Raw genomic sequence first — 143,216 nt, forward strand, 5'->3', positions numbered from 1 at the left:
TAGAAAGTGTGTTTCTGTGAGAGAGGAGACATGTTGGGGGCTTTGTAATATTAAAAAATATCCAGTAGATATTTAAAGTAGTACAAAAAGAGTGGGGGTACTGAAGTAGCTTTTGTTAAACCCCTATCATTGCCAGATAGCTTTTATTATTACATCTTTATAACAGCCTTGACAAATAAAATGATCACCCCATTTTACAGATGGGGAAACAGAAGCTTAGAGAAAGAAAATGATGAATTCAAAATAACATAATTGAAGACTGAAAAATTGGAATTAGAATCCAAATCTTTTAAATTAACCTTAGTGTTTGCCATGGCACTTGGTCAACTGGTCTACCAACATTCGTTTGTTCATTCAACAGATGCTTAATTGAGTACGTACTATGCACCTGAAATGTGAAGTCAAGTGGGCCTTAGGAAGTATCACTACAAACAAAGCTAGTGGAGGTGATGGAATTCCAGTGCAGCTATTTCAAATCCTGAAAGATGATGCTGTGAAAGTGCTGCACTCAAAATGCTAGCAAATTTGGAAAACTCAGCAGTGGCCACAGGACTGGAAAAGGTCAGTTTTCATTCCAACCCCAAAGAAAGGCAATGCTAAAGAATGCTCAAACTACCGCACAATTGCACTCATCTCACATGCTAGTAAAGTAATGCTCAAAATTCTCCAAGCCAGGCTTCAGCAATACATGAACCATGAACTTCCAGATGTTCAAGCTGGTTTTGGAAAAGGCAGAGGAACCAGAGATCAAATTGCCAATATCCGCTGGATCATCGAAAAAGCAAGAGAGTTCCAGAAAAACATCTATTTCTGCTTTATTGACTATGCCAAAGCCTTTGACTGTGTGGATCACAAGAAACTGTGGAAAATTCTGAAAGAGATGGGAATACCAGATCATCTGACCTGTCTCTTAAGAAACCTGTATGCAGGTCAGGAAGCAATAGTTAGAACTGGACATGGAACAACAGACTGGTTCCAAATAGGAAAAGGAGTACATCAAGGCTGTATAATGTCACCCTGCTTATTTAACTTATATGCAGAGTACATCATGAGAAACGCTGGGCTGGAAGAAACACAAGCTGGAATCAAGATTGTCAGGAGAAATATCAATAACCTCAGATATGCAGATGATACCACCTTTATGGCAGAAAGTGAAGAAGAACTAAAGAGCCTCTTGATGAAAGTGAAAGAGGAGAGTGAAAAAGTTGGCTTCAAGCTCAATGTTCAGAAAACTAAGATCATGGCATCTGGTCCCATCACTTCATGGGAAATAGATGGAGAAACAGTGGAAACAGTATCAGACTTTATTTTTCTGGGCTCCAAAATCACTGCAGATGCTGATTGCAGCCATGAAATTAAAAGACACTTACTCCTTGGAAGGAAGGTTATGGCCAACCTAGATAGCATATTTAAAAGCAGAGACATTACTTTGCCAACAAAAGTCCGTCTAGTCAAGGCTATGGTTTTTCCAGTGGTCATGTATGGATGTGTGAGTTGGACGGTGAAGAAAGCTGAGCACCGCAGAATTGATGCTTTTGAACTGTGGTGTTGGAGAAGACTCTTGAGAGTCCCTTGGACTGCAAGGAGATCCAATCAATCCATCCTAAAGGAGATCAATCCTGGGTGTTCATTGGAAGGACTGGTGTTGAAGCTGAAACTCCAATACTTTGGCCACCTCATGTGAAGGGTTGACTCATTGGAAAAGACCCTAATGCTGGGTGGGATTGGGGGCAGGAGGAGAAGCGGACGACAGAGGATGAGATGGTTGGATGGCATCACTGACTCGATGGACATGGGTTTGGGTAGACTCCGGGAGTTGGTGATAGACAGGGAGGCCTGGCGTGCTGCAATTCATGGGGTTGCAAAGAGTCAAACACGACTGAGCAACTGAACTGAACTGATGCACCTGACAGTCCTAAGGTACATTGCTTGGGTGGCCCGGATGCCCATGGCATTTCCTCATTCACCACTTTCATTCATCAACTCATTCACCCATTTACTTGCTTTTTATTTTATTCAGGCAAAGAGTTTATTCATTCATTCATTCTTTCACTTATTTCTCCCACTTACTTATTCATTCACCCACTCATCAATTTACTCACTCATTTATTTTTATGATTATTCACTTATTTGCCTACTCATTATTTGCTTTCTCTTACTCTATTGTCCATTCACTCATTTACTAATCTTTTAGCTAATTCATACATTCACTTAATTATATAGCTCTCCATCTATCCATTCGTTGCTTTGCCTTTCCCATATGTATCCATTCATCCCTTCCTCCATCTGTATCTGCATTTATCCATCCACTCAACCATCCAGCTCCTTTTTTTGTACTGATTTCTCCAACCATTCTTCTATCACTTCCTCCTTCTGTTCATCAATGCCTCCATCAACCTCCATCCTTCCAGGCCTCATGTTGACTCTGAAAATTGAGAAGTAGACAAAATCCAGTTTCATCCAGTGAATAAAAGGAAGGCCTCCATTTTACTGTGATTAGAACTATGACAAGGGGATGGTAGAGCTCAGAAGGAATCCTGTCATCTGGAGTGGGGTTTAAGAAACCCGAGAGGCAGTAGAAATTTCAGGCAGAGGGAATAGCATGTACACAGGCTTGGAGGCAGAGCAGGCATTGTGAAAGGGGACCTGTAAGTGTGGCTAGGAATTAGAAATAAACCTAGAGAAATATCTAGGCCTCCTAGAAATATCTAGGAGGAAGTGAAGAGTGGATCCTATTGCCTGGAATCACTCCCGCCTTGCTCAGGTGACTTTTGGCTTTTAAGATTATGAAGATGGCCATGTTTGGAGCTCTGTCTGTCCTCAGCAGCTTCTGGTCTCCATCAGCTCTTATCAGCCCTGCAGGACTATGAGAAACTCAGGCTCCTGCAGAGTGTCCTCAGTGACAGAGCCCACCTCTCCTGATCAGTGTCAGAGCCAGTGGTTAAGAGTCATGTTTAGCTGTTCCCTCTGCCTGTGGTCACACTCTGGGCAGTGTTGCCTCTGCAGAAATATCTTTTAGATCAACCCCAGAACAGACCTCCATCCCTGCCAACTTCTGCTTTTCTCCCTGCATCTGTTAAGCCTCTAGTCCCTGCCTGTTCCACCTCTTCACTCCATTCACACCCGCCTTAGTCAGACTGACATTTACCGGATTCAGACCCATGTTATCTGTTGCCAACATCTTCTTACCCACTGTCTCTCTCCTCTCTCTGGCTTTAGTGCCTTCCCTCAGCCCCTGCATGGCCATTCCTCTGCCTCCAGAGTGGCCTCTCTGAACCGCCAATAGCTTCATGTCCCTCGTTTGCTGAAACCTTTCAAGGCGTCTTGTTCCAGACCAGGAGGGCAAGTCCAAACTCCCTGACTAGGCTTTCAGAGTCCTTTTTCACCTGGTGCCTTGCATTTCTCCAGGCTTGCCTGGCTGCCCCTCCTCACTTGTACCTTCCATGCCTACAGAAGCCTCAGAAGCTCCCCGCCCTGTCCCACTCCTACGCCTCTGCTTCTGCACCTGCCAGCCCTCTGCCTGTGACAGCTTTCCCTGCCCTGTCTCCCGGAAAGACCCCTGCTCACCCTTCAAACTGTGACTGGGTGTGTTCATTGTTCCTTGTCACGATGGCTGTTCCATCAGTCATCACACTTTATTGCCAATATTTATTTTCCATCTGTCTTTCTCCCTCCACTAGACTGTGAGGCCCTGGCAGGCAAGGCCTTTCCACAGTTCTCACTGCGTTCTTGAGCCAAGAACATTGCCTGGCACATAGAAAGTCCTTGATTACTTTTTTTTACAAAACAAAGAATGAACAAAATAACTTTATATTCTTCCTGCATCCTCTGAGGACCGTCTCTCCCGCCACTGGAGCGGTTCTGCAGACCTTTGATAAAGACCCACTCTGAGTCACCTGGGGTTGCTAGGACAATCTGGTTGCTTGTGGCATTTGGAAATGGTTTCCAAGGACTTGCCTTCCCAGAGAGATCCTGTCTCTAGTACTGACTGGCAGAATAACAACCTGAGAGTGGGACAGGCCACTGAGAGATTACCCAGGTATTGGGTGGTCAGTCGGTTGAACACTGGAATCAGAACCAAGGCCTTGTGGGAAGAAGATGGAGGCAGATGAAGATTCATTCGGGTGTGCCCGCAGCTGCTTCTCAAGGCTAACTCATTGCTATCCTATACTGACATTCCTGTAGCACATGCTGGGAAGTCTTCTCCTGTCTCAGCCTTGCACAGATGGTCCTGCCTTCTGCTTTGGCCCCGCAGGGAAGGGCCCATACCTCCAACAGGTGGCAGAGAGTGGTGTTAGAGCAGCTGCTGGGGCTGCCTGGGTCCACCGCGGATTAGGAGGTGACCTTGACACACTCCTTCACTTCTCTAAGCCTCGGTTTATAGCCTCAGCCATAATGCAGGGATGACATTAGTACCTGCCTCATGGGGCTCTTGTGAGAATTAGATGAGATAACACATCTCAAGCCCTTAACACCTACAAGGCACACACTGGAGATGTTCAGGAAGGGTTAACTTTTATCATTTCCTGAGTCTTTGCTACAAGGAGAGAAAAACTCAGTGCCTTAAGGGGCCAAGCATATTATGGGGTCTTGATTTTGAATCTAACAATTTCTTTTCCTTAACTGGGGCATTTAGACCATTTACATTTAATGTGATAATATGATTGGATTTAAATACACCATCTTGCTATTCGTTTTCTATTTGCCACATTTGTTGTTTGTTGCCTTTCTCCTTTTTTTTTTGTCTATTTTGTTGTCTTTTTAGCTATAACTTTATTTTTTCATATTCAAAATCTTAATTTTTTAGAGCAGTTTTAGGTTCACGGCAAAATTGAGAGGAAAGTACAGAGACTTCCCATAGACCTCTGCCCTTACACATACGTAGCCTCCTCTGTTACTGATGTCTCCCACCAGAGAGACACATCTGTTTCAACTGATGAACCTACATTGACATATTATTATTGCCCCAAATCCATAGCACGTAGTAACTTGGAATCAGCTTAATCTTTGTTTTCAAGCTTCGGAAAATAGGACCAGAGCGATGTTTAGTTTAGAGCTAATTTTATCCCACTGCTGAGTGAGACATAGGTCTTATCTGGTGGTTCAGTCGGTAAAGAGTCAGCCTGCAATGCGGGAGACCCAGGTTCAATCCCTGGGTGGGGAAGATCCCCTGGAGAAGGAAATGGCAACCCACTCCTGTATTCTTGCCTGGAGAATTCCATGGACAGAGGAGCCTGTTGGGCTACAGTCCATGGGGTGACAAAGAGTTGGACACAACTGAGTGACAAACACTTTATTTCTTTCACTGAGACATAAACCTTGTAAGTACTCTGCTTATTGCCCCGTGAATTACGAGATTTTTCACCCAGTCTCCTGGGAACAGAAATTAGTCCCAGTCCTGTGTGGGCTCCTGAGATCGTTCTCTTTAATCTTTTAAAGTAGTTTTTTGGTGGCTTCAGGTAGTTTCCATCCATGTGTGTTGCAATGGTTAATTTTATGTGTCAACTTGACTGGCTAAGGGATGCCCAGAAAATTGGTAAAACATTATTTCTGCATGTGTCTGTGAGGGTGGTTTTGGAAGAAATTAGCATTTGATCAGTAGGTAGACTGAGTAAAGAAGAGCACTCTCACCAACGTGGGTGGACATCACCCAACTCCTCGAGGGGCAGAATAGAACAAAAAGCAGCAGAAGGGCGAATTTGCTCTTCGCTTAAGCTGAGAGCATCTTCTTCGGCTCTCGGAAATCAGTGCTCCTGGTTCTCAGACCTTTGGACTCAGACTGAATTAGATCACCAGCTTTCCTAGCTCTATGGCTTGCCAACAAGAGTGTAACTTCTTGGCCTCTATAATTGCATGAGCCAATTCTTACACTGTTGAGTTGGCCAAAAACAAACTTTTTGGCCAACCCAATAAATCTCTATTGAGATTTATATTCTATTGATTCTATTTCTCTGGAGAACCCCGACTAATACAGATTTTGATACCAAGAGTGGTTCTATAGGAACAGAGTTTTAAGTTTTGTGAATTGGTTCTGAGGTTTCTGGAACTGATTCTCTAATATGATTAGATTTATATATACTAATGAGTGTATCTCATAGTAAATGGCAACCCACTCCAGTATTCTTGCCTGAAAAATCTCAGGGACATAGGAACCTGGCGGGCTATGGTCCACGGGGTTGCAAAGAGTCAGACACGACTGAAGTGACTGCATGAGTATGGTAATACTCATGTGTTGCTCATGTACTGCTCTCTTTATAGCAGTAGTAGTTTTGATGTGAATAGCTTACAGAGATACACAAAATATCTGTGTTGGATACTTCTAAACAACCGTTTCTAAGGATCAAAAAGCTGGGTGACTCTGATTATGATATTTTCAAACATTTTTGTAAAACTAAGACTATAATAATGATGGTTGGTTGCTTCTAATGCTGTTGGTCAAGGTGGGGAAGGAAAAGGATGAGCTCAGGGATTCAAATTCCCAGCTCAAGCATTGCATAAATGGCCTAAGAGCATCTATGTGTGACTTGAAGAAGAGCCTTATCTCCTGTAGCCAGTGGTCTGAAATTGCTGAAAATCAAATGCAGAACATCATCCTATGGTTGGATGAATTACAATGCAAGTTGAACTCAGCGTCACCCAGTAAGTGCTATTAATGTGAGGGCATTGATTGGGAAAGAACAGGATCCTGTAAATTGGTTTGGGGATGTGTGGGAAAACCCTGATAAAGGGAGGGGGGAACATTAAACCCCTAAATTTTAATGAGTCTTCTTTGCCAGTAGATGAGATCTCCCCACTCCCAGTGGAGGAAGTGGCCTCTCCACCCCCTTGATACAGGCCTTTCCATCTCCAACTGAGGGGATTAACCCTGTGAAAGTGTTAGTCACTCAGTCATGTCTGATTCTTTGCAACCCCATGGGCTGTAGCCCACCAGCCTCCTCTGTCCATGGGATTCTCCAGGCAAGAGTACTGGAGTGGGTTGCCATTTCCTTCTCCAGGGGATCTCAGTCCAGGGATCCAACCCAGGTCTCCCACATTGCAGGCAGATTCTTTACCGTCTGAGCCACCAGCTGAGGGGATTAACTCCATGCTGCCTGAGGAAACTAATGGCCTTCCTAAAGGCAGTCTTCATGCAAGTTGATGCTGATTCTCCTCAGGACCCACCCCCATGACCCGTCTTTGCTTCCAGACCTATAACCAGACTAAAGTTCCACCAGGTCCCGAAAGGTGAGGTACAAAGTGTGGACCCACTGAGGTGAGCCACACTTTAAAAGAACTAGCTGAATTCTCTGATTTATACAGACAAAAATCCTGGGAACATGTGTAGAAATGGATACACAATGGAATATTACTCAGCCATTAAAAAGAATACATTCAAACCAGTTCTAATGAGGTGGATGAAACTGGAGCCTATTATACAGAGTGAAGTAAGCCAGAAAGAAAAACACCAATACAGTATACTAACACATATATATGGTATTTAGTCAATCGGTAAAGATAACCCTGTATGCGAGACATCAAAAGAGACACAGATAAATAGAACAGTATTATGGACTCTATGGGAGAGGGCGAGGGCGGGATGATATGGGAGAATGGCATTGAAGCATGTAAATTATCATATGTGAAATGAATCGCCAGTCCAGGTTCAATGCATTGTACAGGGTGCTCGGGGCTGGTGCACCGGGATGACCCGGAGGGATGGGATGGGGAGGGAGGTGGGCGGGAGGGTTCTGGAAGGGGAACACATGTACACCCATGGTGGATTCATGTCAATGTATGGCAAAACAAATACAATATTGTAAGGTTAAAAAGTAGAAAATAAAAAGAGAAGAAAAAAAAGAAATGGATACTTAAAGAATGGGATAATGGTGGGAAGAATGTAAAGTTGGATCAGGTGGAATTTACTGACATGGGCTCACTAAGTGGAGATTCTGCATTTAATGTCACAATTTCTCCAGGGTGCTGGAGAAGACTCTTCAGAGTCCCTTGGATGATAAGGAGATCAAATCAGTTAATCCTAAAGGAAATCAACCTTAAATATTCATTGGAAGGACTGATGCTGAAGCTGAAGCTGCAATACTTTGGCCACTTGATGCGAAGAACCAACTCATTAGAAAAGACCCTGATGCTGGGAAATACTGAAGGCAAGAAGAGAAGGGGACGACAGGATGAGATGGTTGAAGGGCATCACCAAATCAATAGACATGAGTTTGAGCAAGCTCTGGGAGATGGTGAAGGACAGGGAAACCTGCCATGCTGTAGTCCATGGGGTTGCAAAGAGTCAGACATGACCGAGCAACTGAACAACAACAAGCAGAGATTCTGCGTTTAATGTTGCAGTTTGGGGAGGTAGAAAGACCTCAAACAATTGGTTTGGTTGATCAGCTGAAACATGGACCAAAAAGTGGTGGGTGAATTGATTTAATGTAGAGGAAGGGGTTCAGAGGCATGGGCTTCCCTCATGGCTCAGATGGTAAAGAATCCTCCTGCAATGCATGAGACCTGAGTTTGATTCCTGGGTTAGGAAGATCCTCTGGAGCAGGGCATGGCAACCCACTCCAGTATTCTCGCCTGGAGAATCCCCATGGACAGAGGAGCCTGCGGGCTGCAGTCCACAGGGTTGCAAAGAGTTGGACACGGCTGAGCGACTAAGCACAACACACACAGAGGAAGGGGTTCAGAGGCCTAGGGATATTGGAATGTTGGGTGGATTTGTCAGTTAATAGCCTCTCACTCACACTGGGAGGGTCCAGAAGACATATCTTTCATCAATGCTTTGAGAAATAAATTTGTAAGAGAAGTCCCAGCATCCTTGAAGAGCTCCATGATCACTCTTCTCTGTAGGCTGGACCTTATGGTGGAAACTGAAGCCAACCAGTTGGAAAACCTGGATACAATAGGAACAACTGAATCCTAGAGTGGCTAGGGCCAAGTGGTGACACTCAACCACCAAAGTCAAGGTGGGCATGGTTACCCACCTTACCCTAAGCAGAATCAAAGCAATCAAAATAGTGTAACTTGAGTTGTTGTTGATTAGCCTCTAAGTTGTGTCCAACTCCTTTGAGATCCCATGGACTGTAACCTGCCAGGCTCCTCTGTTCATGGGATTTCCCAGGCAAGAATACTGGAGTGGGTTGCCATTTCCTTCTCCAGGGGGTCTTCCTGACCCAGGGATTGAACCCATATCTCTTGCATTGCAGGCAGATTCTTTACCACTGAGACACCTGGGAAGCCCAGTGACTCAAGTACAGCTAGCCAATACCAGGCCTGTTAATAATGGTGTTCCTAGAAGTGAAATAGATAGGGAACCTACTAAATTCTTGGTGTAGCCATATAAGCAGAGGAGTTCTAGGTCAAGTGAACCAAATTCAAACTTGAATCAAAGAAAGAGAGTCATGACCTCTCAGTTAATCTCCAGATGAGTCAATGAAAAGACTAAGAACTCCTTGAATGAAAAGAAGGCCAGGCCTCCTTGAGGAAGGATCCCAGTACACTACTGAAATTTTACACTGTTAATCTTTCTCGCTGCCCTCCCCAAAGAGACCTACAGCTTTTTACCAGGGTAGCTGTTCATTAGGGAAAAGGAAATAATCAGACTTTTCGGGGACAACTGGACACTGGTTCTAAACTGACAGTAATTCCAAGAGACCCAAAATATCACAGTGGTTCACCAGTCAGGGTAGGGATTTATGGAAGTCAGGAGATCAATGGAGTTTTAGATTAGATCCATCTCTCAGTGGGTCCCCAAAGCCATCCTGTGGTTATCTCCCTAGTGCTAGAATGCAAAATTGGGATAGATATACTTAGCAACTTGTAGAATCCCCACATTGGTTCCCTGGCCTGTGGAGTGAGGGCTATTATGGTGGAAAAGGCCAAGTGGAAGCCATTAGAACTGCCTCTACTTAAGTACTGCTACTTAGGAAAACAGTCAATCAAAAGCAGTACCACATTCCTGGAGGGATTGCAGAGATTAGTGCCACCATCAAGGAACTGAAAGATGCAGGGGTGGTGATTCCCACTGTGTCCTCCTTCAACTCTCCTAATTGGCTTGTGCAGAAGACAGATGGTTCTTGGAAAATGACAGTGGATTATCATCAGTTTAACCAAGGGGTGACTCCAGTTGCAGCTGCTGTACCAGATGTGGTTTCATTCCTTGAGCAAATTAACACATCCCCTGGTACCTGGCATGCAGCTATTGGTTTTGCAAAGGCCTGTTTATTCGAACATACCTAAAAGGGTCCCCAGAAGAGTTTGCTTTCAGCTGGCAAGGTTAGCAATACACCTTTATTGTCCTAACTCAGGGGTATATTACCTCTCCAGCCCTGTGTCATAGTTTAGCCTGCAGGGATCTTGATTGCCCTTCTCCTCCACAAGATATCACATTGGTCCATTACATCGAACACATTATGCTACCTATTATGCAATAGGACCTAATGAGTAGGAAGTAGCAACTACTCGAGATTTACTGGTAAGACATTTGTGTATCAGAGGGTGGGAAGTAACTCTGACAAAAATTTAGGGTCTTTGACCTCACTGAAATTTCTAGGGGTCTAGTAGTATGTCAAGATATCCTTTCTAAGGAAAAGGATAAGTTGTTGCATTTTGCCCTTCCTACAGCCAAGAAAGGGGCACATGCCTACCTCACCTCTTTAGATTTTGGAGGAAACATATTTCTCTTTTGGGGCTGTTAGTCCAGCTCATTTACTGGGTGACCTGAAAGGCTATTAGTTTTGAGTGAGGCCCTGAACAGGAGAACACTCTGCTGTGGGTCCAGGCTGCTGTGCAAGCTGCCGAGATACTCAGGCCAGGTGGTCCAGCAGATCCAGTTACAGAAATGAGGACTTCAATTGTCATATTTCCTCCTTCTTTTATTACGAATATGTTTGTGTGTATATGCACATGTATTAAGTAAATACCTTTTTTTTTCTTTTCTTATTACCTTATCATGTAAGGTAAGATGTATTGACTTTATAAAGTGTTTAAGTATTGCTATTTTATATCACAGTTTTTAAGTTATGGGATACCAGGAGAAGAGTAAAAATCACTCAAGAACTTTATTTCCTCTTCTGGAGAAAAGTTGAATGCATTTTTGGTTCTATACAGGGTAATTTTATGTTACAAATAATTTTGATCTTTTATTGTCTTTATCTGAGGATTAACTGTATTGTGCCAAATTGACAAGTGGTAGACTTAACAACCTCAGATAATTTCCACACATGCATGTTGTGATGGTTAGTTTTTAGTCAACCTGATTTGCTGAGGGATGCCCAGAGAGCTGGTAAAACATTTCTTAGTGTGTCTGTGTGGCTGTTTCTGGAAGAGGTTAGCATTTGAATGGTTGAACTAAGTGAAGAAGATGGCCTCACAATGCAGGTGCGCCTCATCCAGTCCACTGAGGACTTGACTAGGACAGAAGGGTGAATTGCTCTTTGATTGAGCTGAGACTTCCATCTTCTTCTGCCCTGGGACATTAGACTTCAGCGCTCCTGGATTTCTTCTTGGCATTTTTTTCCCCGAGCTTTTGGACTTGGGTTACATTTTGCATAGTCAGCTCCCCAGCTTCTCAGGGCTTCAGACTCTGACTGAATTACTCCTTGGCTCTCCTGTTTTCCCAGCTCACACATGGCAGATTCTGAGACTTCTTCGCCTCCATAACCATGTGAGACAATTACTATACTAATCTCCTCTCATCTTTATGTGATTTTGTTCTTCTTGTTGTTATTCTTCAGTTGCTCAGTGTGTCCAACTCTTTGCTACCCCATGGACTGCTGCACACCAGGCTTCCCTGTCCTTCACCATCTCCCAGAGCTTGCTCAAACTCATGTCCATCAAGTTGGTGATGCCATCCAACCAACTCATCCTCTGTTGTCCCCTTCTCCCCCTGCCTTCAAGCTTTCTCAGCATTAGGGTCTTTTCTAGTGAGTTGGCTCTTCGTATCAGGTGGCCAAAGTAATGGAGCTTCAGCTTCAGCTTCAGTCCTTCCAATGAATATTCAGGATTGATTTCCTTTCGCATTGACTGGTTTGATCTCCTTGCAGTCCAAGGGACTCTGAAAAGTCTTCTCCAACACCACAGTTCAAAAGCATCAATTCTTCAGTGCTCAGCCCTCTTTATGGTCCAACTCTCACACCCATACATGACTACTGGAAAAACTATAGCTTTGACTAGATGGACTTTTGTTGGCAGAGTAATGTCTCTGCTTTTTAATACGCTGTCTAGGTTTGTCATAACGTTTCTTTCAAGGAGAAAATGTCTTTTAATTTCATGGCTGCAGTCACCGTTCGCAGTGATTTTGGAGCCCAAGAAAATAAAGTCTGACACTGTTTCCATTGTTTCCCCATGTATTTGCCATGAAGTGATGGGACCGGATGCCATAATCTTTGTTTTTTGAATGTTGAGTTTTAAGCCAGCTTTTTCACTCTCCTCTTTTGCCTTCATCAAGAGGCTCTTTAGTTCCTCTTTGATTTTTGCCGTAAGGATGCTGTCATCTGCATATCTGAGGTTTTTGATGTTTTTCCAGGCAATCTTGATTTTGATGTGTGCTTCATCCAGCCTGGCATTTCGCATGATGTACTCTGCATAGAAGTTAAATCTTATATGCACATCTTTATGTGTATGGTTGACCTTTGGTGCAAACTCCCTGCATAGTCAAAAATCTGTGTGTAAGTAGACCCAGGAAGTTCAGCCCCTGGTGGAAGGCACGGCAATCCACTGAGGTATTCTTGCCTAGAGAATCCCATGGACAGAGGAGCCCGGCAGGCTATGGTCCCTATGGTCGTAAAGAGTCAAACATGACTGAAACAACTTAGCATGCAGGCAGTTCAAACCTGCGTTGTTCAAGGGTCAATTGTCTCTCTCTCTACATTGTATATCTCTCTATCTGTATCCTATTGTTTCTGATTCTCTGGAAAACATCTGGCTAATGCAGATGTGTTCCTTGGTACTCAGAAGACTCGAGGGCTCCTCTGCAGATATCCAAGGCCAGCTCTTGCTCTTTCTTTCCTCTCAGTCCTTCTCCCTTTCTGTACTGCTCTCTCGACACTCTGCCCTGTGAACTGCAGCCACCTTGGCCTCCCAGCTGCATCCTCAAGGAGACCACGGGACTCCACCTAGATTCCCACTCCTGCATGGTGGTCTGAAAGCCCCTTCCAGATACGAGGCAAGGGGCTCCTCTCTTTTGTTTTCTCTCTCTCTAGGATCACTGCTTTCTTTGTCTGATGTCCTAGGTATTGAAAACTGTTGTTTCATATATTTTGCCCAGTTTTTGGTTTTAAGTGAAAGGACAAACTCTACTTATAACTCCTTCTTAGCCAGAAAGAAAGTCAATGAATGAGCTCAGATCTCTTCTCAAGGAATCAGTATAGATTCAGATGTTTCTACTGGGCAACTAGGATGGAGAACCTCTGTAATTTTTTTTTTTTAAACACTGGATGAATGAAACAGGACATTTCACTGGCTATATTTTGCCCTTGGGTAGCCATTTTGAGACTCATAACCTACATGTTTCTTTTTTTTTTACTTGTTATTCTAACTAGTTTAAGCCTCAAAATAGTCTTCACATTTTACAGATGCAGAAAAAAAGACTCAGAGAGGTTAGACAACCCACCCAAAGTGAGGAATTGGACAAAACAGCATTTGAACCCAGCTCCTCTCTGACTTCAAAGCCCGTGCCATTTCTTGCCATTTTGTCCCTATTTGCACTGTTGTGTTTTGTGGCATTTTCTGTGTCTTTCCTGTGTGCTTCTTCCCTTCCCCCTCTGATTTTGAAACTCCTGTCTTTTCACCCACCTCTCTTTATATTTAGCAGAGAACCTGACCTATAGGCAAAGATGAGGAAATTTTTGTGGAACGAATGACTTTTCTCCTTTTGTTTGCATTCTTAATGTTTCATGCCTTCTCTAGTCCACACCTGTCTATTAAGTGGGAGGTGTGTTACCAGCAGCTCAGGTGGGATTTAAATCAGGCAGCTGTTAACAGTGAGATGAGGCCTCTGCTACCAGAGGGGTGAGGAGCATGGAGTGATATCAAGATGGAGTCGGTTCATTAGAGAGGGAAAAAGGTGGTTGACATCATGTGAACAAGATCTTTGAGGGATTAAAAAAATGTTTTAAGTCCTAGGATATTGCAGAGGGGCTATTCAACTTCAGTAGTCATCAAAAAATTCAAATTAACAAACAAAATATTAGCATAATTAAGAAAACAGCACAGGCATTGATGAAAGTACAAGGAGAAGGTGCTCTCATATGCTGCTGATGACATTATAAATCAGTACTATTTTTCTGGAAAGCCATTTAGCAAAGCTTATCAAAAGCCTTAAATATGCTCATCCCATTGACTCAGCAATTTCACAACTAGAACATTCTATCCTAAGGTGATAATCGGACAGGTGCACCATGATTTATCCAGGAGAATGCTCATTGCAGCTCTGTTTATATTATATTAGTTGAAAACTGGGGACTTGATAAATGTATCCATTCAAAAGACAATGCCACAGCCTTTAAAAACAAATATGCAGAAGAATAATGACTTGAAAAATGTTTTTGAACAATTGCCTAGTTAAGAAAACTCAATTATAAAAGTATATGCATATCCATCATAATTAATTCTTCCCACATGCTTTACTTAATTAATTAACCCATTTGGTTCTTACAGTAATCTTCTGAGGCAGGTGCTGTCCTTGTGGCTTGTAGAAGCTGGAGCATGGGGAAACCAGCTGACTTCCCTGCAGGCAGGAGGCTGGTGAAGGAATTCAATCCCTTACACCAGATCCCAGAGTCAATTCTCAAAATGTGGTCCTTGGACCAGGAGCTCAGTATCACTCAGGACTTGTTAGAAATACTAATTCCCAGGCCGTCCAATCAGAAGTTCTGGGGGTGAGGCCCAGCGATGTTTGAACAAGCCTACCAGGATCTACCCTATTCCACTTTTTCTTGCAGTTTAGATTTTAAAACATGTATGTAGGTGGATAAAAAGTGTTCAATGAATTAGTCACTAAGGTATAAACAACACCATCTCTGGATGATGGCATTCTGGGTGATTTTGATTTTCTGGGAGTTGTTTTTTTTGTTAGTTTGTTATTTTCAAAAGTTGCACAATGAACATTTATGAACAGGAAAAAAAAAAAAAAAGCATTCTTAAAAAAAGAGAAGAAATGTCCCCAGGGTGAAGGAACCCTCCTTTAAAGCTCAGCGAGTGGGTACATATTTTCAGGGTAGGGGGATGTACAGAAGGAAATGGTTTTCCTAAATCATGTAGAAACTTAAGCAGTGCTTCTTGATCATGTATGAATCAGCAAGGCTTCTTGTTTAAACACAGACCCTGATTCAGCAGGTCTACGTGGCTGAGGTTCTGGATTTCCATCCAGCTCCCAGATGATGCAGGTCCAAGGACCAACCACATTCTGAGAAACTTTGAAATGTAAGCCCTCAACTCCCAGAATGCAAGCTCCATGAGGGGAAGCCTTTTCTGTGTCAATGATGTATTCCCAGTGCTGAGAACAGACAAAGAATAAATATATGGAGGAATCGCAAGTCCAAGGGTCCTGCTGGGGATCCAGGAAACTGGGTTTTGACCATGGTCCTGTGCCTGCTTGGAGAAGGAAATGGCAACCCACTCCAGTATTCTTGCCTGGAGGATCCCGTGGACAGAGGAGCCTGGTGGGGTGCTGTCCATGGGGTCGCACAGAGTCGGACACAACTGAAGCTGTGCCTGCTGCTGGCACCCTCCTGGGCAAGCTGTGGCCTCCCCATATTCACTGGGCAGAGAGACAGCCCTGGGCCTCCTACTCTAGACCTGATGTGTCATTTCTACTCAGGCTGGCCCAGTGGGGTTTCAGCCTGACTCAGGACAGAGAGTCCCAGGAACTGGCAACTCATGGCCAGGAGTAGTTCTAAGAAGCCAAGGAAAGCAGTTAGAAATGAAGAAATCTCCAAGTTGAGGTTTCCGTAGAAACATTAACTTATCCACAGAGGCTGCGTGCTGCATTTGGATTACAGGTTAGGCTCGTAAGCCTGAAATAAATTATATACTCTTCGTATTATTCAGCACTGTACTGTATAATAATAAATTATACAGTTATAGGCCTCAGCCCAAGTTATAACAAATTATGCCACAGCGTATAATTACCCTGCACTGCACCATATAATAATAAATTAGACAGCTACGAACCTAAGTTGTGATTCCAGAAAGTGATATGAGAATGAACAGGGGCTGTTGATCCATTCCTCCGATCAGAGCCTTGTCAGACAAGCCTGGGGCTGAAGGAGAAAGGAGTCGATCCTTTTTCCTTCCTTCCCTCTTTCCTTCCACATATGTGGATGCTTCCTTGATTCTGAGTACAGACTTGACCTTGGAAACCTGGGCTGACTGGAACTAGAGCTCATCCCTAAGGGTTCCCGGTTTGTCGGGGGGGTGGGGAGGTAGGAAACCACATGTAACCTGAAAATGCAACCCTGTGTGATAATAGCCATTTACTACTCATAGTAAAATAGCAAAGCAGCCAAGTATTTAATGTATTTGCCCAGGTGTTGACTCTTCATAGCTCTGCAAAGTGGGCATCAGCGTTTATTTTTCTTTCTTTTTTTTTAAGTAGGGGATAATTGCTTTACAGTATTGCTTTGGCCTCTGCCATACATCAACATGAATCAGCCACAGGCATACATATGTCCCCTCTCTCCTGAATCCCTCTCCCATCTCACACCCCATCTCCCCCCTCTAGGCTGTCACAGAGCACTGGGTTGAGCTCCCCGGGTCGCAGACAAAATTCCCACTAGCTATCTATTTTACATATGGTAATGTATATGTTTCCATGCTTTTCTCTCAATTCATCCCACCCTTTCCTTCCCATCCCTGTGTCCACAAGTCTGTTCTCTATGTCTATAGGTCATGAGCATTTATTGACAGGTGAAATGAGCGAGACTGACATGACTTGTTCAAGGTCACACACTTAGAAACAGCAGAATGGGGATTCTAGCCCAGGACTATCTTCTGGTCATACTCCTCTGAGGGTGCTAGTTAGTAGAGTCAACTTGGAAAGCAAGATCAAGCATCATCAACATGACGCTTGACATATCCTTAGGAGACACCAGCTTGGAGCTGACATGTTATCCCCCTGTGGGTCATCATCTCCCAGTGGGTCCCAGAGCAGGCAGGTTTTCCCAGCTTTTCCTTCCCCAGAGCTCACGGGCCAGGATGAAGTGGTAATGCTGTGAGCATGTCACATATTGTAAGTTCATTTCATTCTCTCAACAACGTTATGAAATTAGTGCTCTTCTTACACCCATATTATAAATGAGGAGCCTGAGGCTCAGAGGGGTCAGAAACCTGCTCGAGGCTAGTAAATGGCGGAGTCGGAGTCTACATTTAGGCAAGTCTGGTCTGCCTGATTTCTCATTATACACTGCTGGTTTAAGAAGAAACAGAATACACTTATCTTTAAAGTCTAAGCTAATCCTCAGATGGTTGTAGGATGAGAGGCCTGGGGAACTGAGCCCCAGAGAGCAGCTACCCACCTGCATCTCCCATCCACTCAGGACATACATGTGTCCACTGGGCCACTGGTGCCTTATTTAAGGATTTGTCTTTCTCTTTTGTTTGTCTTAAGAACATATTGAATATATCTTGCATAAGTGGCGGCTGCAGTGTAATCAAGGTATGAAAGAAGCTGGAAGGAAAAGAGAAGTGAAACCACCTCTCTGCCTGAAGTGGTCAGGAAAGCTTCTGGGAGGAGATGGTAGAGGGTCAATAGGAGCTTAAATGGCATTCAAGGGAGGGAGAGGCATTTCAGGCAAGGAGAAGAGTAGAGGTAAAGCCAGGTGAGGAGAGATCATCTTTGGGGAATATCAGGTTCTAGGTGGTTGCATGAATTGGACAAGAGTGAGGTGGGGGGACAGGACAGGCCCTTGGATGTACCATTAAGGAGCCAGGACTTTATTCTGCAGGCAGTGATTATCAGTGTGTACACTTAAGGTTCCGTGGGGTCTTCCCACCTTCACACTGTAGCCTAAGAGGGGGAAACTGAGCCCTGCCAGGACCAACCTCAGCCTGCCCTCAATCTACTGCATCCTCCAGGGCTCTCACATGCTGATTGAGTGCTGGCTGAGTTCTTCACAGCTGAAGAATATGCTGAATGTTCTTCTTGTCATGTCTGCAAGTGAAAGAGGCTCAGTTATGTGGGTCTCCCTGGAAGGGCATCTATTATTGAATGAAGATACAGGATACCCACGCCTAGTTAAATTCAAATTTCAGATAAACAACAAATACGAGTTTCATAAAAACATATTCCCAGTATTGCATGAGCTATAAATACTTACACACTTAAAAAGGTATTCAATTTGTGTGTGAAATTCAAATTTAATTGGGTATCCTGTATCTTTATTTGCTAAATTTGTCAAGTTAAGGGGGGAGGGGGAGCAAGCCACTTTCCAAATAAAATTCAACCCCCTGTGCTTCAGTCAGGGTCTCATCAGAGAAGAAGCGCCTTTACAAGTGATCAGGGAGCCAGCCATCATAGGACTGCGCCCTCATATAGGAGGGGAGATGGCATGGCATCTCTGCAGGCTGCCACCTCTGCATCTAGTGTGAGCTGAGGTGTGTACGGACCAGCAGTCAGGAAGGAGCTCAGTGGAGATGAGAGGAGAGCGGGGACAGACAGGAACCTGTTTGCCCCCATCCCCAACCTTGATGCTGCAGTGATCTGCAGGGGAACCCAGTGCTCTTGCCCTCAGGGCTACACAAGCACCATGCCCGGTCTCTAGCCACTCAGGGAGGTCTGGTGGGAGCTGCAGGGTCTGCCCCCGACCCCTCTGCACCTAAAGATGAGCAGCAGGTCAGCAACAACATGCGGGACGGCCAGTCTGCCTGGTGCTGTGCACCCACTCCAGAGCATCATATGACTGTGGCTTCTTCACCTGTGCCTTAGAAACCTTGAACAGAATATGGAATGTGGCCAGTGTCAAACCAGAACCATACAGGAGATGAATTCTGGGACACGAAGGTTTAGCTTTGCTAGCATTCCACAGTTCAAGGCGCCAGGGCCAGCGAAAATCATGATTACAAAGGAAGGGAGTACTGGATTTGCATCCAGTTCTGCCCTTGAGTAGCTCTGTAATCTTGGGTAAGTTAACTTCTTGATGCCTCAGTTTCCTCACCTGTAAAATGTATACAAAACTCTTACCTCCCTTATAGAGTTGCTGAGATTAAGTGAGACAAGGCGACCAATCTCGCAGCTGACACCTTCTAATCAGTTAGTGAATAATAATGACCTTTTGTGTCAGAGTTTGCTATCCATCTATTTCACTATGAAAAAAAGCAATCATGTGTCTTAAAATATTATGAAACATTCTGCTGCCAAAATCCTCTCTTAATTAACTCACTAGATCATCCTTGGAAAGATAACATAAACCACCTTCAAAAGCATCTCCAAATGCCAAGGGTAAAATCAGACACCGCATGTACACTAGTTATGAATCTTTGAGATCCAAGCAGCCCTTCCCCGTCCCCCGAATAAACCACCCAGATAAGCCCTAAGTGATGAGAAGAGAGTAAAATTATGCTTCAACACTGCTGCAGATGCTGTGACTGCTTGTAAGAAGAAGGCATTTTCTTTATAAAGGCCACTTATGAGAAGGAAAAGTTTGGCAGCAGAGCCGTCATGGAACAGAAGTCAGGAGTGCGGCCAGCAGGTGGTGTGTCCAGGGGACATGAAGAGGTGTGAGCCAGGGAAGCAGGGTGGGGCCGGGGAGGGTGAGGGGCAGAGGGCTCTGAGAATAGCAGCTGTTTCCATTCTTGGTGCCCAGAGAGTGGTGGGGAGAACGGTTTTCCAACTGGCCCTTCATCATTTGCAACTCAGGGCCTGCTTCCACAGCCATCTTGGTGCTGTGCCTCATTTTCACAGCTGAGCAGAAAAAAAAAAGCTGGCAAATTCTCTGTGGTTGAAAAAATAGAGGTAAATTGGTCCTCTTTGGGGTGTAAAGACCTCTCTCTGCCCCCTGGGCAGTCTTTTTAGCCACTTAGCCTGATTCTGAGGTTTTCTTCTCAGCAATTTGTAATTCCAGATTGCAACAAGAAATATAACTGCACCTGAGACTGGTGAGTTTATGCCAGGGCTAGAGAGGTTGGGGGACGTGTTCCCAGGAGCAAAGCAGGTGGAGAAAGTTAGCTCCATTGGAACCTGGGGCTCCTGTGTCTGAAAGGAGTGAAATGGAGGGCGATGTGGCAATCTGCAAATGATAACAAGTGTCCATGTGTTAAATCCACCCATCCCACTTCTAGGAGTTTCCGTACAATGACGTTCTGTGCAAAATTGTTTGGAAGTAGGGAAAGAAAAGAAACTACCCAAGTCTCCATCAGCAGGGAATCTGTGACCTTCCTCGTTCCTTTATTAGTGCCTCTCCGACTCATTCCTTTCCAGCAGCCAGAGTGCTTTGTATAAATGCATATTAGAGCAGGCTGCTCCTCTGCTTCACTGGCTTCCTATTTCCCTCAGGATAAAACCCTGGCTCCCCACCAGGCCTACAGGGCCCACGTCCTGGGACCCAGCCTCCCTTTCCACCATCATTTCAAAATGCTCACTTTCTCCAGCCAAACCACACTGAGTTCAGTCCAGTCTCACTGTCTTTGCTCTTGCTGTTCCCTCTGCGTGGAATATTTGAGCCTAGGTTCTTACCTTATCTTTCTCTTTCTTCTTCTGCTGGTGGCATTATAAATGCCATATCCTTTAAGGAGATAGAGCACCATGTCTAGTTTTCCGCCCCCCAATCCAGGCTCTCTCCATCACTTTGTCCCATCTTGCTTTCTTCATACCACTCAGCATAAGATGAAATAATCTGTTATTTGTATGCTTATTAACTGTCTCTTCCACTAGAACTGAGAGCAAGGACTTAATGTGTTGTGTGGCCTCGCCTGGTGCCTAGAAACTGCCACTATATGCATGATTGGCAAGTGGATGAATAAATGAACAAATGTATAAATATAGAAGGGCATCCCCAGTGGCTCAGACAGTAAAGAATCTGCTTGCAATGCAGGAGATGTGGGTTCGACCCTGGGTCGGCAAGTCTATTGCATAGACTTTTTTTTTTTTTTGAACATATTTAATATAGTAAGAATAGCTCCCAGGTTTTGAGGGCTTAATGATCATTCAGGCCCAGTTGTAACCACTTTTATATTGATTGTCTTATCTCATTTGATCTTCACAGAAACTTTGGGATAGGCACAGTTTTAGGCACCTTTCTAAAACAGGAGGAAACTGGCACAGAGAGGTTAAGAAACCTGCCCAAAGTCACACAGCTGGAAAGTTGAGAGCTATAGAATGGATCCAGAGCCTGACTTCCAAAAATATATTCACTAAATGGGTGTAGAGTGATCTCAGCTCCCTTCTCTGTGCTCACCGGGGAACCTAGGCTGGCAGTCCAGAGCCACTGAGAAAAATGAGCTGGACAATGTAGGCAGAGTACACAGCACAGGCCCTCAACACGTGGTAGCCACTCGTAAAGGCTATGAACGTTTGGGGAAGCAGACTTGACCTTGGCAGCCTGAAAGCCTTGTTCCATTTTTTGGAGCCAATGCCACAGGGGGTCTCCCCAGGTCTTGGGTGTTTGGTTCAAGGTCACTGTCCCGTGGGGTCCCAGGGCTTCCATCTGTTGCCGCTGTACTGGAATGCGCCTCCCTGGACGGCCCAGCCAGGGCACCATGCACAGCGATCATTCTTGACATAGCTGAGCTCGGGGCACAAGGTGCTAAGAGCAGAGCGGGCGATTTCAAAGGGCCTTTGCTGCATCTTTCTTGAAAGATGAGACTCTAAAACTTGTCCTGCTTCAGCAGAACACACAGCTTGGAAAGTCAAATCAGGAGCAGGCGGCCCAGGCCTTTGGTGCCTGCCAGGCAGCACAGCGGCTTCCGCACAAGTGGGTGAGGGAGTGTTCTGGGCGGCTCCCGGGGTGGATTGCGCATTTGGGTTCCTGCACCTCCCCGCTAAGCCTCAAATTCACATCTATTTTGGGGACATTTGCTGATACCCCGTTGTCTCCTCCCCTTCCCCCAAAGGTCTGGGACCTTGTCGGTTGCTCTCTGTGTGTCCACAGTAAATGCTGAGTAAATGCTCCTCAAATGAATGGATTGCCCCTTCTGCCAGTTTCATCATGTTAGAGAGGCCTTGGAATTTAATCCTGCTTCTGGGACTAGTTGGGTAACTTTGAACTTTGCTTTCAAGGCTGAAAGTCTCTGGAGTCAGGCTGCCTGGGTTTGAACCCAGGCTCTGCTTCTCACTAGCCATGTCAACTTGGGAAAGTTTCTGAACTACCCTGTGCCTCAGTTTCCTCCTCTGGGAAGTGGGGCCCTTGCAGTGCCTTCATCACAGATTGGCATGAAGGATAAATGGCTCAGCACATGGCAAGTGCTTACAAGGCAGTCAGGCACAGAGTAAGGTCTAGATAAATATTAACTTGTATTCTTTTATTATTATTATTATTAAATCAACTTTATTAAAGGGTAACTTACAAACAATAAAATGCACTCATCTTAAGAATACGGTTAGATGAGTTCTGATAGATATATACACCCATGGAAATACCACCTCAATCAAAGGACAGTCCCACCTCTGCACATGTTCCCTCTGCCCTTCAGTCAACCCCCTCCTCTCCCCCGGCCACTGGTCTGCTCTCTGTCTCCATAGCTCAGTTTGATGGTTCTTGAACTTTATATAAATGGAATCTTATACTATGTGCTGTAGCCCCTGGTTCCTTTTTCTCAACATGTTTTTGTCCATGTTGTTGTGTGTATCGGTAGTTTGTTCCTCTTTACTGTTGTAACTCATGCTATTGCTGGTGACTTTCTCATTCTCGGTTTCCTCTTCTGGGAAATAATTTCCACCTCATAGAATGTGGTGAAGGAGAAACGAGACCCTGAGTTGTGCAGCCGCATCACCTATCCCCAGACGGAGGACCCTGCATCCTGGGCCCAACCAAGCTCTCCCATCGCCCCACCCTGGTCCCCAGAGTGGAGCCCTTCCAATGTCACAGGGAGCCTGGAGCTGGAAGGGTTGATGGGGGAGGACCTTCTGAACAGATTCACAGCTGCGAGACGATGGCCATGTTTATAAAGCAGATTGTTATTTTTTAATTCTTTGCCTTGTGTCCTTTCCCCTACTTCTCTCTTTTAAGGATAATTAAAATGCAAGCTGGCACTCCCTGCGAGGAGACAGCTGAAGATTTAATTGCCCCAAGAAAAATTTTCCAGTGAAAGGTCTTGCGGTAATGGCAGCTCCCGGCCTGGCCGCCCGAGCGCTTTCGCATTGCGCACATAATATTAGCGGTAATGCCCTCATCTGCATGTGCACAGGGTCCATTTACTGGCACGGAAGAGCTGGGGCAGAACGGAGCCGGCGGCCTCAGTCAGGCCACCGCCTTCTCACCATTAAACTCTCACCCGGCCTCACTCTGGAGACAGGTCTGTGTCCCAGATCCACGCAGCCGGCTGCCGCACCAGCTGACCCTGCCCTGAGCAGTCCTGCGGGGGCAGGAGGCCTGGGCGCCTGGGAACGGCCCCTCCACCACGAGGGTTTGCCCTGTTGTCCTTGAAGTGCGGCCAGGAGGACACGTCTGCTGAGTGGCCGAGCCCTGCCAGCGCTCCAAGCCGGGCCATTTGCCAGCTGTGCCTGGGTAGTGCGATTTCAGGGGAGAGAAAGATCTTGCAATCTCTCATTCTGTTTTCTATGTGCAGTCCCACTTTCCCCAGATGAGGCATCAAAGGCTCAGAGAAGGGTCACTGGCTCCTTGTCTGTTGGAAAGCATGCATCAATTTTTAAGAAAGTGATTACTCTGAACCCAGGATCATGATGAAAGGCAGAGAGACTCAGTAGGGAAAGTCAGACGGACTGGGGTTTGAGTCCTAGTTCCAAACCCGCCAGCTGGGGCAGGTTTCAGTCCTCTTATGATGCGTGATGTCTCCAACTTCTGGGTCTTTGTGCACTCTCTTCTTTTCCTACCTTTCTTCCGTCCCTCTGCCTCTTCCTTCCTTCCTCCTTTCCTTCCTGTCCAGGCCTCCATCCACCCATCCTGCCACCCACTCATCTAATAAATATTTATTGGATGCACCCTGTGGACTGAGTGCAGGAGTTACATTAGTAAGCAAAGCTGACAGCCCCTTGCCCTGAGGCAGCTCCCAGGGCAGTGGAGGAGAAGAGTGTTAAGCCATCACAAGGTCAGTGTATACTACAAATTGTGACCAGGGCTGCAAAGGAGAAGCTCTGGACAGGATTGTTACTGTGGTGTCAACAAAGGAACCCAAGGTGCCATCTTTGATTTAGAGGACTAGCAGGAAAGATCCCGCAAGTGTTCCTGGCAGGGGGAACAGCACGTGCAAAGGCCCCATGGCTCCTGCCAGGAACTGTCAGGTGACTGGTGTTGCCAGAGCAGGGCAAGATGGGGAGAGTAATACAGGGCCAGCCCACACGGGGAAGGCAGAGCCTTACGCAGTGCCTCCACACCCTCTTCCTCTGGCTGATTCTTTCTCATCCTTTAGGGCTCAGCTCAGGAATTTCCCCTCCAGGAAGCTTCTTTGCTCTATGCAGGCTGAGAGGCCTGTGACTTTCTCCTATAGGAAAAAGTATCCAAAACTTAGCAATAAGGCAAAGAAGGTGGCGTTTCCTTTCATTACCATTGTTTCAAAGGCCCCCTAAAGGATTAGTTAATTCTGTGGGGAATACACCTGAGTTTGACTTTGTCATTCTGTATTTGCGTCATGTGTTATCATTTCCTGAAATTACAAGTTGACATCCTCTTGTTCTAGTGGTGCTCTAGCAGTGTTGGGATTACTACCAGGTGCTCTGGCTCCCTCACACCCCCAGGAGCTCACAAGGGTGTGGCTATCTTTTGTCAACATTTTATCCTCAGAATTTTGCACAGGGCCAGCTTCACAGCAGGAGCCTGAGAAGTAATTATTGGCTGAATGAGCGATCTTGACCTTATCTCTTCACGTCTCTGAGCCTCAATTTTCTAATCTGTTAAATGGACATCCTAGCACCCATCTGCAGAAGAAGTAAAGTTTCAGTGAAATACAGACTTCAGTTCCCTGTGATCCTGTGAGCTTCAGTGCCCCTTCTCCCAGGGCTGGATTCAAAGATAGGAAATGAAGATCTGTTGTGGGGAGCTCATGGCTGGGGGGGACACTTAGTCACTGGAGTAAGGAAGGGTGACTCTCTGTGGGTCCAGGGCAGCCAAAGGCAGCTACACCTGGTATTTTGTGGGATAGGGACACCAGCCTGGCTGGAGAGTCAAGTCTGGGCTGGGGAAGAGCAGGAAGTGTCCTTAAATAGACCAGGTGGTGTATAAGGAAGGGATGCTGGAAACCAGGCTGGCGTGTTGGATTCCCCAAAGTTAGTAAGAGGGGGACATCCTAGGCTGAGGGAGGGAAGGACTTGATAAAATCATTTCAGCCAGGAGAGGAGAGCCACCATCACTGAGTTCCTCTGAGAATCTGATCTTGGTGTGTGCGTGTGTGTGTGTGTGTGTGTTAGTGTGTGTGAGACTGTGTGTATGAATCTGTATATGTGGTGTGTGAGAGTAGAGGTGTGAATATGTGTGTGGGTATGAATGTGTGTGAAGGTATATGTAAATATGTGAGCATGGGTGTGAGAGAGTGTAAATGGGTGTGTGTGTGTGTGTGTGTGTGTGCGCGCGGACTGCTGTCTGTGCCACAGGTTGCAAAGGGCTGATCTATTCTCTATTTAACCTTCACAAGAGCCCCCTGGGCTTTCCAGGTGGCTCAGTGGGTAAAGAACCTGCCTGCAATGCAGGAGACACCAGAGATACGGGTTCAATTCCTGGGTCAGGAAGATCCTCTGGAGGAGGGCATGGCAACCCACTCCAGTATTCTTGCCTGGAGAATCCCATGGACAGAGGAGTCTGGAGGGCTGCAATCCATAGGCTGCAAAGAGTCGGACACGACTGAAGCGACTGAGCACAGCATAGCACAGAGCCCCCTGAAGTGAAGGCTACCACTCCCGGCCTCATTTCACAGGTGACCAAATGGAGGCTCAGAGGTGAAGCCCGTTGTCCAGGGTCACAGGGTGAGGCCCCTGAGCAGCTATCTCAACACTCCTGGGTGGAGAGAGGAGGGTTGTGGGCACAGGGTGATGGGGTAATTAAGGGAGTCTCACTAGACCAAGAGATGATAAATGGTTTATCACTGTTTCGTGTGCTATTTTGGTTGTGTCTGCTCAGACGATCAGTGGTGTCCAACTCTGAGACTCCATGGCCTGGAGCCTGCCAGGCTCCTCTCATCATGGGATTTCACAGCCAAGAGTACTGGAGCGGGTTACTATTTCCTTCTCCAGAGGATCTTCCGACCCAGGGATTGAATCTGCGTTTCCTATGTCTCCTGCATTGGTAGGCGGATTCTTTACCGCTGAGCCACCTGGGAAGCCCTGCTGTTTTGATCACCTGGATGTTATTTTTCAAGGGAATCGAGCAATGCTCTCTAAGCCCTCACCTGGGCAAGGCCCAGGGCTGGGCTCCTGGACCAAAGATAAAGAACTGATACCATCTTAAGAAAGTGTCAGGTTGGGGTAGGCATCAACTTGGGGGTGGGGTTGAATCCCCAGGGCACTAGTCTCTTTAAGACTCTGAGGTGTAACTTGTATGTAGAGAAATGTAGAACTTGAGTGTGTACTTGATGGATTTTCACATTTGCAAGTCCCCATGTAACTACCACTTGGGTGGGGAAACAGCTTCCTCTCACCCCAGAGGGCCCTCAGCCTCCTCCCCTCCACTGCTTCTTCCAAGGGTAGCCCCCTAGTGACCTCTGTCACCAAGCTTTTGCCTGTTTCTGAACATCTGGGGCCCATATCTTTTTTGGAAAACACTTTAAATTTCATAATCCTGTATTCAGAAGACAAATCCAGCCCCTAATCAAACACAGTGTCATGGTTAAGGGGGCCACAGCGGGGACCCCAGTGGTGACAGGCTGAACCCTGGGAAGGCCCAAAGTTGCCTGGGCTGGCTGTTGACCAGGCAGGAGAGCGAGACCACCCTGGCACTTTGGGGGTGAGACCCCATGGTGTTTCCTGGATCCCTGTAGAGCCCAGTGCACCCTATCATTGTTTGTGGCCCCCACTATCTCACCAGCAACCCCCAGCCCCCAACATGCCTGTCTGGTGCCCACCCACACCCACAGCAGCACCACTGCCCAGGCAGATGTTGGCCCTTGAACAAGACTCCTAATCTCTCTGTTAAATGGGGGATAAATCATAGGACCTACCTTAAAGCTTTGTTAAGAGGAGAGATGAACTGATATAAAATAAGTTAATATTTGGACAGAGTTTAGGAGACTTTCTAATATGCAGTAAGGGCTTATGTTAAAACTAAATAAAATAAAGAAATCTGGATTGAATCTTGGCTGGTGGGAACATGCTTGAAGACATAGGGTTTTTTACTGCTGATCATTAGAATCTTGAGAGTGAAGTGAAAGTTGCTCAGTCATGTCCAACTCTTTGCAACCCCATGGACTATACAGTCCATGGAATTCTCCAGGCCAGAATACTGGAGTGGGTAGCCAGTCCTTCTCCAAGGGATCTTCCCAACCCAGAGATTGAACCCAGGTCGCCTGCACTGCAGGAGGATTCTTTACCGGCTGAGCCACCAGGGAAGCCCATAATCTTGAGAAGGAGCAGAAATTTCCCTGACTATAATGTAAGGTGGGCAGGGGCTGCAGAAGTCAAGGCCAATGGGTCCTCATGGATGGGGCAGGGTGGGGGGGTTATTGCTCTGCTTTGCTCAAGGAATGCAGAGGAGATGTCTGATAAATGCCGAATGCTGGCAGGAGAGAGAGCCATCAACTAGAGGCTGTCCACCAACCTAAGCCCCAGAGATCTGGGCTGTGGAGAAGCAAGGCCCAGGTGCTGCATGAATTCTATCCCCACCTCTCCTTGCCTGGACATGCAGTCCTCCACCCCCACCTTCCCAGAGAACAAAGGCATTTCCCCACCCACTGGGCCTGGATTCCTGCCTGGAGCACCTCATCCCATGAGCGGCACACATATTTCACAGGTTGGGTCTGAGGAAGGGGAGCTGAATTCTCTGTCACCTGCCAAGGTCCTGGCCTGTAAGGCAACCTCTCTGAGCTCCGCAGGAAGTTCGTTGTCTTCTGCGTGACCACACGGACCAGGCCAAGGTCTCAGGACTGATCCTCTGTGGGCTTGTGGATCCAAGTGCAAGTCCGAACTCCGCTGAAGATTCACTGTGTGAGATTGGCCAGGTCATGGGTACTTCTGAGCCTCAACTTTCTCTCTCTGCAAAATGGGCACACAGCTGCCACTGCTATTGGACAATTAGGAGAATTAAATGTGATGGGGAAGAGCCAGACTCCTAGCGCTCTGCTGTAGGGCATTAGGGAAAGGACTTCACTTCTCTGTGCCTTGGTTTACTCATCTGTAACATAGGGATAAAAAGAGTTCCTACCTCACATGGTGGTTGGGGGATTAAATGAGTTAATAATTACAAAGCACTGGCATATTACTTAACCATAGCAGGTATTGGCTTTTATAATTGCTAATAATTTTGCATAGTCAGTGCTAATACATAATGTGATGCTATTAACTCAGTGGCTAGAAGCTGGTCTCTGAAGCTGGCAGCTGGAGTTTGAGTCTCAGCAACATCTCTTATTAGCTGTGTGACCCTATATCAATTACATCACCTCTCTGCGCCTTGTCTATAAAATGAGGTCAGTACTATTGTTTACCTGGACTTGTGAGGCATGAAAGGGTTCATCAATGTACAGTGCCAACACACAGTAAGCACTGACTATAAATGTTATGTTGACATCATTACATAATTGTCATTCATATTGTTAATATTCTTATGGAGGGTACATCAACATTTATTGAGCACCTACTAGCACTAGACATGAAGTATCCAGCAGGGATAGTCTAGGACAAGCATTAGCTCCTCATTTGGTAGAGGAGGAAAGTGGGGCCCCAAGAGGGTGACCCATTTGTCCAAAATCCTACAGGTAGTGAGGGGCAACCAGTCCCCTCTGTGCAGTGTTTAGGGCAGAAAGGAAAGAGCCAATGCTCAGCGAAGGCCTGCCATGTGCCAACCCTTTAATGCCCACACTAACCCTGGAAGGGTATTACTGTCCCCATTGTGTTGACGACTGCCCTGAGTCTCAGTGAGGTGAATGGTTTGTTCTCAAAGCTACAAAGTGGCGGATCTGGAATGCAAACTTGGTTTTCTGTTGGAATTTTGCTCAAGCAAGTCTTGTGGACTGACTCCCTGTGAACCAGGGGAAACGAAGTCTTTGTGTCCATAAAACCCAAGTGTGCATGCGTGCTTGCTCAATCATATCTGACTCTTTGCGACCCCATGGACTGTAGCCCGCCAGGCTCCTCTGTCCATGGAATTCTCCAGGCAAGGATACTGGAGTGGGTTGCCATTTCCTTCTCCAGGGGATCTTCCGGACCCAGGGATCGAACCTGTGTCTCCTGCATTGGCAGGCAGATTCTTTACCACTGAGCTACCTGGAAAGTCCCAGAGAGAGGCCCAAATGCTGAGGCTGCTTCCAAGCCCTGGGGCCCAGGCAATCTTCTCCCAAGCTCATGTGGACAGGACGAACTCACAGAGACAAGGATACTCAACATCCAAAGTGGCCGTTGTTACCCAGAAATCTTTATTACAAAAATATTTTGCAAGCCAAAAAGTTTAAGTTGCAACTATATACAAAATGGGGCCTGTTTCCTTCCCCACAGTCTGAAAATAAACTCCCGAAACCATGCTCCTTCCGTACTGTTGTTTGGACCACTTCCTTTTCCTGGGGTTCGATACACAAGGTATAGGAATCTCCAGGCTTTCAGGCTAAGTCTAAACTACATGACTTCCTTGGCCTCATTCCTTACTCCTCTTCCTAAATTCAAAATAAAGTTAAAGTGGCACCAAGAAGACATTCTTTTAAAATTCTGTGTGTGTGCTTGTGTGTGCTTACACACGTGTGCTCTCTCTGGGTAAAAGAGAGGGGGACCAGGGTTTACAAGCCAACCTTGTGGAATTTGGAAGTAGCTCGAGCCAGGTGGCTGGGACACTGAGCTCCCAGATGCCACAGAGAAACTCCGGCTCGTGGGGCCAAAGCTGCTCACATGGCCTGTTGGCTCAGCCAGTTCCTGGATGCCATCATGTAATACAAATCACTGTTCCCCAGAGAGGCAGGTCTGTGCTGGGCTCTCAGGGTTCCACCTGGAGGAACTGCTGATGGGCAGGATGGCTCAGCTTCTGGCTCTGACAGCCTGTGCCAGGACTCCCTTGGGCATCCAACGGCTGGACCCAGGGGGCAGTGAAGATTAGCATCTCAGCTCTGAGAGTGGATCAGTTACACGGGAAAACTAAATAAACAGGGCTTGTGACACCTGCATGCCCTGGGCCCAGCTGGGCTGCCACATTGAATTGGAAAGGCCAGGGTTCTGAGGGTAATGGGGTCAGAGCCTCTGCCCAACCTCTTGAGACAGAGGGACAGATGGTGGGTCATTCCTGACTTCACAGATGTCTAGGCTTCCTGGCTGTCTTTGATTTATTCCAGTTTGATCCTAATAGGGTTTGGGAACAGAAATGGAAGATTCTGTCTTCAGAGAGCTGGAATGGTAGGGGTGTGGGGGACAGCCAGGCACAGCTTCCTACCCTGAATGGCCCTAAAGTGCTTGTGAGAGATGGAGGGGAGGGACGGCGTCTTTCCTCCCCCCTCTTTACAGGTAAGCAGACTGAGGCATGAGGTCTCGACCAGACCTCGTGGAGAAGGAGGCAGCCTGGAGAAGTAGGGGCAGGTTCAGACTTACCACACTGGGGGCTTGGGAAGCAGAAGAACCAGCCACGTGGAGGGAAGGCTAAGTGTCTCCATGGAGCAGCCAACCTGGAACCGTCTGCCCCACCCTCAGGGCTCTGGGACCGGGAGGAACTCAGTTTCTGCCAAGAGTGATTCTCTCCAGGACAACCGACCGTTCAGCCTCAGACTGTGCAAGACCAACCACTCACGTCAACACATGACAAAGAGCCAAGATAATGCTGCTGTTGTTTTAAGAAAAAAAAAAAAAAAACAGAACAAAACACCACAGATCAAATTTTCTAACACCTCAGTTTCAAGATTGCACATTTCACATTTCTCAATAATTTACAGGCGTCCACAGCGAGATGTTGTGAGTTAGTGCTTGCTGGAAGAAGCGAGCTCAGGTCTGGAAAGGAGAGGTGGGGCCACATGGAGCATCACAGTCAGGATGACGGGTCCTCTAGGTCTCGAGGGCTGCGAGGAGGAAGGGTGTTTCTGTCCCTCAGTCCTTGGTGGTAGAGGAGTTCCTCAGAGGGTCCTCTCCTCCCCAGGGCTTGTGGCCGGTCACTCCAGGTCGGGGGAGGCCAGAACTGCTGGCAGCCACTGCACCAGGTCTCAGGAGGCAGGTCCAGCTTCCCCATGGACAGGCAGTTCAATCTAAAGGGGATAGCTTTCCCCAAAGCCCCAGCTGGTGGTGCTGGGGGGAGGAGGAGGTATGTTTTTTCCCTCCTCACTCTGGAAGATCAAGCTGCGGAGCATCAAGGAGGCAATCAGGGGTCTCCAAGACCATGACCAAGACCCACAGTTGATGGACAGAGGTGTGAGAGTTCTCGCACCCACAGTGGCTCTGGCCAGTTCCCAGGCCGGCTCCCCGCCTGGTCTGGCAACACCAGCCTCCATGTGTGGCCACATTGGAGGGGTCATGGCTACCCTGGAAATGCTGGTGAGCCAACTGGGTTGAGCAGACAAGAGCTACCCTCACTCCTGGGTCCCAGGGCCTCTGCCACCCTAGCCCCCCAGGAACTGGGCTGGTTGTCCTCACCACGGCTGCTCCGTGTGGGACAGGAAGGCTCATGGGGACAGACCCTAGAGATGACCACGGCCCTGTTCACTTCCTCTGGACCTGGACACTGGCATACTCCGAGTAGGATGGCTCAGGCTTGGGGGCCGGTTGCTTGGGGGTCCGGTTGAGGTGGACCATGTCCAGGTCAGCGTAGGTGAGGGTGTCCTCAGATACGGGTGGTGGGCGGGCCTGAATGCTGGCATACTCCGTGTGGTTGTTCGGTTCATTGGCCTTGGGGGTCGACTTCTTCCCCTTGGGCAGGTTCAGGTCCGCATATGTGATGTCATTGTTGTCTTGGATCTAAATGAGATAGAGAGAAGGTCATTCTGGAGCCCCTGCCAGTCACCACTGGGACCAAGTCTGGATGCTCTGTCTCCTCTTGGCCTCCACTGGCTCAGCCCTAATTCATGTCCCCTCTTCCCCAGCCGAGGTCACCTGTCTCCAGCCTTGCCCTTCCAATCAGCCTCCTCATATAGCCTGAAGGCTCTTCCTAAATGTCAGTGTGGTCACTTCAGAGCCCTGCCTCAATGTCACCCCTCCTGCAGCTCTTGCCTGCCTTTCCTGATGCTCTTTCCTCTGCTGAGAGCGTCCAACCCCCCTTCTCCTTGTAATGAAATCCAACGCACCCTGTCAATTTCATCCTAAGACCTTCCTCTCAGCTGGGTCCAGGGCCATGACTCTACACTTCCCTCTGTGCTTTTCCATCACAGCACCCACCCCTTAGCTAGGACTGTCTGTGCCTGTCCAGGGGTGTGAGTAGATGCTGATCCCCAGTGGGTGGGAACATTCATTTATTTACTCATTTATTCAACAAGTATTCACTATGCATTTGTTATGATGCAAAAATCAAGACTGGCACAGAAAAAAACAATGTTAAATAAATGAATGAATGAGTGGTAGATGAATAAATGGATGACAACTCTTCCAGCCCCACTCTAGGTGAAGCTGGGGACTGAGGGAGAGAGGATGGGAGTTTGTGAGAATGAGGCCAGCAGTTAATAGGAGGCAAAGGTTTTGTAGGCAGAAGTCAGAGTATGAATCCTGGTTCTGTTCTCTCTGGCTGAGGGACTGGGCAGTTCACTTAGCCTCTCTGGGCCTTGGTTTCCCCATCTTTAAAGTAGGTCTAATAATAGTATCTGTTGCCATGGTCACTGGGAGGATCCGATGAGGTGGTCCAGGTAAAGCTCTCAGGACAGAGCCTGGCTCATGCCAGGTGCGTGGATGTTCAGCACATGTCAGCAATCATCCACCACCTGGCAAACCTGAGCTGCTCCTATGTGCCTGTCTTATTACTCACAACTGCCATCTTGAAATCACCCATCATGAAAGACACACTTTGCTTCTTTGTGCCTAGCAGCTTAACTGTGGAAGTGGAGAGGAGTGACCAACACCCATGATCCCACCTGACGCACAACAATAACCTCAGACCCTGATGGCTGATGGGTCCCCTGCTCTCACCTGATTTAGGTGCTATCACAAACCTGCTTGGTAAGATATATTTCTCCCACTTTACGGTGAAGAACCTTATAGCAAGGGAGGTGAAATAACTGGGTCAAAGTCACACAGCTAGAAAAGAGTCAAGGTCTGCTGGCCTCTAAAGCTGTGGTCCGACCACATGGCCCCTGTCCTCAACCCTGCATGCTTGTTCACTTCTCTCTGGGAAACCCATGCCAGCAGTAAGGGCTGGCCCTGGGCTAGGAGTCCTAGTCACAGGGCTGCGAGCTCACAAGAGCCCTGCTCACTGCCCAGGGCACATAGCAGGTGCTCAGTAAGTCCTGACTGACTAAATTCTGTGCAGGATTCAGTGACCAGCTCTTTTCACCATCATTCTTTCCCTGGAAAATTCCAGAAAGAACTTTGACTTTTAAAGTCCCAGAAAGTAAAAGGACCTGGGAAAAAGCCTTCCTGCCCCATGATTGAAAATTGTCTTGTATTTCTAATCATTGCCTGAGCTTATGCCCATGGTCGCTGGTGGGGGAGGGGAAGTTGGCACTGAGTCGGGAGAATTTTGGCCTACAAACGCTGTGCATTTTGCCAGCCTGGCTCTCTTCAACAAATTACAGCCACAGTGATGACAACTGCCAGGGAAATGGCAAGGACAGCTGGCTTTTCTCATTCCAGGTTCAGGGCTGGGCCTGTCTCCTTATAAGATGCTGAGGAGCCCTCTGCCTCACAAGGTCTGATAGTATCAGCCAGTACAGACAGGGCCAGAGTTCTCAGAAACAGGCCACCAACCATGGTGACTGCAAAGCCTCCTCAATAATGCTGGGGTGGAACTGCCAGCTCCAGGGGCATGTGCCATTGCATGAGGTGATCAATGACATGGGGTCTTCCCATCAGCAAAGGCAGTGCAGTGCTGTGTGTTGCCCCATGTGAGAAACACAGGGCTCCAAGGGTGTTCCTGGTAGAGGGACTGGCTGAGCACAGGCATGGAGGCCGGACGGTGTAATGAACACTAAGCCCAACTCCAGAGGCACCATTTACACAGAACATATGGTGGATGGTGCCCTTCCAAGCTGTGCGGTGATTGGCACTGAGAGACGCTGGGACAGACGCTCCGGGCTGGAGCCAGGGCGGGGGGTGGGGGGTGTGTGGTGGTGGTGGTGTGTGTGGGGTGGGTGGAGGCGGAGGGAGGAGGGGAGGGGAGGACTCAGGAATGAATGTAAGGATCCTCCACCCCCGGCACCCGCCCACCCTGGTGACGAAGTCTTAATTTAGAACAGGATCTGCAACTCCTGTTGATGCAAGGAAATCACACCACCAATCTCCCAGGAAGGGCATCTCACCAAAGACTGTACCTGAGTTGTTTCTCTGGTGTTCTTCTCAGGCTCGTGCAGCCTAAAAAGGAAAGAGACACACAGATAAAAATACCCTCACTATCTCTAGTGCTCATGCACATGGATAAGAATAACATTTAGGTTCCACTTCCTAGATGGGTGGAGGACATGGATGAGCCGTTCCCAACAGAAACACAACTGCTGATCACATGTTTGGACCAAAGGACTTTTCATCAATACACTACTTTTTTTGTTTGTTTGTTTGTTTAACCTACTTTATCATCAAGGATCTTTAAAAATTATAATACTAGGTTCTGGGGAAGGTGCGGTGAGACTGGCAGGTTCACGCACTGCTGGTGGAGGGGCTGACCAGCACAACGCTCTCTGGAAATAGCTTGTCAAAGTCAAGAGCTTGGAAGGTGTCCTCATCTTTTGACTCATAATTGCACATTTGGAGGGTATTGGTATTCAAAATACAGAAAAAGCTTCATGCACTAAGGCATCTACCACAGAACGAGATGGGAGAGGGAGGTTTACATCTCATAGGTCCAACAATTGGGACCGGTTAAGGAAATCAGGATAGATTTTGTAGATAAAGACTTAAGAGGTTTATGAGGAGGCTTCCTTTTTTTTTTATTACAAATGATTACATTAAAATGATAAGCATAAAATTCTCTGTGGAATGATCTCAATTATGAAAAATGTGTGGATAGCACTGGAAGGAAACATAGTAAAACGCTAACAGCAGTGGTCTTGGGGTGGTATTTTTTCTTCTTTTTAGTTTCCCATGTTTTCCTAATGTTCTATATTCTACACACCTAAGTCTTATCATTAAGAAAAGAAAAGAGAAGGACCATGTGTTCTGATTAATCAAAGAAGCCGTTCATGCACTTGATTCTGTAATTGGAGGCTGTGGCTTGGCTCACTGCAGGGTCACAGTCAAGGTGGTGAGTAAACCGGAGCCACTGGTTCGGCAGTTGTGTAAATTCTCAAGCGAGCTACTCTGGAGACGTTAGCCTGGCTCATGTCAGAAATGAGCAATGGGGCTTGGCAACAGGGTTATTAATGGATTTGGCACGAGTGCTTGGCTCAGAAAGCAGTTCTGGGGCATGACGGGCCCCACGTGGCCACAGCAACGGCCCTCTGGGAGCAGGGACGCTGTCTGGAGGAGATTGCTCACTCGGCTCCATCCATGCCCCTCCTGCTTCCAACCTGTCTGGTTCCCCACTGACTCTGGTTCAAGTCCAACACCTCAACCTGCTTGTAAGTCCCATGGAGTCTGGCCCTAGCTGACCACCCCGCCTGCCCCCACCCACCAACCCAGACTCGTTCACTCCCTCATCCTCATCCACCCACCCAATATTTCTCAAAGGCTACTCAGTGTGATGCACTTTACATGTCTACAGCCTTGAAGGACCTCCTGAACTACTTTTCTCTTGGTTAACCTTTGTTCATCCTTTAAGACAACTATGTCGTCACCTGTTTGGGATGGCTTCTGACAGTGCTAAGCTGGCTGGGGTGTCCCTCCATGACAGTTTCAAACTCCTTATATATTTTCCCACTAGCTTTGTATGCCTGTCTGTCTGCCATGCTTCCTCACCACACGGGTACAGGTGCCCAAAAGTGACTTGGAATGAATGCCAATCAGTCTGCCCCAGTGTCTTTGCACACTCAGTCCACCTTGCCTCGTCATCTGATCCACTCCTTCTCTTCCCCCAGAGTTGTTTCAAATGGTCTCTTCTCAGGCAAACCTTCACTATCCCAAAATCCATTCTCAGAACACTGGGCTCCTCTCTCAGAGCGATAATTATAGATCGGAAGCAGTTATCCATTTTGTCATGTCTACCTCTCCGAGGTCTCTCCCGTCTCCGTGAATGGCATTGCTATTACTCATCCTTGTGCTCAGCTAAAGAAATGGGAACCGCCCCCCGATTCTCCTTCCTCCTCCTTTACAACCCGTGTCTAATCCACCACCAGGCTTGTTGACTTTGCCTCCAAAATACATACCAAACACCATCATTGCCACCATCCAGGTTTCAAATGTCTGAGGAGCTTCCTCCCTGGTGTCTCTGCTCTATTCCTGCCCCACCCCACCCCCCACCCCCCACACACTCCACTCTCCACATGTAAAATGCATACGTGATGTCATGCCACTTTTCTGCTCAAAACCCTCAACCCCTTCCCACCACATAGTGAAATCCATCTCTGTGTCCTGACTGCCCGGCCCACATGATGTGGTCTAGTCCTCTGTCTCTGCCCTCGCTCACTCCACAGTTTGCCCTCCCCCCTGCCTCTCCCCCGTTCTGCCTCCTCCTCGGTCCATGAACACGTCCAGCTGCTCCTGCCTTGGGGTCTTGGCATTGGCTGTTCCCTCTGCCTGGCCCCCTCTTGCCGCTGATGTTCCCAAGGCTAGAGCCTTCTCGCCCCTCAGTTGTCATCTAAATGTCCCCTCCTTAGATGGCCTTCCCTGACCACCCACTGCACGCCCCCCTTCCCACCTTTGCTTTGAGCCTGTGCATTAGTCAGCACCTGTAGCACACCACGTATTAACCGCCCAGCTAGTATGGTAACTTGCCTCCCCATGGACCACGAACTCCATGCAAGCAGGGACTAGGTCCATGTTGTTTACCACCAGAGCCTTGACACCTAGTAATGGGCTGGTGCATCATCAGCACGCTAGAGATGTTTGTTGAATGAATGAACGAACATCTCTCCCGTCAGATCAAAAGTGCCACAGACCAGGGCTAGTGTACTTTTTATTCCTTTTTGCAATCCCCCAAGCTTAAGGCCTGGCGCTCAATCCAGATGAATAAATGAAAGAATCAGGGAAGCCTTAACTATTCTAAGAATAAACGCAGTGAATGTCTGACAAGTGAACAAATGGCCAACCGAATGAACCCCTGTGCCCAATTAAGGGAGCAGAGCCACATTTTCCTCTCATCTGAGCCGGGGAAGATTACAATGTTCTCCTGTACGTTCCTAACCCAGGGAGTTAGAAATAGCCAGTCCTCCCACTGGCCCTGCAACCTGATGGGCCCTTTGAGTTCAAAGCAGAGGCACCCCCCAACTCTTGCCACTGCCCCTCCCCCTCCCAGGAAGCGGGGTTATTACCCACGCCAACATTCTCTGGAAAGTGTCTGATCCCAGCCAGCCGAGCTGAAGCTGGCAGCTGCATAGAAAAGCACCAGTACCGCTCACTAGCTAGCGCTTTGGTATAGAGAGATCAAAGGGAGCAAGTGATCTCACGGCTCCCTGGGTAGGATCGTGTTCAAAAAATAAAAAAAAAAAAATAGGCAGAAAACGGTTGGCTTCTCTGGGGAAGAAGAAACAGGCGGCAAGAAGCACTGATCAGTGATGAAGAGCCTCAGCTTCAGCGTCAGAGAAACCTGGGTTGACTCACGGTTCCGCACTTGCTAGCTGTAGGTCCTTGGGAAGGTCACAAAACTTCTCTGAGCCTCAGTTTCCTTAACCACATATAGGGACAATAATAAGCATCTAAAGCAGGGGTTCTCAAAGTCTGGCTTAGAAACAGCAGTGTCAGCACCACCTGAGAACTTGTTAGAAATATAAATTCTGCATCAAAAGCTCAAGGGAAGGGGCCAGTAATCTGCGTTTTAATAAGCCCTCCAAAGGATTCTGCTACACACTCAAGTTTGAGAACTTCTGTTGAATTAAACTGGGATAATAATAAATCACAGAATTTTTGTGATAATCAAATCACCAGTGGCCTAATATAGGTAAAATCATAGATCTGTGCCTGGAACACAGTGAATGCTCAATAAACGTTACCTGCTGATGCTCGTCATTATTATTATTGACACAGCCCTTTTCTTCCAGAAATGTGTTGTATAATTGGGGAGATAAGACATGCAAAAATAGTGACAACAGTAAAAATGAAACAAAGAAGAGAGTTCGTTCCATACTTGGGGCTGTGAAGCCACTGACAAGGATAGTTTTAGGGATTCATGAGGTTAGAGATCAGGGATTACTGGAGTGGTTTGGGGTAGCATTTATTCATTCAACAAACCTTTACTGAGCACTTATTCCATTCTAGGCACAGTGCCAAGTTCAGCAGCAATCAGCAATGAACATGAGGGAGGTAACTCACCCCGCCTTGAAGAAGGGTAGGTCACACCACAGGGACAAGTGCAGAGACAGCTTGAATACAGCTTGGGCTGTCAATCCAGGGGCACCAGGAGAGCTCCCAGGAGGAGCCTCTGTCCCTGGAGGAGGTAATGCCCTCTCTGAACCCAGAAGGAAGAGCAGGAGGTAACCAAGTCAAAGGAGGGCCACCCACGCTAGCTTCCATGTCATACCACTCCAAGGGGCGCTGTCCAGAACCTGCTGTGACTGCCAGGCCCTGGAGTTGTGCAGACCCTGGGTGATTCAGGAGCAGGGGTGGGGAGCACAAGGGTGAGGAGAACGAGAATGCAGCGTGAGGGAGGAGGTGGGGGCCGAGGCTGAGCCATGGAATTCGAGCCCTGGGAGTGGTAGGAAGTGAAACTGTCCAGCTCAGCAGGGCTGCATTACAAGGGGCTTGAGGGCCTCCGGAGAGCATCTGGACTGTCCAGAGGGCCACAGGGAGCCACTGAGGGGTTCCAGGCAAAGGATGAAAGCCAAGCCTTGCTCTTGGGAAAGAGGTACTTGGTGTGGGAAGTGTGGCAGATGAAGGCATGGCAACAGGAAACACATTTCCCTGGGGGCGTGAGGAGCCTGGTTTTGCTGGAATGGTAGCTCTGTTTGTTCAGGGACTGGGAGGCTGGCCAGGGCTCAGCAGGAAGCCACCTGTAGAGGTCAGAGCAGAAAGCAAGGCTTTCTCCCAAGGGTACCACAGACTCCTGGTGCGGCAGGAGGGCCCAGTGCTTTCCAGGACCCCTCAGATGGGTTAGGTGCTCCTGCTGTGTGCAACCACAGGCCTGGTATTGCCCTCCACCATACCTGTCACCAGTGACCCCCCAACAAAGGACACAGCACCCCCTAACCCCCAACTGTGGGGTTGTCCCTGACCGTACAATTTGTCAGCAAGTCCTCTTGGCTCTAATTCCAAAATATATCCAGAATCTGACCATTTCTAAGCCCATCCAGGCCACAGCCATCTGCTTGGACCACTTCAGCAGCCTCCTTACTGGCCTCTCTGCCTCCACCCACCCTCCCTCCTACAGCCTGGTCCTCACATGGTGGTCAGAGTGGTTGGTACCTTGAAAACAAAGTCAGATCAGCTCCCTCTTATGCCCTCTCATCCAACTGGGAGTAAAATCTGGAGTCCTAACAGCCACAGCCCCTAGATACTGGCTTCCACTTCAGATCCTCAGTTCTGTTTTGCAATTCTGAAATCCACAAAGTGCTAAAAGAATCAAAAGATCTGCAAAACCCATTTGATGGCAAAACCTGTCCTGAACGAACATTAAGCAGTTTATAGTTTGTATTTATCGTACTCAGCATGGATGTTCACATTTCCACACAGGCACATTCACGTCGTAGGTGATGAGGCACGGCCTCTACTCTGCTGGGGTGAATATTGGTGGGGGGAGGGGAGCTTCCCCAAAGCTCCTGAATCTCGGTTAGTCAGCCACCTGCTGCGTGGGCTGCAGCTAAGACACATGGGCTGCACCTTCTGACCTCATCCCTTCCTGTCCCCTCGCTTCTTCTGCCCCAACTGTTGGCCTCCCCCATTCTCCCAGTACTGCCCACCTCAAGCCTTCACCTTGCCTGCTCTCTCACCCAGCCTGTGCCCCCTCACGGCTCCCCAGCTTCAGGTCCTTGCTCATATTCCCTCTTCAGAGGAGGCCCTGCCCTTGCCCCCATCTCCATCCCCTTGCTGTGTTTAATTTGTCACCACCTGACATGACATTACAGACTGTTTCACCTCCACACTTACTGCCTGCTTCTCTCACTGGCATCTGAGCTTCATGAAGGTCCTGACTGAATCTTGTTCATTCAGAACAGAGCTGGCATACAGTAGGGACTCAGCAAAAATCACTGCAAAATGTTAAGTCAACCAACTAATATATCTTCCATGATGTAATGTCATCGGTTTAGTCTCTGACGAGGGAACAGGTTTCAGGAGGCACAGGTGCATCTGTCATACCCACCTACCCTGGCATTGCCCAGGCTACCTGAGTCAAAGCCCTCCATAAATACTGAATGAACGAAGGAAAGAGCACAGCATACAATTAGATTTGGGGATGGTATGTGCAGGAGTTTCTGCCACAGTCCAAACAGGATTTGATAAGGGTCTCACTGTTTGTGGGCAGCAGGCAGGAAATCAGTGCCTCTGTGTGCTGAAATCCCCTCATTTGAAACAGTAATTAAAGACAGACCTGGTGAGAGGAGCTTACAAAGGAAAGAAACAGGAAGGCTGACTGGCACAGGAGTGAGGGTCAGTGGGTGCAGATTCTGCTTGGCAGTTTTGGGGGTGAACAACCAAATAACTGCAAAAGCACTCCAGCCCAGTGACGTACTTACCTTGTAGAAGAAGTGGAGCCCTTGGCTGAAAGAGAAAAGATTTTGAAAAGCCAGTTATTCAACTTAGAAACACACTTTTCTTTTATAATTACGTTTTGGAGGGTGCAGAGGCTTGCCCCCAGGGATGCTGGGTGGAATTGTTGAAATCATATCCTCCAAACCACAGGAAACCCCATGCCTGCCCCAGTGGGGTGGGTGGTCCCTTATCTTCCAGCAGGAAGAGCTGGGCCTGCCAGCTTTCCCACTTCTGGGAATTGCCAAAGGTCAGATCCCAAAGCAACCTTCAGCCTGAGGGCCAGTTGCCCTGGCTGAGCCCAGGCTCTGGCTGAGCCTCACTTCCATCCATCACACCCATTACCTGAAACCCTACAGCAAGCCTGGGTGCCCATCAGGGCCCTTCACTGCTGGAGAACAGGTTCTGGCAGAACTGCTAACCGGGGGAGCAAGTGCAAATTCCACTTCTGCCACCCACTCACATGCTGCATGACCCTGGGTGGGTCATTTTCCCTCTCTGAGGTTGGATCTCAGTGCTCTAAGTCACACAAGTGGGCTGGACAATCATTTTTATCTCACCACCTTTGCGAAAAGGATCACCGGAGGAAAGAACGGGTCTGTCTGGCTCAGAGGTTTTGAGCCTGTGATGTGGGGCATCCCACAGAGAAGCTACTGGGGTTTGCCATTTGACTCTGATTTTGCTATAAAATTGTAATTAAAAAGCAACATGCACAGGCAAGTGTACTCTGTATCACATATTAGCAGGCTGGAGGCTGCCACACTGCAAGAATTCTCACTGCCAGATGAACGCTTGGTTCCTGGGTAGGTATTGGATTTTTAGGTGAGTGGTACCCATTAGATACAGCAGCTCAGCATCTAACATTTGAATGGAGGCTGATGGGCTGCCAAGTGCTGGGACATGAGTCATCTCAGGGAGTCCAATGATGGGACACTGATCATCTCCATTTCACACTAAGGACACTGGATGACTCCCTAAGGTCACACAATGGGTAAGTGATAGAGCTGAAATTAGGATATTTCACTGTGAGCATGAGGTAGAGGATGGCAGACACCTCTGGGGATTGACAAGGGAGAAAGGGTGTCTCATTAGGGCAGAGGTAAAGTGCAGTGTGGTCTCAAACATGGTCCCTGGAACCCATGTCCATGTGAATACTGGCACCAGCATTCACCAGTTGTGAGACCTGATCAAGTTCTGTAACTTTCCCGTGCCTCAGATTCCTCATCTATAAAGTGGCGTTAGGTCTGTGGTGACTTCAGTGCCTGGTATATCAAAAGAGCTGATGGAGGGCTAGCTGTCACTGTCACTAAAGTCTACATTTGAGACCTGGACTCTGCACACAAGCAGACCCACCATTCAGGGCTAGGTGGCCTTCACCAGCGTCTGCAGCTCTCCAACTCCCACTTCTTTTCCAGAACACTGGGTGGCTGACGCCCAAGCCCACGGTAATGAGCTCCTATGTGCTAGAGCCTAACGTGGTGCCCAGGGATAAAGCTCCAAAGGAGGCTGGGGTTTTATGAACAGACACTATGAGTGCCCCATCCAAAGGCTGGCTTGTCTCCCACGGTGGGCAAGAGACCCTGTTTCCCCATCCAAGGAGGAGTCTTGCCTGTGCAGTGGCTCCAGGAATGTTAGGGAAACCACTCTGCAGATCACCTGGAAGAACCCCTTCCAGATTCTAGAGATGCCAGCCCTCCCAGATGGGAGTTTGAGTTTCGGGCAGTGTCTCAGGGCTGAGTCCTCCAGGCAGTCCAGTGGGGAGAGAAACTTGGGGGCCAGAGGAGAGGGGATGCAGGAAGGGCGTGTGGCTGAGGCACAGAAAGCCTGTCAAGCTCTGCCTGGAGGTCCGGGTGCAGAAATGCAGCTCAGGACGGCATTTGGCACTCTGCTGGCTGCAGCACGTGGTGCTGGGTCACAAACAGCATTTTTAAGAGAATATAGTACAAAATATGACAAAAAGGAAAATATCAGAGTTCCAATTTTATAGATGGGGTGTGTGTGCACCGGGTTGAGACATGAAATGTATTTCTATCACTTGTAGCCAAAAAGGTTTCAGAAACACTGGCTTAAAATAGTCTTCAAGAGTGGGAAAGAGGACATGCATTTTTTTAGGTCTGACAATGTGTCAGCGCTGTTGTTGCACATGAGCTTATTTGTTTCATAACTATCCTCCGAGGCAGGCACTGCCACGTCCATTTCACAGGTGAGGAAACTGAGGCTTATGGAGGCCAAACTGATTGTTTAGAGCATAAAACAAAGATCTGGAACCCTGGTTCATCTGACTCCAAAGTCAAGAGGCCTGGTGACAGAAACAACTACACAGACACACACATACACACACATGCACACATGAGTGTGCAAACAGGGCACAATGTCCTGGATTTGAACTTACACCCTCCTGCTGCAGTCAAAGGCTACGCACCTTGCCACTATGAGGGGGGCTTTCCAGGGAGGTGGTTCATGCTTCCAGTCTCATGTACAATACTGATTACAGGAGCTAACATTGAGAACTTGCTGTTGTGCCGGGCATCTTGCTAATGCTGTATCCACAGTTACTCATTTAATTCTCCCAACAGCCTGGGAGGTAGGTGGTGGTATTCTCCCCACTCCCTTCCAGCCTCCTGCCAGGGGGCTGGGCATGTAATCTGGACAGGTAAGGGGAAAGCAGAAGTCTGCCAGGGGCTCCTGGGAAGTACTGTTTCCTCCTTGAGACCCTTTTGCCACCCTGGCATCTCCCTGATTCCCACATCAGCAGTGGTTCTCTGAGACTGGGAGGCCAGGAGCAGTGATGCTGCAGGGTAGGAAGCCCACCTAGATTTCAGCCTGGTGAAGGGGCTGCACAGCCAAGGCAGTGGTACCCCTGGACTTCTTGTTACTGGGAGTAACTGGACATCCTTATGACTTAAATTACGTGTAGCCCAAAGCAGAGGCCCCTCCCCGCCTGGGAAGGACAGCCCAGGGGTAAACTCTCAGGGAGGAACCAGGGAACCCACCCACCTTTCTTCTGTCTGATTCGGAGGAGGTAGAGGGCTGCGATCAGCAGGGCCACCAGCAAGGCACACACCACGCCCACCACGATGAAGATGCTGTACCAGTTGTTGCCATTCGGGCCTAGGACCACACACAATAGAGGCTTCATGTAGCAAAGTTTAAAACAAAGAAAAGGAAAAGCCACTGCCCCTTTTCACCACAAGACAGGCATCATTAACTGAGAACATCTGGCTCAGATGTTTCGGCCCCGTGGGCATGTTCATGGATCTGCATACACTTCCCCTTGTGGGTCACCCACAGGCAATGCAAAAACTGTGCTGAGGTGCCAGGAGGGAAACATTGTTGTCAGCCTTGGAGGAACCCTGGCTGCAGGGTATGGGTAGAATTGCCCTCCTGAGGAATAGCCATACGTTCCTCCTCACCTGAGTTAGCCATGGAGCGGCCACCTGAGGACATAGTTCTGCCTGGATCTCCTAATTGCAGCTGGGGCATCACACACCACAGGGGGAAGGGTTGTGAGGAGGGTGACCTGCCATTGGACATCCAGAGCCCCGAGGCAGTGCCCTGGTCCATGCCTGGGGCCTAGGCCCAGGAGGGCTGAGCCCAGGACACTTGACATGGAGACAGTGCAGGGGCTGGCGCCAGACATAGGTAGGGGATCCCACAGGAGGACACAGTGTGCAGTCAGCAGCAGGGCTCTGAGCCACAGAAATGTAGGTTCAAATCAATGCCCTCATTGTGTGACCTTGAGCAGGTCATTTAAACCGCCTCACACACTGTCTTCCTCTTACGTTATTGAGGCCAATAGTAATCTCTACTTCATTGAATAGCTCTGAGGAACACCTCACTAACCAACCAACCACTCACTCTTTCATCCTTTCTAAAAGTATTTCTTGGGTGTCAACTACCTACCCGGCCCTGAAGTCACAATGCTGAGACAGCCATGGTCCCAGCAGCTGAGACTCAAAGCTGAGAGGTCACCAGGGTCACCTCCTTCAAAACTGCCAGGGGCAGGTGGAGCAGCCCAGAGACAGGCACTGACTTGTTCAAGCTCCCCAGTGAGACGGACAGCCAGAGTGGATCCACACATCCTGTCTCCCAGGGCAGGGCTCATGGTGGCATCGAAGGGCAACTTGACAGACCCCAGGGTTTCTTTAGAGCTGTCCCTTTCAGGATGCACGAAGGAAGGAAATGGCCTCTATTCTAATCCATTCAAAGAGTTTGCTATGTACAAGTGTACAGGTGATGGAACATTCTACAGCGGCACCAAAATGCCAACCAGGCACTGTCATTCTGAAGAAAGGGAGATACGCCGACAACCGGTTGGACAGGGGCTGAGACAATGACACCCTGACACCTTTCTTTCTCCCAGGAGGGTGGCAGCATTGCCGTCATCTTAAACGGGCATGCACTTGAGCCTAGCAACATTCCCTGGGAATCGTCCCATAGAAATAGCTGTGCATGTAACAGAATATGTACAAGGGCAGTTAGTGTAGCACTGATCATACTTGAGACAAGCTGCAGATGGCCTGAAGCCCCCCACCCCATTTCAGTGGGGCAGCCAGGGAGAGTGGGCTCAGGTCACAAAGAGCAAGGTGGAGAAGGTGGGCAGGCAGGGAATGGTGAACACAGAAGCTGTTAGTAGGAGAAAGCGAGAGAGTACAATCCCTTAGGGTGACAGAGCAGGACAATCCCTCTCCTTCCCTACTTTCTTTCAAGGATTTACGTCAAAAGATCTATCAAGAATATGCCACACTCTTACCAGTGGTCACTCTTGGAGGTGGGAACTCACTTGAAAGTTCTATTTTATATCTATTGACTTCTAGATTGTTCTACAAAAAGTATGAATTACTACCTTTAATATTAAAAAAAAAAGATAAACAGCTGGGTCAGTTGCAGTGGTGACCTCACCAGGGGTTTGACCTGTGTCCTGATCCTTCTGGGGAGCAGAGACCTCCAGGGTATGGTTTTTGGAGACCGCCGGCTGCCCGTCGTGCTCCACCTGGCAGGTGAGCACCACAGCCTCCCTGTGGGCAGAGGAGTTCACCAGGAGCCAGCTTGTCTTGTTAAAGGTCCCGTCCTTGTTCTCTACGTAGATTGAAGCTGCTTCTGTTCGGGACACGTTTCCGTTCTCCAACCAGGTCAGCTGTAGGTGCTTGGGGTAGAACTTGTTCACCTGACAGGTGACGTTCACCTGGTTCCCCGCTGGGGGGTATCCGGTAATCTCCAGGGTGGGTGGAACTGAAACAGCACAGGAAGAAGTTCTGACCATATGGAACACACAGGTCATAGGGGAGGAGATGGATAACAGCTCAGCACAGCCAGGGAGTCACCCAGAGCCAGGCATGCAGTAGGTGCTCAAGCACTGAGGCTGTCTCTGCATATGAATGAAATCACTAAGCACAGTGCAGGGCACACAGCAGGTGCTCAAAGGCTGGGCTCCTATTAGGTTAACCATGTGTGCAATCTATAAGTACAGCCCTAGTATGCAGTTGAAATATAATAACTGCAGCAAAATAAATGAAATCACTAAACACACAGGGGCCTGACTTACGGTAGGTGGTCAATAGTTGAAGAAGCTATTGGTAAACTATCAGCACAGTGCTTGGCACATGACAGGCGTCCACCTGGCAGCTACCATGAAAACAGTAATAAGTGACCAGCTTATCTAGCAGCCTGGTGACTGGGCAGGAAGTAGATTCCAGGCAATTCAAAGCTTGGAACAAAAATCAGGGGGAAGGAACATGTTGGGCCCTTGGGGGCAGGTATGGGCTTGGGATGACATGAGGGGCATCTACCTCGGATGGTCTCAGACAAGTTGGCAGTCCCACGGAGAGGAGGGCCCCCCTTCAGGGTGACGTGGGTCACCTCACAGATGACCTGGGAGTGAACATCTCCCGGGGCCAGCAGCACTTTAGTTGTGCTGTTGATGCTGTAGGAACCGTTGTCTTCCTCTGGGTACACGTTGATCTGGGAGGCTGAGAGCTCATTGCCATTTTTGAACCATTTCAGGGAGATGTTTCTGGGGGAGAAGCCGTGGGATGTGCAGGTGAAGCTCACTGTCTGCTCAGGTGTAGCCCTCACTGTAGGGCCGGATACCAGGGGCGGAGAGGGCTTGGCTACAAAAGGAACATTTATGAACACTGAAAACCATTGTGATTATCATCACTAATGAAAAATATGTAACATAGTTAGGAACTATCCCATATATTATTATTTTAATTCTTCAAATAGTTCTGGGAGGGCACTGTCATCATCTTCATCTTAAAGGAGACACACGGGTTCCCCAGGGTGACTGAGTCAGGGGTATGGAATTCCATGTCTGAGTGCAAAGTACACCTTCTTTCCTCTGCAAGGTGATTTCCCACCAGTCTGGGCACAGGAACAAAAAGTACTGATTGGTCTCAGACATTCTTCCTATTTGCTATTCCTAGCTGGGCTCTCCTGGAAAACTTAAGTTCAGAGAAAGCATTTATAGAAGTGAATGCAAGGGAAGCAAGGGCACAGTGGGACCACACGGAAGCTTAACCAGGCTGGCCATCCAACAAGAGGTGTGACCGCGGTACTCCTCATCTATGAAGTGGGACAGCAGGCATTACTCCTCCTGGGGCTCCAGTGAGAGTTAAACAGTCAGCGGAAGCATTTTTGCCATGAGTAAAACACAATATGCTTCACCAAGCTAAATAAACACAGATACCCAGACTATACTTATATCCAGAGCTGCCCCTTCAGTTACCTATGAATTTACTCCACAGTTTTCACTCTTTCCACAAATATTTCAGTAAGACAAATGTGTCCCAATCCTTAAATTTGAAAGAAAGGGAGCAAACAGATACTTTTCTGAATCTGGGTTCTTCTCCTAGATCAGTTCTGGGTTGAAACAAAGATCACCGAGTGCTGAGAAACCAACAGGGGTTAATTTCTTAATTGTTATTAAATCAGAAGACACATAGACACGGACTTATGAAGCAGCAGAAGCACTTTCTGTGTCCTAAAAATATACACAAACCAGCAAGTCAAAAGTGAGGGCAGTTTGGCCTTTTAGAAAGGTCCTGTGGGGCATCTCCAAATTGTCCATTACTACCTAACATCTCCTGTAAAAGTTGGCAGATAGCAACTAAATAAATATCTATGCCTGTAAATATTTAACTTGCTTCCTAAAACTTATCAAACATTTTGAGGACATGGTAAAGAGGTGTTACTTGAGTAAGTCAAGTCATAAAAACATCAGCATCCTGAATGTAAAGGGAGCAGATGCTGTGATTAGTTACCACTTATCAAGAGTTTCTTAGGAGACTGACACTGGGCTGATCCCTCTAGGAATCTCAGCTTTTTAATCCCTCCACCAACTCTGAGAGGGAGGGCTGAGTGTGGCCCCATTTACAGGATGAGGCCCAGGAAGACGCATTATGGTATGAGGCCAAGAACACCCAGAGAGTAAGTACCAGAGTTCATCTCACTGCACATGGGACTGATTGATTTTAGCATCTCTGATCTTTACTCTTAAGCCTCAGTGACTCTAGACAAAGTGGATAAAGCACCACCTGGTGAGATGAGTGAGGGTGTATATAAAACAGAGAGCCTGGCATATAGTAGGTGCTTAACAATTAATACCCAAGATTGTTATCATATCCGGTCATTCCTAGGTATGACCAGATCATACCAGGTCATACCTAGGTCATTCCTAGGTATTTATTCTCTAGGCAGTAAGAAGGCAAAACAAAAGTATTGGAAAAAACAAGAAAAGTCTCAAACCTTGTTCCCTGCAGTTGCCATGAAAGACTTACATGAATAAAGGAGTAGAAAACCACTAAGTTATGATCCTCTCCTTCTTTTCAAAATACCGCCTCAGGAAAAAAGTTGGGGAAACTGGCTTTAAAAACACGCAAGGGATCACAGGTGTTTTCTTACAGATCAGCTCTTTTCAGAGCTGGAAGTATTTTGAAAGAAGTGGGGACAGATTTCATCAGGGTCACTGTGGTTGTCGAGGCAGGAGGGCTCTGGGCTGAGCATGGAGTGTTGTTGGGGATTCCAGCACCTGTTCAGACACACACATATTTAAAGATGGGAAGGTTTCCCTAGCGATGAAGCTCAGGTCTGAACAGGTGGTCTGAGTGGGCAGGAAGCCCCTCTCAGCCTAGGTGAGTTCTGTTGGAAGTGAGAGTTGTCCCTGCCAACCCACTCAGGCTGACTTTCTTGGGCCTCCTAAGAGCTGTCACCATCACAGCCTATTCTGAAGTACTAACACCCAAAAGATCTGTTCTTACAACCCAGGCACCAAGTGGAACCTACTTTTTTCAGGGAAAAACCACAACTCTCCCTCTGTGACCCCAGAGAACACGTAGCTCAGGGCTCCTCTGTCCTGGCTGGGCACCAGCATCCTCTGCAGGAGTTAAGGCACTCAGCTTCCCAGGCCACATCTGCGCACTTAAACTACAATTTCTAGGGTGGAGGGTCCTTGGATCTTGTCACCATCTCCCAGGTGATTCTAATGAGCAGTTGAGGTTGAAAGTCACCTAGTTCCATCCCAACCCATGACACTTAGTCCTGGAGGGAAAGGGACTCTTTCAAGGTCCTTTGGCTCTGGGACATCAGAGCTCACACTGGTGGAACCTGTCCCACGTGCTCGGCTCTGCTCTAAGTTCTTGACGTGGGTCCTCATTCAGTCCCTGCAGCTGCTCTGTGAGGCCGGGGCTGTCTCCAAGGGACAAGGACACTGAGCCCCAAGGTGGGGAGGGACTCATCAGAGGTCGCAGAGCCAGGACGGGGGCAGAGCTGGGGTGGGGGCCCAGGCAGGAGCTTGACCACTGTGCACGGAGCTCAGAAACACTCTAACCCACCCTATCCAGGGCTTCCTAGACCCTCTCTAGTCATCACAGACCCTTGAAATGGTGTGATTACCCCCATTTCACAGATGCGTAAGCTGAGGTGTAGGGGGAACTGAGATGTGCCCAAGACCACAGAGCCTGAGAGACCAGCACCATCACTTCCTGAGGGGCTGTCCTGTTACCAGGTCATTGAACTCCTGGAACACCCTGCAAAGGTTGGGTGATTATCTTCTTTCTATAGGTGAGGAAATGGGAGCCCAGCACAGGGAACTGGGTCTCAGCCTGGAAATAACACCTTTAGTTAGGAGTCCCTATTCTGTGCTGGTGATTTAGACAGAGCTCCTCAAATCCTTCCAACTCTCCTGAAAGACATGATGACCACCATCATACAGATGAGGAAACTGAGGCTGAGAGAAATGAAGGGTCTGTCTCCTCTCACCCCCTGACTACGTCCTGGTATTTCCTGTCAAGTCCAAGCTTTCAGGTCCATCAGCAGAGCAAGTGCCCACCTTCAGGAGCCCCCACCCTGACTACCACCCGGCCTTTTCCTTCAGATTCTTGAATTCAAGTGACTAAAGGGAGGAGTAGCCTCTGAGGGCCCAGCCCTGGGGACCCTGGAACAACAAGGGAAGACATGGGCTCCTGACACCTGAGTCTAGAATAGGAACTCTTGCTCACACGGGGCCCCACCATCCCCTAGGGAACACCTCCCCCTCCTCATCCTCAGTCCACAGAACCAGGAATGGGCATGCCCGGTGCTGCTGGGATCACAGCGGCCCCTCTGGGCTCTGTCCACACCACCCTTCCCGGACCTGCTCCACAGGGGCCTGGTGAAGGGGCAACATAACAACAACAGGCAGAAATGACTCCTTTTAAGTGTGTTTTTTAGGAAAATTATGACATATTGTAGTATCTGTCTGAATTGGCTATAAAAGTAGTCCTGCTTCTCACACAGGACTCTTTTTTTTTATACTTCATACTGAAGAATAGAACAGTACAGGATTTTAAGAGGACAAGGCTGGAATTTTCTCCCCACTTTGACAAGCACAGTGAGGTGTGCAGAGAACAGGGCTGTGAGTCAGGCTGCTTTGGGTTCAATCTTGGCTCTCTTACTTGTTCACCAGCCATGTCTCCTCCTTGAGCCTCGGTGTCCTCATCTATAAAAGGACAACAGATGAACCCCTCCCTCAGACTGGTCATAAGGAGTAAAAGCCATGAGGGAGATTCCACATCTGACAGGCTGCTCCCCTCCCCTCCCTCTGTTCTCATCCAGGGAATCATCTCGGGTGGCCTGGGGGAGAGGCAGAGCAGCCTCCTGGGAGGCAGCAGATCTGAGTGGTGGGGGGCCACTTACTAGCTGTGATTGGTTGGCAAGGAGCCCACCATCTTGGGAATTAAGTAATATTTGTAAAATCAGGAAAAAGCCACCTTCCTTTCCTATGACCAGGGGTTGTAGGGAGATTCAACTGTTACCACATCTAAGAGAGAAATTTGGGGCAATTTCTACCCAAATTTAAATCCACATACTGTCTGAACTAGCAATGCCACTTATAGTGGGCATCTCCCATCTGAGTAGAGTGATGTATAGATAAGATTATCCACTGTGCTGCTGCTGCTGCTGCTGCTAAGTCGCTTCAGTCGTGTCCGACTCTGTGCGACCTGTTTTAATGGCGTAAGTTTGGGAACAACTTGTTTATTTGTTAACAAAAGACTGGTAGATGCTGTCTCCATATGCCAAGTGTTTTGCAGCTGTTGAAATACTGGGCAGCTCCAGGTGATGATTTGGAATGAGGGATTTATGGTTAAAACAAAAGTAGGAAGAGGTTCCCAATCACCTTGGGTCTCAGAGCCAGCATGTAAGGGGCATTATGAACCTTTGGGAAATCTATGAAATGGTTCCCTGTTTAATGGTTCAAATTAAGGGGTTTTTATTTTGTTCCCTCCTTGTAGCAGGCTCTTCCACGAAACCAGTTTCATTGTTGGTGCAGGAAGGGGACTGGCCAAGAATCAGATGGGGTTCTGGAAGGATCCCCTCGCTGACCATGTGACTGTGGTCCGGGTCCCTGGCGCCTCTTGGCCTCAGGCCCCCATCTGTACATGGAGGGTTTGGAGGACGGTGTCTAAAGGTCCTTCCTGTGCTGACAGTCCAGGATTCAGGAGTTAGAAAGAGGATCCTGGGCCTCTGGCAGAAAACCCTAAATGAGCACCTTTGCTACCTCAATGGGACTGCCCCTAAGTCACCCACATGGGGAACATCTTTTGAAATGACCCAGCTCTGCTGGGACCCTTCAGTGAAGGGTTTTCTCAACAGATTCCCCAGGAAACACCCAGTCTCTGGGCATCTCCTCCAAGCAGGGCCATCAGAGTAAACACTGAGCCTCTGCCCTAAAAATTTCTTCTCAGTGTGCAGTTTTTGAAGAAGATATAAACACATCTCCCCTCCCTGCCCTGGATGGATTTTTCCTCTTTGGGAGGGAGGAGGACATAAGCTTCATGGGAGAAGAGCTCTTGTTTGCTTTGTTCACTGCTGCTCCACAGCATCCAGAGCAGGGCCTGGCACATAGTAGGTGCTCAGTAAGTGCTGAGTAAATGGAATACTCAGCCACATTGAAGGGAGTGCTCTCTGGAGGCAGGTGGTAGGATCTGACCTGTGACAGGGAAAGTCACTCAGACTTTCAGTTCCCTCATCTCTGGAACCAAAGAGCTGGATGGGATGGAAAAGACAAGGGATGAGGAGTCAGGCAGACTGGGGTTCTAGAATTTTCCCACCTTTACCAGCTGTGGCTCCTTGAGCAAGTAGCATGACCCCCACAGGCCTCAACTTCTCTGATCTGTAGAAGGGAGTGAAATCATATCATGTCCAGATCATGAGAAAGCACACAGTGCTGCATTTGATTGCTTTTTTTTTTTCTCCTCACAGAGTGAAGGGCATTCCTGTTGACATGTTATCACAGACCAGGGGACAAAGGAGACCCAGGCCATACTCACCACTCACAGTGAGACGAGTGCCTGGTCCAGACTTAAACTCCATGTCACCCTGTTCTCCTCTCTGGAACTTCACACAGTAGTAGACACCGGTGTCTGCTGGGGTGATGTTACTGATGCGGATGGAAAAGTCCATGTTGTTTCTCTTTGTGGCATCTGAAACATTTGTAACTCTGGGGAAGGGGGCTTCTTTTTGACTGTAGATTAACTCCCGACCTGGCCCAGTTCCCCTGAACCACTTGATGGGCCCCACAGGTCTCAGGGAGGTCACGGTGCAGTGCAGAGTAGCCATCTCTCCTGCTGCAACTGACACTGACCTCTCAGGCTGAATCACCTGCAGCTCCCCGTCACCTGCCGCTCCTGGAGGAAAATACAAAGTAGTTATTCATTCATCCTCATGTGATTCTGTAGATTTCTCAGATGTTTATCAACAACAGCTTTCAGTGACTGAGCATACCATGGGCTGGCCTTTAACTCAGCCCACTGCACATATATCACATGTGACCCTCACAATGAACCTGTAACAGGAGACCCTATTACAAAGGAGGAAACTGAAGCACAGAGAGGCTAAAAATGTGGCAGATAGTAAGTTTGAGTACCTGAGCCATCTATGGAAGTCATGTCTGAACTGGGCTCTGAATTCAAGTCTGAATTTACCAGGAATAAAGGAAGGGGCACAAGCGTTCCTGAGAGAAGGAACAGCCTGGGCAAAGGTTCAGAAGTGGGTGGCAGTACAGTGTGTGTGAGGGACTCTACCAGGAGTTTAGATTCTGTTTCAGGTCTGGCTCAGCAAGCAGGCCCTGGGCAGAGAGACTATACTCGGCAGTTGGGGCCCATGTAGGCCATGGACTAGTGAAGTACTTGGGTACAAGTACTTGGGTATGAGTCCTGGCTCAGTCCTGCTGAGTGACCCTGGCCATCACTCAGACAACCATGAAGATCCTACAGGGAGGCCTGCGAGTGTGCTGGATGCTGCCAGGCACTGCGTGGAGTCAGTTACTGCCCTCTGAGCCTTGGTCTCATCTGTCAGTTACTATGGCCCTGTCTCCATGGATCTCTGGTAGGAACAAACAATATGCCTAGGCCAGAACAGGGTCAAAAAGAAGGGTCTAGTGTCTGGAGCCAACTGAACTGGTTTGAGACCTGGCTCACTTTTTATTCACCCATGACCCGAGCTTATCCATTGCTTCAGTCTCAGTTACCTTATCCACAAGAAGGGTAGAACACCCACAGCCTTCTGTGTGTTCTGAAAAGAGAGTGAGATGAGACAGAGAAGCCACTGCGCACCAAGCTGGGCACAGTAATAAATGAAATTCACTTCCACCAGCCCTCACTGATGCTCCTGCAGGCCAGGACCAGGCTGAATGCTGGGACACACAGGGGCTGGATCCAGGTCAGGCCTCAAGGGCTCCTGGGATGGACAGGTGGAAGGAGTCCAGGAGGTCAGTGGTGGGGAGGGACCTGAGCCCCAGATTGAAGAGGCCTGGGGTACATGATCAGGGATTCCCAGTAGAGGAGGTTGGGGGAAGGGGGACACAGAAGGAAGCTGGACAGGCCGGGTGAAGATGCTGTAGGAGGTGCTGTGGCTGCTCAGAGCGAGGTGCAGCCAGGGCCCTGATTCTAAACAAGGTGGGGGTGGGGAGAAAGGACAGATCATGAAGACCCTGGAGAAACAGACACACACACATACACACACACACACACACACACACAGATAGGCAGAGGGAGGGGCAGACAGAGACAGAGTGAGAGACTGAGATGCAGGGAGAAAAAAGAGAGAATAAGACAGAGATACAGAGTGATGGCAACCTGGCAGAGGTGCAGATGGGCCAAATGGCCTCTGCTTAGTTGCTCCACTGACCTGATGTGACCCTGTCCTGTCCTGACCTAGGCCATCTTGCTTTGTACATCAGACAGGGTTGTAGCTGATGCCCTAAGCAGGCCCTCACCTCCGGCTGAGCAGGAGAATGACCTTGTGAATCTGTCTAGCCACAGACTCCTATCTGCCTTCACTGCGGGCAAGCCTGGACCACAGGACAGGCCTCTCATCCCTCTGTCCATGGTCCCAGCTCTGCCCAGGGTTCCATGCCAGGGATTGCCCAGTTCTCATGGCTGGTGATCAGAGATGCAGAGTGGCAGTCTGAGGGCAGCCCAACCCTCATGGTGCAGGGAAGAAACCAGAATCCGCAGAAGGCAGGGGCTTGGGGTGAAGCGGGTGGCCAGGTGTGTGGGAGACACATGGAGGAGGCCCATGGAGACAGGCAGGCACCCTGAGACATTCCAGGCCTCATCAGCATCCATCTAGGAACACTCCCAATGGGTCCACATCCCACACCAGAGACAACACTAGAAACGCGGCTTGGAGTATGCACAGGTGCTGGGGCCAGCGGGCCTGGGTGAGAGTACAGTCCCCACTCAGCCAGCTCAGCACCTGCCCTTGTGGGTCTCCATTACCCACTCCCGACACCCATCCCCCTGGGACAGTCATGAGGAAAGGGTTGGATGTAAGTGCCTCCAGCACACGTGCTGATTAAACTTAAGCTTCTGTTCCTTCCCATCATTATCAAAGGTACATTATACTTGACTTTCTTTGGATTGATATTTCTCCCCAAGCAGGATGCAGGATCCACAAGGAAATGTTTGTGACCCCCTGCCTAGGACACTTCCTGGCACACGCTGGGCCCTTGATAAACACACTGAATGAACACAAAAATGAAGGAAGGAGGGATTTCACTTGCTCCCAGGCAAATCCTCTTTCTGAGCCTCTTTCCTCATCTGTTAAAGGGGCTGCTAGAGGCAGGTCTGGAAGACACTGAGCCTGGAGCCTGGACCATAGATGCATGTAATCAGTGGTGGTTATTATTATCCTCATCAACACCACTGCACGGGGCTGTGAGTCAGTAGCTGGCAAGGGACCATGAGCAGGACACGGGGTGCGGAACCAGGAGCATGGCTGGGGCAGGGTTATTCTTGTGCTGCACCCAGAGGCCTGCAGTCACACCCAAGGAGGCGACAATAAAATCTGGCATTGTGGAGGGCTGTCCCCCCCACTTTTTTTTTTAGATCTTCTCAAGCTCTCTCCACCAACTGCAGCCAGATTTAGGAGGTTTAATTAATTAGCCAGTGTTTATAAAGCGTTTGAAGAATTTTAAAAGTGCGACGTAAGTGCCAAATATTATTTTAATCTCTGCGTGTTTTTTTCCAGCAGAGTCTTTCCCTCGCTTGCTTTTCTTTTTCTCTGCAGGTTCTGTTCTGGGAACTGGGCTTGTTAAAAATCACTCCCATGGTTCTGGGCCCGGGGTCATCACACTGGCATCACTGACAAACCCATTTCCCACTCTCTCTTGCCCTCCTGGCAATGGTTCAGCAGCCTGAACCATCTCGGGGAGAGAAGGGCGGCTGGGCAGGCATCCTCCCAGGGTGCTGGTGGGACTGGAGGGTGGGCCATCCTTTCAGGAAAACAGTGTGGCAGGAGGTGCACAGGTCAGCCTTTGCTGGGCTGTTCCACAAGGACGCAACCCCAAATATAGAGTGGGGTCCCCATGGAACGATCTTGAAAAAGTTGGGAAAAAACTCAAGTGCTCAGTGACAGGGATGGTTAAGGAAACTGTGGCCTATTCTCTAGATGGAATTACAAGCAGCCATCAAAAAATAGTAACTGTGAAACTGGTAATCTGGACATTTTTGCAAGGCATAATTTTAAATGATATTGTGGTTAGCAAATAAAACCTGTCCATTTCAAAGCATTTAGAGAAAGCAAAAAAGTATAAAAACCAAATAATACTCTCATAGAATACTATAAAAGATAACTGCATTTTGATGTTGTTAAAAAATGAGTGAATAAAAACAATGTAAAATCATACTCATATTACTAAGGATATTTGCAAATATTTTGCATCATTTATTCAGGTGTTCTTATAAAAATAAAAAACTGCAAATATTTTAATTTTCAAGAAAAGGAGACTGTTGATCCCAAGATGATGAACTTATGATGACCACGCCTACATATAAGGATTATAATTATGGACACAGAAATAGATGACAAGATCAGGGTCAGTTACTAAGTGACGTTTTCCATGTGATCTTAAATTTCTAATTTTGAAAAAAAAAATGTATATCTGATTTAAAGACTAGCATGACTAATTGTGAGTAGTAGACTTCCAAGGGATTCTGGTTTTATGTTTTCTGTTTGCGTTACTTGTACAATAGGGAAGCAGGAAAACTGCTTTCAGTATGATCATGACTTTGTAAAATAAACTAAAATTGTATATAAACAAACAACTGCAAGTTACTACACAAGGCTATAAAACGCAACTCTCTTTGGATCATGAATCTAACGGGTTTTTTATTTTTTATTCCTTCTATTTTGGGTATTTTCAGATTTTTTTAAACTGGATAGCTATTAAAGAATATTTACAGTATCCCCCCTGTAATAAGAAAAACCTATACATGTAATATGTATGTTACATGGGTATGAATATTTATTATTTGAATGAACCTTCCTAAGAATTTTGTCTATTTTATTCGCTGCTTTTTCCCTAGCTCCCAATATAGTGCTTGGCATAGGGTAGATGCTCAATAAATATCTGCAGACTCACTGATCAAAGCATCTTGAGAAAAGGCCTAGAGTGCTAACCATCATGACTCTGAGGTGAGTTACGACTGGGAAATGGGGCGAGTGGTGAGTGGGCACCAGGATGGGCGTGTTTTCTATTTTATAGTAAGTAATATATTGAAGTCTTCCTCTCTCTTTATTTTTTTGCAGTGAACAAACTTGTCGCTTTTGGAAAAATACTAAGTAATGAAATAAAACATGTAAGTTACCTATTGGAGGAAGTCATCACAGTGGTGGAACTGCCCCATGTATTTGTTATAAGAGGAACTCCATGTCCACGGGGACACCAAGCAGGGAGCTCACAGGCCAGGGGCGGATAGTGATGAATGATGAGAATCTGCTGTGCTCCAGGCCCTGAGCTCAGGGCTGTGCAACGGCTGTCCTGGCCTCATGGAGCTTGCACAAAAGTGTAGAAGATAGACTTTAAAGAAATAACTCCAAAGCTTACATTTGGAATGAACCCCAACCCTTTAGACAAGGGACTCCTGCTGGCATCTTTGACCTTATCTTCTGTCCCCTCCCCATGACCTTCTTCAACCCCCCTGGTCTTCCACGAATAGACCAAGGAGGGGTGTAAGAGACAAAATAAGATGGGGACTGAGAACTGACCACTGGACTTGGAAAAATATCTCTGATTTTTTTTTTTTTTTAAACAACATTCATGTGTAGTTTTTGAGATTAAGAAAAAGATAAAAACAATTTCATCAGAAGTGAATAAATAAGCATGGATGCTTTTCTAATGGAATAAACAAATCAACTTAGAACTGAAACTTGCCAGGAGGGAAATAGGGCCACTGTGATCTCTGGGTATGATTCCTCCTGCCTCATCAGGACACAGAGGCAAAGCTGAAACACATTTCCCAAGAGCCAGCCTTTCCTGGTGGGTATCACTGCCCCTCGCGTGGGAGCCTGGGCCTGGACAGTGGGTCACCAGAGCAGGGGCCTTAGGGACAGGCTGGAGGCCACCCCTCAGATTTCCACCAACCCAAGGAGCCTGGGGCCTGGGAGGCTATGGCGGGAGCTCTGGCAGCACCTGGGGCTCAGTATCCCAAGAAAACATCCACCCTGGCCCCACCTGGCTCAGCATCCCCCTTCCTGGCTTTGATTGTTACTGGCCATCCTTGGGGGTGGGGAGTACTGGTTTACCACCCCCTTAGGCATCTTCTAGGTTATGAGTTGATGCCTGTGTACGAGTGTGTAGTGAGGGTAGATGGGAGTACACACACAGGAGTGAAACAGAGATGTGCACGTGCATGCATGGGTGTGCCAAGCACAAGTAGTCACACATGTGTGCATGGGTGGGTGCAGGGGTGCATACACACATAAGCTTGTGTACAAGATGCTCACATATGCAGGAACATGCTCTGGTGCAGCTCAGGAGTGTGTCAGAAGGGGACCAGAGACCAGGGCCAGGCAGGGGCGTGAACTGTGCACAGGAGAGTATCTGAATGTGAGGGTGAACCTGTTGGTGTGTGTCTGTGCCCAAGGTGTGAATAGATAGACATCTGGGAGGGGTGTGAGCATATGGGTACATACAAATGTGGGTGCATGCAGGGGAAGAGAGAAGTGGGGTGTGTGCACGTGTGTGTGTGTATGTGTGCAGGGAGGGCATGTGTGCAATGGGAATGGTGTACATGAGTGTGAATGTGAGGGTGTGTGTGCTGATGTAAGTGCTGGGGAGAAGGGGCCACAGCATGTGTGGGGACCACTGTCATGTACACTGTGTGTGTGAGTGCCCAGCTATGAACGTGCCTGGCACACACGGGGTAGTGAGAGAGGAAGGAGGAAGGGGGAGATGCCCCCTCAAGTCTGGCTCCTGGAGGTCAAGGCCCTGTGTGGCCCCTGGCACAGGGTCCTGCCCTTGACGGGAGGCTCAAACCTTTACTGAGCACCTACTTACTAGGTACTAGCCGCAGGGTACAGTGGTAAAGAGGCTAACCTGGAATTGCCCTGCTGGAGCTCATGACCCTGGGCGGGGCAGGCGGCTCCCAGGATGCATTCAGGAGGGGGTTGCATGGGTGATGACTGTGTAGACTCTGCAGTTCCCAAGGGAGAGCATGGGGCTCTGACCCAGGAGTACCAGCTGCAGCTAGGCACTGACTTTCCTCTGGAGTCAGGCTGAGTCACTTACACCCTTTCAAGTCTCACTCTACAGCCAGGTTGTGTCCTGGATGCCACAGGACACAGAGCCAAGTAAGATGGGTTCTCACTCTTGTGGGACAGAGTCTTGAACAGAGGCAATGATCGTGTGCAGGGTGATCAGTAAGAAGAGGCTTGGGGACAAGGTGTTGGAAGAGATCTGAGAAGACTTCCTGGAGGTGGTGGTCCCTGAGTTGAGTCTTGAGCTGACAGAGGCTGGGGAGAAGGAAAGGCATTCAAGAATGGAGAATCACATAAGCATGGGTGTAGAGGAGAGAAAAGGGCTTGGCACAATTAAGGGACCAAGGCAGAGTCCTTGGGACATACTCAATAGCTGTGAGCATGCTGGGGAAGGGTTAGCCCAGGACTGAGCTACCTAGCGCACTAAAAGAGGGCTTCAGTTGCCATCTAAAGAGCAGGCCATCACTGGAAGCAGCCTACTGGTACCTGTTGGGTGGAGATGCCCCAGATACTGTGGTGGAAACTAGCACCTGCCTTGGGACCAGTACAAATGAGGATACATATGACCTTGTGAATAATATGGGAGCGGGCCCACTGGGATCAGGGTACTCTCTCCTCCATCGCCACTCCAGGCAACTCAGAGAACTGGACACTGTCCATATGCAGGTAAAGGGCAGACCCTGATATCTCCCTCCGTGTAGCAGGTAAACTCTTAAGGTGCCAAGACAGTCTGAAGCTTGGGCACTGGGGCCAGAAGATGCATACATCAGCCCTAGCAGGGTGACTTAGCAGAGTCTCTTTTCTCAAAGCTTCCACTTTCTCACTTGTAAACAAGGGGGTACCACTGTGTCTCTCTCCTCAAGGCCAGACGTTCAGTGGTTGGAAGAGCTGGTCTGAGATCTGTACGTTTCCTCAACTCCCATCTTTCTCCTGACCCACAGCCAGCTATTAGCAGAGCAGCTGGTTCACCTTCCAAGATCTGGCCAGACTCTGACCTCTTCTTACCACCTCTATTGTGCCACCATCCCTCACCTAGATCCTTGTCTCAGCTTCCAAACCAGCCTCCCTGCTTCACCTCACCTCTCTGTGATGTATGTTCCCTGCAGCTAGCTGCTGCTGCTAAATCACTTCAGTCGTGTCCGACTCTGTGCGACCCCGTAGACGGCAGCCCACCAGGCTCCGCCGTCCCTGGGATTCTCCAGGCAAGAACACTGGAGTGGGTTGCCATTTCCTTCTCCAGTGCATGAAAGTGAAAAGTGACAGTGAAGTCGCTCAGTCGTGTCCGACTCCTAGCAACCCCATGGACTGCAGCCTACCAGACTCCTCCATCCATGGGATTTTCCAGGCAAGAGTACTGGAGTGGGGTGCCATTGCCTTCTCCGCCCTGCAGCTAGAGGAGCCCATAAAACCTAAGGTAACATGATCATTCCTTTGTGCAAAACCCTCCTGCAGCCTTCATTGTTCTCACGGCGAGACCCAGGATCCTTCCTGCAGCCTTGCTCGCAACCGTGCTGGATTCTCTACTCACCTCAGGGCCTTTGCACTTGCCACTCTCTCTGCCTGGCACTCTCATCCTCTAGATATCTGCATGCTGGATCCCTCACCTTCTCCAGGCCTGAGAAGCCTTCCTTGGCACTGTATATAAAGCCCTGCGCACCTCAATGTCCCTTGCTCTGCTTTATTTTTCTACAATACATATCACCCACCACCCAACATATGATAAGCATTTGTCAATTTCATCAGCATCTAAATCCCCACCTAGACTTATAAATCCTTTGAGAAGGACTCAGTTTTGTTTCCTGCAGTGTCCTCCAGGTTTATACCAGTGACTGGCATTTGCTGAGTGTATGTTCTAGTTTAGATTCTAATTCTGCCACGCATGAGACCCCAAAGTGTCTTGACCCCCTTGGAACTCTGGTTTCTCATCTATAGAATGAGGATGATGATGATAATAATAATAACAATAACACTAGGGCCATTCTAGGATGAAACAGGGTAACGTGTATGAAGAGCTCAGTGCTGTGCCTGGCACAGAGGAAGTGCTCAGTGCAGGGCGTTACCACGGCAGTGGATATTTAAGGATGAAGAAGAAGACAGACGATTGCAGCCTTAAGCCTGAGAAGCTAAAGATTCTCTCTGAGGCAGAACCAGCTCTGCCTCAATGTCTACACAAGATCACTTGGAGCAGAACCTGTGCACGGGCTGTGGGCACTGTTAGCAGGAGGCCGGGAGGGCCAGAGGCCCTGGTGAGTATTTGCTGGGTTTAGACGGGACCTGGATGTAATGAAGAAACGCTCACGGTGCAGCCCTATTTTCAAAGCAGCAGGGAAAGAACTACCACTCTATGTGTGCTGTAAGCACCCTCTGCATTCTCTAGGCCTGGTGGGGCCAGGCGAGGCTGGGAGAGCAGGCAGGGGCAGTAACACCCACCATGCACTTTCTTGACAGCCTAAGGACCTTTTCCCCACTTTCCCATTTTGCAGAAGGAGAAACTGAGGCCCAGGAGTGAAGCCTGGAGAGGCTGAGAACCCCGGTGTGTCCTTTCAACCCCAAACCTCCAAGCCCAGCTGTTCCTCTAGGACAAGCCCTGGTGCTTCCCGGCCACGCTCTCATGGGTACAACACACCAGTAAGGCCACATAACAGGAAGCCCTCATTTATAACTGTCACAACCTAGTGATGCAAGTGCTGTTGTCACCAGCCCCTTCCTCCAGGTGAGGAAGCTGAGACCCGACGAGGCAGGAAGGGGCAGAAGCAGGACTCAAACACAAACGTCAGACACATGCAATCTCTTCCCTCTGTGACTGGGTCCCCTCTGGCTCAGGCTTCTGGATTCTCAGGCTGCCAAGGACACACACACATTTTCCCAGTTGAGATAAAGGCCCCCTTAAAGTGATACGCATTTATTAAATGACATTTGCCAAGGTTTCAGCACATTCTGTAGCCGACAGCAGACAGTCTCCGGACAAGGTTTTTCCCCAAGTTGACACTATTCTCTGATGCCTTTTATAGTGCTTTTTGCAGTTCACAAAAGCACTTTCCACAGCTCTTCATTCCCTTAACCCTCAAAGGTCTCTGTGCAGGAGGAAAGACTGGTAGCATTTCCATTTTACAGATGAGGAAACCAGGGCTCAGAGCAGGGAAAGACACCTGCTCCAGAGCACACAGCCAAGAAGCGGCACATTCACCTGGATTCACTCAGGAATGTGTTCCAAAGTGGATGCCTCTCCATTGCCTCCCCTGCTAGACAGAGGGTCTGGGGTACCATCAAGATAGAGGGTGAGAGAGGCATCCTGGCTGGAACATCTGAGCTGGAAGAGACCAGCAGGAGAGCAGCCAAGCTGAGCCTCTGCTTCACAGAAGGGGAAACTGAGGTTCAGAGGGACAGCGTGGTGGGTTCCAAGTCCCGGTTGGTAAGTGAAAGAGCAGGGCCTCCACCTGCTCTTTAGAGCCCCAACCAGAAAATGATGACTGTACGATGATAACAGTAATAGTAACAATGGCTAACAGGCACTGGGTGCAGATATTACCAGGAGCATGACAGGCCTTCCCACCCTCCACAGGGACCCAGCAACACAGGCTGTCCTACCCCACTTCACAGAGGGGAAGACTGAGGCTCGGGGAGGTACAGCCACTTGCTCAAGTCACAAAGCTGCAGAGCAGTCTGACTCCACCCCCATCCTTACCCACTGCATCAGATGGGTTGGTATGATGAAAGACCCTCAGGGGAGGCTGGCACTGAATCAGGCCCTCCAAGCCGAATCCCGGCCAAGAGAGTATAGCATGAACTGCATCATGTTTTATGGTTTACCTGCTTGTTCACCATGGAGTTTACACTTGGGCAAGCTGTTCAGTACAGCGAGAATTTAAGTACCAATTCTAGCGTTTCTGGCCCCTTACCTCCATCCTAGATGGCACCGATACTTTGTGCTTCCTGATTATCTTGAAGTGAAGTGAGAGATGCTCAGTCATGTCAGACTCTTTGCAACCCCATGGACTATACAGTCCATGGAATTCTCTAGGCCAGAATACTGGAGTGGGTAGCCTTTCCCTTCTCAGGGGATCTTCCTGACCCAGGAATTGAACCAGGGTCTTCTGCATTGCAAGTGGATTCTTTACCAACTGAGCTATTTCACACGATGGGCAGGGATTTGTAGTCGTGGTCCCCTTACAGAAGCAGAACTGTGTCATGGTTAGGGCACAGGTCTGTTTTCTGACCAGGATTACTGCCTGTGTGACCTCAAGGTTCTGAGCTCCCTTTTAAAAAATGAGGATCTTTCTTCATTCAAACAGTGTATATTAATCTGCCCACTTTTAGCAGGCCCAGTATAAGGTCCCAGAGGCCCAGCAGTGAATAAGACATAGTCCCTACTCTCAGATAGCTTATATTCTAATGGGAGAGGTTAAATAATGAAACAAATATAAAAACGGCTAGGAGTGAAAATACATTTAGCACCATGAATGCGAATAACAAGCAGAACCAGTTTTAGAATGGGGCAGTTGGGAAAGGCATCTCTGAGGAGGTGAGATGGCAGCTGAAGGCTGAAGGAAGTAAAGACCAGGGAAGGTGCTCTGGTAAGAGAGAAGAGCAAGTGCAAAGGCCCTGAGGTAGGAAAGCAGCCAGCACACGTGAGGTCCAGAAAGAAGACTGCTGTGGCCAAAGCCCTTGGAGAAAGATGAGTGTGGTACTAGCTGGGGCTGGAGAGATGGATGTTTTCCAGAAAATGCCATGTCTCAGGGATCATAGTAAGGAGTTTGATTTTATTTGAAGGGAATCACTGAAAAGTTCAGAGAAAGACCAAGAGGATTTGATTCACTCCAGGTGCTATGGGTAGAGACTGAAGGGGATAAGAGGGGAAACAAGACAGCAGTGATGAGGATGCTGCAGCGTTTAGGGGTCAGAGTTCAAATCTAGCTCTGTACTTATAAGCTCTGTGACCTTTGGCAAGTCACTTCACCTCTTTGAATATCTCTTTCTTCATCTGCCCAATAACAATAGTTCCCATCTCACAGAGCAGTGGTGAGAATTAAACGAGATGAGGTATAGAGGAATCATCCTATCACATGACCTCACATGTTCAATGTCAAGTGCTCAGTGAACTAGATCCTACTTGGTCTGGCCCTGACCTCTCCTAACTCCCACACTGCCTATCTCCCTTAAGTCCAGCCTCACTGGCTATTCTTGGAACACAGCTAACCCATCCCAGCCTCAGGACCTTTGCACTTGCTACTCCTTCTGTGTGGCCTGCTGAACCTAATATTCCCTTGGTTGCTCCCTCGGTTTTACCCAGGCTTCTGCTCTTTGGAGAGCAACCCCACCCCATCCCCACTCAACCTTCTATTCTCTTGACCTGCTTTAGCTATCTTCATGGCACTTGTCTCCACCTGACATTACATTTACTTGGGTCTGTTTTTCCTTTCTCACTAGAATGTCAGCTCCATCAGAGCAGGTGTTTTTGTCTGTCTGCAGTTGTATTCCTACCACCTAGAGCCACCCCTGGCACATAGATGCTCAAAAATATTTGTTGAATGGATATTTATAATTAAAATGACCATAATAAGGACAAAACAGTGATTAAGAGTAAACCGAGGCTTGCATTTAGCTTTATTTAACTCTCACTGGCCACGTGACCTTGGGAGGAGCCCAACTTAGCTTTGGGGATCCTCAGTTTCCTTATCTGTAAAAGGAGGATGAAGGACTTCATACATTTTGGCTCATTATAAGGATTAGACAATGGCACATATTCACGTATCAATGGATGAAATGATGCCTCATGTCTACATGTTCAAGTATCGATAGAGGAAATGATGCCTCATGTCTACATGTTCAAATATTGATAGAGGAAATGATGCCTCATTTCCTAGCAATCTTTACCCATCCTCCCTCCTCCCAGAAAAATGAGGGGTAGGTGAAACACGAATGGCAGATGAGTGTTGAAGCCGAGGTTCTTCACACCATTCCTCATCCCTCACAAATGTTTGAAATTTTCTAAAATAAAAAGATCAGGAAGAGGCAGCAGAGATTCCCAGCTCAGCTAGTGCCCAAGCACACCGTACATGACTTCCTTCCGGCCTGGGCTGCCACTTCTGAAAGACATCGCAGGCTGGCATTGTCACCCACACACTCCGGCCCTCCAGCCTGCAGCAGGCTCTTCTCTCACTCCTGGCTCCCAATCTCCCCCTGGTCTGCACACCTGATCTCCCTCAGCTCCTGGCTTAATCTGCAGCCATCTCACACTCTGTGCCCCCAAACGGATGTGCCAGGAAATCTTACAGACACAAAGAACCAATTCTGTATAACCGCCAACTTCCACCTCAGCTGTTTTGCATCTCTCTGGACTGAGGGCCTGGCAGGACACCTGGCAGGGAAAATCCACCTTGTGGAGGGCGCCATCAAAAGACCTGTCCCAGGAACACCCAAGTTAACAGGAAAGCAGTTTCAGCTGTGAAAATAGATGCTTCCTTCTTCAGTATGGGATGGAAACACATCTTGGGAACAGCCACTGTCTCTGCCTCCCAGAAGGATGGACTGACTGAAAAAAAATATGCGAGGAGCGCCAAGAGGGCAGGAGGGCAGCACCCCTGCACCTCAGTCTCTGCCGGTCAGGGTGGAGGGACGCCAAGTGAGTGAACATCATAGGCGCTGTGGTCATCTTGACTCTAACACTTACTGTGTGGCCTCGAGCAAGTTGCTCTGCCTCTCTGAGCCTAGTTTCCTCACTGGTCAGATGGATTTAATGATAACCATGCACATCACCCGGGGTAACTGTATGTACCACTGGGATCTTACGCGCCAAGTGCTGAGCCCAGTAAGGGGCCGGGAATGATGTTTCCCATTATTATCACTTTGGTATTTTCCATGGAATGTGGCATCCTGTCAGATTTCTAGCTTTAGTGATGGAAACTTCCAACCCAGCTCAGTTTTAAAGAGCCTTGGCCTGAATGACTGGGGGCTTGGCGTGCCACGCAGGCCTTGCCAGGGATCTGCTGTATGAGCCCAGCCAGCCCTGTCCTCTCCCAGGGCTGCAGTTTTCTTGGCCGCACAAAGAGGTGCTGACTGACGGCAGCTCTCTCAGGCCTCCTCCGGCTTTCTAGGTCTGGGAATCCACAATTCCAGCCCTGTGGATCGAGACAGAGACACCTAGAGGCAGGCTGTGCCCACGGCGGGTGCTGAGTCCCAGGAACTATTCAGTCACACCAGCCAGTCTCTGCTCAACTTGTCTCCCCTGACTGCACAAAAGCCACAGGGAAAAACGTGATCCTCATGTTCACTTGCAACATCTCTTGTTTTGTGAGCGCCTCTGTGTGCAAGGACTTTTGCAGGGTGCTTTACCAACATAAGTCCCACTCCCATAGATGAGGAAACCCAAACAGAATGAAATGATGACGACTGAATATAACGTGTGGTAAGCTGGTACTAAGCGCTTACTGCATGGCAGGCGTTAAACGTGGGTTAACTTAGTCCCTGAAATACAGCTGTTGATGTCATCTCCATTTTACAGATGAGGAAACCCAACCACCGGGCTCAATAAATTGTCCAAGTAGGCTAGGCTGTGTCTGTGCGTGGAGAGGCTACAGTGCAGAACCACTATGCCAACCAGAGTTAAACATGCACTCGTATGTTATTAAAAAAACAAGCGAAAAGTAATAAGTAGCCTCAGATAAATCCTGGAGTAAGGGTTCAGAAGAGGAAGAGATCCATGGAACAAGAGGCAGCACAAAGGGAAGGCTGAGTAGTTTCGGACATGTAATGATAGGGACATATAGGAAAGGGCATCTCGGGTGGCAGGGACAGCATAAGCAAAGGCACAGACATGAGAAAGTTCAGCTGAGGGTGTGGATTTGTTATCAAGGCATTAACCAAACTTTGGTAAAGTATGCCTGCAATGCGGGAGTCCTGGGTTCGATCTCTGGGTTGGGAAGATCCCCTGGAGAAGGGAATGGCAACCCACTCCAGTATTCTTGCCTGGAGAATCCCATGGACAGAGAGGAGCCTGGTGAGCTATTGTCCACGGAGTCGCAAAGAGTTTAACACGACTAAGCAACTAACACAGACACACATTTGCCAAACTGGGTTAGGCTCTGTGTTAATGGCCATTAAACAGACCCAATGCCTCTTTTTCGTATGTTTGGGGAACCCTGGAGTGAACAGGGTCCACCTGGGGCTTCTACAAGTGGAGGCCATCTCAGGGTCTCTCAGGTGCTGATACACTTGAGCTGCCAGGAAATCTCTGGCTGCAGGGAGGAAGTCTGGCCATCTAGTAGCATCTCAACAGGTCAGCTCTTTGGAAAACATGTGGCTTAGAAATAGGGCCTGTCAGGGAGGGAGTCCAGGCCCTGTTGTAGGTTTTTCTTTTTTTTTTAAAAAAAAAAAAAGAAAACTTGGACCCACTCAACAGTTTTGAGCAGGAGAGTGACATGATCAGAACTGTGTTGACAGACCAGAAATCTGAGCGCATTAAAAAGAGGCGGGGGGAGGGGGGGCACCTTCCATCAGTTCAGGACTACAAATAAGAAAATAATCTGTCGCACGGAGCCATTGGAAGCAGGGAGCGAATGCGTGTGGGATTCATACAACAGTTTTAGACTGCCTTCCTCTCACACACCCCCTCTCCATCTGTCGCAAAGGGCACCAGGAAGATGCAGGGAGGAAGATTCCAGCTCTAGGGGCTGCAGAGCTCAGCAGCCCAGATCGGGGGCTCTGACAGGAGCCACACTGCTCCCATGAGCTGTCATTTAGGAGGGTCAAGGGGCGGCCAGTGTTCCCATCCTCAGGCACTTTCAGAGAAACAACTGTGGCTCAGTTAAAAACTTCTGCCCCAGAAGGAACCCTTTCACAAACCTCCATCTGAGCTGGATAGGGGGACTCTCTCACGTCATTGGAAAGTACCCTTGATTGAATCATTGAACGTCTCCCCTCTAAGGCTACCCAGCCATAAGGTCAAGATTCAAAATCCAGGCTGCCTACCACTTACCCCTTGGACAAGTTACTTCCCTAGTCTGGATTCTATTTTTCTCATCTGCAAAATGGGGATAATAGCCAACTCACGCTTTGCCTTGCTGACTGATAGGATTACACAGATAAGGCACTACTTAGGATTCAGCCAGGAATACAGGCAACATTCAAGGAATGTTGGTTCTCCTCCCTTCTCTCAACACATGGATTCCATTAGGACTTCATACGTGCTAAGCGATGGCAAGTAAAGGAATGAATCACACCACGAGATTCCACGGGGTTAGTAAAGGAGTAATTAATGGCAAGAAAGTACCCAGAGAACACCAAGGCCTTAAAGGACCTTCCACAGACTCTTTGGGGCCAAGGCACCCCGCCACGTTTTTTCTTGTGAAAGAGGAAGTGAGTTGAATTTCACCACTTAGGAAAGTACAGAGGAATCACCAGCATGCTACCCTCTTCCGAAGGGTGAGAGGATCACCAGAGCGCTCAGCTGTTCCCCAAAGCCTGACACCCACTTTGGCCTGGCCTTCTCCAAATCAGAGCAAGGAGTGAATGGGAGTTTATCTAAAGTCTGTCCAGCAGGGGTCCCAGAGGTCCTCAGACCCGGTGGGGCCACGTGAGGAGCCTGCAGCCTCGGTGTCAGGCACCGCTGCTGCCACTGCAGAACCCAGCTGCCCAGGTGCCCCCAGACCAGGACCCTTGCCCTTCTTGACGCCTCAGAATCTCCCTTGGTGAAGTTGTTTGAGGAAACACTGGCTCCAAGAACACAAGTTGGTGACTTCACTGGCCTCTTTTCAGAACTTCTCTTTGGCAACATTTGTGCTGAAAGCAATCTTTAGAAACTTCTTCCCTGCCTCCCCTATCCAAGATAATTCACATGAGTAGCCCCCTCTAAACAGTGATCATGTGAAACCATAGCAATCATGTGACACCTCCTAGGCCGACAGTTTGCCGGAAACACCAGTAGTCATTCAATCCAAAGACGCCTTCCCAAGCCTGACATTTGAGTTCCTCGCTCAAACAAATCCATTTTCTTAAAAAATTGGACAACTGCCTCCTTCTACCTTCCTGCTCTTCTGCCCTGCCTCTCTTCTGCTTTGTCATAAAGTCCATGCCTGGAGACTTGAGGGAAGGTTTGGCCACCTTCAGCCAAACGAGGTGAATTCCATGCCAGGGCCAAGGATGAGCAGGACCCTTTAGAACTGAGTGAAGGATGCTGAGGAGCTTGAGCTCTGGGGGTGACACCCCTTCCCCACCACCCTCAACCAAGAAATTTATTCTTCCCTCCTAAGATTTATTTATTTCAAAGTTAATCTTGGCCCCTCTGCTGCTCCCACTTTTTCAGGCTATTGATGCTGAATGGATTGGAACAGAAGTTTTACAGCCTAATCTTTACCATTTTATAGATTGTTGTTATAGCAAAAGGGGGAGAATTTCCTCACGAGAAGGGTGTTGGTGCTCCCAGGCAGCCCTGGGAAAGGCAGCTGCCCACTTGTTAATCAGCATCATCCTGAATTTCCCAGGGACGGACCCACAGGGTCCTGGTTAGAGAAGAGTCTCAAACAGACATTTAGAAATTAACTTGGGCCTAGTTCCCTGCTTCAGGGAAATTAAGCACTTATGAGAGAATCTCGTGCATCCCAGGCCTGGAAGGAGGGCAGGGCAGAGCCTCAGACTTTCACTGGGTGTAAATGGTCAGCTCAGGCAGGAAGGAGTAGATTGGAGACACCACTGGCTCATCAGAGAGACATGAAATCTACTAGGGCTTCCTCTTGCCCAGCAAGGGCCCAGCTGTAATTGAAATACTGGGGGGGGGGGGGGAATGTGTGTGGGGGGTGCCTGCGTGGGTTCTGGGGGCTCAGTAGAAACAGTGGGGCAGAAAGAAGCTGCTGTCCACCCCCCCCTTCTCCCTCCACCCACTCTTTGCTAGTTCTCCCTTTCTCACCGCTATCAGATGGTTACCAGTCTCTAGGCAAATGTAGAAGGAGGGGGGAGGTGGGTACTGAGCTCATCTTTACCTCCTTCCCTCAAGAGAGGGAGGTGCAGAGACCCCTCTGCTGACAACACTGCTTCAAGCAGCCAAAAACAAAATCCCATTCTCCCCCCAACAACTCCTTTAACACAGTTGCTCTGCCCTCCACACCCTCCCAGGAGATTCAGGGTGCTGCAAAACCCCTTTAAGAAGCAGGGCTCCTGAACAGTGACCTCACCCTTTGGCGAACACACGGCAGCCTTCAGAGCCCGCCTGCTGGAGACAGCCAGGTGTTTGATGTAGGCCAACAAAAAGACATGCTCAGAGCCACAGGTAACAGCCCCACTGAGCACCTGAGCTGCAGCGAGCTGCCTGGAAACCTGGGGAAGGCAGGAGGAAGGAGGGGGGCCACAAAGCAGCTGGGAGCACGACTATCTACCCAGAGGCTTTGGCAACCACAAGGACAATCCGCTGTGTTTTCACATCGGGCATCTGCAGATCGCAGCCGCTCACCCCAGAGTTACCCTGGCCTCCCTTCCTCTCTCTCCCCCATACTAACACTGTTTTACTCTGCGCACCAGAGGGAGAGCTCACTCTTCCCCAATTGTCACAGCCTGTTTCTGTTCCATCCTGGCCAGTACAGGAAGGACCTCTGCCCCTATCCCCTTCTCTCAGACCCTGAAGTCAAACATGTGGAAAACATAAGACCTGGGAGAGAGATTCCAGAGGAGCCAGGACGCCTTGCTCTGAAAGCCACTGACAGCCTGCCTCCCCCATCAGATTGGGCAGGGACCAGTGAACCAGCTCTTCTGGGTCTGTTCTGATGCCCAGCGTAGTGGCGCACAGTCAGAGTCCAGAGAGACTGGGTTCATCCTTGGCTGTGTGACCTTGGGCAAGTCGCTGTCCCTCTCTGGGCCTCAGTTTCCTCATCTGTAACCCTGGTTACAAGCACCTCTCCCCCTATTACTGCTCGACATTAGCCGAGTGGCTCCGAGTGGCCGGCTGAGAGGCCTGGGCCGGCAATTTGGGGACGGCAGCGGTGGGCGGTGCGGGTGCTTACCTGTCCAGGCGCTGTACGCGGCGAGCAGCAGGCAGAGCAGCGGCCTGAGGCGGCCGGGGGCCGGGCGGGCTGGCTCCATGGGCCGCGGCTGCGGAGCGAGGAGGGAGAGCGGCCGTGAGTGCGCGCTCGGGCGGGCGCGGGCTGGAGCGGGGAAATGACTAAGGCTCCCCCCTCTCCCCCCACCTCTCCTCCCGGCCGGGCTTTCCCCCTCCCTGGAACGGGCGCCTGGAGCGGCTTAGGAGGCGCCGTCAGCGCCGCGATTTTCGGAGGAACCCCCCTCCCCCGAGCCCCGCCACCCCGGAGAGATCAAGAGACGGAGAAGGGGAGAGACCCCAAGCGCGCGAGAAACGAAGCCAGGGACAGCCCGAGAGAGCCGGCAGGAGAGGGAAACAGACCCAAGGGAGCCAGGCAGAGAGCCAGAGACACAGAGAGGCGAGAGCTGAGGAGAAAGAGAGAGCGCGCGCAGAGTGAGCGAGGCGGCGCGCAGATCGAGACAGACAGCGCGGGAGAGGGAGGACCGCGAGGGCAGGGCGAGGGGCAGCGGGCCCGGCCGCCCCCGCCGCTGCCCACCTGCCCCACCCGGGCTCCTCGCGGCGCCGCGGCTCGCTTCCTCCGGCCCGCAGTCCGGGCAGGGGCCCCCGCCCTCCTTCCCTTCCCCTCCTCCCGCCGGCCTCGCTGGAGGCTGCGGGGCTCGGGCCCCGCGGGCACCTCCGCCGAGCGCCCGCCGGCTGCGCGCCCCGGGGAGGGAGGGAGCGAGAGAGGGCGGTGCGCAAGGCCCGGGCACCCCCTCACCCCCGCCCGGGCCCGGGCTGTGGCCCCGGCCGCCGGCGCCCCGCTCGGCTCGGGACTGGACGAGCTCGGGTTCCGACAATGAGCCAGTTCAGACACCCGCGCGGTGGCCCGGGCCCCGAACGGCCTCCCCCTCAACCCCTCCCTCGGCCAGCCGGGCTCGGACCTGCGCCGCCCGGCGGACGAGAGCTGCGAGACGGTGGAAGCGTCGCCGGGGCTGCCCCGAGGCCGGGCCCCTCGCTTCACTTTGCGCAAACTTGTTTTTGTAAGGTCAGCGCCGCAGGCCGGCTACATCGTCCTCTTAAGGTGGACTGGGGAAGTTGCGGCCGGCCTCCCCTCACCTCCGGACTCTGGCCGCGGCCAGTCCCCGCTTCCCGCCCCGGGAGGCTGGAGGCGGCTCGGGAGCGCGGGGAGTGGAGGAGGGGGGAGTCTGCCTTTCGCCCCTCCTCTGCGGCCCGGTCCCTGGGCCCCAGAGCCAAGGCCCCTCTCGGGGTGGGTGAGGGCCAGAAGGGCCCCTATCCTTTCAGATCTGGGCCGAGGTGAAGGAAAAAGCAGGAAGTAAGTGAAGGTAGGGGGAAGGGGGCAGGAAGGAGAGAGTGATGGTACAAAAATAGCGTGTGTGTAGGAAGGACTTCAGTACCGCCTGGAAAAGCGGTGCGGGGAGGAGAGGGAGCTGAAGGGGGGCTGTGGCCAGGAAACCGGTGGGGGGAAGAGTCCGGGCCTCTCTGGGGAGATGGGTTCTCCCCGCCAGGTGCCTGTCTGTCAAGGAGGTGCCTCTCTGTCAAGGGATGGCTGCTTCAGGGATGAGGAGGTGCCAGGAAGAGGTGCGGGGCCAGGGGAACTTGAAGGCCTGTGTTTCAGGAAGATGGCAGGAGGTGAGGAAGATGAGGGGATGGGAGGAGAGCAGGAGCCAGAGGCCTGGAGGCAGGACAGAGCCTGCTGGTGAGAAAAAAGCAGCTGTTTTCCCCCTCTCAGTTCCTCTTTCTGTCCCCTTCTTTGAGGGAAAGCTGTGTTCCCAATAGCACTCAAGTCAGGGATGGGGGTGAGAATGCTCTGATCACCAGGCCAAAGAAGGCTCCAGACTTGGGGAGGGAATGGAGTCAAAGACCCTCTAATTGTAAATAAACAATAACCAATTTGGCTTCAAAAAGCCCTTAGGATGATATGAAGCAAGGTGGGAGAAGGGCCAGTCCTATAAACTGAGGAGAAATTGAAGCCCAGAGAGGGTGTGGACTTGCCCAAGGTCACACAACAAGACCTGGGGTAGAAACAAGGTTTGAATTTCTGATTCCCAGGTTAAAGATCTTTGTACAGGGACACCCTCATCCCTCTCCGACCCTACCCCAGCCTCCCTGTTAAATGCCTGGTCTTGATGTGGTGCTAAGACAAGGAGGCAGGCAGGGTGCTGCCTCGGTTCAAATCCTGCCAGCCACCTCTTGTGAGCTGTGTAGACTTGAGAAAATACCTTATTTTTGTGGCTCCATTTCCTGAGCCAACAGGAGTATCAACCTAAAAAGGCTGGAGTGAGGATTAGATGAGTTGGTATTTGTACAACATTTAAAAACTGCCACATGGCATTTGATAAATAAGTCAAGCATTTGACAGCATCCTCAGGAACCTACAGGGTTCTGGGCAGTATGTGAAGTGTAAGGGGATTTTCTTTGAGTGCAGGAAATGCAGCAGGGACCCACGCCATGTCCCTGTCCACGAAGAATTTACATTCTAGTGGGGAGACAGATAAGTAGACAAGCAGAAATAATTAATGAACAACAGAAGGTCGAGCTTACACAGTGAGAAGGGTGCGCTGATTTGGATAAGGGTAAGTCCTCCTGAGAAGCTGGGAGCTGAATCACAAAAAAAGGGCAGCAAGGTGAGGATTTGGGGATTTGCTGTTCCAGGAAGAGGGACCAGCACATATAAAGGCCCGGGGGCTAGCTTGGCTGGAGGGGAGTGAGCAAAGGATGGGGGAGACTGGTCCAAATGGGTGACCACGCAGGCCTTGGTAAAGCACCTGCATTTATTTTGCAGGGAAGAAATAATTGGCACTGCTAAGCAGGGGAGTGCCATGGTCTGATTTATGTGTTTAAAAGGCCACTGTGGCTACAAGTGGAGAATGGGCTGGAGGGAGGAGAGTGTGGAATCAAGGAGATATTCTGGGGTCCTCCTAGTTCTGAGGTGAGGGTAGGGAGTCTCCAACTGTTCAAGGCCACATCTGACTGAAACCATGAAGGTGACCAGTGGGGCTCCTGGGTAAATCCATCACCTGAATCTATCTGGGTGGGAGTGGGGACAGGGGCTGCTGCTGAAGGTCAGAGATGAGGCAGCCTCCAGGCCTGGGCTTCCATAAGGCTCTGCTGTTCACTGCACACATACACGCAGACCTGCCTGGGATTAGGAACCTGCGGATTAGGGAAGGATAATAATGGAACCAGCTGCTATTTATGTAGCACCTTCGGCCAGGGCACCCAGCAGGGCTTCCCAACAGCCTCCCTTCTTCACCAAGAGGGGGTCTGGGCCTTGTTCTCCTGAATCAGCATCTACATAAAAATCACCCCTGGCTGACTGCCAGGGCTGGGAGATCACTGAGACCAATGGGCATCTGAATATATACTGAGATAGAGGGACAATTTGCCTGAGGTCACTCAGATTATGGCAGATAATTGAGGTGAATCAACCCCCTCCATGAGAGGCATCCTGGGCTGCCCCCAGATTAAAGTCAAAATGGCTTTGCCTCTTTCCCATTCATTCACACACTCGCCCATGTTTATTAAGCGTCTGCTATGTGCTAGGCACTAGGCTGGGCACTGGGGATGCACCAATTGAGAAAAACAGACAAGAACCTCACCCCAAGGAACTAACAGTCTTGTGGGGACAAACAAGTCAGTCTGTAAAATAGCTAGTCTGTCAGAGGGGGACAGGCTACAGGGGTAAATGAAGCAGGTAGGGGCCCAGAACTGATGATGGGAGGGGAGGGCGTCAGGGGAGGCCTCAGAACAGGTGATATTTGGGCAAAGACCTGAAAGATGTGAGATGGAGCCAGAGGCAGCTCCATCAGGCTTTGGTCCTTGACTCTGTAACTCCCTGGTGTAACACATCAGCACATCCCACGCTGGACCATCCCTCCACATCCAGAGCCAAAGCACTCCTCAGCCCCTTCCTTCTACCGCTCAGGTCCAGTCCTCCGCCACCTCCCACCCTGTGGGAGCCAGAGGTCAGACCGTGTCCCTCTCCTGTTGTCCAGCGTTGGTGGAAAGAAGGTGTGAAAGTACGAGGAGGGGAGGGTCAGGGACTTGAAGCCAAGACTCTGCCTATTTGACTCATGCAACTTGGGGAAAACTCTTTTTTTTGAACCTCAATCTGTTCATCTGTGAAACAGGAATAACAAGGTCCACCCTGGTCAAGGGGTTGGTGGTGACACAAACGTGAAAGCTGCTGTGGTGGGAGCATTTGTGGAGTTTGTCCCCGCCGGTAGGGTGATGGCGCCCCTGTGTGTGCCAGGCTCATTTACAGGGATCGTCTTGTCAAAGCCTCAGAAATTCAACCGTATCCCCAGAGGTGAGGAAGCAAGGCCAGGGACAGACAGCGACTGGACCAGGGTCACTCTGCCAGGGCACGCAGGAGCCTGCAGGGACCCAGCTTTGCCGGGCGCCAGCCCTGCGGGCTCTGCCCCTCATTTCCCGTCACTCTGGGCTGGCGTCAGCAGGCAGGCCCGCCAGCCGCCTTTGTGTGGGGCCTGTCAGGAGGCCGGAGCTGCCAACGACCTATTTTTCTGGGCAAGAGGAGCCATTTGGAGTTAGAGGCCTCAGCTGTGGAGCCAGGACAATAAAAATAAAAACAGCAAGGACTCCTGGGCAGCTTGGACCAGGGAACCAACTGCCCCAGCGAGGAGCTGCTGGAGGGCTGGAGAGAAGCTGTTGGGGGCTGAAGGAAGGAGTGTCCTCACTGTGCTCCCCTGTTCTCTGACCTGCAGGTGGGTCATCTCCAGGGGTCACACAGCTATTTTATAGCTGTGGAAACTGCAGTTCAAAGGGATGGAGTTACTTACTCCGGACATGGGACAGACAGCTAGTGAGCAACCAAGCCAGTTAGGATTCGAACTCACTTCTCCAAATAATAGCAGTTCCCATTTGTTCAGCATCTATTATGCTTTGTTGTTCTTATTTAGTCGCTAAGTCATGGCCGACTCTTTCTGCGATCCCATGGACCGTAGCCCCCCAGGCTCCTCTGTCCTTGGGATTTCCCAGGCAAGAATACTGGAGTGGGTTGACATTTCCTTCTTCAAGGGACCTTCCAGACCCAGGGATTGAACCCAGGGTCTCCTGCATTACAGGCAGATTCTTTAACGACTGAGCCACCGGGAAGCCTCCTGCTGTGCTTTACTGCATGTTTTTTGTGACATATTCAAACCACACCTGGGTGCTAAGAATTCCTTTAAGCTGCCTTAGAGGGAGGGGTCTCTGGTCACAGGTCACTTTGCCGGACCATCCTTTTAAAAGTCCCCTCCCCTACCCCAGTGTGCTCTGCCTTCTTCTCTACACAGGCACCACAACCTGCCAGCACTGTGCCTCTGCCCTGCACATTGTCCATCTCCTTAATGAGCCACGGGTCAGCCTATCCCTGGGCTCAGTGCCCGGCCTTGGGAGCACATACTATGGTGAAACCCCCCGCGCTGCCTCTGACCAGCCATGGGACAAGGTTCCCTGCCCATCTGTGCCTCACTTACCCAGATTCAGGAACTGATGGAATCAGACCTAAAAAGTCTCTAGTAAGGAAAATGAGTTAATCTGGGGAAAGATATTGGCTGTTGCCATAGTTTTCTCCCAGCACTGAGGCTCCAGGGCCTTAATAGTGAACAGTAGGTTATCAATAAATATCTATTCAATTACAAAAGTGACCTGCCCACAATCCCACGGTAAGTCATCTAAAACATTTATCGGCAGAGTCTGGATTTGAGGAAATGTTTCTCTGAGCCTGTGCTTCAATGCACTCTACTTTATAATAACCTCTCCACAGCCCTCACCTTCCCGCCACAGAGCAGGTATCATCCTCGCCTGGAATGATTGTTAAACTACGGATCCCAGAGTTTCTGATTCAATAGGTATCAGCTAAGATCTGAGAACTTGCAGTTCTGACAAGGTCCCAGGTGATGCTGATGCTGCAGTCCAGTGGACAGACTGGTAGGACCACTGAATAGACTGGTTGGACTGTTTCATGAGCCCAGCCTCAGCTTTCCTGTTGGCTGGTTTGCAGTCTGTCTGTCCTTCTGCTTTCTGTTCTCCCCACCTAGGGGAAAACAGAGGGGGCAGCAGTACTGGTTCAGACGCTGTAGGTAGTTCCCCCAAAGCTGAGGGGCTGTGACAGATCACAGAGCCAGGGCCTGAGAGAACCGTGCTGTAATTAGTGCTTTCCAGGGGAAGTCAGCGACTAAGCGACTTGGCAGGCAGGCAGGCAGCTCGCCTGAGCTCGTCAGGGGTGGGACCACACTGTCAGGCCCTAAACACTGTTCTCAGGCTCTGGAGATCTGGCTCTGCTTGGAGCTGAGCTCAGCTGTGCAGAACCTAACCTCCCCCAACCCTCTGGGTGGCAGGGGTCCACTGGAGGGTTGGGGGGTGCAAGGGTGGCATCAGGACAGAGTTGATTGACTCAGCATGCACTGGGGAACCTGCGTTCAAGTGATGACTCAGCCCAATGATAACACAAATCATAGCTAAAATATTAGGACTGCTTACTAAGTAAGCCCCAGGTCTGAAGGATTTCAGTGGATTCTCTCATGCTCCTCACTCAATTCTCTTATGTGGACACGATTCTTATCCCCATTTCACAGATGGGAAAACTGAGGTTCAGAGAGGTTAAGGGGCTTGTGCAAGAACACACAGCCTGTGAGTTGCAGTGTTAGGCTTTGGATCCAGGAGTTCTCATCCCTCAGCCCCTGCTCCTCAGTTCAGTTCAGTTCAGTCACTCAGTTGTGTCCGACTCTTTGCAACCTCATGAATCGCAGCACGCCAGGCCTCCCTGTCCATCACCAACTCCCGGAGTTTACCCAAACCCATGTCCATCGAGTCAGTAATTCCATCCAGCCATCTCATCCTCTGTCGTCCCCTTCCTGCCCCCAATCCTTTCCAGCATCAGGGTCTTTTCCAATGAGTCAACTCTTCGCATGAGGTGGCCAAAGTATTGGAGTTTCAGCTTCAACATCAGTCCTTCCAATGAACACCCAGGACTGATCTCCTTTAGGATGGACCTCTGCACATTCTGTCTTCTACTTTGCTGTGAGCTTGGAGGTCCCAGAGTGCCCTCTCAGGGTTTCCATCACACCAAGGGGCTTGCTGACTTCCAGGCTCTGGTGCTCAGCACCAGGCCTGCTGATGTGTCATAGGAATGAAAGTATCTGGTGAATGAAATAAAGAATTAGCAGATGAGTCTGACTTTCCAGTTGTGATGGGACAATACTGGTCAGTGGCTGAGAGGCATGCTTTCAACTCAGGCTCTGCCCCTCACTAGCTGTGTGATCTTGGGTGGATCTTAGCCTCCATTTCCTCTTCTGGAAACAGGTTGAGGTCAGGATTAATGGGTAAAAGGGAGTGAGGGAGGGAAAGAGGAATAAACCCCAAAGGCCCCTTGTGATCTCACCCACTGCCCCCTCTCTGATCTCACCTACCACCTCTCCCCCAGCTCACTCCAGTCCAGCCATATTCATCTTCTCTGAATTCCAGGAATCCACCCAGCAGGTGCCCACCTCAGGGCCTTTACACTTGCTGCTCCCTGTGCCTAGAACCTACTCTTCCCAGCCAGCCACCAGCCTCACTCTGCCTCTGCTCAGCTGTCCCCTCCTGAGAGAAGCCTGTCCTGACCACTCTTTTTAAAAGTCTCCTATCATTTCTTATTTTTCTTGGTAGCATGTAAATATGACACCCTCTTCAGTTGCTGGAGATTCCCCAACCTGATTCTAGCTCCACCCAGTCTCTGTGTTTGCTCTCTGGTACCTGGAGCCGTGCCTGCACAGAGTGGCTGCCGACAGAGTGTAAGGACCAGGCAGGGAGCAGCTCTGTCCACAAGGTGCTGGCATCTCCACCGAGTGGCACAGGTTCCTCTGCCCCTGCCCCTGCTTGGCCTGGGTTTCCCCAAGTAACAGATGTCCTCCTTGAACCTGGGTTTCCTTCCCAGGCAGGGAGGCCAGGACTCCAGTTGGCCTCATTTCTGTTCCCAAGAGGAAGTATTTGTCCCCAGGCAGGAACTGGCCTGGCTCTCAGGGGAAGCCAAAGCAACCCATAACCACTCTCTCTGCTCTCAGCTTCTGAGGAGTTGGCACTGTGGCCTCAGGTGGTAGGTGGCCATGCTGGTACCATGCTCCTGGAGCAAGGAGGGTGGTGGGATAGAGGACCCCCAGAGCTCATTTCCAGAGCTCCTCGGCCTCTTACCTCACGGGAGCCTCGCAGTCATGCTGGGCAAAGACTGGGCTTGGATGTCAGCCTCACCTGGCTGGAATTTGTTCCACTTACATCTACCCATTTGTACAGATGAACGAACTGAGGCTTCAGGAGAGGCAGAGACTGCTGGGCCAGCAGATGCAAGATGGTGAACCCCGATCTTCTGATACCAAATCCTTTACTCCTCATCTTTATCCCCAGTCCACCCTCTTCCCTGACCAGGAGGAAAGTAGTAACAGTCCCCATGGAATGCATAAGAGGACTGAGGGCAAAGAGAGAAATGGGGTGGCCCAAAGTCTCCCCCTAGATGCCTGGCAGGCCACACTGGAAGATATTGGTCTGTGTTGTTCTCCTAGTGTTTCTGCTCCCCAGTTTCAAGCAAATATTGGGGTTTAGCAAACAGGAGTTGTAGGGATTTGGCAGAAGGATACCCAGAGTAAGGCCTTGGTTTTTGTAAAGTCTGGAACTGAAGAAATTGCCAGAGAAAAGTGGGAGAGGCTGGAGGGAGACAGATGTACTGGACGTGGCTGCTGGAAGGTCCCAGACAGGAGAGGATGCTGCCCTTCCCCCAGCAGGATGGTGGGGGCAGGGCAAGACGTCAGGACGGGCTTCCTGGTGGCCCCAGGAAGCCTGACCGAGGCCTCTGGTCTCCTCATAGATCCTGCAGCCCCACCGCACAGCTGAGCCAGTGGGGCCTTGGGGTGGGACAATGCACGGCCTGCATTCATTCAATAGATATTTATGGAGCACCTACTATGGGCTGGGGTGTGTTGGATGCTGGAGGCATTCACATTCTAGTGCGAGAGGTGGAAAAATGAATGTGTAAGTTTTGAAATACACTGCATGTCATGTGAACAGTGATAGCTGCCGAGAAAAAGGAAGCAGGGTGAGGGACACAGACTGATGGTGGGAGGGGGTGCTGCTCTCTTGTGCCGGGTGGCGGTGAAGGTCTTGCTCAGAGAATGGAGTTTCCTGATGGATGTGAGAGGGAGAAATGAAAAGGAGATGAAAGGAGCAAAATGAAAGGAGCAGCCAGTGCAAAGGCCCTGGGGTGGCAAGGTCAAGGACATGGGCAGCCAGAACACGATAGCAGAGGAAGTGGTGGGGAGGCAAGCTTGGACAGGAAGTAGGGCTCACAGTCTCACAGGCAAGGCAAAGCCCTCAGTTTTTACTTGGAGCTAGAGGGAAAGCAGTGTAGACAGATCCCTACAAGCCACCTCTCTAATACTCTGGAACTGAGCAAACTCTTGACAGAAGGAAGCCCCCAGAACGACCAAGGGTAAACTTGTTTCCCCTCACTTCCGTGGACGGAATCATAGACCAGAGGAATTTAATGTCACCAGGGCTTCCCAGATTTTAACCCAGTTAAATGTAGATTCTGACTCAGTAGGTCCCAGTGGGACTTGAGGTCCTATATTTCTAACAAGCTCCCAGGTGAAGCTGTAGTTGTTTGTCCACAGACCACACTTTGAGAAGCAGGTGTCCATCCATGCCCATGGCCTGAGAATCCTACCTGTTGTTCAGTTTTAAGCCTAAATCATTGGGGTGCCCTTTGAACCTGTGGGCTTGATGTCCACAAGAACCAATGGGTCTTTCCCTTCTGTGCAAGCCCCATCCCTTGCCTGCATGATGTGGGAGCAGCAGACTCCAGAGCCAGCCTGCTGGGGTCCGCATCCAAGCCCTGCCAGCTGCAGGTGACGTGCCTTCAGGAAAGGGACTTTGCCTCTCACGTTCAGTTTCTCATCTGTAAAAAGGAAAATATACTGCCCCTTTTTAGAGGGCTGTTTTGAAGATTTAAAGAAATTATATATATAACAAGTCTGGCACACAGGAGGTACTCAATAAATATTACATCACCCCCTCCATTTCTGCCTGTCCTTTAAGGTGCATAATCAGAAGTATTTTCATCTTATTAGTTCAAGTTTTTCTATTTTCGTGTCTGTTCTATGAAGTACATATTAGTCTAAAAGTATATAGCACATTTATAAAATAAACAAATGTACATTAGGGTGCATATTTAAAATGATTTTACTGATGGGAATATGATTAAAACATTTTAAAACATGGCTGATTTTTAAGCCTGGTGAAATTGGGAGAGAATATTAGATCTGGAAGGAATTTCAAAGGCCTTCAGTTCCCCCATCATTCCCTCTCTCATTTGATGTGCAAATCTCTCTGTTACACTAGATTGCCTCTAGCAGTGGGGAGCTCACTACCTTTCTGGGCAATCCCATTGCAGCTCTGGGAACGGTTTCTTAAACTTAGTGCCTACTTGTGTTTCAGCCACTCTGAGCTCCCACAGTCTAACTGAACTGCTCCCTCCCACTTCATGCATCATAGCTCTGCAATCTCCCAAGGGCCCTAAGCCAGGCTGTGTGCGTAGGATGCCTTCAATAATGTCCCATGAATGAGAGGGAGAGGCGAGGGATGAGAAGGGGATGGAAAGGGTGACTTTCCTGTCATTCCTCATTTGGAGCGTTCACTAACAACTCAATACTGTGTCCTCCTGGTCGTGTATCCACCTGTATAGTATGTGTCTATTTGTTTGCACTTGTTTTCATGCGCTTGTCTGTACAAAAGGTGTTCGTGTGAGTGCCACTGTGTGTTTGGCTATTGTGGCCATGTCCCTATGGATGTGTATGTGTGTGTGTGCATGTGTGTGTTGTACTACAAATATCCATGTGTGCTGTACGTGTCTTTGAATCTTTGCGTGTCTGTGTATTCAGGAATGTATCACTGTAGGGTTGTGTGTCTTCCTTTGGTTTGTTTGCATGTGTGTGCTGCATATGTGTGTGCTGTCTGCAGATGTCCACGTGTGGTGTGCATGTCTCTGGTCCATCTGGGGCCTTTCTTGGTGTGTTTTGCTCTGTGTGTGTGTCTGCGTGAGTGTGTCTTTCCTCCCCTGCTCAGCCGTTTTCAGGGAGCTGGGTGACTCCCTGCAGCCTGGTCGACTTCAGGCCGCCTGACTGGCAGGCAGCAAGGGTTTCACACCCCTCCTCTCCTGCTAGGCTGCGCTAATCACTGGGTTATATGCAGATGGTAAATGTGTGGCTGCCAGGCTTGGAGGAGGGACTGTGGTGGGGGTATGCAGATGAGCAGACACCGAGGAGGAGTGAGAAGACAATTTAAAGGCAGAAAGGGGGAAAACAAGCCTCCTTGGCTTCAGTGTTAGTTTGAGGTTCTCTCCAGATGCATAATTTTTATTAAGAGGATGTGATGGCTGATTTTTTCCTTTCCCTTAATCAAGCTAGCAGCTTAGAATCACAGGATCCTAGAATCCTAGAATTTTCAATCTGCAGAATTCTAGAACCTCAGCCTCCTGCAACTCTAGACTCTCAGAAGTGTATTCAAGAACTCTAATCCTCTTGGATTAGCATCTTCAAAGGTCATTCTTCTCTCGCCTTTCTTTGTATAGAATCATGGGTAGGGAATGACTCTGAAGGTTCATCTCGTCCACCTAGACCTCCACTTCACCCTGATCAGGGCAGGGCAGTGGAGAGAGAGGCCCAGTCAACTAGGACATTCTTGGGGATGTTGAACTGGAATCTTCCTTTGGCAAGGAGTTGTCTCATGAATGGTCTGGGCTCATGTTACCCCTTCATCTTCTGTAGGGACTGAGACAAAGGCGCCTATGCTCCCAGGCTATGTTTTCAGGCTTTCAGGAACCGGTGTAACAGGCTACAGGTGTGAGGAGAGCCAAGGGGCAGGATTCCTCTGAAAGCCGGGCAGTGGAAACTGGAGTGGGCACCAACCAGGCAGCTACTTGCCACCCCAGGATGTCCACTGAGGTGTCTCCTTTCACTCTACTCTTCTCAGGATGACAGCTTCAAAGGTCAGATTATGTCCTATCCCAGTGATCCTGGGAGCCACGGATGGTCCCCGAGGGAGCTCACTTCATTTACTTTGAACTCCAGTACTCAAACTCTTTGGCATGGCAGCTTTTCAGGCCCCAACTACTAGCCATCTCATCTCTCTCTCCCACATGCAACCAGCTGCGCCGAACTCCCTACTCGCCTTGAATCTATTTGACATCTTCATGCCCAAATCTTTGCATGGGCTTGTTCCCTTCTGCCTCTTCTTCGTGGTGCACACTCATTCATCCATGGAATGCAAGCTCCCACTCAATTGTAAGTGCCATGAAGGAAAAGTTTGATTTACTTAATACTTGATTTCCCAGAATCTACAACAATGTTTGGCACACAGTAGGTATTCAACAAATGCTTGAAAGTATCCTACACCACTTCTCTTCTGGAGAAATGGTTCTCCTCTGTTCTCCAACCCTTACCACCTGAGGCTATGGGTCTTTGCTTACATTGTCTGTCTCCTTACTAGACCTGGAACCCCTTGAAGCTGAGATCATGTCTGGTTAACCTTTACCTGCAGCATCCGATTCAGAGCCTGACACCCAGCAGGTGCCCAGTAAACACAGGGCAGTTGCCAGCAGCCAAGCTTAGTGACTTGCAATCCCCTGTTGGTCCAAACTGTGAGCGCAGGTCCAAGCCGTTGGCAACATCTGCTTCAAAGTCTTGTTTGCAATTATACGTTCCTAGGCTCTTGCCACTTAATATTTAGTAACTAGGCGGCTGGCCTTCTCTGGCAGCCACTTAAGCCCCTGATTGCCTCTTGCCTGAACTTGGCCCTGAATGAGGCAGGGACTGCTCTGGGGTTAAATGTAAAGCCCGTATCCTGAGTTTGGAGCCAGCATCAGGCAGTAGCCTCAGAGACAGGAGGAAGGACTGCCCACTGGGTTGAAGCTCCTGGATGACCTTACCAGACAAGGCAGGTTGAACACTGACTCCAGCTGGCTCCACCTCTCTTCCCTGCCATGTAGGGCTGTGCCTGCTCATGCCCTTGTGGGCTGGGGAGGAGGAGAGAGGAAAAATGTCAATGGGACATTCTCTGACTCATATTCTAGCTGGGCAAAAAGGAAGAAAGGGGGATTCTGCCTGGGCTGCATCCCAACAGGAAAGGTGGGTCTGTCCTGTGTGGCTCTGCCCCCACAGTCCAAGGCCAGTCCACGTGAGGGCTGGTGGTGCCACAAAGTGGGTGCTAGCAGCTGTGCTGGCTTCTCCTGGCATAGGGCTGGAGAGTCCTTCCAAGTGGGCTGTGGAAGAGGATGAGGCAATGGTAATGGCCCGACCCTTGGGTTTGCCCAAGCAGCTGCCTAGTCCTGGGAAATCCTGCAGGCTGTGAGGCCAGCCCCCTCCACAGGCAGACCTCTGCAAGGTTGCTGGGGCGAGAGAGAGGAGGAGACATGGGAAGGTTCGGGAGGAGGGAGCAGCAAGTGCAAAGTCTCTGAGACTGGGCTGCTAGAACCACTGCAGTCCAGAGAAGAGTCAGGAAACGGACTTCAGAGCCAGTGTCTCAGCGGATGCTGGGGGAAGGTGCTACTGGGAATTCATGCCTGGGCGTCACTGACTTTCCAGATCCCAGAGGGGATTTCCAGGGTCAGGAGACTTGGTTTCCAGGTCTTTCTCTGCCTCTATCAAGCCCAGTGACATGGGGAAGCCCCTGCCTAGTGTTCACATGGGCACTGCACTTACTACTTAGCATGAGTGCCTGACCCCTGCCAGCGTGGGGAATTTTCCTTCTCCTCTTAGAGGTTATCTGACCCAACCCAGGAAACCGAGCAGAGACTCCACCTGCAGAGTTGGCAGAGCGGGTTTGGGTGGCAGGCTAGGCTTGGTGCAGAATGTTTGGCTCTTATGATGGGCAGTATTTACTGAGCACTTACTATGTACAAGGTGCCATGCTAAATAAACCCTTTACCCACATCCATAATCTCATTTCATCCCTGTTATCCCTGTCCCCTCTCTGCCTCACCCCCTTGTTCGTTTATAAGTCCTGTTGACCTTTAAAACCCAGTTCTGGTCCATTTGCCTCTTTCCACCTCCCCTAGGATGACTCTTACTGCCCACCATCTGCTCACACCCAGACACTGTACCAGCCTCCTCTCAGCAACTCTGTTCCTCCAGCTTTGGTCCCTGCAATCCATCTCCAACCAGCCTCCAGGAGGCCTTTGAATAATCTAAATAGGATTATGTCTCTTCCCTGCTTTTGAATCTTCAGGGCCTGCCATGGTGCTTAAAATCAAACCCCAGTCCTACAAGTGACCCTTCTCAATGTGCCCTGTCCCTCCATCCTCTCCATCCTGAGGTGGGACCAATCACTGCCCACCCTGCTACAGCCACACTGGCCTTGTTCCTGTCCTTGAACATGTTGGTCCAGTCCAGCCTGGGGCTCTGTGCTTGCTCTTCCCTTTCCCTGAGACCTGCCCCTGATGGCTGGTGCAGTGGTACCAGGGATGTGCTTCTCAACTTTGCCCCCAGCTGGGTCTCCATGCTTGAAGCTGGGCTTGAGGGTCTAGGATGAAGCCCAGCTCTGCCTGCACCCCTCTGTCCAAAGGCCACCTGCTGCAGCTTCTGTTGAGGCTGCTCAGCCCCCTGGAAGCCCCCAGTCTGATTGCTGATCAGCAATCTCAGCTCCCGCCCACCCTTGGGTTTTCAACACTCCCTTCTCTCTGCCGCAGTCGTTGCTACACAAGTTAATGGAATAACAAGACACTTTACCCATTATCTGATGCAAATACCTTTTGTTGCCAGTGCCAGCTCCACAGCTCATCTCTCTTTGCTACCTAGTCCATGGGCCTCCCACTCCAGTCTCCAGCTGAGACCAGGTTGGGGGAATCCTCCCAACAGAAGTCCCTGCAGTGCTTGGGTCCAGGAAGGCAGGCACCAACCCTTCTTCTAGCTACCATACAATGAGCCCACTGTGTGCTGGTCTTTTGCATTTTCACCTTTCAGATGATTGTGTGCAATTCCGACCTGCATTGTGCATACTTGGAGATAGAAGTCTGTGTTGCCCTCAAACAGGTGTCCAGTTAAGGTCTGTCTGGACACGCACTCCACAGTTTGACTCCACCTCTCATTCATTCCTGGGAAGGGCTTTATCTGTGTGATCTCTTTAGACCCTGTTTCTCTATTTGGTGCTTCATCTGTGTATAGATGAAGATGAGGAGACAACGTGCTCACTGATGGTAAGTGAGACTCTGTGCCCTTGCCGGGGAGCCCAGGAGGGTAGACGTATGAGTGTGGGGGTGCAGTGGGGGTCGGAGAGCTGCCAGAGTTTGCTCCCTTGGAAACTTCCATCCCATGACCCCACACCACCAGAATCACCTGTTCTATTTCACGTTTAGTGCCTCAAGCATGTACAAGACACCTGGAAGTTCACCAGAGAGAAGACGACAGATCTCCTCTGAATGACGGTGTGAGTCTCAGAAGACAGACAGCAAGACAAGTGATGTCTCCCCCTCCCATCCATCTCCCCCACCCTTCCCCAGTCAAGAATGTAGGGAGAGAAAAGGTGTGAGATTATGCAGGGAGAGGTCTAGTCTGGGTGGAAACCCAGTGTGGGTGGTCTCCCCCACTTCATCTCTCAGTGGGTGACCTCACCCATCATCAGCCTTGAAGCTCTGCCCACCCTGATGACTCCCACTCAAGTATCCCCGCTTTCTTCCTGAATGCCCCTCCTGGTACCCCTCAGACTCAAAGTGCCTGTAAAGGACCTCACCATTTCCCCTACCTGCTTTTCTCCTGTGTCTTTGAACTCCCGGTTTCCAGAACGTTCGCACACACTTTGCTTGCCTCCCTTCCTCTCCATAGCCACTCAGTCCCACCTGGTCTGTCTCAGAGGTGTTTCTCCAGTCAGTCTATCTGCCCCATTCTCATTGTGGCTGCTCCAGCTCAGCCCCGCCTGCTCTCTGAGCCAAGGGTTTTTCTGCCTGCAAACTCTTCGACTTCAATCCAGCCTCTCCATGCCATAGGCCAGGCTTTCTGAATGTGATGCTCATCCTCCACCCTTCAGGGACACTTCAGGTGTCCTTGGGGTGCAGTCCAACTCCATAACCAGGACTTGAAGGCCTAAATCATCAAGTGCTGCTCCAGGACCATGTGTCTGTCATGGTACTTCTCTGAATATGCCTCCCTGTCTTTGTGTAAGAGCACCATTCTTCCTGGCAAACTCCTGCTCCTCTGTCAGATCCTCCTCTAAGGGGGCTTTTCCAACAAGCTCCCCCTCTTGGGTTGGGGTCCCTTTCCTGTGCTTCCCCAGCCCATGCATCCCCCTCTGTTAGTGAACATCCCCTTGAATTTGGCAACTTCTGCGTGCTTCTTTCTTTTCCACCAGACCTGGACGTCAGGACAAGGCTGGGGTTGGGGGTGGGGCGGCAGTTGAAGATAAAAGCCTGACTTTAGCTTAGCAGTAAGAGGACAGGCTCTGGATCCCCTGCCTGAGTGGATCTGGGTTCAGATCCTCTCTGCCACTTTGTAGTGGTGCAACATTGTATAACAGAACTTACACTCCCTGGGCCTCACCTTTTTCATCTGTAAAATGGGCAAAATAATCATATTACCTCCTCAGTGGGGTTGTTTTGAGAGTGAAATAAACATAAAGCACTTAGAAAATTACCTGGCACATAGTAAATGCTCAATAAATAGTAGCTCTTACTATCATCTCTACATTCCACATAAGCTGCACTTTTAAAGGTCTATTCATCTAAGAAATAAGAGGCTAGTTCTGTCTAGGTCAGAATTATTTCTAAGTCACTGGTTCCCAAACTCAGATGAGCATCAGAATTAATTGTGTAAAAAAGACAGATTAGTCAGCCCAGCAGGTTTGGGGTGGGCCTGGGAATAAGCTTCTTAGCAAGTTCCCTGCATTCTGTTCTGATACAGGTGGTCTGAGGCCAAACACAAACCTACTGCTCCACAGGGGCATAAAGGAGAGCTTTGCCATGGAAACACTCCCGTAACCAGCCTCTCCTCACCGCACTCCACTGCACCAGCAGGGAAGTTTGGGAAGTGGCAGAGAAGTCAAAGCCCTCCTCTGAGACAGGAGGCCTGGGTTCTAATCCTGGCTTCCTTCTTCTGGGCCAGTGGCCTCTGCTCTCTGTGCCCCAGTCCCCTCTCTGGAAGATGGGGATCCCACCTCCCTGGTGAGAGGGTTGGAGTCTTCTTTTCATCCAGAGGCCCCCTGAGAGGGAGACACAGTGAGGGCTCAGCAAGCCAGGGTGGGTGCTAACTTCTCCCAGCCGCCGTTTGTCTTCTGAGGCCTGCTCTCCATGAGTGTTTTATTTTCTGGTGATGGATTCTGGCTCATGTACGGGACCAGCACCTGCATACAAATGCCAAGAGGCCAGCGGGCCCCGGAATCTGTCCTCGTCTGCTCTCTGCCAGGCACCAGGCTGTGAGTTCCCAGCAGGCCCGGAAGTCCCAGGATCTCCTGCGAGGCTGGGACCACCATGCCCCGTCTGTGGCCGGAAGCAGCCAGGAGGCCAGCCCCTTTCAGAGCAAGTGTCCCTGTGAGAGAGTGGCCACTGGGAGGTCTTCAGGGGACTTGGGAGCTGCTGGGACAATCAGTTGCTGTTTGGGGAGTGAGGTTGGCAGGTCCTTGCCCCTTGGCACTGAGCCCTGGCCAATCCCCTGCCAAGCCTGGGCCTGGTTTTCCACTGCCTGCTGGTTCCAGGGCACTCAGGGAGGGAGTCCTGGGGGATGCACTGCTCCTGTCCCCAGAGTCTTAGCTGTGGTCAAGGAGGCCTGGGCAGGTTTGCAGAGCAGCAGACATGCTCTGCCTGGGCCTTACTGTCTGCCAGGCTAAAGGTGGAGTGCTGGGCTCTCGGGGTTTGCACAAGCCATGGGGATGCATGAGGCCGTGTGCTTGGGTGGCACTGGTCAAGTGCCTTGGTTGGGGAAACAGCAGTGAATAAGACAATGTCTCTGCCCCTCTGCAGCCTATTTTCTTGTGCAGGGAGATGTAAAAGCTGGAGACAGCCTAAGGGAGAAAAATAAAGTGGCATGGGGGGACACAGGTGATGGTGCAGGGGCTATTTTTACTGGAAAGATGAGCGAGTGTCTCTCTGAAAAGATGACACTTAAGCAGAGACCCAGAGGGTGCAGTGGAGTGAGAGAGACATGTGGATATCTAGAGGAAGACTGTTCAGGTGGAGGGAATACCACGTGCAAAGCTTCTGAGCAAGGAGAAGACCTGGCATGTCTGACAAGAGCCTGGAGGCCAGAGCAACTGGAGTGGAGGAATGGAGAGGAAGACGGAGGGTGATGGAGCCAGAGGAGTGAGGCTCCTTACAGCCACCCTCCTTACAGTCCCGCCATCATCATCTCCATCTTACAGATAGGGTAATTGAGCTCAGTGAGGTTAGACAACTTGCCTGAGGCCACAAAGCTGGTAAACAGAGGCAGCTGATCAGATACCCACTTGTCCTGATGCCAGAGCCTCTTATCACTGTGTTACGAAAATACTTGATTGTCAAGTACAGATAGCGCCTTGTGATCAGTAATCTGGGCCTCACTGGGGGTTGGTTGTTTGTTCTTTCACATTCAGCAGGGCTGTGTGCTGGGCATCCAGGAGCAGATCCATCTCTGAGGAACCTTCTGGAGATCTAGGGTCTGACAGGCCTGGGTCTGCTATCCTTGCTCTGCACTCACTAGTCACTGGGTTTTTCTGGGTCTTGACTTATCTGTAAACTGAGGCTATTCTCTCCATCTCAGAGGCCTAGCAAGAGACAGATGAGCTCACGATGTGCTGGGTGATTAGAAAACATGTACCCCCGCCCCACCCAGGCCCCTTAAGCTGTGGTCCTCACACCTCAGAGCAGCCTTCCCTGGGTGCCTGTTCAGGAGGTGGCATTTCTCCCTAGGGATGCTGGTCTGCAGGCCTGGGGGACTGAAACAGGCTTCCCAGAGGTGTGGATGCAAGGGGCTGGAGGACCAAGCCTGTGGTAAAACCTTGTACAAATGGGAGATGTCAGTGGCCCCCTCCTGGTCCCCTCTCAGAGCTCTGCCTGCTTTTCCTTTGTGGCATCCATCACACTTGTAATTACTTGTTTAGCATCTGTCTGCTTCTCTGAGCTGCACGCTCTCTCTACTGGCCTTGTTCGTGGCTAGGTCCCTAGCACTGAGCAGCCTGCCTGGGGCATAATACATGTTTGCTGGGAAAACAAACAGACGCCTGGCTGGCTGAGTGAATGCATGGATGCCCTTTGGAGCAGCTGGACTCAGTGTCCCCCCGAGGTCTGGGATTTGACACAGGCTCTTGAGTCACATGCTTCTTGTGTGATCTTGGGCAAGTCACAGTGTCCTCTGGAAAGCTAGGTAGGTCAGTGAGGAAGGGTGGCATGCAGAGGATCCCAGAGAGTTCTGGAGGAATGTGTGCAAAGGCAAGGAGGCTTGTTCAGGGGATGGCCAGACATTCGTGGGACTGGGGCTGGCCCTGCACTGGGTTGTGTATGAGGAAGTTAAGGCATAGACAGGGAAAGCCCTGGCCTCATGCTTCTCGGTGGGGGAAGGGCAGGTAGTTCCCACCTCTCTGTGGACCAAGTCCAGGGGGTGATGCCGTGGAGCAGGGGGACAGGGCAACCTCTCAGGCCGGTGCTTGGGGCCTCAGGCTGATGCTTCCAGACTTAGGGCTGGAGGTCTGAGGAGCCCAGGGTGCTGGGGAGGAGGGAGAAGGGGCAACACACCCTCAGATAGGGGCCTGGCACTGTGGCAGCAGCTGCAAGCACTGCGGCTGCAGATGGAGTCACTTCTTCCCTTCCTCTCAACTGGGGTCACAGGATGTTTGGGCAGCTTAGCTCGGTGGCTGGTTTGTGTGCGTGTGTGTTCGAGGGTGACTCAGAGTGGACCTGCGCCTCTGTGAGACGAAATTCTATCATGGAAATTGTTTGGGTAGCCCTCGGGTGGCACAAGGTCGCACAGCAAGCTGGCACTAGAATATTTCGAGCTCGCAGTAATGAAAGCAAACGGCAATTTGACGTGTCTTTAGGCTTGAAAGCCGCAGCGGCGTTCAGTCATTGCGGCCGTTATCACCCATCGCTAATGGGGGCTGCTGCTCCCCAGGCTGGTGTGGGAGAAAGGGCTCAGAGAGGTTAAGTGACTTGCCCAGCATCATAGGGCGGGTAATGGGGAGGGCAGAGTCCAAGGTGCAGTTTGGCCTCTCCCCCTCCCCCAAGGCCAGGCTGCTCCCCGAATGGATCTGCTCTGAGCGGTTCCTAAGCACTGGTTTCCATAGCAGCAGGGCCATCCCTGCACAATGGCTCCCCCCATCTTCCCTGGGCTTTGCTGCCGCCTCTGTGGGGGCTGCAGGGGCGGGAGATGCTCTGTTTTGGGGACAGCCGGAGTGCCAGGCAAGGAGGAACTGACAGACCATTTGGATGGTCTTGGGGCCCCCAGCCCCTACAGAAAGGTCCCTCTTTTTTAATTCTTCCACTTTGGCTCTGGAGTCGGGTTCACTTTCAGGTAGAGGCTGGGGAGAGAGGAGAGAGAAAGATATATGTAAACACCAGAAACAGAGGATGCGAAAGACAGAGACAAAAGAAATCCTACAAAAGCTATGACAGAAAAAAACGAAGATGCATGCCTTCTTTTCCAGACAAATCACTTCATCTTTACAACCTTGGGAGGTGGGTTCTGTTGACTACCGTTTTACAGATGAAACTAGAAATTGAGGGCAACCGCAGTGCTTCTCACAGTGTAGCCCAAGAGCCACCCTGTCTCATGTGGAAGGTGGCAGAAGAAGGTGCTGTTTAATATGCGGGTTCCCTGGCTTACCCTGGACTTATGGAGTCAGAATCTCTGAAATGGAGCAGGAACCTGCATTTAGTAAATGCCCCAGGAGAATTTTCCAGAGAGCAAAGTTTGAGGTGTCCCCTGTCAGGATGGCTGCTCTGCCCTCTGCTTATGTTTATGCAGCATGTCATAGAGAGCCAGGATTTAGGACCCAGAAGGGAGTGAGAAAGAGACGAGAGTGACAAAGAGAAGCTTTTCAAAGCAAGACAGATATGCCTCATATGAAGAGAAGGCAGAGAGCAAGAGAGGAATAAGGCAAGAGGAGACATGTGGCAAGGAGTCCGCAGACTAAGCGAAGGGGGCGATCCAGTGGGGCCAAGATCTAACCGTGGACTGTCCATTACTCCAAATCCAGCCCTTGCTCGACCCTCACAACCGTCCAATGAGATAGGTCTTCCCACTGTAGACGAGTAAACGGAGACCTGAGAACAAAGGGCAGAGCCAGGCTTTGCACCCTGGTGCCTGGCTTCGGAAGAGGTCATGGCTCTAACCATTAGACCAGGTTGCTCCCAGCAGAAAGCTACTGTGGGGGAGGAGAAACCAGAGGGAGGGTCAGGTTTCTGCTCCTAGGGGCCGCGGAGATCCCCCGTCCCAAGACCACTCCGACTCAGGGAGCCGCAGGCTGGTGGCCTGTGTGCTTTCAGTTCCCCACCAGGTGGACAGAGTAGGGGTCAGCCGTGGGCCCAAAATTGGCTCCAGCAATTACTACCTGTGTGACCCTGGAGATACTAGTAAGACTGAGCTCAAAGGGCTAGGCGAGGCCTCATGTGAGATGGAATGTGAGAAGTGCACGGAGCAGACCGTCTGCCAATGTGTACTCAGTAACTGTTACCTGCAGTCCGTAGGTTAGCTGTTAGGAATTGTCTAGGAGCCTGGGGTCCGTACAGAAAGTCCTCACTAACAGGGTATTTCTTAGGGCTTTTGCCCTAAACTGGTTCAATGGAGGGAGAGAGGATCCCAGTGAGTCTTGCTCTTCTCTGATCCCAGAGAAAACCTACCAAACCCAGAATCCTTGATAGAGCAGAAACAATGACTCACTCACACCCTCACCTGTTGCTGCAGCCCCCCAACCCCAGCGAGCCTCACCAGGTCTTATCCGGAGCCCCACCTGTGACTCCTGAGAGCTCACACCATCTTCTCTGCCTGGATGCTGCCTTGGCTTTGGTGGATCACCGGGTCCACTGGGCCCCTGCCAGAGATCCTCTGGGTACCTCAGTGAAGTGCACAACTGAGGCACATGAGCCCTGGGGGTGCCCCACTCCACTGGGAGGAGCGAGTCCTCCCATTTTACAGATGAGGAAGTAGAAGCTCAGAGTAGACTCACCCCAGGCCAAACACCCACCTCTAGCTGTGCGCTTGTTTCCTCCAAGGAGCATTTATTGAGTTCTTGCTGTATACCAGGCATTGATGTCACACATGGTCATTACCTGCATTTCTCTCACAGGTTGGAATCAAGCTGAGGAGGAAGGAGAGCCTTCCTGTGAGGTGCGATGGGCAGCTGACACTCACCAAACATGCCAGGCACACCCCCAAGCATGTGTCACATATGGACCCATTACCCCCCTCTGCAAGTGGTGAGCATAATTTGACTGGTGAGGAGCAGCCTGCCTTGGTCTAGCACCTGTTCTGAAATGTGGACAGTCCTGGGCTGAGTTGGAGGCAAGTGGGAAGGTTAGGAAATGAACCTTGGGGGGTGGTGGGCAGTGTGAGTTCCATGTCTTTACTCTTATGACAGCACAGGCCAACTAAAGCTCTGATGTTCCCTAACTCTAGGACTTCCCTGTGCTTCATTTCATGTGACTGAACCTTTGGGATTCCTCTAAGATGAGGGTGAATCTGTTATTATTACCTCCATTTTGTAGATGAACATCACTGAGGCATAGGAATTTTAAGTAGGGAGGATTTGAACTTTGTGTTTCAATGCCCAGACCTGTCCCTGATCCTTCTTCTTGTTTCTCTGGGAAGGGAGGGATGAGGGCAGGTTAGGGCTCTGGGCTGTCTTCCCACAGGAGGTAGGTATGGCCTACACCAGAAGACAAACAAAAGTCAAGATGGAGAAGTAGGGGAGGGGAGTGTGGTCAGAGAGAGCCCCAGGCCAAGGGCATGGGGAGCCAGCAGGGCTTGCTGATGGGGCTCAAGAGGGCTGGAGGGCAGAGTGAGCGGAGCATCTGGTCCGATGGACAGGGCTTGGGGCTCTTCTGCAGAGGGGAGATGGTGGCTGCTATCTCATCTGGTCACATGGGTTCAGCTCTGTTAGTAGATGAAAGTGAGGTCACACCCACCTCTGCTCAGGACGCTCCAGTGGCTCCCAGCACAGGTGGCGAAAAGCCATAGTCCCTGTGGTGGCCGCAAGGCCCTGTCCCACTGACCCCTGCCGCTCCTCTGACCTTGCCTACTGCAAAGCTCATCCCTGAGACACGGACGTGGCCTCCTTGCCTTGCCAAATTCCTTTCCGCGAGGCCATCCCTGGACATCCTATTTAAAATGGCACTGCCCCTTCACCTCACTCTCTGTTCCCCTTCTTGGCTTAATTATTGCTTTTTCACAACAGTTATCACCATCTGATACGCTACGTAATTTTGCGCATTTGTTTAGTGTCTGGTGGCCCCTGTGATGATGTCAGTTTCATCAGGACTGGGCTCTTGTCTGTTTTGTTTACTGCTCTAGCCCTGGAGCCTGGAACAATGCCTGGCACATAGTAGGTGCTCAACAGGAGCAATTGTCTAATCAATACGAATGGCAACAATGATCTCACATTATCCTCATCACCCCTCCAAAGTCATTTTCTCTATTTTGCTGATGAGGAAATTGAGGCTCAGAGAAAGCAGGTCACAGAGCAAGTAGAGGGACGCAGTGGGTGTCCAGCTGCCCCCAGGAAGGGAGGATTTACTGCCTGGCTTTTGGGACATAGTAAGTATAGCCACAAAGATCCAAACATGTAATCGCAAAGATTCACAATGAAGCATAGGGCAATCACAGGGTTAATAAAATCGTAGCTTTTAATTGGTTTGCACTGTCATAAGAATAAAGACATGAAATTCACACCGCCCACCACCACCAGAGGAAGCCACAGTGGTTATGAGGTGTCACCCACCTGCCTTGTATCAGCTCATTTAATTTTCCCAACAACCTTCTAGTGTGTTTACTATTACTGTCATCTCACTTCTTGGATGAGAAAACTGAGACTCATATAATCTAAATAGTCCAAAATCTCACAGCTAATAAGTAGCCAGAGGTGGGATTGGAACCCAGGAACTCTGGTCCAGAGCTTGAGCCATTAACTACTACATTTTGCTGCTTGGACACCCGCCTTCATCCCCGCCTGTCGTGCAGTTTGGATGTTATTCCAGGAGTCTTCTTCTAGATCCCCAGAGCCTGTCTCTGGTAAGTAGGACTGAGTACAAGGAGTTAACCTTTCCTGGGATGAGATTTCAAGCTGTGAAAGGGAAGCTTTACCCCAGAATCATATCAGGCATCCCACACCCACCTCTACACTGAGGCAAGGGTGAGAAGTCTGCTCGCACAGCAAAAGCCTTTGGAATATGATTTTCTCAAGTGTCACCTCACCCTACCAAAGCCCAAACCCTCTGGGACTGGGGCTCCCTCAGAGAAGCAGTGGGTCCCCTCCCCTGCCCTGCTGTGTGTACGGAGTCTGGGGCCAGCCAGGGACCAGAGTGGACTGACTCTGGAGTGTGTGGGGTGGGATGAGTCCCAGCCTTCTTTCTGAAGCCTTCGTCGAAACACATGTGTCTTTATTTAGCTCTTTTCTGCTCTGGGGCTGTTTGCTGAGGACCTACTGAGCGTTGTAAAGCATTACCATCAGAACCTCACTTAAGTCTCACATCAGTTTTGGGCAGCTGGTCATTTTGCAAAGCCAATCAATCAATATCAAGCCTGGCACTAAACTAGGTCCTTGGGACCCGAAATAGAGGAAGAGGGCAGAGGAGGACCTGGATTTGGGGAGCTTATGGTCCAGGTGGAAAGGACAGATGAGGAAGATGGACAGATGAGCAATTGTGGGTTGAATAAAGAGAAACACAGGGGCTACACAAGCACAGAAATAGGAGCTGAATACATATTTGTAGTTGAAAAGGTTTGAGTCTCTCGAAGCATCATAACTCTCAGATACGATCTCCAAGTGCCACCATGCTGTATTGATCAGGACAGGGCAGCTGCTGTAACAGACAGCCGCCAGATCTTAGTGACTTAACACCACAGTGTTTATTCTCACTCATGTCAGTCCAACATGGGTCAAGCCCTCACAGTTATTCAGAGATTCAGGCCCTTCCCTCTGGTGCCTCTATCCTCCTCTGGGGTCTGGGATTCTTTTCTGGGTCATCCCAGCTGAAGAGAGGAAAGGGCAGAGGGTGGAGGGCCATGCAGGAGGGCAGGCTTGTAGGGGACTTATGACCAACTCACCCACTCTGTTTGGGGATCGAGGTAGAGATTTAGGAGTGAAGGAGGTATGGTGTCAGTACCTAGACATTCCTCTAGATGTTTTCAATGTTGGAGAGACAATTTTCCTAAATAATGAGGATGGTTAGGAAGGGAGTGAGGGTTTGGCGGGTGGTCACAAGCTTCTAATCAATAGATATCCACTCCATGATGCTAATCAAGATGCTTTTGGAGTCAATTGATATTAATAAAAGCCCAATTTGAACTCACTTACAAAAAAAAAAAAACACGAATGTTTTGGTTCTGGTTGAGAAAGGTGTTTTCAGGAATGGCTGGACAGAGAGACTCAACACACTCATCTCTTCTGCCTGGCCTTACCCTACAAGCAGGCTCTCAGAGTGTGGTAGGGAGGATGGCCACTCACAGGTGGGTCCAGGCCCACGTGCCCCAATGTCAGTAGCCTGGCAGAAGAGAGGGTTCCTTTCCTCACACATTGTATATTTACATGTATGTCTGTATAGCAATTCCAGAAAATCACTTAGGTCCTGCCTGGGACCTGTGACCACCCTTGTTTGGGTGATCTTGATGGATGGTATGGGGGAAGGTCTCATTTTCTCATAAAGGGACCCAGACAGATAATACCAGCAAGTCCACTAAATAGGACCTTACTAGAACTTTCCAAGAGCGCTGAGCCTATCACAGTGTCCTAGATGTAAAAGTGGACAGGGAATTTGAGAAAAATCAGTGGCTAATTAATATCCTTATTAGAAGGCAATTTCTAGGAGCCAGGTGATTTTGTGGTGTCGACATGACTTTTATTTTTCCCTCACTTAAGTTCAGGATCGATAGAAGGAGACACATTAGGCAGGAGATGAGCAAATGTGAACTAGGTCTGTGGGCAGATGGAGGTGTCAGCGCCCACCCTCAGTACTGGACACCTTGCCTCACCTGTCACAGGTAGACAGACAAGCACAGACCACTGTCCTCAAACCCTGAGGGCAGGAGGATGGGGAGTTCCAACTCCCGCTCTCCACTCACTGATACAGCCCATTCCCGACAGTGCACAAAAGTGGAGGAAAGGTCAGGTCCTGGGACCCTGGGAAGTACCACAAAGTGCCGTCTAATGGGGGGAGCTCCTACTTCCCTTAGAAGCAGATGAAATTTATGAGGGACGGGGAGTCAGAGAAAGAAGCATATTTGTTTTCGTTTCTTTTCAGAAAATGACTATTCAGATAATACAACCCACTGTGAAACTTTAAAAGACAAAAACCAGAAAAGAATTGTAAAAATGCAAGCCACTTTCAATTCCACCATCTAGTGTTAACTGTCGTTACATGTTAGTGTATATCCCTCGGGCCTTTGTGAGTGTGTGTGTTTAAACAAAATTAGACTCATGCTTTATGCATAATTTCCTATACTGCTTTCTTTAACATTCTATATAAAGCATTTCAGCACGTCCATGAGGCCGTAGGCAGCATGAGAGTGGGGTAGGAACTGTGTCTCTTGGATAAACGCTATGCCCCCAGGGCCTAGCATGTGTACCATGCTCAAAAAATATTGTTGAAAAAAACAATAATAACAGGTAATATTTATTAGGGGACTTCTAGGCATCACAGCACATCACCTAATTGCATCCTCATGACAAGCCTATGCAGTAGGTGCTTCTGGGAAGCACATCTTATTACAGACAAGGAAACCGAGGCCAGGAGAGGTGATGTCCCTCCCCTGAGGTCACACATCCCTGCTACGTCTCTGCAGAAACACATCCTTGAACACGCAAAATGCAAAACTCTCACTTGATACATTTTCTTGCCACATTCCACATTTAATCAGGGACGGAGGGGACATCTCTGCTTGGCTGAGACAGGACTCTCTGTTTGGAAATGTCTGGCCCACGCTTTAAGGGTCCTGAGGGTTGCACCGGGCCTGCTGCCCAGCACTGGTCAGTCTCCACATGACCAGCCTTAGCCAGCCCCATCCAACATGGCCCTGGGTCCATCCTTCCTTGGGCATATTGCCTTATCCCCGTACCAGGCTGTATGTGTCCGTGCGCCTGCCACCCTTCCAGACACTGGGCTTGTTCTCCATGCACACTCACTAGGGCAGAAGCTGGGGAGGCCCCACCCTTGGCCCCTGGGCCTTTCTTCCCTGTTTTACGGCACACTGGCCTTTGTCCAGCTGCTAGCACTGGAGTCTGCGGGCACTTTCTCTGGCCCTGGAGCCTGCTCTCCTCTCTAACCTACATGGCAGGTCAGAAGCGCCAGGGAATTAATGCCTCCTGGGAGCAGCCCTCAACCAATTAATATAGTAATGGGCATTTAAATACTCTAGCTCCTTTGCCCTCAGGGGGCACGACTCTGAGGCACCCTGGGCACTGGCTCCCTGAACTCCCCGGCAGGGCTCAGCCCCAGCTGGCCAGGTGGAAACTGGCTTAGTAATAACCACTCATTGGCTTCCTTCCCTCCCGTCTCACTTCCCCAGCCCCCATCAGCGCTTCCTGGGATCTCCTCCCACGTCAGCTCGAATCCTTGGCTCAGGGTCTGCTTCTCCTGGAACCCAAACTAATACATCTACCCTCCCCTCCTTCCCTGTATCACCACCCATTCTGGCCACTCGCGTTCCCCAAGGTCTGTCTCTGTCCTCTCCGATCCATTTTCCCTGTGTGTGTGCGTGCTAAATCACTTGTCCTGTCCAACTCTTTGTGACCCCATGAAATATAGCCTGCCAGGCTCCTTTATCCATGGGATTCTCCAGGCAAGAATACTGGAGTGGGTTGCCGTGCCCTTCTCTAGGGGATCTTCCTGACCCAGGAATTGAATCTGAGTCTCCTACATTGGCAGGCAGGTTCTTTACCGCTAGCGCCACCTGGGAAGTCCATCCTTGTCCCCAAAGACACCTTTTAAAGATATGTTTTGTCCATCCCACTACTTCTCTGATTTCCCCTTGCTTCTAAGCAAAGTCCTCAGCACAACATCCCAGTCTCTGTGTTTCTGCTCCCTCAGTCTCTCCAGCATCCCTTTCAGGCATCACGCTCACCTTGTGTTGAACTCAGTGCATCTGTCTCTCATGTCTTTGCCTTTGCACTTGTTGTTCCATCTGCCTGGCATGCCCTTTCCTATTTTTGTCACTCAGAAAACTTCTGCTCATCTAGCAAGACATGCCTCAGCAGTCACCTCCTCTCTGAAGCCTTCCTAGACCATCCTAGCTATCGATAACTCTCCCTTCTTTTGTGCTCCTTGGTACATTATTCACCTCTTTTAACCAAGACTTGTCTTACCTTTTTATAATCATCTGCTTAAATGTCTGTCTCCCCTTGGAAGTGGGCTCAGTCTCTCCTCAGCTGTCTTTCCTCTATGTCCAGCATTGTCCCTGAAACAAATTAGATTTCCTGTGAATACAGGTATCCCTTGCTAACCAAACTTTTGCTCCTATTTACTCAAAACTTATTAACCAAATGGATGAAAATAGCATTCTTGTCCTTGTGATCCTGATTTATTGTCCAGCATCCTGCCCCCTGAGCTGAGGAGTGGCATGGGTGTGGGTGGCTAGAGATACCTGTATGTGAATAAATTAATGACTTAGTAATTGAGAGAGTTCAAAGTTGAGAGCATTCATCAACTCTGGGCACAGACCTGCATGAAGTTGGTAGAGAGGAGGGAAGGAGGGAACACGGAGATGCCGAGCCAGAGCCAAGAAAGTTGTTTTGCTTTGGAATATATTATTTTTGCAGGTTGCTATAGTTACCGCTGTGAAATTAAAAATTAAAACCTTGTGAAAGAGAGAGGGTTGACTGAGATGAGGCAGTTCCTTGACAGGCAGAGTTATTTATCTTTTCCCCATGTAACATCTGGTTGTGTGCTTGCAAATTTATTTTTAATTCAGAGCTCCAAAAAAGATTTCGCGGTGGTGCAAGGTGCCCGGATGAACGGCTCAGAGGGGAAGGTGAAGTGAATGGTATCCCAGGGCAACTGGTGACCCTCAGCCTGTCCCCTGGCCCTTGTTCCTGCTTCTGACACAACATCTAGGAACCGAGGGGTGGCTCAAAGGCGTTCCAGACCCCCTGCCAATCAAAAGGCAGCTGTAACCATGGTTCCCAGATGCAGAGCCAGGATGAGGGCTCATCTCTCTTGGTTCCCCGCAGTTCTCTGAGCAGGAGGACAAGCACCACTGGGGGTGAGGCAGGCTGAGTTTCTCTCTATCCTGTCTGTCTCTGAAACTCTGTGACCCCCTAAATCTCCTGAGATCTTCCCAGAACCCTTAATTTAACAGCCAGAAAGAAAACGAGCGGTTTTGTGGAGACAACACTTGCTGGAGTTAGGACATATGAAACCTGGGTCCAACCAGCCATTGCTGGCTGTGTGACCTCAGGAAGCTCCGTCCCTCTCTGGTTCCTGTTCTCCCAATTCATCAGGGAGGGTTTGGAGTCTTGGATAACCCCTCAGGTCCCCATTCCAAGACTCACTAATTAGTGAGTCTAAAGGGTTGCCAAGCATCACTGGTGCCTAGTTTTGTGCTTCAGCCTGACTATGCACTGTGGCAGCATGGAGACCCAGGGCAGCTGCCCATAGGCTCCCTTTCCTTGCCAGCCTTCTGTTTGCCTTAGACCTTGACACCTCCTGTTCCCTCTGCCTGGAGCTCTCTTCCCCCGGGAGTTCACAAGGCCACCTTCTCCACCCCACCCAGGTCTACCCTCAGATGTTACCTTCTCATCCAGACCTTCCCTCATCAGTCAATCCAAAAGAACCTGTCCACTCCCCTCTCTTCTGTGCCTCGGGATATAGTGTACTTTCTGTCTGTGTGCCGTCTGTCTTCCCTTAGAGGATGTAAACTCCAGGAGAGCAGCGACTCCATCTGTCTTGATCATGGCAGGGTCTGGCACACTGTAGGACTTAATAAATGTTTGTCAAATGAATGAATGAATGAATGAATGAGTGAAGAAAACATTTATTGTTCCCTGCTAAATGTCAGGTTAGGTTAGGACAAGTTAGACTAGGTTAGGGCTTACAGGAAATGAATGGAGCAAAAAACTCACAGGCTAGGAGAAATGAATGTCAGAGGCAACTTTGAAAGGTGAAATAAATTCCTTCAAAATGGGTGGTCTGTGTGTTGTGGGGTATGTGTGGGTGTATGTGTGCTTGTGGCATAAGAGGGATTCTTTCCTGTTGCGGTAAAAATGACAATACAGGATAAATTAGAGAAAATAATTGCATACATTAAATCTATATTTTCTATAATAGTAAAAGTAGTAATAATGACCATGCATCGAGTCTTTATTATGTATAGGACATAATGCTTTAGACATATGAACAGTGATCTTTACAAAAGGCCCACTCTGAGGTCAGGGACTGTCATCCTCACTGCTGTATCCCCAGTGCCTGGCACATACTGTGTCTGCTAAGTTGCAGTGTCAGACTTTATTTTGGGGGGCTCCAAAATCACTGCAGATGGTGATTGCAGCCGTGAAATTAAAAGACGCTTACTCCTTGGAAGGAAGGTTATGACCAATCTAGATAGCATATTTAAAAGCAGAGACATTACTTTGCCAACAAAGGTCCGTCTAGTCAAGGCTATGGTTTTTACAGTGGTCATGTATGGATGTGAGAGTTGGACGGTGAAGAAAGCTGAGCACCGAAGAATTAATGCTTTTGAACTGTGGTGTTGGAGAAGACTCTTGAGAGTCCCTTGGACTGCAAGGAGATCCAATCAGTCCACCCTAAAGGAGATCAGTCCTGGGTGTTCACTGGAAGGACTGATGTTCAAGCTGAAACTCCAATACTTTGGCCACCTCGTGCGCAGAGTTGACTCATTAGAAAAGACCCTAATGCTGGGTAGGATTGAGGGCAGGAGGAGAAGGGGACAACAGAGGATGAGATGGTTGGATGGCATCACTGACTCGATGGACATGGGTTTGGGTGGACTTCGGGAGTTGGTGATGGACAGGGAGGCCTGGCGTGCTGCAATTCATGGGGTCACAAAGAGTCGGACACGACTGAGCGACTGAACTGAACTGAACTGAAGTTGCTTCAGTTGTGTCCGGCTCTTTGCAACCCTATGGACTGTAGCCCGCCAGGCTCCTCTGTCCATGGGGATTCTCCAAGCAAGAGTACTGGAGTGGGTTGCCATGGCCTCCTCCAGGGGATCTTCCCAACCCAGGGATCGAACCCGCGTCTCTTATGTCTCCTGCATCAGCAGGCGGACTCTTCACCACTAGTGCCACCTTGGAAGTCCCTGAGACATATTAGAGGTCCAATACTCACTTATGATATGAGTGACTTTCCATTTCGTATTCAAGATGCCTGATCAGAAAGGATGAGTGACTCATCCAAGGACACACAGCTAGCAAGTAACAGAGCCAACATTTAAGCCAACATTATTTGGCTCTGTCCATGCTAAAAAAGATCTTCTCCCTGCCTGATGCTTCTTTGAGTCACTGTAACCCACCCATTCCCCTGAAGAAATGACATTCCCACCCTCTCCCCTCACTAACCCTCTCAACTTGCCTGCTGCTGCTGCTGCTGCTAAGTCACTTCAGTCGTGTCCAACTCTGTGCGACCCCATAGAAGGCAGCCCACCAGGCTCCCCTGTCCCTAGGATTCTCCAGGCAAGATCACTGGAGTGGGTTGCCATTTCCTCCAATGCATGAAAGTGGAAAGTGAAAGTGAAGTCGCTCAGTCGTGTCCAACTCTTAGAGACCCCATGGACTGCAGCCCACCAGGCTCCTCTGTCCATGAGATTTTCCAGGCAAGAGTACTGGATTGGGGTGCCGTGGCTCTCTCCACAACTTGCCTGACAGTCTGCTTAGTCAAAGTCTGAAGGACTTTGCCCTGGAAGGAATGGAAATCAGGCCATCAAAACTGCAGCCCACCCTGAGCCCTGGTGTCTTTGAAGCGTCCTGGTTCCTTGTCATCCTGCACCGTGCCTGACGGGGCTGCTGTGGGAGGACCAGGGAACATTCTGTGGGCAGACAGATTCCAAACTTCCTGACAGGCCTGGACTCATTACCCAGCTGCCCCACGGGCGAGCTCTGAAAAACGTGGCTGAAGCCCCGAGCCTGCGCATTCAGCAGGGATGAATAGGATGAATAATTAAAGCACCATCAGGCAACAACAGCTTGGCCACGGGGTTGCTATGTAGCTGGCAACACTGCGTCCCAGCCTGACTTCATTTCGGGTCAGCACAGGGGCCTGTTTGTTCTGGTGGACAGAGGGCACAGCTTGGGGAGGGCAGTTGCAGCCAGACAGAGCTGGGCTCAAATCCTGCTGCCTCTCAGCCACGCCGGGTGCTCTTCGGGAAGTCTCTTCTTAGTTCCCATTTGGTGCTTTTGTTTCATCTGTAAAATGGTCCCTATTTTGCAGGGTCGTTGGGGGGATGAAGTTAGGTAATGTAAACTGTAAAGTGCCTTGTAGAGGTGAAGGTGACATCCAGGAGAACCTGTTATTCATTTGCTTACTGTCTGCCTCTGACGTGAGATCTGACGGCGGGGACTTGGCTGGTATGTTCACCCGGGAGTGTCTGGAACTCAGCCTGCCTTCCATACATATTTGTTTAACAATGGAATGCATGTGGGTGCAGGTGGTCATTGTGGGCCCAGTCAAATGTGCTGCTTGAAAATTCAATTTGCTGGATATTTGGGACCCTGTAATTTTCAGGCAGGATGCCCAGTCTGTTCCTCATAATTCCCAACTAGGTTTACATCGGTGGCCTGGTAGCTGGTGACAATGTGGCCTCAGAGGTGGTTGCTCCGTTTTCTGAGCCCAGTTCTGAGCAGAGGCCTATTCTAGTGCATTTGGTGAGACAAGGAGGAAGAGTATCGCCCGGAGGCAGTGTGAACCCAAGGCGAGAGTGTGGTCTGGGGTCAGCCATCTCCATCAGTCATTTCCATCATTAGGAAAGGTAGAAACATACTCAGCCACATATAACAGAAACCCTACTATTCAGGTATAACCCAATGGCTGCTTGTTGCCCTGTATGGCAAGAAGCCCATGGAAGGTCACTGGGACCAGTGTGGCTCTCACTGCTGTCGGCCAGGTTCTGCCATCTTTAATGTGTAGCCCTTTGTCCTCATTTCCGGCATCTCGTGGTTCCAAGATGACTGCCACTCCTCAGACATTGCCTCTTTGTTCCATGTAGGATGAAGGCGAAGTGATAAGTTCAAAGGAAAGGACTTTCTAATAGTAGAGGAATGCTGTCTCTGGGCTTTTCCTAAAGCAATTGGCCAGATCATTGTCACATGCTACTGCTGGCCAAAAAGGAAGCTGGGAAAACTAGTTTTTTGGGTTTCTATTTTTCTTTCTTTTTTGTTTTTTTTGTAGCCAGTGTGAGAGGAGCTGTTGTCTGTGTGGAAAGGAGCTGGCCATGCCCATATATGGTTTCAACAGCTCTAGAATGGTTCCCTAAACCCTGAAGTTCCCTGTACGCATGTGCACCAATGCTTGAACTTCTAGAAAGGCCCTCTCCCATGAACACAGTATTGATCAAGATGTGGGTTGTGTAATTACTGCTCCACTGAGTACCAACTGTGTGGTTTCAGGCAGGTTCTGTTATCTTGATATGCCTCTTGGGGATCATAGTCCTTTCCCATGGGTTTTTTTTTTTTATCAGGACTTAGAATTGCACCTGCCCTATATAGTAGGCCTTCAAAAAATATGGCCCTTAAATTGTTGTTATTATTTTGACTATGGTTCCTAGGATAAGGCTTGGATGCTGGTGAAAATAATGAGGACCCAATGCCTGTGGGGTGGTCCCAGCTCTGCCCCCACTTGCTGTGTAACTTTGGGTAAGCCGCTGCCCCTCTCTGGGCTGGAGTCCCCTCTGTATATAGAGGGTCTGGAACCCAAGGGTTGCTGCAGGCTTCCCCTGATGGGACTCAGACACCACACGTCAGACAGCCTGTGATCATCCCTTCCCTGAGAATGGGTCTTGTTGTGAAGAGCTGCAGGGTCCTGGGAGGGGAAATCTTGATGAATTTGGGGTCTCTTCTAGGTTTGCTGACTCCAGGTCCCTCCCTACCTGCTCAGTGTCTGGCACTGGTGGAGGCCCCCCTGCTTCTTGGAGGCCTGAGCCGCCCCACCCTTGGCTCCTCACCCTTCCCTCTCTCAGGCTCCTGCCACCCTTCCTTCCTTCTCCCAAACTTACTTCCTCTTGCTGACATCCCAGCCAGCACCGAACATCCGCCAGCCAGCTTCCCACAGTGGGAGGCCCCACAATGGGGAGAGTGTGTTGAAGAGGCTCCCTGGGGTCCCTCTGTGACATGATGTTTGCTTTTTCTGACAAGGGGGCTGGGAAGCACCTCTGCCCTCCCATGGTAATACATACTTGTGTGTAATACATGCCTGTGACCTCAGCAAGTTCCCATTCCTCTCTGGGACTCTGTTACCCCATCTGTGAAGTGTGGCAGTTGAATGCAATGGTTTTTGAGAGGCAGGGAACCTTTCTGAGCCTCTGGGGTGGAGGACCTGCTGTGGCACAGGTTGTGGTTGTCACCTGTCTCCTTGGCCCTGCAGACCCTTGATGTGGTGCTGAGACTATTGTGGGAAGGGGGAGCGTGGTTTCAACAGGGCTCCTGTGCCACCAGCCCCCATCTCCTCAGGCAGGCAGCTTCTCTTTGATCTATTTCTTGTGTTGGCATCCACTGAAGTTTTGACTGGAAGAGCGCTCCAAAGTTAAAATTAAAAGTTTGAAATTAAGAGCTGACGCTTTATAGGTTTACCATGTGCTAGGCGCTCTGCTAGATGTTTCAGACATGTTAATTTGTGTAATCTTACAGCAATGCAGTGAAGCAGGGCCTATTACTAGTTCTGTTTTAAAGGTAAGGATACTGAGCAAAGAGAAGTTCAGTAACTTGCCCAAGGTCACACAGCGAAGTAAGTAGGATCTGAACCCAGGCAGCTGGCTCTTCATTACTGTTTTCTCCCAGAATGCTACTGATTTAGCTCATCCTCTCTGCGTCCCATCTGATGTGGGAATCCCTGCTGCAACATTCTCCCAAATTCATTGCCTGTTCTCAGCTTGGACACTCGCAGGGATGGGGAACTCGTTCTTTCTCTGGGGATCTGTAGTCAACTGTACCAGTTTGAAATCTCATCCCCAAACTCATGGGCTCCTCAATAAGTCCTCAGGGCTCAAAATGGTTTCCTGGGAAACAGAGCAGCTTGTTCAGCCCCAGGGACCTGGTGTGGTCTGGACTATGGATGGAGGTATTTAGAGGGGCCAACAAGCCTCATGCGGCTTTGGGGTGATGGGAGAGGAGGCAGGGTGGACATCAGAGTTGTGGCTCAGAGCTTGTGAGCTCTGGAATATTTTCCCATTCTCAGCCTTAACCTCATCTTCTCTGAAATGGCACTTATAATGCCACTTTATTCATAGGGCTGGCATGAGGATTAAATAAGATAATCCACATTAAGTGCCTGGCACACAGGCAGCATCAAAACAATGTTAGTACTTGGTATCATCATCAGTATCATCATCACCACATATGAAGTTTATCTTCTCACTCCAGAGTTTAGGAATGATTTGGTTAGTGGCTTAATTGTACAATTAATGAGGTCAGAAACTTGATTCTTGGGTCCAAGCCCAAGAATTCTCTTTGGCATAGAGAAGAAATTGAGTCCCAGAGAAGAGTGGTCTTGCTTAAAGCTTGAGCCTAGTCAGTGACCAGAGGGAATAGAGTTCCTCAGTGCAAAGTGAGAGGTAATTGGTCAGTCTCACCTGACGCTCTTGGTAACATGGGGTCAAAGGTCAGAAGCAGACCCCATGAGAGGGTAGAGCTGGTTCGTGGGCATATTGATTCTGGGAGGATCAGGGAATTATCTCCAGGAACATAGAATAGATGGCATGCCCAGGTGTTAAATCCGAACACCTAGATGTGTTGTCTGACTAAGGGTTTCTATACTGTATCTGCTGTGAGACACAGTTTGGACAGATGTAGCCTTGACTGGGCAAAGACAGACTTTATGAAATATTTTTAGGGGGTGAGGGACAAAAGAGCAGGGTGCCTGAGTAGTCTGGTGGAGAAAGCAAGGGCTCAGGAAGCACAGGTGGTCTTGGATCTCAGGCTCTCCATGAACTTGGTGGTGAGTCATGAGCCTCACTTTTTATCAGAGAGAAGATGGAGATGGGGTTATTGAAAGGATTAAGTCTGACACTGACAGCTGAGTAGCTAGAAAAGTTGCCTACCCAGAATTTGTCCAATTTGATTAAAAATTGGGAGATTTGACACATCTAAATCCAGTTTGCCTCTATCTCTCAGAAAGATCTCGGCACCTTGATCTCGGCTGTCTCAAGAGGCCAAGCTGGGCATCTCCGCCCCCTAGAACTGGGTGGAGGAGCATATGCTGTCTAGTTTATCCATCTGCCCCAGGCCTGCAGGTGAGTCAGAGATCAGATGGTCCATCCTCCTGCCTCAGCAAGCCTGCCCCAAACCGTGGAAGCAGCTCCCTGCTCCCGGAAGAGAGATCCTTGGAGAGGAACGTTCCCCAACCCTGGAGGTGTTTGCTCATGTCTGCTACAGGATGAATGTTTCCTTTCATAACGTGGCTAATCATTTTCCCCTCCAGGCAGGAGTGGAGTTTCTCCGAAGCTCCTCACAGATGTAGTGCCCTGTGGGCTCTTAATCAATGTTACATGGCAATTAATAATAGATCCTCCTGCTCCAACTCGAGCACTCCCGGCTCCCTGCTCCTTCTGACAAGTTGGCATCTTCTCAACCAGATGAGGCCGAAATCAAAGGCCTGAAATTAGAGCCAAAAACTTTTCCTCCAGTTGTGTGTGAGAAGGAATCAGGAGAGCTTGAAGCCCTGCCAGATCCAGGGCTGGTGAGGTTTTCGTTTAAGCCTCACAATGACTCCGTGGATGATCAGCCCCACTTTAGGGATAGGGCAATTTGTTGCAGGCAAATTTATCCCCATGGTTCTCACACTCCAGTGCACACTGGTGTGATTCAGGAGTCTGCAGTGGAACCCTGCAGCAAATTTGGAAAACTCAGCGGTGGCCACGGGACTGGAAAAAGTCGTTTTCATTCCAATCCCAAAGAAAGGCAATGCCAAAGAATGTTCAAACTACCACACAATTGCACTCATCTCACATGCTAGCAAAGTAATGCTCAAAATTCTCCAAGCCAGGCTTAAACAGTATGTGAATGAAGAACTTCCAGATGTTCAAGCTGGATTTAGAAAAAGCAGAGGAACCAGAGATCAAATTGCCAACATCTGTTGGATCATAGAAAAAGCAAGAGAGTTCCAGAAAAACATCTACTTCTGCTTTATTGACTATGCCAAAGCCTTTAGCTGTGTGGATCACAACAAACTGTGGAAAATTCTGAAAGAGGTGGGAATACTAGACCACCTTCCCTGCCTCCTGAGAAATCTGTATGCAGGTCAAGAAGCAACACTTAGAACCGGACATGGAACAACAGACTGGTTCCAAATTGGGAAAGGAGTATGTCAAGGCTGTATATTGTCACCCTACTTATTTAGCTTCTATGCAGAGTACATCATGCGAAATGCCAGGCTGGATGAAGCACAAGCTGTAATCAAGATTGTCAGGAGAGATATCAATAACCTCAGATATGCAGATGACACCACTCTGATGGCAGAAAGTGAAGAGGAACTAAAGGAGCCTCTTGATGAAAGTGAAAGAGGAGAGTGAAAAAACTGGCTTAAAACTCAACATTCAAAAAACAAAGATCATGGCTTCTGGTCCCATCACTTCATGGCAAATAGATGGAGAAACAATGGGAACAGTGACAGACTTCATTTTCTTGGGCTCCAAAATCACTGCACATGGTGACTGCAGCCATGAAATTAAAAGATGCTTTCTCCTTGGAAGAAAAGCTATGACTAACCTAGACAGCATAATAAAAAGAAGAGACATTACTTTGCCGACAAAGGTCCATCCAGTCAAAGCTATGGTTTTTCCAGTAGTCATGTATGGATGTGAGAGTTGGACCATAAAGAAAGCTGAGTGCTGAAGAATTGATGCTTCTGAACTGTTTTGTTGGAGAAGACTTTTGAGAGTCCCTTGGACTGCAAGGAGATCAAACCAGTCAATCCTAAAGGAAATCAGTCCTGAATATTCATTAGAAGAACTAATGCTGAAGCTGAAGCTCCAATACTTTGGTCACCTGATGAGAAGAACTGACTCATTGAAAAAGACCTTGATGCTGGGAAAGACTGAAAGCAGGAGGAAAAGGGGATGACAGAGGATGAGATGATTGGATGGCATCACCGACTCAATGGACATGAGTTTGAGCAAGCTCCAGGAGTTGGTGATGGATAGGGAGGCCTGGTGTGCTGCAGTCCATGGAGGGGCAGAGTCGAACATGACTGAACAACTGAACTGAGTGGGATCCGAGAACTAATGTTTCCAACAGGTTCCCACTCTAGTACTCTTGCCTAGAGAATTCCATGGACAAAGGAGCTTGGTGGGCTACAGTCAATAGAGTCACACAGAGTTGGACAAAACTGAAGTCACTAAGCAGCAGCAATAGCATCCAGGGCAAATTACTCTGTGCTAGGCATGGGGAATACAGTGATGAATAACGCAACTGTAGCACCTGCCCTCTCACTGGGTGGCGTCCACCTGGAGCATCAGAGAAGCATGTTGTGCATAGAGAAGCATGTTGTAGAATAAGACAGGCTTGATTTAAGACCTGGCTCTGCTGGTTACTCTCTCTGATTCTGGGCAGTTTTCCTGACCTTTTGGAGCCTCTGTCTCTGCAGCTGTCTAATGGGAATAATTATATTTCCTGCCTTGGATCATTGATGTGGGGATTCAATGAGGAAAGGAATGTAGAAATATGTGCTTAGAAATGGCAGTTACAATAATAATGTACCATTAGTAACAAGGTTATTATTATTGTTTGGGTCATTGTCTGAAGTTGTGTAACTTGCTCCTAGGGCAACTGAGATTCATCCATTCATTCATTATTTGTTCATCAATTCTTTTGACACATATGCCTTGAACATCAAGTATGTACCAGGTGTTAGAAACACAGAGGTGAACCCAAAAGCTAAACTTACTCTCATGAAGCGCACTTTCTCACCATAACAAATATATAAGTCAGAGAGTTGGAAGTGCTATGAGGAGAATCCAAGCAGGGCAGGGTGTAGGTTTTGTGGGTGGGAGAGACAGGCAGGTGATGCTCTTTTAGGTAGAGAAATCAGTGGAGGCCCCACTGATAAGGTGATCTAGGAGTGGAAAGCTGACTGAGGACTTGTACCAAGGGAGAGTGTTCCAGGCAGAGGGCACAGAGAACACAAAGGTCAGGTGAGGACCAAGGTCAGGGCACGCATAGCACCTGCAAATCTAATGGCATCACATCCAGGGATTCTGGACCTTTGTACTCCTTGGGGCCCCAGCAGCCTACATCTCTCTTCTCCCCTCCTCTCTTCCTCATCAAGGACTGACCCCCTCAGAGCTGTCTTTTTTCCCCAGGGCTGCCTAGCCTGGTCACAGACACCACAGCTTTGGAGTTGGCTGACCCCTCTGTGACCTCCATTTGATACACCTGCAAAGTAGAGATGCTCCTCTTACCTTAACCACAGGTGTGGTGAGGGTCAGAAGGGTTCCAGGCTGTGACAATGCTATGCAAGCTGGGCATTTAGTAGGTGCTCAATGAATGATTGTTATCACCATTCCCTCCTCTCTGTCTTCTCTTCCCGCTCAGCTCCGTGAGACCCAAGATTCCAGGTGGAAACTCAGACCCGGAATTCTGTTAGCCAGGGAGTGTGTCTCATTTGCATAGCTTTGCATAAGGCCTGGAATGGTGTGTACCTCTTCTTGCCTTTAGTTCCTGTGAGCTCACGTCACCATTTAAAAATAGGATGTTGATCTTCCCCTTTTCCCACCACTCCCTTTGCCTATTGAAAAAATTTCAGGCTATTAATCAGATCTGCCAGGTTTGGAAGCTGTTTTTATTTTGGCCCAGTGCAGTAGGGTGTCACCCGTTCTAGGAAGTCCTTGATTATCTGCGTTACTGGAGGGGGGATGGCAGCAGTGATCTCACACAGTAGAGGGTCCTGGAAGCTCTGAAAAGAAAAGTCAATTTTATTCTTTCTGCTTACAGAAGTAGAACATATAGGCAAAATGGGAAAATATAGAACAGCAGGAAAAATTCCCCTAAAACATACCCATAATACTCCAACCAGGCACAATCACAGTTAACACATCAGTATATTTTTTTCCTGGTTTATTTTTGCCAATGCGATTTTTATGTAATTGAGATCATACCATATACCTATAAAATGTTGAAGCTGGCTTTATCATTAACAAATATCGTATTTCCCTATTCTCTTGCAAACTTTGTAAACTTCATTTTCATGTCCATGTAATATTCCATTCTTAATCATTCCTGGTTTAGGACATTTATATTTATCTAGTGTTTTTTTTTTCCTGCTATTGTATATGTGGCTGTGATGGCAAGTTCTTAGCTTTTTCCGCTTTTATTCTGGGTTATTTTCTCAAGGGAGATTCTAGAAGTGAGATGACTGGGATGGAAAGGGGAGATAAGTTTGAGGCTATAGATAGATTTTGCTGAATGCCAACTGGGCATCTGGGTTCAAGAATGTGCTTTTGTGTTGGCATAACTGAAACCCTCTGAAATAAGCCCTAAAGCAACCTTGGGATACCCTGTAATGGCAGTATATAAGACAGTGGCTCCCTTCTACAGCCTACTGTTTTGTGGCTCCTGACACTCAACTCTCTGCTACAGTGGAAGGCTGTTTTCTCACAAATATCCCTCAAGAAAAATGTGTTTAAGAAAGTATCTGGGATTCAATGAAATGAGCTATGTCTCCAAGGCTGTGTCTTTATGCTCTCACAAGTCCTAGTTTGCAAAAAGTGACTTGGCTTTGTGTCAGTTAGGAATGCCTTTGGCTTAAACAAATATGAATTTCTATTTTTTTACTTAAGCTAGCAGTCCAGGGTATGTGCAACTGCGCAATGATGCTGTATAGGCCTCAGGCTCAATCTTTCTGTTCTGCTATCTCTGGTATAGTGGCGTTTGTTTTTGCAGTTCTTGCTTCATGGTCCCATGCCACACCTCCAAGTATCAAATCCTCATTCTCGGTGTGAAGAAAAAGGAATGGTAATGGAGCAAGGGACATGCCAGCCAGGTCTGTTCTTCACATCAAAAAGGCAAAAGCTTTCCTAGCAGCCCCGTCTAGCAGATTTTTGCTTGCATCTCATGAGCCAGAACTAAGTCATACAGCCATTCCAGAATCAATTGCTGGTGAAGAGGAATAAGGTTATGTGTCCTTTGGAACAATTAGAATTCACTCTCAGGGCTCAAGTAGGGATCTACCCTCCTTGAGATCAGTGGATCACGAGCTCCATAGGAAAAAGTAAATTTTTGTTTTCAGGAAAAAAATGGGGTGTGGGTGGTGGGATGAGTATTAACAGGGAGGGGACATTGCCATGGGCTTTGTGGAAGACATTATGATTTCATCCCTAGGGAGGCCTCTCATTGGCTGATTCCCATTCCTCTTGCCTGGTGATTGGCCCGGGGATGAACACTAGCCTAATTAGGATAAAGACACAATCCATAATGAGGAGAAGAGACGGCTCCTCCTCTGTGTTGTGGGGTACTCAGATGTGATACCCAGAACTGCTGCAGCCATTTCGTTGCTATGAGAGAAGCCAAACTGAAGATGAAGCTGACAAATGCACAGGGGAGGGAAGAGCTATCCAAAGGGATCTTGGGAATTCCCTTTGGAAGGGAATTCCCAAGAAATGGTGCTGAAATCTTGATTTAACTATACCTGAGGCCCTCATTACTTCTAGACTTTTCAGTCACCAAAGCCAACATACTCCCCTTGTAGAAACAAACTCAGTGGAAGTTTCTGATGCAACTCAAAGAATTGTAACCAATAGAGATGCAAACAGGAACTAAAAAAAAAAGTTGTGTGGTTAAATAAGTTTGAAGAACAAGATTAAGCAAGTTTGACATCTTTTTTTTGCTTGAGTTAGATTCTTTTACATATATGCTAATATGTAATATGACACTGCACAAAAGAGAAGATCTCACATAGTATTTCCAAGACATATTGTCCCCAGAATGCTTTTACCATCAGGCATGGGTCATCCCTGGGACCTGTTAAGACTAACCCCTACGGTATAGACCTTGGCTTTCAACAAGAGATGGAAATTAGCAGTTACTGTAGACAGAGTTAGGAAGAAAATTGAGAAAGGGTAAAGGTTTCAGTTCCCCAAAATTTCCCCGCACGGTCTGTGAGTTTCCTCTGAGGGAGCCCAACATCAAACAGATCAGACACAAATGTTAACTGGAATTTGGAACAAATAAAATTCCAGGAAGCTCAGTGTAATGCAGAGTGTCAGCTCAGTAGGAGAGGTGGAGGTGGAAGTGATTGGAGTTCTAGTCCTGGATGGAGCAGCTTGTCTTTCTGGGTGGCTATGGGTGGATGCTTTCTCTCTGGACTTTAGTTGTCTCAACTGGAATGTATGGAGAGGGCCAGTTTGCCTGCGATGTTCCTCCCAGCCATCCCAGGGCATGGTTAGGGCTGGTGTAGGATGAGCCTTTGCAGACACCTTCTCAGTACCAGGCATCAGTGGTGTCCTAGCGAGAGAGAGAGAGAGAGAGAGAGAGAGAGAGAGAGAGAGAGAGAGAGAGAGAGATGAATAGGACACTTAACCCTACCCTCCAGGAAGCAATTGTCTAAAGGTGCTGGTGTGTGCATGTGTGAATGTGTGTGTGTATGTGGTGCATGTAATTAACAACTGGAGATGAAATAGAAGGTTTTAACCTATCCGTTCACCTCCTTCTAGCACTGTTAATCCTAGAATGCTGTGATCCTGAGGCCATATCCATGCTCTGTGGGGAAGAGAGCCCTGATGGTTCAGTGGTGTCTGCCGTGAACGGTGGGCAGGGGTATGCCTGCCTATTTGTCTAGTCCTTGTAACACAGTGTGAATGGGATAAGGAGGAGTGATCAAAGGTGCTGTGGGAGCCAGAGGAGAACCTGGCCTGGGGGTAGCCGAGGCAGACCTTCTGGAGAAGAGGGCATTAATGAACCAATGGGAGTTTGCTGAGTGTAGAGAGGTAGAAAGAGGATTCCATGCTGTTGACCAAAGGCCTCTCTCCTGCCTTTAGTGGGGTGGGTGGAAGAGGGTGGGATAAATGCAGAGGCGCCAGGAAAAGGCCCCGGACAGCCAGCCAGGTGGGGGCAGGGGCTGTAATGAGCAGTGCTGTGGAGAAGGAGGGGAGGGACCCGGGAATTGAGCATATCGGGGTGTCTTGAAGTGGTTGTCCCCTTCCTCTTTCCACGAGGGTTTAGGGTGCTAAAGGGGCTGCCTGGCACTGCTGGGCCAGCTTCTTCAGATGAATCTGCTGTTGACCTTTGCCTATTCTGAGCAAACAACTCAACCCTGAAGCTGTGGAGCTGAGGCTGTGAGGAGTAGACCTGAGCCTGCCTCCAGCCCGGGGCTGTCTGGAAGACTAGGAGCCTCACTGGGGGATTGTTCTTGACTACTGGCCACACAGCAAGATCAATGAGGTTCTCCTGGAAGAAGGGACCAGGTGGATCCCTTTGCTCCTGCCTGTCTGGGGGTGGGGGGGGATGCCCAGAGAAGGCTTGTGAGGGGCCCTAATAACAGCAACAATAACAATTATGACTCTCCTGACATTGGCCCAGCACCCCACATCTAAAGTCTGCCATTGTCTCTTCTGCCATAACCTTCATTCCTGGTGTTATAATCTCACCTGGATAGTTACTAGAGACCTCCCACTGGCCTCCCTGCTTCCACCTGGCCCTCTGCAATCTGTTCCACATAGAAGGATCCTGCCATCTTCCAATCAAAATCCTCCAATGGGTCCCATCTTACTCACAGTTGAAGTAAACATCCCAACACGCTCATCTGCTCCCCTATAGGTGGCTCCCACTGCCCACTTCCTCTCTCACCTTATTTCTCATCATTCTCAATTATGTACTGTGGCCACCCCAGCCTTCTGGTTTTTCCACTAAATCACTGTAAGCATTCATGCCCCAGGACCTTTGTACCAGCCATTCATTCTGCCTGGAATACTATTTCAGATAATCACGTAATTCTCTCCATTATCTCCTTTAGACCACTGCTCAAATGTTATCTTCTTATTAAGGCTTCCCTGACCACCCTATGTAAAATTGCATCTCCCTCTACAATTTCTGAATCTTCCCATGTTTTTATCCACAGGACATATACCATGTAACAGACTATATGTTTTACTTATTTATTAATCTGACTCTCTCCTTAGGTGTGAGTTCCATCATTGCAGGGACCTTTGTCCTCTTGATCACTGTTGAGATCCCAGACAGAAAATACTGTCTGATGCACATTAGGAGCTCAGTAGATAGCATCATCAACTCAATGGACATGAATTCTAGCAAAGTGTAGGAGATAGTGGAGGACAGAGAAACCTGATGGGCTACAGTCCATGGGATTACAATGAGTCAGACATGACTTAGCAACTGAACAACAACAACAACATATTTGTTAAATGACTGAAGAAATGATAACACGAAGCTCGTGTGTCTGCCTCTGAGCTGCACTATCTTAAACAAATCTAGGAAAACTGCACTATGAATTTTTATTTTCAGTTTGGAGAACTTCTCTTGATCCATTATCCATTTTTCTCTCCTGGGCAGTCTGCTGATAATCTCATCAGAAGGATTCTTCATCTCTGATATTATAGTTTTGTTTTCTAGCATGATTCTAGCTTAGTAGAAAAGAAAGCTCCTTTTTAAAAAGTGTCTTCTCTTCCTAAATTCCCCATCTGTTTATATGTATTGTTTACCTTTTCCACTAGATCCTTTAATCAGCTTATTATAGTTACTTTAAAGTTCTTGCCTGATAGTAAATGATCATTTATTGAGTGTATTCATTGTGTCAGGCATTGGGTTAATGCCTTTTATCTCTTCAACAAGTTGGTTGAGATGAGAAACTTACAGCTAACTAACAGGTAGGTGACTTGTTCCAAGGTTCCCTGGCCAGCAAGCAAGGGCACCAGGGTTCCAGCCCCAGACTGACAGCAGGACTTTTGTTCTAACCGACGCTGTTGTTATTCCACCTTCCGCCCTGAGCTCTCCCAGAGGCCTGGATTCAGCTCACCAATTTATCCACAAAGAAGGATCCAGGTGGCCTGTCCCCATGGCACTTCACTGTGGCCAGGTCTCTGAATAGTGGAGCCAGCTCAGATTCAAGCCCCTCTGCTCAGCCTTCCAGACCCCCACCATCTGGCCCCATCTACCTTCCCTTCCCCTCCCCAGGGCTTCGCAGCAGGGTGCCAAGCTGGTCCCCTCCTCTGCCAGAATCACTATCTACCTTTCTCTCAGCCACCTCTTTCCACCCCAGACTTTATTCTTTTGTTTTTAGTTCATTGATTTACTCATTTAATATATGCTTATTTAGTAAATTTAATTCAGTATGTTTAACTCAGTAAAAAGCCTGTGTGCTCAGTCATGTCTGACTTTTTGCAACCCTATGGACTGTATCCTGTGAGGCCCCTCTGTCCATGGGATTCTCCGGGCAAGAATACTGGAATGGATTGCCACTGTCTCCTCCAGGGGATCTTCCTGACCCAGGGATCAAACTTGTGTCTCCTGTGTCTCCTGCATTGACAGGTGGATTCTTTACCACTGAGCCACCTGGGAGGCCCAACTCAGTAAAAGAGACATGATAAAAGATTGTAGCTTCTGAAGCCAGACAGCTTGGTTTGTGTAACTTTAACATCAGTTCATCTCTTTGTGCCTAGACTTCCCCAGCTGTAAGGTGGAAATAGTGGAAAGACCTACCTCAATACACTGATGTGAAGATTCAGAGAATTAGGCCATGTGTGAGTATAGGGCCTGACACTCAGCCAGCTCTAAGTGTCAGCTGTCACTAAGAGTGAGTCCTGTGATGTGGGGACACAGAGGTGGCTCAGACATGACTCTGCCCTCTGAGATCCCCCGATCCCGAGGGCCGTCAGGTATATAAGCCCAGGCCCTGTGGTCAGGACTAGGGTTGGCTCCAGCACAGGCCCAGGGCAACCCAGAAGAGGCGCCCCTCCTTTGCTTACTCATCTATCTGCTCGGCCACTCCGAGGAAGAGAGCCATTGGGCTGTGAAAAGTCCAGCTGGCCAGGCCATGGCGGGAGCCCCCTCCTGCCAGTCATTCCCCCGGCCCCCACATTCACTCTCATTGGCCAGAAAGAAGAGTAAGCACTGCGAACACAGGGATGAGACTGAGGCTGTGCCCGCAGACAGACACACAGACAGGGCCTGCCCTGGGAAGCACACCTGCAGACAGAGCCCTGACATAATAACAGCTTGCACATTGCTCTCAGCATCTGCCAGGTGCTGTTCCAAGTATTCCACATGTATTAATTTATTTGATCCTCACAGCCACCTTATGGGGTATGTCTTATTAATGTCTCCATTTTACTGACAGGGAAAGTGAAGTGGAGAGGGGTTAGGCGATTTGCCAAGGTTGTACCTTGGCAAAGTGGTAAGTGGCAGAATATAGATTCCAACCCAGGGAGCCATGTTCCAGAGACAGAACCACTGCAGCACAGGTACATGCCCCCTAATGGACCTGGAGCCCTTCCAGGATGCATGAACACAAGAGCCACACAAGGAGGCCCACTGCATCACACTCACCTGGACACAGAGGGCCAAGCACACTGCCATCTAACTTGAGACCCCTGCTCAGCCAGAGCATGTAGGCTCAGGCAGACACATACTTGGAGGTAGGCACATGTATGCTGTGTGCACACGTGCCCCCCTCAGCACACACAGAAATGGAAATGACAATCACACGATTCTGTAGAAACTGGCCTGACTCTCTGCTGACCCCTCATAGGCTCCTCTCATCCCTCCACGGGAGCAGCAGCCCAAGGAGAAGGGGCTTTACTAGTGTGATTCCCCAGGGCACCCAGTGCAGCTCCTGGCACCTAAGACCTGCTCAGCCCGTGAGGTTTCATGCCCTAAGGCTCGTGTCAGGCCTTTGGCAGTTTAGAGCCCTAACTTTGCAGTCAGACTGGCTGCCCTCCTCCTTGTGAGGCAAGGGACTCCACCTTTCTGAGCCTCCCTCCCCTGGAGCCTGCCCCAGCCCCGGTGCCTCCTGGCGAGTGCTCCAGCATGCAGGGAACTGGGGTGCTTCTGCTTCTGAGCCTTTGCCCACACAGACCCACATGGTTCCCTCCTTGGCCCCTTCAGGTCTTTGCTCCAATGTCACCTTTCCAGCGAGGGCTTGCCTGACCTCTTTCCTTCAACTGCAGCCCCTCTTCCACTGCCTTCCCTGCTCTCCTACTCTCAGCTGTCACCACTTTGCATCATCCATAGCATCCTTGTCCCACAGACACGTTTTACTTATGTGTTTATTGCTTGCCTCCCACTAAAGCTCCATGAAGATGGGACTGTGTCTTCACTCTGGTGTCTCTGAGCCCATAACAGGGCCTGATGTGTAGCAGGAGCACAGGGACCCTCTAGGGGATAGAGAATGAGATTCACTATGAAATGAGGGTGATAGTAGCAACCTGAGGGCTTGCTAGGAGGTGAGGTGAGAATATCACACATAGATACTTACTACATGGGATAGAGATCGCTATCTCAGAGCTCTGTAAAAATTATTACAGAGGTACCATGTGACCACATGCTCCACTGTAAGTCTCAGGCAATACCTAGGTGCATTGAGGAAATCGTGAAAGGTCCTTTGCCAAGCACGGCCCGCAGCCCTTTCTGCCCACTCTCCTTCTTGATTCACTGCTGTAGGCCTGTGGGCATCCTTCCAGGTCTTTCCTGCATGTTTACACCTGCACTGACATAAAAAAGTGTAAACAAATATTGTACATCTATGGGATCATCCTCCATTCATGCAATGACCATTTATTGAGCACCTACTACTATGTGTCAGGTATTATTCTAGGACTACTCACATGAGATTCCTTTCCTCTGGTCTTGACATTCTAATGAAGTAGAGAGCAGATAAGTACAAAGTGTGATTTCATGTGGTGATCAACATTGTAAAAAGACATAAATTCAGATAAAGAGATAAAGAATGAAAGGAGTGGGACTGGGGGGCTGTTAGTTCAGGTGGTTGGGGGGGTACTTCTAAGGGGGTGACATATGACATGGGATCTGGAGGATGAGGAGGGACAGGCCTTGTAGATTTCTGGGGCAGAGCCTTCCTGGCAGAAGGGACAGTGGGCGCCAAGGCCCTGAGGCTGGAAATTAGCAAGTTGGAAAAAAAAACAAGTTCAGCTGGGCCAGAGTGGATGAACCAGGGGAGGAATAGGGGGCTGGGCAGAGAGTTTGGGGGTACAGAGCTTGGGGGGTGGCTGTGGGATGTGTGATGGGAACCACGGAAAGATATTGAGCAGAGGCTTGATCGGGGAGGGGTGGTGGTTGGTGGTGGTGGTGGTGGTGGTGCTGTGTGTGTGTGTGTGTGTGTGTGTGTGTGTGTGTGTGTGTGATGTACATGTGATTTTTTTATAGCGGTAAAATATGTGTAACAAAAAATTTACCATTTTAAGTGTTCAGTTCAGTGGCATTAAGTGTATTCACAAGTTGTTCAACCATAACAGCCATCCATGTCCACTTTTCGTCTTGAAAACCTGCAACTAGGTGCCTATTAACAATAACTCCGCATACTCCTCACCCCCTGCCCTGGCAACCAATGTTCTACTTTCTGTCAATAGGGACCTGACTACTCTGGATACTTCACGTAAGTGGAATCAAAGAGTGTTTGTCTTTTTGTGACTGGCTTAATTCACTCAGCATAATGCCCTTAAGGTTCATCTGCATTGTAGCAAGCATCAGAACTTCCTTCCTTTTTAAGGCTAAATAGTATTCCATTGTATGTATAGACCACATGTTGTTTACCTACTTATCTTTCAGTGGACACTTGGGTGGCTTCCATCTCTTGGCTGTCGTGAATAATTCTCCTGAGAACACAGTGTACAAGTATCTGTTCAAGTCCCTGCTTTCAGTTCATTTGGATTTATACCCAGAAATGAAATTGCTTGATCCTATGTGTTTTACAGAACAGAATCCCTGGACTGCTGGGGGAGAGGCTCCATGGAAGGGCCGAAGCAGGGGGTTTCGGAAGCAGCAGGCACAGGTCTCTTTTCCTCACTCACCACAGATCCCTCTGGGTGGCACGCAGAGGCTCCGTAACTCTCTAATGATTCAGGCTCTTTCACTTCCATCCTTTAATTCACCTCACTCCAGCTCTGGGAGGCAGGTGAATGAGGTTCATAGTCCCCTCTGGACAGACAAGGATGAGGCTCAGGGAGGGAGCTCAGCCAGCTGCCTTGAAGTGGGGCCCGCTTGGGGCTGACTTGAGGGGTGGACCATGGCACTGTGAGTCCCCCTCAAGCCTCCCTGCTCCCCTCAAGCAGGGCTGGGCAGCTGAGAGCTCAAAACCAGAGAGGTGTTTGTGTCAAGCCTCTAACAAGCCTGAAATCCAGCCCAGGGCATCTAGGCCCTAGAGAGCCATCGGAGCAGCACCCATATTAACCTCCTGCTGCATGAGAAATCCATTCTGCTCACCTGCAGCTTAGGGGATTCACCCCGGGAACCCTCTGCTGCACTGTGTCAAGGCTGGGGTGTCTCTGGGCAGGGTTAGGAGCCCTGAGACCAGTTACTAAAGGTCATGCACCCCCTTTCTGTGCCTTCTGAGGCCCCATCAGACCCCCAGCCCTAGTCCACCTTAAGATACCTGTTCAGTTTCCTGAATATGGGCGACCAGCATCCTTTGAGGTCCTGGGACAAGCCTTTTTTTTTTTTTTAATAAATTTATTTATTTTAGTTGGGGGCTAATTACTTTACAATATTGTAGTAGTTTTTGCCATACATTGACATGAATCAGCCATGAGTTTACACGTGTTCCCCTTCCTGGACCCCCCTCCCACCTCCCTCCCCATCCCATCCCTTTGGGTCATCCCATTGCCCCAGCCCTGAGCATTTGTCTCATGCATCGAACGTGGAATGGTGTTCTGTTTCACATATGATAATATGCATGTTTCAATGCTATTCTCCCAGAACGTGGGACAAGTCTTATATGTACATGTTCCTGCTCCATCTTGATATCCCAGGGAGGTAGGGTCAGGCCAACAGCAAATGGGCGGGGGGTGACTTGTTCTAGGTTCCACCCAAAGTCATCCTGATTCTGAAGTTGTGGCTGCCACCACCTCTCTCTTTGCATCTTGAGGGCAGCAGGAGCTCTGACAGAGCCACTAGGAGAAATTCGTTCTGACCTGGGCAGTAATCAGTCCTGGATGAGGGTACCCTCTGACTAATTTCCTTTCATGGGAACATCTTTTCCCTCATCCCCCTACTTTTTTTACTTTTTGGCTGATGAAGGTTGGGGGGTGAATGGTAGAGATTCTGCTTCCTTGCCCCAGGCTGACCTGGAGCTCTCGTCCTCCCCAGTGTAGGCATCCAGGTCCTGTGATCCGTCCCAAAGACTTAGCCCCACCCTCTCTTCCTTCTCTCTCTCCTTCCTCTCCTCCCTGCAGTGATCTGCCTGCATCCCACAGGCAGATCTGACTTCACCACAGTCACGTGGACCTCCTGCTTTCCTCAAACCCACTGGGATGATCCTGCCTCAGGGTCTTTGCATTTGCTGTCCCTGCTGACTGGAGTTCTTTGCTCCCACCGACCCCTAATTTCATTCCTGTAACTTGATCTTTGCTCAAATGTGGCCTTTTCAGTGAAACTTTTCCTAAAACTCAGGTTTAAAACTACAAACTGACTCGTCCCTCCCTGGCCTCTTCATGCTCTCCCTTCCCTGGTTTGTTTTTCTTCTCAGCGCTCAGCACCACCATCACCCACTGATGTATTCTGTTAAAATTATTTACTGATTAACCTTTCTCTTCCCTCTAGACCCTACACTCCAAGAGGGCAGGCATTTCTGTTTTGTTTGCTGCCTGTGTCTCCAGTGCCTGCAACAATGTAGAAGCCCAATAAAAATGCACTGAATGTGTGAATTCACGGACCACCTCTCCTGCCGTTGCCATTACTGGTCCAGCCTGTGGTCATCCCTCCCCTGGATGTTGCCACAGCCTCACCTTAGTCCCCCCATGTCCAGTCTTGCCTCATCCAGGCTGTCTCCTCCCAGCAGCCCAAGTAGCCTATTAAAATGCAGTTCTGACCAGGTCATTGCCCGATGGAAACCCTTCAGTGGGTCCTGCCTCGTACATAATGAAACTCACAGTCCATAACTCAGCCTTCAAGGCCCTGCCTGACCTGGCCCCCGGTGTCCCTCAGACTCACTGCCTGCCCCACTCCCTCCGCTGCAGCTGCCCTGGCCTCCTTGGTGTTCTTGAACCCATGGAGCCCTGCCTTTGGACCTCAGGGCCTTTGTACTTGATGTTTCTGCTGACTGAACGTGTCTTCTCTACACTGTTTGCACGGCCAGCTCCGTCACATCCATCTCAGACTAATATTGCCTCCTCAGAGAAGCCTTCCCTGACTACCCTAACTCATTTCTATCCCAAGTCACTCCTATTTTTATTGTCCCCATGGCAAGTCTCACAATTTAAAATTGTTTTGCTTGTGCATTTGTTTATTCTCTTTCTGACTCACCTATGAGTTTCCTAAGCTGGTCCTTGTTAGCTCTCTTGCAGCTCAGAGGAGATACCTGGCACATAGCAGGAGCTCGGTCCATATTGTGGATGAATGAAGGTGTCTAAGCACTTGTAGGCATTCCACCCGTTACTCTTCTCCTATCCTCCTAAGCTGGGGATTATGGTACCCATTTGACAATTTACCAGACTTAGTCTTGGAGAGGTTGGTCAGTGTGCCTGGCTCACATAGCTGTCGAGTGTGTATGTTTATATATCCCTTGTGTGTCTGTGTGTATCTGCATGTGTCTCTGGGTGTCTGTGTGTCTGGGCACCTGAGTATCCCTCTGGATTTCTGCATATGTGTGTGTTTCCCTGTGACTGCTGTGTGCATATCTCTGTTTCTTTGTGTGTGTCTGAGTCTGTGTGTGTCCACATACACCATTGTAAGGACATTTGGGTTGTCCTTGTATCTGTGTCCCTGAGCTTGTGTGTCCACCCCTCTAGCTCTGTTAGCTTTCCATGACCCTACTCAGTTCCCCTTCTCATTTCCCAGCCAGCTCCAGGCCCCTCTAGGGCTCCAACAGCCCCACAATCTCCTAGGTGTGAAGTCCCTGAGCTTTGTGGCATATGGGAACTGGTGCAGTGCAGAGGGGCAGGCAGGCACCATGCATCCTTGGGGTCCCATAGACCCCAACCCTTGGACGCCCCCCCACCACTTCCTCAGGATTGGTTTCTGACTTAAAATTGCCAATCTCAGATCGAGCTGCCAGGAGCCTGCACCAGGCTGGTTCCCATGGCAACGTGGAAGCCGCCAGGCTGGGCTCATAAAACAGGTCATAAAGCCGAGGGACGGGAAGAGGGGGGTGAGTTGCAGGGCTGAAGGAGGGGCTCACTGCCCAAGTGGGTGCTGGGGCCTCTTTCCTCGGAGACCACGGAGCACTGCACCCATTGCACCCTGCCCCCACAGAGCCAGTGAAGGTGGGAGAGGGCAGCATGTGCCAAGCTGGCTCAGCCCAGGGGCTTCCATGCTGTGGGCCACACAGAGGGCTCCGTGAGCCCAGATTTCGGGTGTGTTTCTCCAGAAGGACTTGGGGAGGAAGCTGCAAGGACTATGGAGACCAGCTCCTGCAACACCTCCTACTCCCATCGCTCAGATGGAGTTGTGGAAGCCCAGAGGGGACTAGTGACTTGTTCAAAGTCACGTAGCAAGATGGCAGCTGCTAGGACTCAAATCCAGGCCCCTTTTCCTGAAGCCAGGTATACTCCTGGTAAACCTTCCCACTGCCCAGATACCTCAGGCCATTGGGTATTGGTAGAAGAAAGCAGAAGAATAGCAATTTCTCTGTATTGACTGCTTAGTTGTTACCAGCTGTAATGCTGCACCCTTCACATGGCCCTTTTGTAGTTCTTGAAGCAGCCCTATAACTTAGACAATATTAACATAATCCCCATTTTAGAGATGAGAAAATTGTGCATCAGAGAGGTGATGTGATTTGCCTCAGGTTACAGGGCTAGAGAGTGGGAGAACCACGATGTGAACCCAGGCCTGTTGATTCCAGAGTGGTACTCAAGAGACCTAGTCCTTAATCCTGGGGTCTTCTGAAGTGTAACTCTTGGGAGTACTCATGAGGCAGCCTCACACTGGGTCCAGTCAGGACACTGGGTCCAGTCATTGACAGTAGGAGCAGGGAGAGGAAATAGCAGTTACTTGTTTGTTGTTGCTGTTTTAAAAATTCATTTACTTTTTCATTCATTCACTTGACAAATATTTATTAAGGGCCTATTCTGTGCAGGCAATATTCCAAGCATGAGGATACAGCAGTGAACAAAACAGGCAGTCCCTGCCTCATGGACCTCCCTCTGAGTGGGGAGAGGCAGTCAGTAAATAGAGAAACAATAAAGATGTGTGTCAGGTGCTGATAAGTGCTATGGAGAGAAACAGAGCAGGAGATGGGGACAGTGCATGACGGCAGGGTCAGAGAAGCCTTCTCTAAGGTGGTGACATTTGAACGGTGATCCAAAGGAGGTGAGGGTGTGAGCCATATGGGGACATCCAGAGAAGGGTCTGTGGCGGAGGAAATAGCCGGAGCCGAGGTCCTGAGGTGGGAGCGTGTCTGGCATGTTGGAGGAGCAGAGAGCAGGTCCTTGTGGCTGGAGCAGGGCAAGAGAGGGGAGCGTGTTGGTGGGGAGGAGGTGGAGGGGTCAGTGGGTGTCAGACCTAGCAGGGTCCTACAGGATTTTCTTCGGAGTGAGTTAGAATCATTGGAGGTTCTGAGCAGAGGAGTGGAATAATCTGATTTCGTTTTTAAGAGGATGCTTCTGGCGGCTGGGGTGAGGAGGTGCTGCAGGGAGTGAGGGCAGGAAGGTGGACTGAAAAGTTATTGCGGTAGGTGAGTGTCAGATGATGGAGGCTGGGGTGGCTAGAGGGAAGGAGGCGGTGACCAGCGGGCACCTTTGGTTACATTTTAAAGGTTCAGCCGCAGGCTTAGGGTAGGAAAACCCTGATCCAGGATGACTGCAGGCTTTTTGGCTTAAGCCAGAATGGAGTTGTCACGTACGGAGGTGGGAAAGCTGCAGGGAGAGCGGCTTCGTGCCTGGGCTTTGCACATCTCAATTCATTTAAGCCTCACTTTCTACCAGCGGCTCTCACACTTGAGCAAGCACCGAAGTCACCTGAGAGGCTTGTTAAAACCCAGAGTGCTGGGCCCCACAGCTAGAGTTTCCCTTCAGTGAAGGTGGGGCGGGGCCTGGACTTTGATTTCTAATCAGTTCCCTGGTGATGCTGATGCTGCCGGTCCCAGGAGCTCACCTTGAGAACCGCATGGTGACGTGATTGTTATGGCTGAGAAAATGGAGGCTTGGAGAGGGGGTAGTGACCTGCCCGGTCCACACAGCTGAAAGATGTCTAGTCATGAAGCCAGCGATCGAGACAAGATCTCGGGTTTTTGGCCAGCTTCTGCTCCCTGATAGGAAGAGAAAGGAGCCCCTAGGAGTCTAAGCCCAAGACTGCCCCTATCCCTCCATCCATACACATATATTCAAGGCTGGGTACTAAGGAAAGGACCCAGGGCCCGTCTGGTCTCAAGGTTGTTTCTATAGATAATATAATAAAGCCAGGGAGCAAGGCTAGGGGGCCATGTATGTTTCTCTAGTTTCTCCACCCACAGCCTTGACCCTGCCTGGCTTGCTGAGTCTTGTGCCCAACAGGAAGTCTGGTGAGTTTTGCTGTAACACATGGCATCTCATTTCTTTATTTTACACCCATTCACTGTGTTCAGAGGCTGCGGTTGTCAGGGGTGTTGTCTGCAATCTATTTCTGGTTCTTCTCGTATGGGCACCTGGTGGGATTGTGCTCTCTGGCTCCCTTGAAGTTAAACATGGCCGTGGGATTTGATTTAGTGAAAGATCTGTGCACAGAAGTGAGGCACGCTTCTTCCTGGTGGAGCCTTGGAGCTGGGGAGTGTTTGCTTCCTCTACACGCTGCCAGGGAGACTGGTGGGCTTTGGATGGGAGGGCGGCCAGCTTGGGTGTCTGACTAGGACGATATGGAACAGAGGCCCCGCCAACTGCAGATGGACATGTAACATGAGTAAGAAACAAACCTTTTTTTTTTTTTTAAGCCAGAGGTTGGCAAACTTTCTTGGCCAGAAAGTGAATATTTTAGGCTTGTTGCAGCCGCTCAACTCTGCTGTTGTAGCAAGGAAGCAGCTGTGCACAAGGCATTGACGAGTGCTCATGGCTGTGTTCCGATGAGACTCAATTTACCGAAGAAAGTGGCCAGCTCTCAGGCCATAAACTTTCCACCGCCTGAAGCCTTGAGAATTGTAGGTTGTTTATTTCTGTGTCATGAGCCAGCCATACTAACTATGCATTAGTGGCCTTGCTTGTACAGGCAACAGAGCCTGCTGTGCCCATGCAAGGGCAGGGCAGTAACTAGGGAAGGCACACTTGACTTTGGCCAGAGATCTTGTGGTTTCCCTCCTGGGTCCTCTTCCCACCCTGCTCCCTGGTCTTTGTCCTGGGAGGTTGGTCTTCAGGGACCATGTCAATGACCTCCCTTGTCCTCTGGCCTTCAGCTGGACCTGGCCCATGGGGAGCAATGGCAGGACGTGGGAGGGAGGAGGTGAGGTTGGGGTATCTATTCTCCAGCTCTCTCCCTGCAGGGTCATCTCAGATGGGCTATGTCCCCCAACTGAAGGCACAGCTGCTCTCAGGGAGCTTTCTGTCTCTGGATGACGGTAGCTTCTCTCTCCTCTCACCCTTTAGGCTGATAATCCATTTGCATCAGTTCTGGGGTACTGCTTTATCTTTTGGGGCTTCCTATACCTGCCCATTCCCTTGTAAATCATCTCTTTATGAAACTAGGATCAAACAACTCAACTGACTGGTGCCATCTGCTCTTGCCAGGACCTGCCAGGACCCTGACTGGAATCCCTTTGAGGTGCACATGTCTGGGTTCCAATTCTGATCCGGTTGCTACCTTGGGTGAATCACGTCATCTTTCTGACCCCCTGGATTTTCTCTTCTGTGCAATTGAGCAAAAATAACCTCCAGAAGTGGAGGAGGGGTTTCATGAACCCATGATGTCTGTACAATGTCAGGAGGCATCATAATTAGCTTTAGGAAAGAAAGGAGGGAGGGAGGAAGGAAGGAATCTCACAACATCTTGAAGAGAGCAGAGCAATTAGTATATTTGCCAGCTGGGAACCGAGGCTAAGGTTGAGTGGGATGGTGTGTTCAGGGCCTCTGAAAGGGTCTGAACCCTGAACAGACATCGGTGTAGCCATGTCTGGTTTAGTCCCTTCTGGAGATACTGCTGGAAAAGAGTCCCTAAAAGCAGAGGATGAGGCCTCGGCTAGAGCTGGCTCAAATGTGGGCTTTGCCCCTCCTCACTATGTGACCGTGGGCAAGTGATACCCCTTCTCTGTGTCTCATCTAAATATGGGGATAAGCGTACTTTCAACATGTGAAGACCGGAACATAAGCTCTAGGAAAGCAGGCATCCTGATTCTTTTTGACGACTGTATGCTGGTGTCTGACATACGTTGATGCCCAGTGTTTATTGGGTGAATGAATGTATCTATGTAGAGCACTTAGCACAGCACCTCCCATTATAAGTGCCAGTGAATGGCGGCTTCAAGTAAACAATCATTATTAGTACCTGAGTTTTGTCTTCACCTGTTCAACAAGAGGCAGGCATCTGGTGGTTAACTGCCTGGACCCTGGAGCCTCCCTGCCTGGGCTCAAGTCCTGGTTCTACCAGTTTTCAGCCTGTGGCCTTTGGCACCTTATCTAAACTTCCTCATATAGAAGATGGGATTCAGAGTAATGCCTGCCTCATAGAATTGCCAAGGGCTGCAGGAAGCTTAACATGTGCCTGGCACAGAGTTAGCCCTAATGAGCAGTAACTGTCACTTTTCCTGCTCATGGCCGGGGCGGGGGGCAGGCGGGGGGCAGGCTGGGTTTGCTGGCATTACTCCTGAGCTGGGAATAACCCTGGGCAACTTGTCAGATCACAGTGGACTATCACTCCCCTCCAGGAGTCTCAGCTCTCCTATCTACAAAGTGGAAGGTAGAAGTTGAAGCCAGGGAACTCTGAGGTCCCCAGTCGCTCTCACCTGTACACAGGCCACTCCTCTGGCCAGGGCCATGCTAACTATGTCCCTTCATGCCCAGGAGATGGGGTTTCCAGATGTGAACAGCCCCTGGGCAGGGTGGGAGTCAGAGCTCTCCCCAACCTCCCCAGGGCCAGTGGCAAGAGTGATGACTTCACAACCTCTACCGCCAGTGGTTTTGTGTCCTTTTTATCATTTTAAAGCTGCGAGGTGGGAGGAGGAAGTCCTCCCGGGAGTGGGGGTCCTTGCTTTTTCCAGGCCTCCTCCTCTGTGCCCATTGCCCTGGCCCCAGTAGTGGAACCCAATTGCTGGTGCAAGGGGAGGCAGCAGCCCCTTGGCACCCGAAGCTGAGATGTGTTCCTCACAAGTGCCATGAGGCTTCTATTTTTAGCCACCACGAGCTGACTAATGTCTGAGAGCATCAGTCCCTCCCCGTCCGGTGGGGGCACAGGTGCCCCAGAGCGCAGGGTGTAAGCAGCTTGTAACTCTTAGGGGGCTTTGTAAAGCTCTTGTCCCCATTCAGGGCTCACTTTCCCCGTGAAGATTGGACTCTGTGAGTGAAGAAGTCCCTTTCTGCACTGAGCAGTGAAGTTTCTCTAGAAACCCCAAGCCCCTTCTGACTGAGTGGGACCCAAGCACCCTAGCAGCCTTTCCTCCGTGATGGGGGGAGCCCTCCCAGAGTTCATTTCCCCTGAGCAGTAAGGGCTCGCAGCAGCTGTCTCCTCGGTATATTTTTGGATTCTCCTTACTGTTGCAAGAGTAGTTCCAACTTCCCCTTCCTGAAGTCAGCAGTGTCTGGTCCAAATGGGCCCTGCTTCGGTCTGCTTCTCATCATATTTTCCACTTTGCATAATCGAAAACTTGTCCAGGGTGTGTGCTTGACATTGGCCAAGTACCCTCCCCGAAGTCCCACTAGCCAGTGAACTTAGCACGCTGAGGGCGCAGCATGCTGCACTAAGATGTTCTGATTGGTTGGCATGGGATTTGGAGACTCTGACACTAGGGCCAAGTCTGGTTTTTGTGGGAGCCATGAAAATGCACCACTCAGGTCTGCTGCTGCAGGGAGCGGGTTTGACCGACAGCTGCAGCTGCTGCCCCTTGGGACATGCCACCTTGTTCCTGTTGAGCCCCCAGTTCCTGTGGGCTGCTCTCAGCCAATGACTGAGCAAGGCAGGACTACTGAAGCAGGACACCCTGCAGAGATGCAGAGCCTCTCTGATTATGCCTTTGCTCAAGGATGCCCCATCAACATAGTGGAACCTTTCTTGGAGTCGTGCTGTGGTCTAAGATTCTTGACTATGCAACCTGCCTTCTCTCCCCTGCCCCTCCCCAAGTGTCAGACCTGCATCATTCCAGTCTGAAGACTCTCCCCATCTTGCCCTGCTCCCTCTCACAGAATCTCTAGCCTATCTCATCCAGTCTTGACATCTCACACACGGACCCCGCTCACACAGTCATCCACTGGTTGAAGGTACACACAGCAAATGATAAGAACAACTTATCTAATCCCTACTGCCGCCTCATGGAGGAAGAAGCTCAGAGAAGGAGGTAACTTACTCAAACCCGCAATAAGAAAACAACTGTAGAGTCTCCAAAATTTTTGGTTCCTATCTGTCTCACCCTCTATACTATGTGAGCCAGTGAGTACAGGCACTAAGTCACTTTTTGTTTACAGTTGTGACCGTCTCATCAGAGCCTCACAGAATCCTTGGCAATCAAATATTTGCTGAAAGTGCAAACGAATAAAAGAGCAGCAAAAGAGCTGTGAACAGTGGTCAAGTGGCTTATCAACATCGCAAAAATGATGTACTTTCGGCTGTAAAATGAAGGAGTTTTTGTTTGAAAGTCCTCAGCCCCAGCTAAATATGAGGTGTGACTTTGAGTTTCTATATTTATTAAAACATATTTAGCTTCCCTTTCTTTCTTTTTCACTCCTGTTCTCTCCATACTTATGAAGCAACAACAAATAAATTAGTCAAATCTAGTTTCAAATTCTTTGTTCTGCCACCTACCACCTTCTGGGCCCCAGTTCCCTTATCAATAAAATGGGGGTAGAAATGTCTACTTCACCAAAAGAGGGGAGGGAGTGGTCACACAGCAGGTTGTGTTCTCCTGCCAGTGCCTCCTGTCAGCCCACAGAGGTTGCGCTCAGTCCCAGTACCAAGCCTGGGCCGGGTGGAAAGTTATGGTGGCCGCAGTGGCTGGAACGTCAGTCCCCAGAGGAAGGCTGGTGCTGGCAGCCTGCTCCTTCCCCCAGCTGTGTGGTGGCATCCTGCCAGCCTTTCCGAGCCTGCAGGCGAGTCTCAGGCCCCCGGCTGTCCCAGTTTCTGCTGATAGCAGAGGGACCAAGTGTGAGTCACTGCATCAACACCAGGTTTCTGCAGCTGCCCTTGGGCCAATGAGGCCTGACTGGATTAGTAACTGGATCACAGTCCCCGCCTCTGAGAGTGTCAGGGGCTCAGGAACCCCTAGGCCAGCTGTCCCTGCTGCAAGAGACCTTGGCCTCTGTTATTCCAGCCTCCTTGGACCTTACTTCCTAGATGGGGAAACTGAGGCCCAAGAAAGGGAAGGCTTGGCCTGGGTCACACTGGAACTCAGTGCAGAATAGGAAGTAGAACCTACATTTCCCAGGCCCCACCTCGAGGGTTCATTCATTCATTCAGCTTCTGTGTCCTTACTCTAAAAGTATGCCTCAGTTCTCTCCACTCTCCCCTCACCACTGTCACCCTCGTGGGTCCAGCCACGATAGTTGTCACCTGATGCCTGCAGCAGCGTCGATCCAATCAGTTCTTACACAACACAGGGGTGGTGGGGGGAGGGCATAAAAATAAGGATTAGCTCATGTTACCCCCCGGCACACCCATCTCACCCAGAATAAAAATCCAAGGGTGTAACTAGGAGCCTCCCAGTCCCTTGGTCTGTCCTGACCCTGGATTCTTCCCTTACCACTCTCCTCTCAAGCATGTGGTTCCAATCATATTGGCCTTCTCTCTGCATCTGGAAGATTGCAGATCTGTCCACTTCGGAGCCTCCGTCTGTGCTGTTCCCTCTGACTTGTTCCCCAGCCTCTCCATGGCTGGTTCTTTCCATCTTCCAACCGCAGGCAAACGTCCCCTCCTCAGGGAGCCTGGGCCAAAGCAGCTCTTCCCCTGTGCTAGCCACTCTCCAGCCACCCTGTCTTATTCCACACAGCTCATAGCTCCAGCTCAATGATTGTGTGATTACATTAATGCATTTGCTTACTTGTCGGTCCATTGTAGCCCCCCCAGAGTGGATGCCTCCTGAAGACAGGGGTCTCATTCTCCACTGTGGTTCCAGTGCCTGAAGGAGTCTCTGGCAAAGAGTAGATGCTCAACAAGTTTCTTGAATGGAAGAATGAATGAATGAATGAAAAGACTGAATGATAGAACTGGTAGATGTGGAGGGAGAGGACTGATTTCAGGGAAAAACTACCAAAGAAAAAGTCTACTTATATTTCTCTACACACTTAATCCCCTTTTATCTGAGTAGTACCCTCCTCCTTCCTTCTGGGTTCCTAGTCGTCCCCTTTCTACTGCTTGCTCTCTCTTACTACTGACTCACCTTTATTCTCAGGAAAAATAATTCACATTCAGATGTGATAACAGAGAAGTCTCATTGAAATGAAGTTTTTGTTTTATTTTTTTAGTTACTTTCAAAGGTTGAAGCCAAATAAATGAATTGCTAACAGTGGAATCACTGCACTAGTGAGATTGGGGGACTATCCCGAGAGCACATTCAGTGTGCAGCTATCCCCGTCTCACGTACCATCTGGGTGTCCACCCTCAAGTCAGGTTGGACTATATGGCCTTCTGGATTGCACTGGTCTCTATCACCTCACTCCCCTCCCTCATCCACCACTTTCCCAAGATAAATCAAGCAGGTCAGTCAACACGTTTTGATGAAAAAGAAACAAGTTAGTCTTTTGACTCCACAAAGTGGGCCTTTCTCGAGGCAGAGGGGCTGGGGCAGTGGGGAGCATGTGGAATAAGCACTGCCGGGCCAAGACAAGGCCTCTTTTGTGCCCCAGGACAAAGATAGAGTGTCCCGGCAAGATGGGGCCAGCGCCTTTCCAACACCAGCTCCCGTAGTTCGGATTGGCTGGCGGTCAGACAAGCCCACCCCGTGACTGGGCAGCGCAGGCTCCTAGCCACCAGCCAGCCTCCACCCCCCACTCCTTCGTTTGGCAAACAATTGGATGGGAGTGAAATAAATCATGAAACCAGACTGTCCGCTCTGTCCTGGCCACCTGGCACTCATGGAGTTGGAAACTCTCAAATCTTAGAGACCTGGTACTTGTGAGGTCAAAAGACTCTGAGGCTTCCATGGCCTTTGGAGATGAACAGATTTCTTGGGTTTGGGTTCCAGATTGGATGGCCTTGGATAAGTCTCACACTTTTCGGAGTTTTGGTTTCCCCATCTGCAAAATGGCACAACAATGGTTCACCTACAGCTGTTGAATAGATTCAGTGAGGTAGCATTTCTAAAAATCAATGCCCATGCCTGGCACAGAGAGGGTTCTCGATCATTATGATGCACAGTCCTTTACATTGAGATAACATCTGTTATCTCAATACATGCTCAGAATACCACCACCATTCTCCCAGACTAGGAGGCTATGGGGATAATCATCCCCATTGACTGAAGAAGAAACTGAGGCTTGGAGAAGCAGAACTCCTAGTGAAGCTTTCTGGAAGGGCACCCACAAGGTCATGAGTTGCACAGGCCAACAGATCCTGAGAGGGTAAAAGAATCTCCAAGGCAGAAATGTTGAGACACTCAGAGACTAATGCTCAGGGCCTTTGCACGTGCTATGCCTTCTGTAGGGACTCACTTTCCTTTCCTTTTTGGGTGGAATAGGGACAGGTTAATGCTGCCATACCTTCTGAGACTCAACTTAGTCTAGGGAAGGGGAATATTCACCTTTCCCTGGGAAACTTTTTGGTACTATTTAAACTTTTTTCCTCTGTGGAAAAGATTTAAAACAGAAGTATTTTGTTGAATTTGTTTATTTACTTAACAGATACTTACTGAGCACCTACTATTCATCAGATACTGTTAATAAGGACGAGGTCCTCGCCACCAGGGGCTGACATTCTAACTCGGACTCTCAGCCTTGGCTGCCCATTGGAATCATTTGGGGAACTTTAAAAAAAAAATCCTTGATGCCTGGGCCTCACGCCAGTGATCTGGTTTCAACTGGTCTGCAGTGGGTGATCAGGGTTTTAAAGAGCTCCCAGGCAACTCCAGTGTACACTGATGTTTAAAGAACCACAGGTTTGGGCAAGGAGACGAATGAAAAAATCACCAGAAATACATCAGGCAGGGACTGAAGGAGAGCTCTTCAGGGAAGAGCACCCAGCAAGAGGGGCTCGCTGTTTAGACTCTTGGTCATAGAGGGCTGTTCAGGGAGGTGACACTGGAGGAGGAGGGACCCAAAGAAAGTGAGGGAATGAAACATGGGAAATCTGAGGGTGGGGAGCAGCCAGGGTACAATTCTAGGTGAAGAGTTGGATTCTTGGCCAGAAAAAGTTCTGAAACTCTTGCTCTCACCGATCCTTAAGCTCCAACATCCTGGTTTCCTCAGACTCAAAGAAGATAATGCTGTTCTGAGGTCTTGATTCTCTTCTTCCTTCCTGGCTATACCTTCCAGGCCCATCCTCCTATTGTAACCCTAGTAACCCAAGCAGAAAAACAAGGAAAACCTGATCCAAATAGTGGGATTGTCTTCACCTCTCCCAGGGTGCTCCAGTTGAGATCTCCAAAGGAGTCTCTTTCTCCTTCTTCCTCACCCAGTCACCACTCTACCCCAGCCCATAGAAACATGGGACTCAGAGGAGTAAGGGGAGAGGTGGCCACCAGAGGTCCAGGAGCCCCACACTGTGCCTTGGGGAAGGTGGACCCTCTATGAGGCGAGTATCTGGGTCCATTTGAGCTGGATTCTGGGGTCCCCAGAGCTAAGGGGTGCTCTGGCTTCACAGATCAGAAGCGGACTGGGCATGGCCAGACTTGCGATAAGTAGCCTGGTCGGTATTGAAGTCATGAGCATGTCAGCCTAACAGCTTTCTGTGTCACCTTGTCCAGTGAAATTCAGAGGCTTAGGCTCTCAGAGTCCTCAGTATTAGAGTAATTACTTAGAAAGTTACTTTAGAGTGTTGCCTTAGAATTGTGTTCAAATAATACAGAAATGTCATATCCTTAGGTTAGAATGTTGTCTTATAATATCATAGCAGGACGTTATGTAATGTTGTGTGTTATAATAGTATGTTGCTTCAGAGTGTTAGATTAGAATGTGAGTTAGAACTGTGCTAAAATGTTGAAGTAGTATATTAAGCTGTGTCAGAACATAGTATTTGAATGTTATGTTATTGTAGTATATCAGAGCGTTACACAAAAATATTGTTGAAATGTTATGTTAGCATGTTTTCTAAGGATGGCAAGTGGTATCTTTAGCCAAAAGCCAGCACAGGGAATTGCAGGGTGCTTTGATAGGGTGCAGAGCAATGGGGGGCCTGGCCATTTCAGGAGGGCTTGACTTGGGTTCAGCTCTGCCACGGACTCTTTCCCCAACTCTCCCTTTCTCCCCACCTCAGTTTCCCCATTTTGGAGACAGGGGCTGTTGGACAGTGTTTTCTACAGCCTCTCTCACACTGACTGTTTATGAGGTTCCAAGTGCTGGAATGTTTCCTTTCACCTCCTCCCGGACAGGAAGTAAAAATTCTCTTTAACAATGAGGTTGATCTTATCAGGGAATAAATGACTTTCTGGGAGTAAACAGCTTCCTCACTGACAGGAAAAGTAAGAGGCAGCCAGAACGTGGGACCTCCAGCCAATAGCCCATTGCCTCCCTAAACGCAAAACAATCCCTCTTCCAAACTGGGGAAGAGCCAGGGTCCCCTGCCTTCCCCCAGGAACACTCTCTACCCAACCTTCGACCCTCTCCTGACTGTAGTCCTGGAATTCCCACCACTGATGAAAGGAAGGAATTGCTGAGTTCTGAGATACCCCCATCCCCACCCCCAGGCCTCGGCCAGATCCCCAGCATCTCGTGTCTGACCCTTTCTTCGTGTGCGTCAGGCCCCTTCAGAAGTAGGCTTTGAACAGAGTTTGAGCAAAAATACCCTGGGATTCCTCAGCCCCAACCCTCACTGCTCATTACTCCTGAGAAGAAAAAATGAGTGATGCCAAGGTGACCTGGGAGAAGCCACATGCTCACACATACCGTTCTGTACATTTTCAGCATTTTTAGCCACTGCCACCCACCCACAGACTTCAGGGGTCTATGATTTAAGACAGTGAAGGGGTTAAGAGCATGTCTGGCCAGCCAGCTAATGACCATGAGTGTGCTTGTGCAAGCTACTTCTCTTCTGTGTCCTCAGCAGCAAAATGGGGTGGAGGTTTTGATCTTGTTGGGCATGGTGGGCATGAACTTAATATAATACCTGCAAAGCATTTAGCTCAGCACCTATAAGTGGCAAGTGCACTGAGCTAGTTGAGGTTGAGGAAGTCCAGATCTGGGAGACCCCACATCCACACCTATGCTTCCAACCTGGAGTCTGGGCCCCAACTTCTCTGTAGGCTTCAGTTTGGAGAGTACCTGGTCATCCAAGGTCATTCTGAGATGAAAGGGGATATCCATAGGAAAAAGGGAGCCAGGAGTCTTTGTGGTTGGAAGAAACTTTTCCTAGCAAGTTGACAATGAGTGTGATGGATTTTGCTGAAACAAATTCTTGATATGTGCAAGGATCTGATAAAGCAGACCAGACCTCAAAACCAAGAGTCAAAACCTGGGCAAGGTTCTAGCCCCACATTTCTTCACTGGCTGACCTCTTCCTGCTTTAGTTATTCAGTTATTTTATCTGTAAAATGGGGCTTACAAAGACACTTTCACAAGGCCATTGTGAGAGTCAAATAAGAAGCTTGTGTGGTATGTGGATGGAGAGCAAATAGTGTCATGCAGAAATGGAGAAGGGAGGGAGGAGTGAAAGGGAAGGAAGGAGGGAATGACTTAAGGAAATGCAAGCTATGGGCAGTGCCTTGGGCAGTACCCTGGGCAACTTTATAGAAGTAGCATGGGGTGGGCAGTCAGCTGAATTGAGTCTGAATGCCAGCTCTGCCATTACCTTCCTGTGAGAACTTTCGCTGGTCCCCTGCCATCTCTAAGCCTCAGTGTCCTCATAGGTAACAGCCAATCAGACTGGATGCCTTCCAATGATTCACCCTCCCTTGGTCCCTCAGATTTCCTATTACGCAGCTTGGCTGAGGATGCTCAAATTGCCCACAATTCCTAAACACTTCATTCTCATCTTCATGATTGGCGCAAGGACAGCAAAGAAAAGATCTCAAACTTTTGGAGAGGGTAGTTGGGAGAGCTGAGGACAACCAGTGGCCAGTTCTCCCTGACTGAAGCTTGGTGGAAATCTCCAGATTCTCTCTGCCTGCTTCCCTGTAGTCACTTGCTGGGAACAGTGGGAAGTGAACTACACACAGTATCTAACACTGGAGCAAAGCAGTGAGTAATCCAGATCCAGTTCTTGCTCTCATGGAACCAACATTGAGGAAGCAGGATGGATAATACATTAGAGCTCTGATGTTTGGTACATATATGTTTATTATTGCTATTATTTTCTTGTTCAATTGACACTCACTAATATAAAATGTCCTTCTTTGTCTCTTATAACAATGTTTGGCTTAAAGTCTATTTTGTCTGATATTAGTATAAACACAAGAGAATGCACTGGGCATAGAAAACACCCTCTTCCAACAACACAAGAGATAACTCTACACATGGACATCACCAGATGGTCAATACTGAAATAAAATTGATTATATTCTTTGCAGCTGAAGATGGAGAAGCTTTCTACAGTCAGCAAAAACAAGACCGGGAGCTGACTGTGGCTCAGATCATGAACTCTTTATTGTCAAAATCAGACTTAAGTTGAAGAAAGTAAGGAAAACCACTAGACCATTCAGGTATGACCTAAATCAAACCCCTCATGATTATACAGTGGCAATGACAAGTAGATTCAAGGGATTAGATCTGATAGACAGAGTACCTGAAGAACTATGGACAGAGGTTTGTGACATTATACAGGAGGTGGTGATCAAAATTATCTCCAAGAAAAAGAAATGCAAAAAGGCAAAATGGTTGCCTGAGTAGCCCTTACAAATAGCTGAGAAAAGAAGAGAAGCAAAAGGCAAAGGAGAAAAGGAAAGATACATCCATCTAAATGCAGAGTTCCAAAGAATAGCAAGAAGAGATAAGAAAGTCTTTCTACGGGATCAAAGCAGAGAAATAGAGGAAAACAATAGAATGGGAAAGACTGGAGATCTCTTCAAGAAAATTAGATATAACAATGGGAACATTTCATGCAAAGATGGGCACAATAAAGGACAGAAATGGTATGGACCTAACAGAAGCAGAAGATATTAAGAAGAGGTGGCAAGAATACACAGAAGAACTGTACAAAAAAGATCTTCACAACCCAGATAATCATGATGGTGTGATCACTCACCTAGAGCCAGATATCCTGGAATGCAAAGTCAAGTAGGTCTTTGGAAGTATCACTCCAAACAAAGCTAGTGGAGGTGATGGAATTCTAGCTGAACTATTTCAAATCCTAAAAGATGATGCTATGAAAGCGCTGCACTTAATATGCCAGCAAATTTGGAGAACTCAGCAGTGGCCACAGGACTGGAAAAGGTCAGTTTTCATTCCGATCCCAAAGAAAGGCAATGCTAAAGAATGTTAGAACTACTGCACAATTGCACTCATCTCACACACTAGCAAAGTGATGCTCAAAATTCTCCGAGCTAGGCTTCAACAGTATGTGAACCACGAAATTCCAGATGTTCAAGCTGGATTTAGAAAAGGCAGAGGAACCAGAGATCAAATTGCCAACATCTGTTGAATCATAGAAAAAGCAAGAGAATTCCAGAAAAAGCGTCTGCTTTATTGACTATGCCAAAGCCTTTGACTGTGTGGTCACAACAAACTGTGGAAAATTCTGAAAGAGATGGGAATACCAGATCACCTGACCTGCCTCCTGCAAAACCAGGTCAAGAAGCAACAGTTAGAACTGGACATGGAACAACAGACTGGTTCCAAATAGGGAAAGAAGTATGACAAGGCTGTATATTGTCACCTAGATTATTTAACTTATATGCAGAGTACCTCATGAGAAATGCCAGGCTGGAAGCAGCACTAGCTGGAATCAAGATTGCTGGGAGAAATATCAATAACCTCAGATATGCAGATGACACCACCCTTATGGCAGAAAGCAAAGAGGAACTAAAGAGTCTCTTGATGAAAGTGAAAGAGGAGAGTGAAAAAGCTGACTTAAAACTCAACATGCAAAAAACGAAGATCATGGCATCTGGTCCCATCACTTCATGGCAAATAGATGGGGAAACAATGGAAACAGTGGCAGATTTTATTTTCTTAGGCTTCAAAATCACTGTGGATGGTGATTGCAGTCATGAGATGAAAAGACACTTGTTCCTTGGAAGAAAAGCCGTGGCAAACCTAGACAGCATATTTAAAAGCAGAGACATTACTTTTCCAAAAAAGATCCATCCAGTCAAAGCTATGGTTTTTCCAGTAGTCATGTATGGATGTTAGAGTTGGACCATGAAGAAAGCTGAGCACTGAAAAATTCATGCTTTTGAACTGTGGTGCTGGAGAAGACTTTTGAGAGTCCCTTGGACTGCAAGGAGATTAAACCAGTCAGTTCTAAAGGAAATCAGTCCGAATATTCATTAGAAGAACTGATGCTGAAGCTGAAGCTCCAATACTTTGGCCACCTGATGGGAAGAACTGAGTCCTTAGAAAATACCCTGATGCTGGAAAGATTGAAGGCAGGAAGAGAAGGAGCAACAGAGGATGAGATGATTGGATGGCATCACCGACTCCATGGGCAGGAGTTTGAACTAGCTCCAGGAGATAATGAAGGACAGGGAAGACTGGGGTGCTGCAGTCCATGGGGTTGCAAAGAGTTGGACAAGACTGAGCAACTGAACAACAACAATATGAGGATTACATATAACATCCTAACGTTATAACAATTTAATTTGAATGGATACCAACTTAATTTCAATTGCATACAAAAATTGCACTCCTTTATTGTTCTGTTCGTTCTCCCATTTTAGTTACTGATGTCACAAATTATATCTTTAAACACTGTGTACCTACTAACATAGATTTATAATTAATTTTTATTCATTTGTCTTTTAAATCTTATAAAAAATAAAAGGTAGAGTTACAAACCAAAATTACAATAATATGTGCTTTTACATTTGCCCACGTACTTACTTTTATCAGATATTCTTATTTCTTCATACAGCTTTGAGCTACTATCTAGTATCTTTTTATTTTAACCTGAAGGATTCCTTTTAGAATTTCTCATAGTTTAGGTCTAGTGGTAATGAATTACCTCAGTTTTTGTTTATCTTGATGTGTCTTAATTCCTCCCTCATTTTTTGGAAGGATATAGTTTTGCTGGATAAGAATTCTTTGGTTGAATTTTTTTTATTTCGACACTTTAAATATATTCTCCCACTTCCTTCTAGTCTTCAAGGTTTCTGCTGAGAGATAGGCTCATAATCATATTAAAACTCCATTGTCCATAATGAGTCACCTCTCTCTTGCTGTTTTTCAAGATTTTCTCTTTGGCTTGGGCATTTTACAATTTGATTATAATGCAGCTCAGAGTATGTTGGTTAGAGTGCAACCAATTTCCTACTTGGAAATTATTCAGCTTCTTGGATTTGTAGATACATGTACTTCATCAAGTTTGGGAAGTTTTAGCCATTTTCTTCTTCAAATAGTTTCACTGCCTCTTTTTATCCTCTTCTTTGGGGACTCCCATAATACATATATTGGTCCTTTGATGCTGTCCTACAAAGCCCCCAGATTTTATTCACTTTTCTTCATTCTTTTTTTTTTTTTCCTGCTCTCCAGGCTCAATCATTTCAGTTGTTCCTTCTTCAGGTTTACTGCATCTTTCTTCAGCCTGTTCAGTATTGCCCATCATAGGCAGCAGACTAGACAACTAGGAAGCTCCAAGCTCTCATCCCTCCCGTGGAAGCATCAAGAACAAAACCAAAAACTAGAAACTGCACTGACCTAGTATAGGAGCTCTGGAAAACAGTCAAAGGTTTACAGCAACCAAGTGAACATCCAATCAAGATGTCTGAGGCAAGTGATTATGGGTGGGCACATACAACAGACCATCTATGGACCCAGGCGTCTTGGTTCTATCTTCTCCCTGAAGCTTTCATGAACGGTGTCTGCTGCTTCTCCCTACCTGAGATTCATATTAGATGAAGCAAGGACCAGTTCTTCAGGGAGTTCTCATCAGGTCAGAAAGTTGCAAACAAGATCTGGCTTGCAACCTCTGGTTTGAGAGAGGGAACTAGGAACTGGGCTGCTGTCTCCCCCAGATCAAGATCACTGTTGTGCCAGGGAGAGGATGGAATAAGAGCTAATAAAATCACCACAAAATGATTCCTACTGTTTTGAAGGTGGATTTTTCTTGACTGTGTGTTCATTTAGTTGCTATAAATTTCTGATTGTTTTTCAGAACTCCTATATTAGTTCGGCCCAGTTTCTGGGTTTTTATTTTTGTTTTTGGTGCTTCCGTGGGAGGAATGAGAGTTTGGAGTATCCTCATCTGCCATTTTGCTGCCTCTGATGGACAATATGTTAGAAACACTCAAATATTTAACTGCATGATAAGAGAAGGGAGCAGCATCACTGGTGTGAACACGTATATGGCAGAAGCTACTATAAATGATTGGGATTAGGCTTTGGGGAAAGATGATTTTTGAACTGAGGGAGAGGAAAGAAGAGACCAGGAAAAGAACTGATGAAAGAGAAAAAGAACAAAGTTCCCAAGATGGGAAAGAAGCTGGTTTATCCCGAGCCCTGTTGCAAGGTTGATTCTAAGCTCAGGGAGCCTGGGGGCCAAAGCACACAGGACCTGGGAGCCAGGAGGAACAGTCTGGGCTTTATTCTGTCTAACATAGAGGGTTTCAAGAACTAAAGAGGCCTCGTGATTTTTGTTTAAGGTCACTGTGTAGGTAAGGCCTAGGATGGAAGCAGGGAGACCAGTGAGGAGGGTGACATAGAGGCCCTGGCCAGAGGTGGGGCCAGAGTCTGATAATTAGGGGCCAGCCTTTGGCAGGAGTCACAGTGAGGCTGAGTTTTGTGGGAATCGGCTGGCAGCATCCCTGAGGGCTTTCAGAGGTAGACCAGGGAATAATCTTGGCCAAGTCTGGTGCTGGGGTAAGTCTGCGGAGGTGGGGGCAGGGGCCACTTTTGCTCCTGTGGATGTCTTTGAAGTTCTATGCTTTGCCTCTCCCATCTGTGCCTTTCTCAGTGGGGAGGTGGGGGGGAAAGAAGACAAGCTGTGCTCCTGGGGTTTGCAGAATCAGTATCTAAAAGATCCACGCTTTTAACAGGAACTGGCTCATTGAAGAGATGGGGAAGCTGGGCCCAAGGGAGGGGCTGTGGCCGTAGGCTCTCAGCCAGTGGGTCCCCTTCAGTGGGAATGAGTCAGGGACCTCATCACTCAGTTCCTGCTAATACTGAGGTGTCAGCGTTCTCAGTGTGTCTGAGGTTAAACGCAAGGATTCCAAAGTTGGTCTGGCCTGGCCAGAATCCTGAACCTCTGACTCACAGTGTGTTGTTGTGCAAGCTGCCAAGCCTCAGTTTCCTCCTCTGTTCCACTGAGGTGATAATAGTCCCCACAATATTGCCTTCTGGTGAACTACATGAGATAATGTGGACAAAGCCCTTAGCAGGTGCCTGGCTTATAGTAGGTGTTTAATATTTGATCTTTGCAATGATATTGCTAATTACTTTGATAACTGTAATTATTAGCAGAGTATCCTGCCAACAATTTCAGGCACTCATCAGAACCACAGAATCCAGCTTGTTCTGGTTTGGGAGCATGTCAGAAGGACAGATTCCTTCTTCTTGTTCCCTCTGTCTTAGCCACAGAGCTTGCCTGCTCACAGGCCCTGCCACCTATTTCATGTTCAAAGTGAAATGTCAAAGAGAGGGAAAGAGAACCTGCAGAAAGAAGAACAACGAGCCATTACATCCATTCCTCATAGATGGTGGGTGGCATTTGAGATAGGCCTTGAGTTTGGGTTGGAGATACACAAGCCAAGAT

The 143,216-nt window shown here is 49.0% G+C and overlaps 1 protein-coding gene across 17 annotated transcripts; it reads right to left on the reverse strand.

The window, feature by feature from the left end:
• Positions 1 to 29,632: 29,632 nt before the first annotated feature.
• SIRPA (signal regulatory protein alpha) lies at positions 29,633 to 72,955 on the reverse strand. Of its 17 annotated transcripts, none has more exons than XM_081552325.1 (10): positions 72,575 to 72,634; positions 71,620 to 71,707; positions 54,120 to 54,163; positions 52,921 to 53,277; positions 46,903 to 47,247; positions 46,016 to 46,345; positions 44,111 to 44,224; positions 41,101 to 41,125; positions 34,657 to 34,696; positions 29,633 to 32,158 (listed from the first exon to the last, which is right to left on the reverse strand). In XM_081552325.1, the coding sequence occupies exons 4-10, from the start codon at positions 53,207 to 53,209 to the stop codon at positions 31,904 to 31,906; spliced, it is 1,398 nt and encodes a 465-aa protein (XP_081408451.1). In that variant the 5' UTR covers positions 53,210 to 53,277; positions 54,120 to 54,163; positions 71,620 to 71,707; positions 72,575 to 72,634; the 3' UTR covers positions 29,633 to 31,903. The 17 variants fall into 17 exon arrangements, with proteins under 17 accessions (XP_081408451.1, XP_081408456.1, XP_081408445.1 ...); XM_081552330.1 differs by lacking the exons at positions 54,120 to 54,163; positions 72,575 to 72,634 and adding an exon at positions 72,190 to 72,240 and having other exon boundaries at positions 46,903 to 47,223; positions 52,921 to 53,073; positions 53,235 to 53,277; XM_081552319.1 differs by lacking the exon at positions 54,120 to 54,163 and having other exon boundaries at positions 46,903 to 47,223; positions 72,575 to 72,955.
• Positions 72,956 to 143,216: the final 70,261 nt, after the last annotated feature.

The sequence above is a fragment of the Giraffa tippelskirchi genome, chromosome 13 (genome assembly GCF_054371585.1).
Source record: "Giraffa tippelskirchi isolate mGirTip1 chromosome 13, T2T-mGirTip1v1.2.pri, whole genome shotgun sequence".
In the NCBI taxonomy this organism is placed as follows: Eukaryota; Metazoa; Chordata; class Mammalia; order Artiodactyla; family Giraffidae; genus Giraffa; species Giraffa tippelskirchi.

Excerpts from the sequence above, each read along its gene's own strand:
- SIRPA (XM_081552315.1), bottom strand. The coding sequence starts at position 71,698 with ATGGAGCCAGCCCGCCCGGCCCCCGGCCGCCTCAGGCCGCTGCTCTGC. Across the intron at positions 53,278-71,619 it reads CGCGTACAGCGCCTGGACAG|GAGCGGCAGGTGACGGGGAG; the intron begins GTAAGCACCCGC and ends ATTTTCCTCCAG. Across the intron at positions 41,126-44,110 it reads CCGAATCAGACAGAAGAAAG|CCAAGGGCTCCACTTCTTCT; the intron begins GTGGGTGGGTTC and ends TTTCTCTTTCAG.